The sequence below is a fragment of the Astatotilapia calliptera genome, chromosome 3 (assembly GCF_900246225.1).
Source record: "Astatotilapia calliptera chromosome 3, fAstCal1.2, whole genome shotgun sequence".
In the NCBI taxonomy this organism is placed as follows: domain Eukaryota; kingdom Metazoa; phylum Chordata; class Actinopteri; order Cichliformes; family Cichlidae; genus Astatotilapia; species Astatotilapia calliptera.
In genome coordinates, this window is record NC_039304.1 from 51,657,877 (window position 1) to 51,783,963 (window position 126,087).

A 126,087-nucleotide genomic window follows, 5' to 3' on the forward strand; every position below is an offset into this window, starting at 1 on the left:
GCTCCACAGTAAGAAGGTCCTGGGTGCAATTCCACAGTCTGGCTAGTTTGCAGTGGTTTCTCTCTGGGTATTCTGGTTTCCTCCCACAGTGAAAAGTCATGCAGTTATTAGAGCTAGGTTAATTGATGATTCTAAATTATCCATGAATGTAAGGGTAAACGGCTGTTTGTTTCTATCTGATAGACTGGTGAGCTGTCCGGGGTGTACCCTGCCTGGTAACTGTTACCTTTTCACAGTTTCGCCCGGTTAGATTCCTCAGGCCTCCAGAAAGAACACCGGGGACTCAGTAGTCAATTCACAACACTTTTATTAATCCACACTCATTGATCACACTTATTAATTATACCTATTGATTACACCTTCTAGAAGGGAGATGTACAGGACCCCGGAACTCCTCTGCAGATCTTAACTCCTTTGTCTTTTACATGCAGTTTTGTATCAGTGACCCCCCTTCTAAACCCTCTACAAGGTGCCATAAAACTAAGTGCTATGTTTACATACTTTCACTTGTGTGTGTACGAACCTGTGAATGCCTACATGTGCGCGTTCCCGCGTGCCTATATGAGTGCTCGTGTGTGACTGTGTGCGCATACCTATGTGCCTATGTGAGTGCACATAAGTGAATGTGCGTGTGGATGTGTGTGCGTGAAACACTGTGGGTGTAGGTGACTCCCTAGAGGTCATAAAACCCATCTCCCTTCCAGACCACAGTTATCCAGTTACAAATGTTGAGACCCCCACCCAAACATCCTCTGGGGAATTTCCACTCAGTGGGGGAGAGGTCTCCTACAATCTACTCCTAAGTTCACAACACAATGAGCCCTTTATTATATTAAGGGCAGTATCAGTATCTCTACAATAGTTCTACATTCTATGATAACACATTTCTAAACTCTAAATCAGCTAAACATTCTACATAGCCTATCACTTCAGGGTTACTTCCCAGCCCTGCTGCAACCAGGATAAAGATAGGAGGACAGTAGTTGTTGTAGACCCCTTCAATTTTTATGGTAACCAGGATCTAGACTTTGTTGAACCGTATGCAATATGAAGACAACATGTAGTATTTAAGTGACCAAGTAGTATTTGGATAAAAGTTATTGAATAGTGTTGAAATAAAATGACAGAATGGTGAAGGATTAAAATATTCCAGGAGCTCAAATTACTTTATCTGAACATGTTTCAATTGTGTTTTATGAACACAAAATGCAGGTTTACCGAATATGAAAAGGTTGTGTTGATTTAACTCAGTTAAGTTTCTGCCAAAGCAAAACCTTTGTGTGCAACCAGTGTCCACTATTGAATCAAGTAAATCCAACATGGGGTTTTTTTCAGTGCAAAAAGGATTACGGTGCCTGTATTCCTACACAATATTGTCCCGGGAGGGACAAACTTTCTGGTGAAGCTTTGGTTGATTTTTGGGTTTTGTTTGACACTAGGTTGATTCTATCAGTGAGGTTTGGATTGTTTTCCTTCTCTAAGAGAAAGAAGGATAGTTTTATACTTGGACATGTTTGCAATGGGCCCCAGTATTTGTTATTATATGAGTGTTTTATTGGTTACGTTTGTTTTTGCTTTCGTTACAGTGCACTGAGATAAGAACATCTGAGAGGTGTGATCCACCGATGGTGATATTTTGGTATTTTGTGAGTTCCTGATTTAACAAATCAGCTCTTTAATCCAGACCTGAAAGATTGAACTTTAAAGCGCTATAAAATATTCTTACTGGAAAAGTGTTTTTCTCCATGATTATAATGGGCTTGGGAGAAATTCACTTATAGGGGAAAGTGATCACATGAGAAGTCCTGAGCCTAAAAGGATTGCAGCGAGTCAATCCAGTCCAAAAAACAAGGAACTGTTTTCCTTTAAATTGATGACGTCATCTTGCTGGTGATGGAGCCTCGAATAGGTTGCGCGTGAGACTCCATTATCAGCAATATCTGGTATGAATGTGTGTGGATGTATGTGAACTGCAGACTGAACCCTTTGGTTGCTAATTTTGAGTTACTGATGTTTGCATTAAGAAAATTGTGTTTTAGTAGCTGTGTTTCGATTAATGTATCAGATTATATTGTTGGGAATTGTCATGATTCGAGTTTTGAGGAGAAGACAAACGACTGCATGGTCTCAGTAGATGTCAGAATAGTGATCTTTATTACACACTTCTGAACCAGAAGTATGGGAAGACTGACGTACAGCAACAATCTCCAAAGAGTGGACCGTTCCCCATCCTTATATTACCCCTGATGACATCACACAGTTAGACCTTACTGGAAATGATAACAGTCTCCCCATAGTCCAAAGTTCTCCTTATACAAACATCAGATGATACTTTAGAGAAAAACAAGTGTGTGACATGTCATGTTGTGCAGTTCTGTGAGCCTGTGTGTCCAACTAGAGAATGTCCTGACATGACCTCCCTGTGTAAATAAGGGTGAACGTGCGTGTTTACATAACTCTCTATGTGCATGTTCTGATGTAGGCCTGCAAATGAATTAGAACAAGGTCCTGCTGGACCCTCCAGTTATGGACGGTGAATACAATGCTGTGGATACCATTTGAGACTTGATTACAATGATGATAATATGCATACATTAATCTTTACTCAGATTACCATAGATATAAAACAAAGATTATACTGTCATCAGATTCCACAATGGTAAATGATTAATCAATGATAACTGATTATGAGAATACAAAATAAAATATCTCCTGATCACACTCCTCCTCTTTGGCCTTTAGAAAAAAGGCCAACATTTAGAGATATTGTGTCACTCCTCCGTCCAAGCGGCTTCTCGCAACGGCATCATATGTTCCGGACCAGCTGACCCAGCTGGACCAGAGTCTAGGGCCCTGCTTACCAATTTTACCAACTCACGCCTTAGCAGAGGAATGAAACAACACCCGATCATCAACATTCCTAGAAAAACCATAAAAGAAAACATGGCAGACATAAACACTCCCTTTTCATTGCCCAAAAACAGACGTCATCCGATCCTCCAGCGCCGTGTTCACACTTGGATGTACATACATTGTTAAAGTGTTTTTCACATGTGTAAATATTTTCGTTTAGGCGTGGATCGACGTGTTTGCGTACATTTGTCAATTCGCGAATATAAACCTGATAAGGTGATGCAGTTACCTGTGTCCACAGCCTCTCTAGTTAATTTCAAAATACACTGATAACCCCAGTCATCCTCTGGATACAGAGGAGCGGGCTCAGTAAACTGTGTCAATCATCTACTTGCTGTTCTTTAGCAATTTGAGCCATCCCATCCGGCGACTCAATCAATTTGGACTCTCGAGCGGGTAGACCTCTGCATCTGGGCAATTCACCCGTCTGTCAAAAAAACAAACAAACATGTAGCAACACTCATACATGTCAACTCCCCCTTTATTTTCCAATTTCCCCACAACCCAGCTGAGCTTTTAGCTTCAGACTCGAGTCTCAGCCTGTCACGCTTCAGGCCTCTTCGCCACCTCCTCTTGGAGTGAAGAAACACCCTCGGATTCTTCTTTCTTCAGCTCCCCAGGTAGACTACTGAGTGAGCTAGCCACGTTGCAGAGGATTATTCTGCCTCTGTTTTACCACCCGTGTTGTGACTTGGAATGAGTTTTCCCTGAGCTCCCCTCGGCTCATTCACCTTGAGACCACCGGAAACAGAACTATTACTTCCGGAGCTTGGCACGCTCCCTCCTTCTCCTGGAAGCTCAGTAGCACAGCTCTCTGTGCCATTTCCGCTGTTCTGCTCAAGATGATCCCTGACGCCTCTCCGCTCACGTCTCATCCAAGCATTCCCCGAGACCTCATTGTTCTGGTGTCTACTCCTTTCTCTGCAAGAGACAGAAAGCCAACACATCTCCCTCGCTGGCTCTCCTAACCTAATGTTGTTGACTTTGTTCATTCCAATCCTATGCTATGCCTATGTGACTGATTTATCTGATTCTGATTCCGATTCTATGTGTGTAAGCGTGCATGCATTTAACCCTCTTCACTTGAAGTCAATACCTCCAATATATCAATCCGATCCTTCGTCAACTGGACCATCCCGTCTCCTTATAAGCACATTTGCAATGTGTGTATAAAAGTGAACAACAGACCTCAAACAAATTTGGCATTCTTAATTCTAACTTAAGTTTAAGTCTAGTACTCAGTTTCTGATCATCTAATTATGCTTCTCACTGGTCCCCTAAATTGTCTAAACACCTTTAATTTTGCCATACCTATATTATTAAAACACAAACCAAATCATAGACCCCCTATATAGCTTTTGCCTTTATGAGCACACTTCAATAATGAGCAACAACCTGCAATATGTACCAAAAATCTTCATGGTTACACCTGCAATTAAAGATCAGATGCATTTTATATCTGTTTTAATTCTTCCTTATATAGAACCTCCTCAGTGTCAGGTTAGTTTTAATTAGTCTCAACTAATAGTTCTAGTTGTATTTGCAATCTCCCTACTGCAAACTGCACAAGAACACTACACATCCTCTCTAAAACACTCTCCCGCCAACCTGTAACCCTGTGTAAAAACATTAGTCAGCAGTTACCTGTTAAGCTCCTTTAACTCCCAATTCACCTAAAAAGCAAATCTGTTAAATCAAACAGCTTATTTACAACCACCTGTAAATCATAAGAGTAATAAAAGATTCAGCACAACAGACAAGTATCATGTTCAGGATTTCTCCAATCATTAAATCACTATTATTGCCGCAATTTGCTTTATTCACCCTTTGGGCAATGTTACTCCACTTGTGTATCCCTACCAAGAGCTCCCTAGTGGCCAGTTAGTGAGCTCTGTCAAACAGTCCCCAAATTAGTTATTTGTTATTATTACTTGTTTTATTATTATTCTTTTGTTTTCATGTCACTTGTCTGTTTTCTACTGCACCCTCCTCACACATTCTTAACAAAGCAAAGCAAACATTAGCAGCACATCCACATTCCAGAGGTGCTATAAAAAGATTTCCTGTAAAAAGAATCACACATAAATCCATCCACCCTCTTGTTCTATCTCGGTGGAGGTTAACCTTAAGTCGTAGTCAAGTCTTGTCAGCTTTTACCAGTCAGTCCGTTTGTTTTATTTCCAGTCTTTCATCCATTCATTCATTCATCCATTCTTTCTTTCTTTGCTGATAGTGGAAACCATCGCCGCATTTAGATTTCCGCCCTCAGCAAAATGAGCTCATTTCAAAAGAAAAATGCTTGTAATTTCCGATGTGCAGATCTGGTTAAAGAAAAGATTCCAGAGACAAAAATCAGTGCACTGTTCAAAATATAAATCAAAATAAAATGAAAGATAACAAAAGCAAAAATGCAGACGCCCGGGTCTTAGGACTGGTCACTGAATATTCCTCCTATCAGTAAAAATGCCAAACCTAAACCTAAACAGAGTCAACTCAACACCACCTCAACCTTTTCATATCCATTGACCTATATGTTTTTGTGTTTGTGAAACAAAATTGAACCATTTCCATATTAAGTAATTTGAGCTCTTGAAATGTTTTAGTGCTCTTAACTCTGCCAGTTTACCTCAACACTCATTCAATAACTTTTATTCAACTGCTACTTGGTCACTCAAATTTTACCTGTTCAAATTGCCTAGGGTTCAACAAAGTCTACATCCTAGTTATCATGAAACTTGAACGGGTCTACGATGATTTACTTACAGTAATTTAGAATCATCACTCACCCCAGCTCTACTACTGGCACTGCGTGACTTTTCTCACACTGGAAACCAGAATTTAGTACAGATCTTTAATACCTCAGGCAATCGTGTTCAACAACAGAGCTTTCTCTTCTTCTCTTTTTTAGTGTACAGTAAACAATTGAGTCGAGGCCTTAAGTCCCAGATATCTCGCACGGGCATCGTTTTCATAACCTAACCGCTCTGGACTCTGCTCCCCAGACCACACAAATGCCCTCTGGGCTTATTATTGTAGCAGATTCTATATTTGAATTTGTTGTGTGCAGCATTGAGCCTTTGTCAGTAAAGCATTCTTCATTGCAACAGCTGGAGCATTGTGTGTCATTTCTTAGTGAATTGAATCAACATTTTGATTTTGGTGCATGGGTGTGTATCACTTTTCACTCACTCAACGAGTGCATAAGTATTCATGTGTGTGTTTCTCTTCATTCTAAGTCGGCGCATGCAGAAGTGTGTGTTTGTGTGTTGGTGTATGTTTGTGTTCATCACCTTCCTGTTCTGTTGTTTAGGTAAACCAGCAGCCTGAAGCCTGCCCTGGGGTCCTCCCCTCCTCTTTGGATCTGTTTGCATCCGTTGTTGCAGCTGCCTGCATCTTCTCCTTGTAACTTGACCCTTTTGCTCCTGTAGCTCCTTCAGGGCTTGCTCCTGCTGTTGGAGCTTTAGGTCAGGTCTGGCGACCTCCTGCTCCAGCAAGCTGCCGCCTGATTTCAAGTCCTGTACTTGAAACTCCACATCTGACTGATGGGTTCAATTAGCAGCCAGCTCCTCTGGAGCCATGCTCAGTTTCTGCTTCTGATACCTTAAGCTCTTACTGAGGGCAAAAACCTCAGAGTCTTTTCCTTCCACGTCAGATCAGAGTCTATTTATGTTGTCCTTACTTTGCTCCACGGCCTTCTGCAGCTCTGCTGTTCGGTTCTTCTCAGAGGTCAGCATTCTTTTGCTCACCCTCCCTTTTCCTCCTAGCTCCCTGCGCGTCTCGTCACAGCTCCGTCAGCTGAAGCTTTAGCGTTCTCCATCTCCGCTGCATGAGATTGTTTTCTGCAGCACTGTTGACATCCTCAAGTTGTTGTTATGAGTCCAACTGCTGTGGCCTTCAGGGGTCAAAGGGTCAAAGATGGTAGCGGAAAGGGCAACGATGGTAGAGGGGAGGGTAGGAGTCCAGGTCAGCCTCGGCTTTTCATAAAGAAAAAACAAAAACAAAGCAAAAACAGGCGAACAGGAAAATGATGTTGTGTTGGCTGTGTTATTCGGAGAGGGGAGAAACAACGGGGCCTCCTCTCCCCCCTTTTTGTTTTTTCTCACCCTATAATCAACTCATAACCCCCCCAAGTTGGCAGGACAACACAGGTACGTGTTAAAATTCTAAAGATCAAGTTTAAAACCTAAAAAGGAATGTACTATCCTTCAGTAATCTTTTTGTCTTAAGCAATCAACAAAAACATGTCACAATTTGACTCCTTTAACCACTAAATTTGTCGTGTCCTCACTGGATCGTCAGACCAATGTCTTTTTCTTTTGAAGTTAAGTTGTTGTTCTGCAACCCAGAGAGTTTATTTGTCAGTAGTGGATAAACAATATCCTTTAAAAACAGGTGTATGTTAAGTGTCGCTGCTTTAACCCTGCTTGTACGTGCACACGTATGTAAGCTGTTTCTTCCTTGTGTATGTTTGTGTTCTTAGCCAGGTTTAATTAATGTTTATGCATTAATCGTTATGAGCTTGTCCTTATGAGGTTAATGCATTTTCTGCTTGTCTATGTTAATTTGCATATGTTGTTTTTTGCAAACCCTTGTTTCAAACTCCTGCACACTTCTCCACTTAAGCTGTCAGTTTTCTTTCCCCAATTTGCTAACCCACATTTTAAGTTCCCACCTTATTAACAACATTCCTGGTCCTCAGCCAGAAGTTAGGGCCCACTTGTCAGGTTTATCGAGACATGGCGCTGTGAACAATTCAACCAGAAACTTGCCTTAACATATCCAGTCATATCCTGTAGGTTTTTCCTTCCTTGATTTAACTCTTTACTAACTTTAAACCCCCACAAGTAAAAATTTCATATATTCTTGACTGCAAACACAAAAACTGCTTGATGTTGTTACTAATTATTTTCCTCCACAACACTCCAAATCATATTTTCTCTACACTATATGCCAGAACAGCTATCTTATTTATTTCTCTATTTCTATACCGATATTCCTAACTTTTAGACCAATTTAAAAGCATCTTTCAGCCCAGGCCGCGCCTTGCTGGTCAATCCCCGCGTCGGGAACGCCCTCACCGGCCGCGTCAGATTTCTAAACACTAATTAATTTATAACTACTTCCCCGCCAGGAAAACACGGAGCTCCACCAGCCACGTGACATATCCCAGATCACGCTTTTGGCTTTACTTAAAGCTCACAGTGTGCCCAACGTTAGATAGGATGCAGCCAGGTCTGACCTTATCAATCAATCTGGCGCAGTAAAAAAAGTGATCTCCGTCGACCACTTTGGTTCTTCGGGGTGCTCGACCTCCCCCGGCAACCAACCGAGCAAATAGCCTAACCATGCGTCCACGATCAGGAGTCACCGCCACAGCGCTGAGCCACTGCGCCCTTAGGGGACCGCGTCCCCAGTCCTAAACAAGTTTACTCAATATATTATAAGCGTTACTGCGAGGTCTCCGCCTCCAGTTTAATTATCTGACGCCCGAAACCACGTTTCTACTAATCGATTAAACAAAATGCCCTACACTACTGGGTGACTGGCTGGCATCCAGTCAACCCACTTCTTCTTAAAACTCTTTAAACCGTATTGTCTTAAACACATCTAACCTCTTAACTCAAAATTCGCTTCCCACAATAAACAGCCATAACTTTTATCAGTAAAATATTCCCCAAACATTTAACACTAATTACCCCAAAATCACCACGGACAGAACAGAAACCCCACTGAGTGAACCTTTAATTTAGCTTAATTTCCAATTCGGCACCTTTGGAGATCCATCAACAGGCGGTGCTTACCTCTCATATTTCGGGGCCCATCACTCAGTGTAGCTCCTGGCCGTCCGTCTGACACCACTAGACCGTCAGCCAGGCTCCATTAGTCTCCCCCCAAACCGGGTTTCGGCACCAAAAATGTCATGATTCGAGTTTTGAGGAGAAGACAAACGACTGCATGGTCTCAGTAGATGTCAGAATAGTGATTTTTATTATACATATGTACATATGGGGAAGATGAGCATCACAAGCCTTTTAGAGCCGATCTCCCCCGAACAATCACTTCCCAAGGCTTTTATCGCAATGATGACGTCAAGTCACATGTTAAGTATCAGTCAGTTCTCAGAACTCAGGAAGTTCCCTCCAAAAGTTCACCTTATATGGCCTCCAGATGTTTCCACTCAGCCCAGCACTCAGAGACAACAGTGTGTGTGTGGTGTGTATCTCTATTCGTGTCTATTGTGTGTGTATGTCAAACAGAGAGCATGTCCTGAGCCGACCCCACAGTTCTCCATAAGTGTGTGCGTGTCCTACATGACTATGTAAGTGCGTGTAGTGTGGACTTAAATGTGTGTACTCTGTGTAATTGTGGGTTTAGGCCAAAGAAAGTTTAGTGTCCTTATCTGACTTACTGGGTCCGCCTGGAGCTACAGCTATTGCTGGTAGAGAATTACCTTGTAGCCGATTTACTAAGAATGATATGATGAATGATACAATGATATATTGCTGATAAACTGATGCAGACTAATGAAGAAATAATGAAATAATAAAAGTGCATGTAAATGATATCAGTGAGATTAAAATAACATACTTTATCCTATCAACTCCTTTGAAACAATGTAAGACATTCAACATAATACAGGTCAATCCAACAGATCTAATGATTTTCACACTCTTTAAAGTCAGAGGTCTAAGGCAAACTAAAACTACATACCATATCATAATGCAACTACTTTGATCTCACATATAAGGTAACATATGATAACAAAATAATCTCACAAAGACAAGAGGCAATGCTTTCCCCAGTAGAAAACACAATTTGCGTTGCAATCTCTGCATAAAGGTTCTCTTTCGTGGGACTGATTTCTGATCTAGTATTTTGTAGATCATCACAATTCCCATCAATAGGGTTTTCATTTAACTCAGCAAGGAAAGGCTTAAGTGTGGATGAAACTGGGGCTGTCAGCAACCTTGATCTGCCTCTACCAAATGAATTCAGAGGGGTAAAACCAACTGCCCCCCTTCCCCTGCCAAAACTGGGAAAATCTGCCATGGCTCAGCAATGTGCCCCTCCCTTTTTTTTTCTTGCTCTCCAAAAAAACAGAAAGCACAGAGCCCCACCTCGGTGTCTCTAAAGAACGCAGAAAATGGCGGGACTAAGAAAAGCCAGTCTCCCGCGACTTTTCCACCTTCCAGGAAGTAGACGGCCCCGTTGCGGTCGCAGGATTGCAGGACCTTGGGTCACGGCACCAGTGTAACCGGTTTCTGCTTCATCCCGCTGCAACAGTTCAGCCCAAACAGACTCCTCGACTCTGCGTTGTGTTGTGCTTTTTAAAAAGACAAGGAGTCTCTTATCGATCGTTGCCACTTTATTTCCTGAATGGAAACAACGGTGTTGTATCAGTGCAAATCGCCACACACCACTCCGCACAGCACACTCTCGTATGGCTACGGCAGAATGGCTGATTACTGCAGCAATATTAAAATTTTTAATATACAAAAAAATAACAGCAACAACAAATGATGTACCTGAATGGAAACAACGGTGTTGTATCAGTGCACAGGCTCGCCACACACCACTCCGCACAGCACACTGCGGCAGAACATCCCATTAGCATTCCGCTTTAGCATACAGTTTCACACATTAATAAACAAATGAAAAGTACATAAAACTGATGTTAGACATGTGTCCACTAAGCACTTATTACACTCGGTGCCCATCAGCTAATCAAACATGTTTTATGTGTCTGCACTACTTAGCTATATCGTGTGCGGAACAATACAACTCACCTCTCGTATGGCTACAGCAGACTGGCAGCGATTACTGCAGCCAGCCTCACCTAACCAGCCACACCGAGAGGGGGGGCGCTGTTTTCCCATTACACTGACATTTGTGGCAAGTGGAATAATACCACATAAACACTGTTACACAACATCAAAGGTATGTGCCTTTTTTCACGTCATGCTGTGCGCCGCGTTATTGTTTACATGAGAAGAATTGCAGTATGGCAGATAGAGACAAAATACTGTTAATCTGACTATCTGCAGGTTTACTCGCAGTTACTGTCCCTCCATTTACAAAGACAGAGGCGTCACGGTGTGATTATTTTACATGTAGTTGTTTTTTCCTGTGTGATAATATTCAACATTGCTATCAATACATTTTTCAAAAAATGCCTCTCTGTGAAAAATGGGTTTAAAAACGTAAACAGGATAATAGCCCAGCGCGCTCGGACGAAGGGAAAACCAATTCTGCAGGAGACCTACCTCGGCACTTGTGCAGGTGAAACCAAAGGGAAGATATGCTTCACCATATTTTCTAGTCTTTGGCTTAGAATGAAGTTGGTTTCGAAACATATTCAGCGATGCTTCATATCCTGCTTTGAGTTTGTGTGGGCGCCCCGTGCTAGCAGTGTCCAATAATACACTGAAATCTCATTTGTGTCATGAAGAAAGTCTTTAATCAAACAGAATTCAAAGATCAGAAACATTTCATATATGGAGTTAAACATGAATCATTGTTTCAACAACATATTTATTGTTGTCATAAACAGACAAGAAGACAACAACAAACTGCTCCTCCCATTCAACACATGTCAGTCCATATCCCAGCAAACTAAATCATCTCCATTTACACATCAAATAGAAACATGAATCACTTGTAATGATTAGAAACTTGATAGAATTTCAAATCTAGTTTGGGGAGTCATTCAGTGAGAAACAGTGAAATGATTTTCCATGTGAAAAGGTGGACAGCAGAAACAGAAAGAAACAGTGAAACTAAAAGAGAAACAAAGAGCTTTGGAACAACGAGGCAGCAGGAGGACAGCTGCAGTTTAACAGCTTCAACTCACTGACAGGAAACAACATTAGAAACATCATCATCCTCAACTCATCTGCTGCACTGACACCTTCAACGGCAACACCTTCACTTCATCAACTGTTTCAATGTATGGAAACATCCTGTGAGTGAAAGTGTGTGTGAAGGTGTGTATGTGTGTGTTAGTATCAGGATCAGAGAACGACAGCTTTCCTCTGTTCCAGTCCAGATTCACTCTGATCCTCTGGAGCTTCTTCTGGACTGAGAGAGCAGTGAGAAGACCTGGTGGTGAACATGCTGAATATTTACCTTCATCAAACCCTATTACCCATAATCCAGACCATATGCTTCCCTTCCTCTGCACAGACTCTGCTAAGACACCCAGTACCCACACTGTACTGTCTCCAACCTCAACATCCCAGCTGTGAGTCCCTGAGTTAAAGCCCTCAGAGCCCAGGACAGAGATGTATAACTCAAACCGCTCTGGATTATCAGGAAGCTGCTGTTCATCTCCTCCTCTCACACTGGTCAGATCTTCAGACAGGATGAGGTCTGTATCAGCAGTGTTTGGGTCCAGGATGAGAGGAGTGTAGGAGACCATGTCCTTCATGTTGTTCCAGATGTTGAAGGTCAGGTTGCCCAGGTGTTTGGCCTGGTCTATCAGAGCTCCTGAGGGCAGCTGTGGATCATCCAGCAGGGGGCAGCGCTGGACTCTTTCCACTGCAGCCTTGTAGTTGTGCAGGAATGAGACGTCTTCAGCTCTCAGCTCCTCCTCTGTGGCTCTGACTGTGTCTGAAAGAGCTGCTATCTCTCTGCTCAGAGCCTCCATCTTCTCCTTCATCATCCCACTCTTCTGCTCCTCTTCCTCCCTCAGTGCAGCCAGCCTGGCCTCCTCTTCCTCTGCTAGAAACTGGTGAAACTTCTTAAACTGCTCCTTAATCTGCCTCTCTGTGTGTCGGGCCTGGACCTTAATGTGTTCTGCTGTTTGATCAAACTTCACTTGAACTTCTTCACAAACCTTTAACTTCTCCTTTAAGGGCTCCAGAGTTTCCTGAAGTTCCTTCTTGTGTTGTTGTGCAGCTTCATCAATGGGTCTGCATCTGTGGTTGGTGTGTTTTTCTGAGTCTCTGCAGACGACACACACTGGCTGCTGATGGTACAGACAGAAGAGTTTGAGTTTCTCAGAGTGCAGACTGCAGAGAGCCTCTGAAGCTCTCTGATCTCTCTCCTGTAAGAACGACTCACACAGGTTCCTTAAAGCCAGATTTAAAGGTGGATTCTCTTTTGAAGATCTTCTCTTACAAACTGGACACTCGTGTGTTGGTCTCTCTATCCACCATCTATTCAGACAGACTTTACAGAAGCTGTGGCTACATGACAGAATAACAGGATCTCTGAAGACCTGCTGACAGACCTGACAGCAGAGATCCTCCTCTGATCTGGAAGCCATTGAGTCTGTGAGTGAAGCTGAAAACAGCAGACAGGAAGTACAGTCAGTCCTGGCTCCCCTCCCTCCTCTACCACCTTCACTGAAACTTCCTTTGAGTCGTGTTTTTGCTCAAACTCACATTCAGTGTGTGGAGCGTCAGCAGCTTGAAGCAGCAGTGTTGGAGTTTTCCACTTTTCTCTCCTGTAGCTGGACTCACTCAGAGGAAGCTGCTAGTTTGGTCTGAGCTCAGTCTGATCGTCTGTGCGTCTCTCTTTACTGAAGAAGATGATCTACCTGTTTCCTGGTTTGTCACATTTGAGTGACGTGAGGGGAGGAGAAAAATGTTGCTGTTTGACTTTTAACTAAGGTGTGTTTCAATCCTGCTTGCAGCTCAAAAGCTGTAAAACAGGTTTTGTGTCTTTTCACCTCCACAGGTCACAACATGAAACCTGTTGTGAAGTTTATAAAATAAAGTGTCACTCGGTGGTGCAGCTGTTTGTCAGCTTCTATTTTAGACTTTGTTCTGGTTCTTGTTCAGGTTCCCAGCAGTGGGAGTGTAATGCAGTCACACACACACAGGTGGTGTTAAGGTGGACTCACTTAGTTACAGACAGTGGTGTTATTTCCTGTAACTAAGGGTGTGTTTCACTCCAAAGTTCAGACATTAACCTGCCAGAAGTTGTAAAAGTTACTAATAAAGAGCTTTTATCTCATTTCACATGCAGGTCACAGCATGAAAGCTGTGATGCAGCAGTTTGAGGAAAATTGCTGCTGATATAAAATATTTTTTGTGGTTTTACAAAATATATAAAAGAGCAGAAAGAAAAGAAATAAGTGTAAAGAGTGCAGCAAAATGCATGTTTTAGTGTGAGTTGGTTCATCTGATGTGGTTGTGTAAAAGTCACTGCATGACACTGAGTGTTACTTTTGTGTTACTGACACTCATCTCTGACTCAGAGAAACGATTTCTCCCCTGTGATGTTCACACAGTGGTGAGTTACATGTGTGTGGAATTTTTACTGTTTTATAGAATAACAATTTCTCTTACTTTCTTTTTTCTGTTATTTACTAAAAAACCTCTCAAAGAAATAATGAATTCTCCACACTTGTTTGAAAGTTGTGTTACCGGCACCAGACCTAGGGGAATCTGGACCGGCAGCAAGCGGCACACAGGCTAGAGAGCACTGCGTAGCCAAATATGATCAACTGTGGATTAATAGAGAGGACACCGAAGTTAGCGTCTTGCTCAGGCCGGAGATCAATTTATTTCTACATATACACAATACAAATCACACTAGACCATGCATTCTTCCCATAAAATAACAGAGTTCATAAACATAAATAAAGTTACAAAAAGCATTCTCTCAAAAGCAAAATAAATACAAACTAATTCAAAATGACTTCACATACTCACAACTTAAACAAAACACTCACGGTTAAAGCATAACAACATACCAAAATAACCCATCTCACATTTACACAACCTTTCCCCACATTCGCGCCATATACGCTATTACTTTTGAACATGGCGTCCCCTGAACCCAACACAACATGGCGGCAGATGACTGCAAACATTGTTTCACCAACAAAAAGCTTTCCCCTTAATACATGTACTCAGTACTGCTTGGCTAACACTAAAACAAACACTACAACACATTTTCTGAAGCCGCAGGTTGCAACTGTCATAGCATATACTTATAGTGCTACGTAGCATTATAGCATTATGCTGATGATACACTAATACTCATTACAACAAAATGCCACAAAACAACATCATCACTATCATCTTAAAATATAGCCGAACAGTTGTTAATCAACTTACATGACATTTAGAACCAGTTTGGTAACATAAGAGTTTGTTTGTCAGTACCTGTGGATTAATAGAGAGGACACCGAAGTTAGTGTCTTGCTCAGGCCGGAGCTCATTTATTTCTGAGCTGCGCAGGCGCAGAGCCTATTGCTAGAGTCTCTCTGGTAGTTCCACAGCAGTGCAAGAGCACCATCTATTGGCATGATGAAATATGACTATGGTCTGGCAACACATAACAATGTCAAAATAATAAACAAAAAATAAGGGGGTAATTGGTTTTCTTACAAAAATAAACATGTAGCTTTGTCAACCTGCTACACTCTCCCCTGCTTTAAGAGATGGCTCCGGACATCTGGAACCAAACTAACACACTTCATGGCGTTTGCCCAAAGTCTTTAAAGTCTAATAGTCAAAACTGTTACAGTTCCAGGAGTAATGTCAAAAGGTCTTTTGGTCACCAGTCTAACATGTCCATACTGGTGTGGGGTAATAACAGTCAGGAACAGCTGGGTAAAGTGGCATGTGGCAGGGAACATACGCAAGCATCATGTTTGCTCCAGGTCTCCAGAGCTGATATGAAGGCTGTCCCATTTGGCTATATGTAAAAACCTCTCTCGGTTTCACAGCTCTGGTCGACCTCCGTATTGGTGGCACATCCCATTCTGGTGTCTCTGGGGCAGGGTCCCTGTTACCACATAGCTCTCCGACCCTGTGTCCTCCATAAGATCCTCAGTTGTTTTGATCACGCAGACTGGGAAATGTTTCGCGTGGCCGCTAGGGACATTGATGAATACACAGACTCAGTCTGCGGATTTATCAGGAAATGCGTGGAAGATGTCGTCCCATCCAGAACAGTTAAATCCTTCCCAAATCAAAAACCCTGGATTAACGGAGATGTTCGCGCGGCACTGGCGGCACGGAGCACCGCCTTTGCCTCCGCGAACACATCGGACTACAAACACGCACATTACCAACTCCGGAAGACGATCAAAGCAGCCAAACGTGAGTACAGGGACAGGGTGGAGCAACAGTTTGACAACCCTCGGAGTATGTGGCAGGGACTAAACACGATCGCAGACTTTAGAGGGAAAACCAGCACACCGCAGACCACGGCCTCTCTGTGTGAGGATCTAAACGTATTCTACGCTAGATTCGACACAGCGAACACCATGAGACCGGACAGTGTGCGCACCGCGGATGACGTCAGTGCGCACACTGTGTCTGAGGAGGATGTGCGGAAGTGCTTCAGGAAGGTGAACGCGCGCAAAGCTACTGGTCCGGACAGGATTCCCGGCCGCGTCCTCAAGTCATGCGCGGCTCAGCTGGCTGGAGTGTTCACACACATCTTCAACCTTTCCCTCTCTTTGTCTGTAGTCCCAGCCTGCTTCAAAATGGCCACCATGGCCCCTGTACCCAAATCCTCCACCATCTCCTCATTGAACGACTGGCGACCTGTAGCCCTGACCCCCATCGTGAGCAAATGCTTCGAGAAGCTGGTCAGGGACTTCATCTGCTCTGCACTACCCGACTCACTGGACCCTCTACAGTTTGCATACCACCACAACAGGTCCACTGATGATGCCATAGCCCTGACACTACATACTGCCCTGTCACACCTGGAGAAGAGAGACACGTATGTGAGAATGCTGTTTGTAGATTACAGCTCAGCATTCAATACCATCGTTCCCTCGAAGCTGGACAGGAAACTGCAGGATCTAGGACTGAGCAGCTCCCTCTGCAGCTGGATCCTTAGCTTCCTGTCTGACAGACGCCAAGTGGTCAGACTGGGCAGCATCACCTCATCCCCCGTCACACTGAACACTGGTGCTCCACAGGGGTGTGTACTGAGCCCTCTCCTATACTCACTCTACACCTACGACTGCACATCCACTAACAACTCCAACATCATTGTGAAGTTTGCGGACGACACTACAGTGGTGGGTCTTTTCACCAACGGTGATGAGACGGCTTACAGGGAGGAGGTCAGCGCCCTGACCCACTGGTGTCAAGACAACCATCTCACCCTCAACGTCGCAAAGACAAAGGAGTTGATAGTGGACTTCCGGAGGTGCAGAGAAGTACACACCCCCATCACCATCAACGGCGCTGCTGTGGAGAGAGTGAGCAGCTTCCGGTTCCTTGGCATACATCTGGCTGAGGATCTTACGTGGTCAGTACACACAAACAAAACAGTGAAGAAGGCGCAGCAGCGCCTCTTCTTTCTCAGGAGACTGAAAAGATTCGGCATGAGCCCCCGCATCCTCAGGACCTTCTATCACTGTGCCATTGAGAGCATCCTCACTGGATGCATCACCACCTGGTATGGCAACAGCACCGCCTACAACTGCAAAGCTCTCCAGCGAGTAGTGCGGTGCTCTGAACGGATAATTGGAGGTGAGCTTCCCTCCCTCCAAGACATCTACAGGAAGCGGTGCCTGAGGAAAGCGGGGAGGATCATCAAGGACTCCAGTCACCCCAGCCATAAACTGTTCAGACTACTTCCATCAGGAAGGAGGTTCTGCAGCATCCGGTCCCGTACCAGCAGACTGAGAGACAGCTTCTTCCACCAGGCCATCAGACTGCTGAACACGTCATAGACACCTCAGCTTCACTACTGGAACTTCAACATTATGCACTCCATACTGTACAGTAATGCCGCTGTTTTGCACATATTCAACTCTGTATATTTTTATATTTTTATATATCTTATTTTATTATTGTTTACTATTTAATTTTTAAAAATGTGTATACACACACACACACACACACACACACACACACGTAGAAAAACATTTAGTATACATATCCAGAAATGCATACACTATTATATATTGTACATATATTTATTAGTTTCAGGTTGGCCATTCTTGTATTTTGCTCGTTTGTGTTGTTGTGTTTTGCACATCTCTGTTGCTTGTGGGGCTCGCACACAAGAATTTCACTCGCATGTGCTGTGCCAGTGTGCCTGCACATGTGATGTGACAATAAAAGTGATTTGATTTGATTTGAGTTGCAAGTTCCTCCTGGGTTTCCACAGTTGGTGATGAAACAACAGGCATTGGGAAATCTGCTGGTTCTGTAGATCCGGCTGGTGGGACTGCACTTCCCTGCTGCACTTCCACTGATTCCATTTCGTGTCTTATTGGCTGAAACTCAGGAGCTACAGCTCTCAGTTCACTGTGTGGTCTCGGCTGAGGCCTTTTGGGGTTAATTCTCCTCCACTGATACACAGGTATAGTTCTCAGGCTGTATGTGTACCCTTCCTCTTCATCCGAATGATCAGACTCATGTTCAACTGTTTCATTGGGGTTTGTCTCTCCCAGTCTTTGCGTTTGTCTTTTCTGACGTCCCTGCTGATCTTGCTCTACCGGCAAATCAGTCACAAGCAGCAGGAGGTTTCGATGCAGGACACTAAAGGTTTTGTCTCCTGTTTCTGATTGTACCCTATATACAGGTCCATCTCCAATCTTCTCAACAACTCTGTGAATTTTCTTTTCCCAGTAGGCACAGAGTTTGCCTGGACCACCTCGCTCGGAGAGGTTTCTGACAAGCACTCGATCTCCTGGTTGCAGTGTGATGCCTTTGATGTGCTGATCATAATGCTTATTCCCCTTTGCAGAGGAGTTTACACTGTTTTCTGAAGCAATTTTATAGGCTTCCTGCATGCGTGCAGCCCACTTTTGTGCATACTCCTGTCTGGACTGTGACTCTTTTTCAGGTTTTAAGTCAAAAAGCAGATCAACAGGCAAGCGTGGGGCTCTTCCATAAAGGAGGAGGAAAGGTGAATAGCCCGTTGCCTCATATCTTGTGCAGTTATATGCATGGACTATATGGGGCAAATGATCCTTCCATTCTGCCTTTTTCTCCTCATGAAGAGTCCGTAGCATTTGTAGAAGTGTTCTATTTAGACGCTCAACAGGATTTCCCTGTGGGTGGTAGGGGGTTGTTCAAGAGTGGCCTATTCCTGCCAGCTGTTTGAGTCTTTGGAAAAGGTTGTTCTCAAACTCCCGGCCTTGGTCATGATGCAGCTTTTCAGGGTACCCGAAGCGCGGGATGAAGTCAAGAAAGATTTTCTCAGCTGCTGTTTTGCCAGATTTATTCTTAGTCGGGTAAGCTTGGGCAAAACGGGTAAAGTGATCTACCAAGACTAAAATGTGCTCAAAGCCACCTTTACTTGGTTCTAGATGTAAATAGTCAACCGAAATGAGTTCAAAGGGGGCACTGGTTGTTATCGAGCCCATCGGTGCTCTCTCTGGGACACTTGGCCGTTTCTGTTTGATACTGACGGGCACTGACGAATGACATAGTCCTCAATTTCACGCTGCATAAAAGGCCAGTAAAACCTCTCCCTTGCTAACTGAATGACTTTGTCAGCACCAACATGTCCCATATCATCATGCAGGTGTTTCAGTACAGTTTGCTTCAGCTTACTGGGTAGAATCAGCTGTTTTCTTTGTCCAGTCTGTCTGTACAGTATTCCTTCCTCAAGTACAAGTCTGTTCCATTCATGTACTAGCCTACGTGTCTCTTGTCCTAGCTGTCTCTTATCTTTACTATTAGGACTCCATCTAGTCTTTTTCAAGTTTATCACCTCACAGATAGGGAGGTCCTCCCTCTGCGCAGCCCTGATGTTTTCTGGGGTGATGACAGGGGCACCTTCAGGGGGTGTGTCATCAACACAGTGCAGTGCAGCCACCCATGGTACATCACCGTCTCTCATGGATTTGTCTCCTTGCCAGATTACAGAAACCACTTCTGGGGGCAGTGTCTCAGTATACTCCATGAGGTGTTCCTGGAGTAGCAATGGATAGTGGGAGAGCATGTCAGCGTCTGTGTTGGACTTGCCTGGTCTATACTTTACAGTGAAATGGAAGTCAGCTAATTCGCCCGCCCACCCACCGATGTCCCACAGCGTTTAACTTTGCTGTGCTCAAGATGTATGTGAGGGAATTATTATCTGTGTACACTGTGAAAGTGGGTGCACTGTAGAGGTAATCCCTAAATTTATCACAAATTGCCCACTTCAGGGCAAGGAATTCAAGCTTGCCAGAATGGAGATGGTAATTTTTCTCAGCAGGCGTGAGTGTCCTGGAACCATAAGCAATGACACAGAGCTTTCCCCCCTGTTGCTGATAAAGCACAGCCCCCAGGCCTTCATTTGATGCATCTGTGTGTAGCACAAAGGGCAAACTGAAATCTGGGTAAGCCAGGACAGGTGGACTGGTTAACATATCCACCAGACGTGCCACCACAGTACGATGTTCTGCTGTCCATTGCACTGGTGTTTTGGAAGGAAGCTGACCACCATTGGTGCGCTTTAACTTGATTTTGGCTCTAGTTGAGCTACATTGCAGGCTAGGATCACTGGGACTCTCAATAAGCTTAAACAGTGGTCTCGCTATTCTAGAAAAGTCCTGAATGAACGTCCTGTAATAACCTAGAAACCCTAGGAGTCCTCTGACCTCTCCCACGTTCTTTGGCTCTCTGTCTCTCAAATGTTCCACTGCTTCGAGATCTTTTGGGTCTATCTGGACACCTTCACTGGTCACCAAGCATCCAACATACCTGACCTGATGCTTAAACAATTCACATTTTTTGGGACGTAGCTTCACACCATGCTCTCGCAGGCGGCAAAGCACACACCTCAGATCATCAACATGGTCATGAAAAGTCTTGGAAAAGCAAAGCACATCATCTAAATATGGTGAGCAGCACTCATCCCTCAGACCATCAAGGACCCCCTCCATGCATCTCTGAAATGCTGCTGGGGCGCTGGTAAGGCCAAATGGGAGGCGGATCCACTCGTACAACCCCCAAGACATGCTGAATGCTGTCAGGTGTCTTGAGCTTTCATCAACAAAGCCCTGGTGGTAAGCACTACCCTGGTCGAGTATTGAAAACCATGAATAGCCCCCCAAATTATCCAGCAGGTCTTGGATGCGTGGTAGTGGGTGGCGGTCAGCACTGGTTTTACGGTTGAGGCCCCGAAAGTCAATGCACAAGCGTAAGCTTTTGTCTTTCTTTCGGACACACACCACCGGAGATGAGAAGGGTGATGTGGACTTTCTGATCCGGCCGTTGTCCAGCAAATTCTGAACATATTCTTTTACCTCTTTATACAAAGGTTTGGGAACCGAATTGTAGGATGTCTGGACAGGCGTATCGTCTTTCAGATTAATTTTCAACTGCAAGCTTGGGATGCAACCAATGTCAGAGTCACTTTGGGCAAAAACATCTGACTGTTCATACAACATATCTCTAACTATCTTTTGTTCATCCTCTGTCAGGTAGGACAAATCAATAGGTGGATGCCATCTCTGACCTTCATTGACTTCTGTCTGGTGCTTTTCGTTACCTAGCTGAACTGAACACACTTTTACATTTGTATGGGCTGATGACCCTGCGTCAGCAGAGAGATATTTGACAGGTTTTACTTCAGTCAGCTCTTCCAATGTACCTAAGACTGTTCTTTTGGAGAGAAAAATGTCATGTTTGGTAGGATTCTGAATGGGAATCTTAACAATTTTTGTCAACCCACTGGGGACATCTACCAAAGCTGGGAACAACTCCAAACCCTCAGGGCAGCTGTTCTCTAGATTTGGTTGGAAGAGTCGTGGGCCACCTCTTGGCCATTCTCTGACTCTACACTTTACTTCACAAATCTGTCCTGCAGGAATTATTACACCTTTTTTTCCTGTTCTCACACTACACTCAGGGTCTATTTCATCAGGGGTGGGCATCTGAAGTACTGAAACTAGAGCATCTACTGCACTGCTGCTGACACTTAAAGCTTCTTTGAGGAGCGCAGAAAGGTCAGCCCCACCTCTCTGTTCTTTATTGGTTTTTAGGATTTCAGCTATTACGTTGCTGCCTAAAATAGGACAGTTAAGGTTGTGCTGACTGATAAGCACTCGCACTTGTATGGTGACATGCCCATAGTTCACACTCTGAATTTGAAGTTCCGTGTCTGCCCAACCATCAAATGAAACGTCTGTACCATTAGCTGCCGCTATTTCCAGAGGCTGGTCTGAAAGGAGGGACTCAAGTGGCTTGATCTTAATGTGGGGGATGTTTTTCTCTATCCATGCTATTGATACCATAGTCACTTGGGCCCCTGAATCAAGCAGCATCTTAAGTGGTACTCTATTGATGGTACATGAGACCATACATCTGTTCCCAATAAGCTGTGTAGCGGGTTTCACTGGTGGTGCAGGACTGGGTGCATTTGATCTCACCACACTTGAAGTCTTAGCAAAACTGGTGTGTGCTGGGGACTCCTCGGCTTGTTCGGTCACTGGCAGCCCCTCTCCAGTGACCTCACCCCGTTTCCCGACACCTTACGCCACAGGCCGCCAATAGCCCGGTGTCCTGGCTGGCCACACGCAAAGCAGTGGGGGCAGCTCACTTTGCCTTGCTGTACACAATCACCACATCTGCCCCGGTTCTCAGCTGGAGGTGTTGGAGGGTGGTTCAGGGGTGAGCAGGAGTCTCCAGATGTCACACTATCAGTCTGGCTCACCACTTTAGTTAGCTGTCTGGTCAATGAAGACACTTGGGCAGTCAGTTCTCTAATAGCTGCACGGTTAGCCTGTAGCTCAGTGTCAACCTTCGCTTGCTCAGTCAAGTCAGTGGGGGTCCTATGGACTAGAAAAGCGCTATACAAATGCAGGCCATTTACCATTACCATTCAGTGTTAGCAAGCTGAGCGGCACTTACAGTCACAGGTCTGATTTTAGATGCTGTACCCAGTTGCCTCAGTCTCTCAGCTTCCTCACTGGTGGACTTTGTAATCTGTTCAAGCAAAAAGTCGTCACTAACCTGCAAGTCATTAAGAAAAGGTTTGAGGTCTTGTCTCAAATAGTTGTTTTTTTCATTGAACCCTTGATACAGTGTGTGAAGAAATGTGCCCTGCACAAGCTTTTTGTCATAGCTAAAGTCTGCACCAGGCTGCCGTGACTCAAATAGTACACGCTGTTTTAACCCTATAATTCTGTACAAAAACTGCTGTGCACTCTCTTTGTCTTGCTGCTTAGCATTACTTAGCGCTTGAAAGAGTTCAGCGCTATTCTTGTCTCGAATATGAGAGCGGAGAACTTTCTTCAACCCATCAACTGTCAAATCATCTTTGTTGGTTAACATTTCCTTGAGAGTACCAGGCTTCATTATCTTTAGCACGGTTCTGATTATTTCACACTCAGTAAACCCTTCTTGTAACCCCTCATCAATTTGTTTGCACAGACTACTGTAGGACATATCCGAGCCAAGATCTGAAATTTGTCCACCATGCAACTTGAATTCTCTGTGTGGAAACAAAGCTGCCACATCACTGAGACTCAAAACTTGGTCATATCCTCTGGACGGACGACTCACCCTGCCAGGGGAAACCCCAGCGACACTAGGCGCCGGTGACACTGAAGCTGGGATGTTGAAGTTCTTGGTGGGCGTATCAGTGTCTCTTAGCATGGATGAGGGAAAGGTGGGGATGTCTCTGTCCTGCGGTAGAATGGGCTGTGTGTGAGAGTCTGTGTTAGGGTGTGATGGTGGAGTGGGGATGTGGTCAGCTGGCATAGCCAGGTGTCTGTCAGGATGTGTGGGGTCAGTGTGGGGTGAAGTAGGGCACTCCTGCTGCTGGTTAGGAATATCTTCCATCTCAAGCGGCACGGCCAGATGATCTCCAGCCCCTCTGACGTCCGTTGACAGCAGGTCACTCACGATGTCGTCGAGGAGCAAGAGCTGGGCCATACCTTCATCCTCCAACGCTCTCAACTTTTCACCTCTGATGTACTCAACGATCAGGTCATACAGTTCTGGTTCACTTAAGCCATCAAAATTGCGAGTCATGCTGCCATCCTCCACTGAAGAAACAACAGTGCGCAGCTGGCTCACACTCAAATCACAAAGTCTTTTCTGGATCTTTACTATCAACAACCGCCGTGGGGTAACAGTGGCCATCTTGACGTTTTGACTGTGACCTGGGCTCCCTGGATGACGCACTCAATGCAGCCTTCCCTGAGACTTTGGACACCAGTTCTGGTCATTTGGCACACACGTCACCACTAGACGATCCCGGACGAGCCCCCAGTTATTACCGGCACCAGACCTAGGGGAATCTGGACCGGCAGCAAGCGGCACACAGGCTAGAGAGCACTGCGTAGCCAAATATGAGCAACTGTGGATTAATAGAGAGGACACCGAAGTTAGCGTCTTGCTCAGGCCGGAGATCATTTATTTCTACATATACACAATACAAATCACACTAGACCATGCATTCTTCCCATAAAATAACAGAGTTCATAAACATAAATAAAGTTACAAAAAGCATTCTCTCAAAAGCAAAATAAATACAAACTAATTCAAAATGACTTTACATACTCACAACTTAAACAAAACACTCACGGTTAAAGCATAACAACATACCAAAATAACCCATCTCACATTCATACAACCTTTCCCCACATTCGCACCATATACGCTATTACTTTTGAACATGGCGTCCCCTGAACGCAACACAACATGGCGGCAGACGACTGCAAACATTGTTTCACCAACAAAAAGCTTTCCCCTTAATACATGTACTCAGTACTGCTTGGCTAACACTAAAACAAACACTACAACACATTTTCTGAAGCCGCAGGTTGCGACTGTCATAGCATATACTTATAGTGCTACGTAGCATTATAGCATTATGTCGATGATACACTAATACTCGTTACAACAAAATGCCACAAAACAACATCATCACTATCATCTCAAAATATAGCCGAACAGTTGTTAATCAACTTACATGACATTTAGAACCAGTTTGGTAACATAAGAGTTTGTTTGTCAGTACCTGTGGATTAATAGAGAGGACACCGAAGTTAGCATCTTGCTCAGGCCGGAGCTCATTTATTTCTGAGCTGCGCAGGTGCAGAGCCTATTGCTAGAGTCTCTCTGGTAGTTCCACAGCAGTGCAAGAGCACCATCTACTGGCATGATGAAATATGACTATGGTCTGGCAACACATAACAATGTCAAAATAATAAACAAAAAATAAGGGGGTAATTGGTTTTCTTACAAAAATAAACATGTAGTTTTTTCAACCTGCTACAGTTGCATGCAAATATCATGTGATCTAAAAGTCAAATATCTGCTGATGGAGCAAAACAAGGCCAGATGTTGAGCAGCTGTATTGCTGCATGTCATCAGTGTCATGGAACGGCTGTGTGCAGGCAGGAGAAGGACCCAAAGTGCAAACTCCGGAGACAGAAAGTAACTCAAAACAGCTTTAATGCTGAACTCTAGTGATGGCCCGCTTGAAGCTGACGCTCCGATGCCTGTGTCAAAAAAAATCAACACACTGCTTCAGAAGCACTGTGTCGAAGCTTGATTCGCTTGGCCAGAGTCACGTGATCAGTGACGTCCGAAGCTTCATTTAGAGCCTAACTGCTTCGGTGTCTGATTCAATGGTTTATAAGTAAGTGAATCATTCGCGGGATTTGTGGTGTTTTGATCAGCGAACCACTGATCATTCCACTGAGAGACTTGAAGCCAGCGAGGAATAGAGGAGGTTCTGTTGTGTGGGAGTATTTTGAGTTGATTTTGATCAGTTGGGTGGGTTTTCCAGTTTTGTGTTCTGGCCGTTTGCTTTTGTTTTGTGCGTGTTTTTTTTAACTTATAATGGGAAAAAACTTAAAATGTCAAAAAATCTGCTTCCATAATATAAATATCGTTAAATAACTTTAGAAAAACTTCCACTTGACTCTTTACATGTAATGTTATAAAAATATATATTTTATTGTTTAATTAATCTGAAAATGTTAGTCTGCCAAATGTGCAGCAATTTAATCTATTTATTCTCTTTAGCTGATAGTTGGTGGGGCCCAGGTAGACTGTATAACTGCATCTCTACCAGTTTCTCTGCACTCCAGCCTCTTCTGTTCCATGTGAAGGGATTTTCCTTAATGCAGAAGAAATTATCTCCACGAAAAGGAACAGGTTCATCCATCGCACAGAGGAACAAATTCTCTTCTTAAATAAAAATGAAAAAAGGGTTACCTTAAATGCATCATGTTTTTAATTGGCAAGTTCATAAGCATTTGCCTTTTCCATTTCACAATCAATTCCACCCCCAGGTCAAAAATATGTCTAGGAAAATTTCCCTAATATAATATTATTTATTATATTAGGACCTCACAGCAGAAGCATACTCCATAATGTGTTGTACATTATTATATGTATATTATATGTAACGTGGCATTTTTCAATTATTGTATTTACCAACATCAAGAAGTCACAAGCAAAGAAAGACCACACCATGGTGCATGTTTGAACAAGGAGAGTTTACTGATCAAGATTATTTATTAAACAAATAAACCACATTTTTTTAACCCCCCAAAAATACACGTTCAAAGCAACACAACGGAGGCCCAATATCAGACAGAATTCCACTCTGTGGAGTGGGCAATCATAATGAAGCGGTTGGTTTTATTTTGTGGATTCAAGCTGCTCTTCATATTTTTGGCCACCAGATGTCACCAGAGAGGACTTTGTTGAAAAGCTTCGAGTAATGAACCGTTTTTCAATACAAGCTTCAGTGCTTCAGAAAGCTTCATTTGGCCATCACTACTGAACTCAAAAGGGTAACAAAAACTAAGAAGACACAGACACAGACACAGACACAGACACAGACACAGACACAGACAACGCTAAAGGTAGATCCAGACACAGACAACGCTAAAGGTAGATCCAGACACAGACAACGCTAAAGGTAGATCCAGACACAGACACAAAGAAACAGGGCTTAAATACACAGAGGGAGCAATCAGGGAATGGGTAACAGGAGGGAAACACAGCTGGGGCAAATCAGAACTGATGAGACAAGGAAGCGTAATCTGAACACACTGAGATAAAACAGAGACCTTCAAAGTAAAACAGGAAACACATAACACAGACTGAACAAAAGACACAGACTCACATGCAGGCACTGCAACAGAGGGAACAGAGACGTGGGACCAGGGCAGACACACACACTGACTGCACACGGGGATATAGTGGACATGGGAGACAGCAACTAAGGATTACACAGAGACAAACCATAAGACATGACTCTAACAAAAACCCAAAGACTAGAAATTATAAATAATAATAATAATAAACTCAAAAACCCTGGGTCAACGACCCAGGCATCCTAACAATCAGCCCACAGCAGCAGAGACCATGGAGCCAACATGTGAGAAACAAAGCAACACGCTGAACATCTGAACCACAGCAGGAAGTGCGACTCTTTGTAGACATGTGGACAGGAAACACACAGCAGGTCCTGATCAGTAACAGGGTCCAAATACAAACATTTGTTTATCAGCATCTGTATATATGAGCACACAGAGAGCTCAGCTGGACACACACTTCAGTCCTCCATCAAACACAACACACCTACACACTGTTTCCACCAGCTGCAGCACAGTCCAGTCTTTACAGTCAGGGAGGGCTTTTAATTTGAAAGGCACCACACAGGAAGTTTCAGAGGAACAGAAGAAGAACCAAAGGATGGTCTGTGATGTTAAGGTTAGGGTGATCAGCATCAGCTGGAAATATGAAACATATCAAACATGTGAGGAAGAAGCAGCAGCAGCTCACACGTTTACCACAACCACACACAGTCCTCTGAGAGCAGCGTGGCCTCCATCTTTGAAACACACAAACTCAAACGCACAAACTCACTGATTGATTATTGATTGATTGATTTTAAGGGATAAATAATTAAAGTTTATTTATTAAGCTCTTTTCACAGCGGTCACAAAGCGCTTCACACAAAAGGATCAAATAAACATGAACATTAGGTGAAATAAAAGATTCAGTAAGACTGTCACGGTTCTGGGTCCGTTGGACCCAGTATTTTGAGTTTATTATATTTTGGTTTTATTCTGCTTCATGTATTGTTTGAGTTCCATGTATGTATTCCATGTTATTTTGTCTCTCGGTGTCGAGTCTGCGTTCTTGTTTAGTAATTCATGTTTCCTGTTTTATTGTGAAAGTCTTTGTCTTATGTTAGTGTGTGCAGCTTGGTTCCCCCGTCTCATTAGCCCTGATCTCTCCCAGCTGTGTCTCCCTTCTGTTGCCCATTCCCTCATTACTACCCTGTGTATTTAAGCCCTGTGTTTTCCCATGCTCGGTGTTGCGTCGTACCTTCAGATTATGCCTGTGTGTTTTTGTGTCAGTGTTTCACAGTCATTGCCATTGCTCAGTTTATGTTTGTTTTCTGCCAGCAAATAAAGCTGAGGTTTTTGAGTTACAGTTCAGTGTCTGAGTCCTGCGCTTGGATCCTCCTCTCCGCCTGCTCGCACACAGAGCCCTGACAGAACGACGCAACCAGTATTGGATCCAGCGGACTCACTGAGGAAGCGCAGCTCCCGTTTTGACGGGACCCGGCTAGCGCTTGGAGGGCCCCCATGCTGCCGTTCCTCGCTAGCAGCCTACCCTTAGGCCCACGTACCTGCTTATTCCCCCCGGATGCCCTGGTCTCACAGAAAACGCTCCAGCCGGTCCCGGGAGGATTACTATGAGACCGCAAGCAATCAGCTTACACCTGCACAAGCTTTTTACAGGATTTTAGGGATTATTATCGTGCCACCTGACTCACCCAGCGTTTCCACATCACAGCAGGAGCAGCCACAGCCGAGTCCTCCCTCGTCACATTCCGCCAGCGCTGCTCCCTCTTCAACAGGGAGGCAGCGAACACGCCGCCAGCACTCACAGCCCCAGCAGGAGCCTGGGATTCTTTTCAAACAACCGCCTAGGGTGAGTGACAGAGTCTCCCTTCAAGTGTAAAGTAAAGTGTGCGTGTTAGTCCCCATAGGGAAATGGTTCCTCTGCATTTAACCCATTCACCCAGTGAAGCAGTGGGCAGCCACCAATGCAGCGCCCAGGGCGCAGTGTGTAGGGATGGCACCTTGCTCAGGGGTACCTCAGGGTAGCCGTTCAGTGGAGTTGAACCCCCGACCTTCCGATCATGGGGCCACCACTCTACCTACTGAGCTATCCCTGCCCTTCATTCACCTTTTGTGCCTAGGGATAAACAGACTGTTTCCCCCAAGGCTGTGAATGCCAGCTTCGTGAACCCTAGAGCTCGTGTTGCTCCTGTTTGGGGAAAATAACAGTATTAGTTTTGAGAACGATTATTTTCCCCCTGGCTCAAGAGACTGTGCTCCTGCTGTTCCTTCGGACCCAGGAGTTAGGACTGTTTCGTCTGGAACTCTTTATTCTGGGGCTATGTTTATTCAGTTAGCTAATCAGCAGCCACCTTCAGCTCACTCAGCTGACCAGCAACCACCTTCAGTTCAGCTAGCTGCTCAGCAGCCACCTGTAGCTCGCAGAGCCCGTCCAGCCTCAAGTGTCGTCAGCTGGAGGGCCCGAGTCGCCCGTCCAGCCTCAAGTGTCGTCAGCTGGAGGGCCCGAGTCACCCGTCCAGCCTCAAGTGTTGTCAGCTGGGGGTTCGGGTGAACCCAGCCATTGTCCTGCCTCGTCTGCTGGAGGGTCCGAGGAGCCCGTCCAGCCTCATGCCACGTCTGCTGGAGGGTCCGAGGAGCCCGTCCAGCCTCATGCCACGTCTGCTGGCAGGTTCAAGGAGCCCACACAGCACCACGCCTTGTTAGCTGAGGGTCCTAGAGGACCGAGCCAGCACATCCTCACATCTGCTGATGGTCCGGACAGGTCTGTTCAGCCGTCACCTGCTGAATCATCCCCCGTGACTTCTACATAACCGCCTGCAGCATCACCGCCTGCAGCATCACCACCGTCAGGTTCCGCAGCCGTCCCGTCCCGCTGCCGCCTGGTCCAGCCTCTGTCGGGGACGGCCTCCGGAAAGAGTTCATTGCCGCCATTGGCATCGGTCTTGTTTTGTGTATCTGGACTCTTGCTCCTTGTTTTTTGTTTGGTTTCTGTCCCTCTGTCCTGGACCCACTCTGCCCACCCTGGCCTGGTACTTTGTTTTGTTGTGCTTTTTTTGTTTAGGGCTGAGCCAGCCCTTAGAGGGGGGTACTGTCATGGTTCTGGGTCCGTTGGACCCAGTATTTTGAGTTTATTATATTTTGGTTTTATTCTGCTTCATGTATTGTTTGAGTTCCATGTATGTATTCCATGCTATTTTGTCTCTCAGTGTTGAGTCTGCGTTCTTTTTTAGTAATTCATGTTTTATTGTGAAAGTCTTTGTCTTATTTTAGTGTGTGCAGCTTGGTTCCCCCCGTCTCGTTAGCCCTGATCTCTCCCAGCTGTGTCTTCCTTCTGTTGCCCATTCCCTCATTACTACCCTGTGTATTTAAGCCCTGTGTTTTCCCGTGCTCGGTGTCGCGTCGTACCTTCAGATTATGCCTGTGTGTTTTTGTGTCAGCATTCATCCAATCACACACAACATACAGCATAACCCTGTTATCTCATCACATAATAAGTTTCTTCTCATGTAACTAAATGTGTGCCATGGTAAAACTTCACACACCAGAAACTCACAATCAGCTCACTCATTTAAGACCTCTCATCAGCATTCTGTTTTCTACTCTATGATGCAACCATCTGTCCTCCTATAATATTCAGTCCACTAGTCTATGTATCACTTTCATCTTACTTGGATGAAAGTTGGACAAGATGACAAACAGAATCTCATGCTTAAGATGCTGTCTGGTCTTCATGAGTATCATGTTTTGTGTATGCATATAGGGTTAGTATAGGTAATGCATTTTCTGTATGTTTTTGTGTTCCTCTCTCATCACATTTTCATTATTCTCATCACTGCTTAAAACAACACACATCTCTCTCTCTCTGTTTTTTTTTAAAACTGTCCTTTTCTCCAAAACAGAAAGTAGCATTACAGCTGTTTCAGACTGAGAAACACCAAACACTCTTCATGCTATCATTCACCAACACAATTATTTTATTTCTTTTTATCCACTGGGCAGGTGATGTGCAGAATCATGTCTGCCCCAGCTGGATACCTTTTCACACACACCGTGACGTCAGACACGCTCAAACTCGCTTCTGCTTAGATCACAATTTCACTTCATTCGTCAACAATCCACACACCACATGCTGCCCAATAAAAACTTTGCAGTGTATTTCATCCTCTTTCAAGACAGACTTACAGTTAATTCTCCATTACAAGACAACAATCATCCACACTCACGCAGACCACGTCTGGCCCGCACACGCACAACATAGGCCTATCACTTGCGTCTACACGCACAGCTCTCATGGACCTGCGTCCTAAACGCACAGTCTCAGTGACGCATAAGGCCTTTTCTACTCACTGTTCGTGTTGTTTCCATTCATGGGAATCACCATCCATCCCCAGGGGAGTTTAGGCGCAAATTGTCCGGCCTGGTAGCAAAGCAAAGTACTAGGGCTTTGGTCAATCGTCCCAGACGATGGCTGCTAGCAGACTGCGGTGGCGTCCTCTCCCTCTCCTCGGTGGATGCGATGTGTTAGGATCCCGCTCCGAAGGACCAAATAATGTTGGGTCTAAACTCAGACCCCGCTGTATCCAGGACTCATTCCCGTGAAAGAAAAACAAGACAACAGCGATCGATCGTTTCACTTGCAAGGGAGGTCTTGTCGGTATCTCAGCTCATCACAAATGACCCCGACGACGACCTCCGCTTGCGGCCTTTTATTGACAACGTTCACATAATAAACAATAGTTTACAACACGTACCTTCCCCACGTAACCCCCCTTGGTTACAAAGACAAGGCAGTGTGTGTGTGTGTGTGTGTGTGTGTGTGTGTGTGTGTGTTACCTCCTGCTGACCAAAGGGTCATAAACGCAGGAGCAACATCACAAAAAACAGATCTTCCAGATAGGATGTATCTGCAATAAAATACTACAGCCCCCCACCCAGAATCTCGAGAATCTGGGGGTAAGGACAGTGGAATTTCTTTCATCAGAGTTGGCAAGCATAGAAATGACAACATTTAACAATTCACTCTAACAATAAGCTTGAGGTTTGTGTCTACTTGAATTGATAAATGTGCCTTTGGATCGATATGATTTCTGCTTATATGTCAAGGTTAGTGCTGTGGCAAGCAAGATGAGGACCCAAATGCAGGACTCACAAGACACAGGGGGATAGGGAGGCAGCTGTATTAGTGTAGCAAGCCATTCAAATATAAAAGCCCCAATAACCAAAACTCAGGAAACTAGGAACTAGAAACGTGGAACTAAAGCTAGGAAATTGGAAAACTAAGACAGACAACTTGGAATTACGTGGCGCTCTGCAGAAACACACAGCAACGAAGGATAATGATGTGACAATGGACAGAGGAAAACACAGGGTTTTAACACACCAGAGAGTGATGAGGCAATGGGACACAGGCGGGAAACACAGGTGGGACCAATCTGACAAAATGAGGCAGGGCGGAAGAAAAATTGAAAACTGAACCCAGGACACAAGACTGCTCAAAGTAAAACAGGAAACATAAGAGAGGCACGGGAGAATGTGAGAATGAGGAAGCTGTGAAATTTCAGTCAGAAGATCTAGAGTGATTTAGAAGATTTTGAAGTGATAAATGCTGGTGGTTTTATTTTTTTCCATTTTGGTGTGTGAGGTTTTAATTTTTATAATAGTTTTTTCTTTTAGTTAAGGCTGAATAAGCAGTTACTGGGTGTTGTCTACTTTCTCTTTCTGATTCTAAAAAGCATGTAAATCCTCTTGGAGTAAAATCCTAATGGGTGTCTTAGGGAAGTGTTCGTATGTTAATAAAGTGATTACGAGGTTAAGTGGTGGAGAAAAGTGTGTTGTCAACAGAGTACGGGGGATTTGATGATATCTAAGGGATTTCCAAGACAAAATAATAAATAAGTCTAAATATTAATCAATAATCAGAACTAAAGGGAAAAGAGGAAGTCTGAGAGAAGAGAGTGTGTGTGTCAAACAGGAAGTCTGATTATATCTTGTGAGCTGGTGAGAGACGTTGCAACATGAAAACAGAGGAATTAGAGACTGGATGTCTTAAGAAAAAGTAATAAAATGATATTAATTACATGTTTTAGTGTGTCAATTGTAGGAATGTTTAGCTGATTTAGAGTTTAGAAACGTGTAAACATAGAATGTCGAACTATTGTAGAGATACTGATACTGCCCTTAATATAATAAAGGGCTCATTGTGTTGTGAACTTAGGAATAGATTGTAGGAGACCCCTCCCCCACTTGAACTGTGAAAGTAAAACAGAGAGGAGTTAATGCTGAGTGGAATTTCCCCAGAGGATGTTTGGGTGGGGGTCTCAACATTTGTAACTGGATAACTGTGGTCTGGAAGGGAGATGGGTTTTTATGACCTCTAGGGAGTCACCTACCCCCACAGTGTTTTAACTGTCACACACACACACACATCCACACACACACTCACTCATGTGCACTCACACATACACACAGGTATACGTACACAGTCACACACGAGCACTCATATAGACACGCGGGAACGCGCACATGTAGTAAACATAGTACGTAGTTTTATGGCACCTTGTAGAGGGTTTAGAAGGGGGGTCACTGATACAAAACTGCATGTAACAGACAAAGAAGTTGAGATCTGCAGAGGAGTTCCGGGGTCCTGTACATCTCCCTTCTAGAAGGTGTAATCAATAGGTATAATCAATAAGTGTGATCAATGAGTGTGGATTAATAAAAGTGTTGTGAATTGACTACTGAGTCCCCGGTGTTCTTTCTGGAGGCCTGAGGAATCTACGAACCGGGCGAAACTGTGGAAAGGTAACACAATACAGGTGGAGTCTTCTCAACCTCAAAACATGAGTGCAGCGGCAAAAGGAGAGATTAACAGAATTGGGATGAGAAACAGGCCAGCCTTTGGCTTAAAATTTTACAGCTTGACCTCTCAATTTGTCCCAATCCTACGAAGAAGTTTAAAGGACAGTCGATCTCCTGATGAAGACAGACAGAACACCATGGACTTGAAGAGTTAACAGCAGGCAAAAGTCAGTGCAACTGACCTATAACACTGAAGGGTCAAGCAACAGCATGTATGAATACCACTGATGGAACATGAGCTTTGAATGACAAGCTGGAAACTTGACAAGTGACATGACTGTTTGAAGGCACTGAACGGGATATTTGCCAAGCTGGGAGTTGACCTACAAGAAAAGACTGAAAAGATCAACGGAGAAGAAACAGAGAAGAAGAAACAGCTGAGTTGGGCCTGTTATTACCTGTTATTACCTGCTGGAGATTTGAAGATTTGAAGGCCACACAGGACACTGTGAGAAGAGGGACAGGGACCAGTGAGAGGTAAAGCTCGGACGAGCTCGAGTGTAGTGATGTTCGAACGAATCGTTCAATACTCGAGAATCACTTTACTGACTCGTGAGTCATGATTCACAAGCCCAACTGACTCACTGACTCATCCCTGTTGCTGTTAGCAAACTAATTCCACTAGTAGAAATATATCTAGCTTATAATTAAAATTGTGGGGAGGGGGGGGGGGGAAATAACAGCCAGTTTCGTAACAAAAGCATTTGTGCTCTGAACTGGAAGAAAAACCCCTGAGTAGAAGCTCACATCAAGAAAATAGCTCCTCGGTTCACAGTAGCATCGCGCTGCTAACATGCTAACAGCACATTTGAGCTACTCACCCCCTCCCTTCCTGTGCTGAATCGTAAGCATAAGCGAATCACTCAGGACTCGCTCACCCCCTTCCTCCTGTGCTGAATCAAAGAGCGAACGAATCACTCAGGACTCACTCACCCCCTCCCTCCTGTGCTGAATCAAAGAGCGAGCGAACGAATCACTCAGGACTCACTAACCCCCTCCCTCCTGTGCTGAATCAAAGAGCGAACGAATCACTCAGGACTCACTCACCCCCTCCCTCCTGTGCTGAATCAAAGAGCGAGCGAACGAATCACTCAGGACTCACTAACCCCCTCCCTCCTGTGCTGAATCATAGAGCGAGCGAACGAATCACTCACTCACCCCCTCCCTCCTGGCTCACAGCTTCTTCTTCTTCTTCTTGGTTGGCAACCAATTTTAAGGCGCATTACCGCCCCCTGGCTCACAGCGCAGTGGACATTTAGATGAGAAAATATATATTTGACATACTTAAGGAAAATACTAATAAAATACAAATAAACAAAATAAATGTTTATTAAGCAATTTTGATAAGAAATTGCTTAATTTTAGAAATGTTTTTGGGGTTTTTTTATCATTCATCTTAGCAGTGGGATTTACATGAAAAGAGAAACAAATTAAGTTTGAGTGAAAATGTAAAATTTTTGCGCTCTCTGGTCAACTGACTCAGTGAATCAAATGACTCAAAACACCCGATTCACTTTGGTGAATGACTCAATAACACTCGATTCAGTAAAAAGAATCAAATTTACCATCACTACTCGAGTGCGAAAATACAGGATATAATTGGATTGAAAATGGAAGCTGAATCATGGAGGTTTAGGATTGTCCACAACATCAAAAAAAAAGAGGCAAAGAGGCATGAATTAAACCTGATTATAAAATACACATGCAATGAAGAAGCAGCTTCAATTAATATTACCACATAACATAAATGCAATGAAGAACACGCTTACACTTATAGACATGACATGAATTGGTATTTCTGACCGGAGAGAGAGAAGCGGGTCGGTTAAGCACTCATGATCTGGATCGATTTTCCACATGCAGCGGTCGGAAGAAAGTTATAGGTTAATATCATTAGAAATGTTCAGGCCAAGTTTTTGGTTGAATTGTTTACAGCGCCATGTGTTACTAAACCTCACCAGCAAGCTCTCACCCCTGGCTGAAGACAAGGAATGCAGTTCCAAAGAGCAATAACATGGATGAGAAAAAGAAAGCTAAGCTCAAAAGCTCTTTGCCCGAAAATCAAACTTGCAGCGTAACATCTCACAGTCCATGTCCACACTGGGGACTCAACCTGAGAAGGATTCATCTCTGAGTGGCAGCCGCTCATCTTGCCTCCTCAGTATCAACTCTCCTGATGTTAAGAAGAAATGCAAATTGGGACTGTTGAGGTTCAAATATTGAGGAAGGAGAGTACAAACAACCAGGTCCAGAAGATCTTGGTCAAACAATTGATTTTAATGAATACACGCGTGGGAAGACCAGTCCGTACGCAGACAGGGATTGATCTTCAACTTAATCAAAGCATACACAGATTTTTATAGCATCAGGGTTTGAATTAATGACGCCCCTTCATACGTCACAGACAGAATATATACATACGTCAAATCAAAACCACAATGACTTTTAACACAGTTTAAAAGAACATTGTCTTCTATCTCGTCTGGAACACGAGCCCCACATCCTGCCAGACGCTGTTCCTCTTTCTTGCAGAGACAACAAGAAACTGTTCCTCTTTCACAGTTGCGAGTAAACATAACTAACCTCTCACCTATAAATTATTCCCTCTAACTCAGTGTGTGTGTGTGTGTGTGTGTGTGTGTGTGTGTGTGTGTGTGTGTGTGTGTGTGTCGTCCTCAAATGCTCTCTTATCACACCCGTTGCACTTCTGACCTTTCACCAGAACAGAGGCTCATCCTTATGTGTAACAACCTAACTGAAACTATATGTACTATATTGAATAAATGTTTTAATCAAGAACCTCTACTAAAAGCTTAATAAAAGAATATAAAAGTATACCAGACAATTTGAATAACCTAGTAATTCAAATAGCCTCGTCTAACCAGCTCCTCAGAATAACTTAGACTCTGCTCTCGGTTTCATTTCTACAAAGCCTGCAACTTCCTGTCAGCCTGCAACTTAATCTTTCTGAAAGACACACACTGTTTAAACATCTGAATGCAATATCAATGCTGCCGATTATATTATTAATGCAATAGTAATGTTGATGATTATTAACAATAGCAGTAAAATAATTTCCCTGCTCTCCACAGGACACAAACGAACCGGCAGCTCTGACAGCAAGGTGTCTTTGGGTCCTTTCTCACTGATGGGCCGCTCTAAGCAGAGCAACAGCGACCTGAACAACCTGTGCATTAACGGCAGCCATGTGTACACAGAGGAGACCAAACCCAAGAGTGGATTCTGTCTCGGAAGGAGAACTGCCTGGTACTGGACAGTTGAAGTGAGAGAGGACAACAGAGTGAGAGGAGGAGGTGGAGAACACAGAGGAATGCTGTTATTTAATGTGGGAAATCAAAATTTGGGAAAGAGAAAACTGACTGCTCAAGTTGGAAAATTGTGAAGGAGTCTGACACACTGCAAAAAGAAACATATACAAACTCACACACAAACAGAAAATGCATTGCACTTAGAAATACAAGAGAGCTCATGAAGACTAGACAGCATGTTGAGCATGTGAGTCTGTTTATCATCTTGTCCAAATCGCTTAGTGTGGAGCAGTTTTTAGAATAGCGGATTAGAAGTGCTCTTGTACAGATGGATCAAAAAAAAAGTGATCACTGTAGAAAGAAATAAAATAATTTAATAAGGTGGTAATGTTTAAACATGTCTCGGGACAGGAAAAGAAGAAGAGGAACTTGGGTTTCCTGTCTGACTGAAGGAGTGAAGCTTGCACTGGAGGAGACACTGTGACTGTGTGGCGTTTAACAAGATTTTCTGTGTATTGAGCAGGTGAAATTATGTCAGTTGACCTGAGAGTGTCAGGACCCTGAAGAACTTGTGGCAAAACTTTTGTGTGTTTAAGATTTTTGAGGTTGTTGTTGTAGTGATGGGTTGATTCGGTTAGTTTGCTTTGGGTGTTCTTCTTATTTTAATAGAGGGAGTTTCATTGAACACGGACATGTCTAAGAGGGGCCCATTATTTTTGTAAAAGTGCACTTACAGAAAACCTGGCAGGTGATTTTGTTTTGTGCTTTGATGAGCAAATAATCAGCTCTCTCTTTTTTCTCATTTTTAGTAAGTAAGTAAGTAAAACTTTATTTATATAGCACCTTTCAAGATAAAAATCACAAAGTGCTTCACAGAAGCTAAAACCTAAAAATAAAAATCAACCAAAAGCAAGTTTAAAAAGATGGGTTTTTAGCTGTTTTTTAAAAGCGACCACGGAGTCCACAGATCTCAGGCTCAAAGGGAGAGAGTTCCATAATCTGGGGGCCACAGTTCCAAAAGCTTTGTCGCCTTTTGTTTTCAGCCTCGTGTGTTGGACAGCAAGCAAGCCCTGGTCACATGACCTCAGGGACCTGCTGGGAATGTATGGATGTAAAAGTTCACTTGGTTGGTGCTTGTCCATGCAGAGCCCTGAAAGTCAAGGTCAAAACCTTAAACTGGATTCTGAATTTAACGGGGAGCCAGTGCAGCTGAATCAGCAGGGGTGTGACATGGGAAAACTTGGAGGACTTGGTCAGAAGCTTTGCAGCAGCGTTCTGAACAACTTGCAGACGCTCCAAAGAGGCTTTACATAAACAAGTAAACAAAGAATTACAATAGTCCAGACGAGATAAAACAAATGCATGAATGACAATTTCTAATTCGGAGCGCGATACAATGGGACTCAGCTTAGCAATGTTTCTCAAGTGATAAAAACAGGAGCGAACCAAAGATTTTACATGGGCATCCAAAGTCAGAGCTGAGTCAATACTAACACCAAGGCTCCTGATAGACGGTTTTGCAAATGTAGCAAGTGGACCCAAGTTTTCCATAACACTAGGTACAACATTTTTAGGAGCACAAACAAGAACTTCAGTCTTCTCCTCATTTAGTTGAAGAAAGTTTCCAGCCATCCAACATCTAATGGAGTCTATGCACTTGTGCAAAATCTGTAGCTTGGAAACATCATGGGGCTTAAAGGAGATATATACCTGAATATCATCTGCATAGCAGTGATACGAAATGTCCTTAAAAGTGCTCAATAAGTGTTGAAGAGGAAGTAAATACAGTAAGAACAATAAAGGCCCCAAAACTGAACCTTGTGGCACACCATAGGCAGGAAAAGTAAGGAAGCCCGAGACCGAACGGAACCAACCAGAGAAAGGAGAAGAACGGAGCATAAAGACACCTAGTTGTTTACATTGCAAAGAAGATCAAAAGCTTGTTAGACACAGGTTATAATGGGAGCATAAAAGTAATGAGAGGGACTTTAGGAATAGTTGCAGGATTTATATGTTATGTAAATTGCCCAAACACAGTGTTCAGGCCGGATATGCGCTACCCGTTAAAGGGGGCGAAGAAACCAGGCTTAAGTTTTAAAGATGAAACGGTTTAACTAGAGGATGTTTCCAAAGGTTGACAAAATAATCTAGGACCCTTTACCAGGAAAAGCTAATTCTATCTTTTGGGAGTTTACAGTGAGCTCTGAGGGAAGTAAGGAGTGGTTTTAAACTAGTTGAAAAGGGGGTGAAGGAAGTAGATTTAGGGCAGCTCACAGCCTGGCATAGATGCAAGGTGCTGTCTCACAGCTTGATTTAATTGTTTGATTTATTTTTATGACAAAATAATAAGGAAACATTGAAAACATACAACCCATTGAGGGGTAAGATAGGGTTGGGCAATTGAAAGGTTTTGTTTGTTTAACATAATCTCTTTGGTTATATTTTAGCTTTTAACATGGAACACGCCTGTCTGGACCTTCTCTCCTGATGCTACCCCGTCAAAAAATCCTTATCCATAGAGATTGTTTCAGCTCCCAAACAGACAAAAACAAACTAAAAGCCAGCAATAAACAACTTAAACAATCACAAAGAAAGAACAACACAGAATCCACATCTGAACCAAAGATTAAAACAGTGAAATGTGGATTATTAAATATTAGGTCTCTCTCGTAAAAGTCTCTGTTATCTCACCCCAACCGGTCGCAGCAGATGGCCCCGCCCCTCCCTGAGCCTGGTTCTGCCAGAGGTTTCTTCCTGTTAAAAGGGAGTTTTTCCTTCCCACTGTCGCCAAAGTGCTTGTTCACAGGGGGTCATATGATTGTTGGGTTTTTCTCTATACCTATTAAGCGCCTTGAGGCGACTTTTGTTGTGATTTGGCGCTATATAAATAAAATTGAATTGGATTGTATTTAAGTAAACTTAATGTGCTAAATTAGGAATTAGTTCATTCCTCAAGTGAGAAATGAAAAAGGGGGACTGTTAGGGATAAGAGAAATATTTTTTAATGTGTATCTGCTCATTATATTGTTTTATGTACTTTAATAAAGGCTTGTAGAGCAAGGCCACTTTTAACTCACAAACTAAGTGCTCAGCCAGACTGAAAAACAGGAAGTTTTAGTGCACAGCCATATTAATAGATAAGACACTGAAATGAGGAACTTGCCATATAAGCAATGTTTGAGACTGTGTGACGTGTAAAGTACCAAAATAACACCTATATGAAGCACAGTTTATGATTCTAATGTTAGAGAGCTCTTGCAACTGGCGTTTGAGCTGTGCAGAGGTCTCTCTCTTCCGGAAGATGATTGAATAAAAGAAATATCAATATTTTAACACACTATGAGTCGGTTTTCTCTGTTCTGTCATGGGGACAAAAAAATCGGGGTTTAATAGCCTTTACCCTCAAACTGGAACATCAGGTTTCAGTATTTACAGTTGGATGTTGGAGCTGTAGCATAAACAAACTAACAGGTCATTTCATTTTGTTTATGTTTGCTTACACAGCTGAAGGACATCAGGGTGATGAGGACAGTCACTCCTGATTATTCACAGTGTGCAATGCTGTTGGTGTGCAAAAGTGTGTTGGAATGGTGATGTAACCGAGTGAAAAGTAACTGCCTTTATAAACCTGAAAAGAAAAAAAAACACACAAAGTTAAACAACAAGTCAGTTTGATAACCACAAATAATGTTTCTTAGTTCTCCTAATGATTATGTTTAACACGTCCACCTCCACTGAAATCAAAGCTCAGTGTAAATGGAGCTTTGGAAAGGAGGAAAGAAAAAAGGGAAAGGGACCTGAAGGAAGCCTCACTTTTCACATCAGAGTCTGTTTGTCAGGAACTTCAAGTATGTTGATAAATGAACTCGGCTGCTGCTCCTGCTGAGCCCCTCCCAACTGTCTTGTTTCAGGTGAAGCCCCGCCTCCTTGCAGAAAGCAGCTCACCTGTATGTCCGTGTTTAGTTTTCAGGTGTGGAGTGGAGCTTGTTGTTGGTGTGTGTGTGAAGAAACTGTAAGTTTGCTTTGTTTCCTCCTTTAACAGTTTGACTGTTTGTTTCTTTTGATGTTTGGACCTGATGTTCAGCTCTTATTTCAGGACAAACTTTGATCACTCTTGTGTTTGAAGACAAATCCACATGATAATAGATTATTGATTGACTGAATCCACACTGGTTAGCAGTCAGTAACTCTGCATAAAAACACCGGTTACTGTGATGAACAGTTTAAATTGATCAGTATGAAACTTTAGACACATCAGACGCTGATCCGTGATCTGATGGAACATTGTTCTGCCCTTTAACTGGAAACAATTAGATAAAATCAGTTTGTTCTTAAGAAGTTGACATTCAGGTTTTACTTAAGTGACATTGGAAAAACAGGAAACAAAGCAGCTCCAGTTCAGTTCAGGGTTACTACAAGGAATGTCAGAAGAAAATATAGATTCTCACAAGCACCGTGAACATTTACAGCATGTTTTAAATCCTGTACCTGCTGATAGTATCTGTATGTGGAGGCTGTTACTTGAGTCATGCATAATGTGCAGAAAAGTAGCTTGGTCTAAGAAGCTTGGAAAGAAAATGTCCGAGAAGCTTCTTCAGTTCTAAGGTCAAATGGTGGAGAGTCCCAGATTTAAACCCCGTGGGAGTATCCCCCCAAAGAGGGACAAAGCACCCCCTGATGATCCTCTACCTAATCACATGAGCCAAGGTGCGAAAGCGGGTGTGGGTCACAATCAGCCAGGGTTTCGGGTGTGAAACCTGGCCCCCACCCTATCATGTGATTTCCTGAGGTCAGATGGCCCAGGATGTGAGTGGGCGTTAAGGCGTCTGGGAAGGATCTCAAAACTGGATTATAGATGGCAGACAGTTGGTGTCGTAAACCCCCGCCTCTGTTCAAAGATGGTCGCTCACAGTGGACATAGATGGCTTCTTTCACTCCTCTTTCAAACCATCTGTCCTCTCTGTCCAAAATGTGAACATTGGCATCCTCGAAAGAGTGTCCTTTGACCTTTAGATGCAGATGGACTGCTGAGTCTTGTCCTGTGGAGGTGGCTCTTCTATGTTGTACCATGCACTTGTGAAGTGGCTGTTTGGTCTCTCCAATGTAGAGGTCTGGGACTCTCCACCATTTGACCTTAAAACTAAAGAAGCTTCTCGGATGAGAGGTGAAACATCTTCAAGCAACTTAAAGAAGTCCAGACGTTTTTCTTTCCAAGCTCCTTAGACTAGCATGACCTGAATGACTGAGAACCTTCACAGATGTGCAGAAAAGTATTTTACCTTGGCAGTTTTTTCATGTCTTCGTGTTGCTGTCATGTTCACTTTGTAATTTGTGTTTTTAATCAGTAGATTTTAGTTTTGTTCTTAAGTGTTTGAAGCTTTTAATCATTAATAGTGTTTCTCCCTATTTTGAGGTCCCAAGTCTTTGGATTTTCTTTGTTTAACACTTTGAATTTTGTTCTTTTAGAAATGTTTTCAGTCTCAATTAAAGCCCACTTGATCTTATTTCAGTCAGTTTTCCTGGATTTGGTTACAAACCTCTGCCAGCTAATGCCAATAATTTTATGTTAAAGACATTTATATAGTTCCTAATTGGTACATTTAGAAGAACTGATACTTGTTAAACTTCTAAACGTCTGAATGCTGGACACTCGGAGAGTGTGTGTCTATGTGTGGGAGACCAGAGATCACATTAACATAGGTATCCCTGTATTAACAAACATGCCATATTGGCTCAGTTTATTTTTCTTATCATTGTTGTGAGGAGACCATAAATAGCATTTGTATTTTCTGTTGTATAGTTCATTTGCTGTTATTGAGTTCTTGTTATGGATAAAAAGTGTCTTTTTTTGTTTCAAAACAGCTGATACCTATTCGCTGATAGCTGCCAACATCTGTGAACAAATATAATTCTATAAATTGGTTCTATATAGTGTGTAACTGTTAATATAGAGCGTTATTAAATTTATTGCTAATGCAATATGTGCAATATGGCACACTGACTTCTGAGGAAATTTTAGATGGCACTCGTCATCAGAAGGGTTGCCGACCCCTGGTCTAGACTATTAATTCTGATGGTATTATAGTTAATCTTGGTCTTTCTGTCTGCTTAATATTTAGCTTCCTCCACTCACAATGGGGATGTTACTAAAGGTTGTGTTTTAATCCAAACCATGATGATGAAAGAGAAATTACAACCAAACACTCTCTCCTCCTTTCTGGTGTGTTCAAAGATGTTGGTCTATTAGAGATGGTCTATCTCTAATCTCTTCTATGCCATTAAAAAAAAAAGCAAAACAAAAAAAACAACTGGATTTAAAAAAAGAGAAAATCTGTTTTTTTTCTTAGATTCAAATATATTTTATTCACTCTCCACTGCAGTGGGTGGAGGAGATGGAGCCTTCAAGCAGAAGAGAATTGAAAAGGCTTTTAGACAGAGGATGAGATAGAATAAATCTTAGTTAGTTTAAAGAGGGCATAGAAATTATTATTTTTTAAACTTTGAATCACAGAGTTACTCCAATCACTAAATTCTCAATAAATATTGACTGAAATATAAACCTCATGTAGCACTGGTGGTGTAATACTGGTAGTGGCCATGTAAGACCTGTTAGCGCTACTTCTAGCCTTCTTTACCTGTAGTACAGGCAGTATAGTTACCTTTAACCGCAGTACGAGGACAGAAGGGAAATATGGGCCAGATCAGACAGGTTCTAGATTCGGGGGAGCCAAGGGTGTATGACAACAGAGGACTTAGCAGGTTATGCACAATTAACAAAAGTAGAGCAGGCTTCTTGAAAATAAAATAAAATAAACCCACAAATAGTCGACCCAAGGATATATTGTCTTTTGTGTCCTTTTTTAAAGTCAGTTTCAGTCTGTCAATGTTCAACAGTCATTGTGTGTCTGTAACCAGTCGGGTTACAATCTACCAGCTCTTTGAGCTGGGCTCGCCATCCAGTACTGGAAAAGGGATTCTCGATTCTTCTTGAGTCCTCAAAACCAATCCAAATAAGCAAAGAAAAAAACCATGTGAAGCAACAAAAGCAACAAATGCTACACGGGACTTCACAGTGCTCATGCTGGCTCACGGCCTCTGGAATACACTATCACTGTTATTATTTTCACCGGAAAAGCTTTTAAATCCAGTTGGCTTCTTCACAACCCGAGTAATTGATCTCTCTCTGCCTGTATCTCTGTTGTAGCTGACTAGTACACAAAGGCATACACAGGTGTTAGAGCAGCGCACACAGATTGGGGGAGGGTCAGACCAGCCAATGATTGGTTGCTCAGTGGATCTAACAAAAACACTCTAACGGACAAAGTACGTTGTATTTTATCAAAATTTATTCCCATTATCAAATCATATTTTAATTAAAAGAGTATTAATATTTATGCTTTTAATCCCGTTTTTAACACTGGGTTACACTCAGTTACAAAAGAAATATCAAACAATAAAAGAAGTAAATCAGAGTCTATTTACAGAACAAAAACAAATCTGTCCTGCTCAACTAAAGCTGAGAGCCAGTGAGAATAAGTAGTTTTCAATTACTGACAGATTAGGCAGTACTTATGTGAAAGGGCGGGTCTAAATCATATAAGCCACTAACTTAAAGACTCACCTCGGGTTTGAGTCCAGATTTCAAAAATATCTTAAACCACTTGGTGCATAGATCTTGGGGTCATGTTAAGACTGACAGGCTGGGAAATTTCACTTCACAAGTAGGGTTATACCAAACCAGACCGCCTTCGCTAAGAGCCAAACAAGAAACGAGTTTATATCAGAACTGGTGCAATAATGGCACCGGATATCGGTACCCATCCCTAGTAGTAGACAGTCTTGTCAATGTGGACTTAAACTGTGGTGAGAAGTTTAATTCCTCTTTAAATCTCATGAGACAAAGTTAAACAGCCAGAAACTCTGACCCCTCCCTCCTCCCACCTGTGCTGAGCTTCAGGTGGAGTCCTGCCTCCCTCCAGGAAGCAGCTGTCCAGGTGTGGAGTGGACCTTGTTGTTGGTGTGTGTGAAGAAACTGTAAGTTTTCTTTGTTTCCTCCTTTAACAGTTTGTCTTTATGAACTTTGGGAGCAAAACAGAAAGTGAGACATTTTTATTTACGTAACATAAAATAAATCATATAATGTATAATCAAACAAACTCCTGACGTGTGTTAGTGTTTTTACAGCTCTGTTAAATAACATACTGTTACTGTTAATGCTTCACAAAGATCAGGTGTGCTGTAAACTGAAACTATGCTGCATGCAGTTACTAGTTTTTCTAGTTTAAACTTCCATGAAGAATGTTTCCTTGGATGAAAACACCAAAAGGCTTTCAGACAGAGTATGAACACGGTTAAAATAAAGAGAATAAAGGATTATTTTTTAACTTTTAATCACATAGCTAAATACCAGTAAAAATGAACTGGTTTTAAAGTGTTATTAAATTATTGACAGTTTGGGCAGCTCTTATATGAAAGTGTAGTTTAAAGATTAGGATCCATCACAAAAAAGACTTTATCACCTCTAAATGTGTATAAACAGTTGGATCATGGACCCCCCAGGACTCTGATGTCTATGAATGTAATATGACAGGTAGTGCAATAATACTAATATAATAATAATGATAACAACAACAATAATACTTACTCCTGTGATAAATAATGTACTGCATTATTTTAAGAAAGTAATGAGCAATGTGTAATACAGTAATAATTACTTTTCTCCAGTAATAACCTCAACAGTGCACGTCAGCAAGGAAACTTTACTCTGGCTCAGTCTGACTAGTCAGACGACATATTTTTGGAGTGAACACATGAGTTGTGGCACCAACACACACACAGTTAAATCCAGTTTGAAGTGAGGCACAAAGATCAGTTTGCACACAGACAGTAAAAAGCTGCATTTAGATAAAGGAAAACTTCTTAGTGGAATTCTTAATTTGTGTGATCTCAGGATTCAGTAAATGTGGGCTGCATGACTGTAAACTCAGGTCTGATGTGTTCATCAGTTGAATCCAGAATGATTTTCCTGCCTCCCTCAGTCTGTGGAGGAGGTGTAGAGGAGCCGCTGTCTGACCATTACCAGTTATTGTGTCAACAGCAGTTGGGGGTCTTTATAATTACAGTGTAGGTGGATGCATAGATGTGGTAAAGAACTGAATTAGCTGAATTGGCTTCTGTGTGAATAAAAATACTGCGTCACAAACTGTTGGATCTGCTTCAATAAGAGGTAATTATGACCACCATTCTTTATATAATAATAACAAAAAGGTTTATGCGTTTATTTATTCAAACTGACTTCATTAGAACAACCAAAAATATTATATTACATTTGCATGTGTCGTTTAATTACTGTTAACTTCCCAGAAAATTAACATATGAGTTCAAATTGGTATGTCAAAAAACTATGCCAACCTTGACACATCATGTGTCAGATTTTGAAAACATTTTTTTTTTCAAAAGATGTTTTAATAAGATCATATTGATGAGATGGACGATATAAAAATACAGTTGCTTGTACTATAAAATGGTGTAATTCTATATGATAATATCAAATGACAGTTATTGATTTCATTTTGTACAAAGACATGATTTAAGTCAAAGTGCAGATGCCAGTCTTTCTCTCGCTCTCTCTCCAAAGTGTTTGCAGTTAGCTGTCCATCTGATATACTCATTTCTAATTGTGTCCCTGTTGGTCTCTTTCAATGATAATCTTACACCTCAAACTTTTAGGAGTTACAGCTTGCTTTTCAGTACTATTTTCCCCTAGTTTAAATTAGAGCTACACATACAGAAAAAATGCAGACTTAAGTGAAAATTCAAACTCTTCTTATTGTGAAAATCTGCCTTCATTTTGTTTGCTGCTAACATTAATCCTGACCTTACAGACACGGTTTCTGAGCTGTCTAAAAATCAGCCAATCCGCTTCAGATTTAGTTTTTCTGGCCTTAGCCCAGGCAGCATCCCTTTTTTGAGTAAACTGGAGAGCTGAGGAGAAAACCAAGGGTTGTTTCTGCATTTTACTCTATTTGCGCATGGGGACATGTTTATTTATAATTTTGATAAAAGTGTCATAAAAATAATTCCATGCCAGCTCAAGATCAGTTATCAGGTAGATTCTACTCCAGTTATAGTGCCATAAATCATGAAAGAAAGCTTGCTCACAGAAATGTTTAAAATCATGTTTAAAAGTTATTTGTGGCCTTGATTTTGGGAGCTTTAATTGTCTGACTACAGCTACCACACAGAGGTCACTGATATCATTTGTGAAAACCCCAGTGTGAGAATATTTATACGGCATGTTAGTTAAAAATAAATCAATAAGTGATGACTTTTCTGGGCATTTAAGATTTGGACGAGTTGTGCTGTAAATTAGTTGTGTGAGATTATATGAATCACACATGGATTTAAAACTGTCTGAGGCAGAGGACAACCAGTCCCAGTTGAAATTTCCGGCCAGAACAATTTCATTAAAATCTAAGGTAGATAGTTTTTCACTAAGTGAAACTAAAGCCTCACTACTAGCCGAGGTGGGTCTATAACAGCCCAAAATGGTAATAAAATAGCCCTTGAAAAGTTGGAGCTTGAGGGCAAGAAGTTCAAACTGTTTACAAACAGATACAGATGAATCGACAGTAACATGGAATTTGCATTTTACCTAAATTGCAACACCGCCACCCTTTCTGGGGCGGTCGCAACGGAAAAGATTATAGCCTGTTATTGCAATGTCTTTGTCAGTAATTGATTTTGTAAGCCAGGTTTCTGATAATATAAGAATATCAGTATCTAACTCTTTCATCCAAATTTTCACAAAATCAAGTTTGGGAAGAAGACTTCTGACATTTAAATGAGTGATACCAAGACCTGTTCGAGTTTTGAAATCACAAGGAGTACTTAAGCATTTGCAGTCTGGACCGGGATTAGGTTGCACATTTCCAGATAAAAGAAGCAGAAGAACAATGAAACATTTTCTTTTCACAGATTTTTTTTGTAGTTTAACAGACTGATTTCTCTTACAGCTCAATCTCTTTGGGTGGTGAGAGAATTGGGAAATAAACCAGTGATATGGAATAAATAAATCAGTTAAATCAGATGGAATGAGATCTCTGCTGATGATCACATTTGAGAAGCTTCTAAAAGATGTAAAATCCCACCTTGTTCCCTTTGAGAGGAGTAAGAAGTATGATTTCCCTTGTTCTGCAGACTGTTCCTGCACCTCATGTAGACAAAAAGCTGTCAATAAAATCAATAAAGGAAAAAAAGGCTACTGAGGATAACATGCTGACTGAAAGAGGAAAAAAAAAAAAGGTAGACCCAGTCGACCTGTGGTAGAGCCTGGTTGTGGCCTGCTGGTTGGACCAGCTAGCTGATGGTGGAGCCTGGCTGGACCTGCTAGCTCAGTGGTTCTCAAACTTTTTTTGCTGGGCCCCCCTTTGTTTTAAAAGAAAAATGTTGTCCCCCAAGCCCACACACACACACCCCGCGCGCGCACGCACACACGTACGCACTAACACATCCTCCAACCACACACGCCGATATTTTGCTCCATTGCGGTTTATTTCACACCTCAAACATTTAGTAAACAATTAAGCAAATACAAGTAATCTGCAGGTAGTAAGAAAATAAACTACTAAATCTTTTACGCTACGTCCGCACCTACACGGGTGATTTTGAAAACGCAGCTGTTTCGTCCACACGTAAACGGCGTTTCGAATCACCGAAAACTGAGATTTTTTAAAACTCCTTTTTTTTGCGTTTACGTGTGGACGAGGAATACAGAGTTTGTCACGCAACGTCAAAGGTATGTGCCTTTTTTCACATCACACTGTGTGCCATGTTATTGTTTACATGAGATGAATTGCAGAATGGCAGATAGAGACAAAATACTGTTAATCTGACTATCTGCAGGTTTTACACGCTTACATAAACATGCAGTTACTGTCCCTCCATTTACAAAGGCAGAGGCATCACGGTGTAATTATTTTACATGTAGTTGTTTTTTTCCTGTGTAATAATGTTCAACATTGCTATCAATACATTTTTCAAAAAAATGCCTCTCTGTGCAAAATGGGTTTAAAAACATAAACAGCTGTGGGATACTGTTAGTCCGTGATTTGAACCGAGGGAACAAATCGTGGCAGGATCAGCCCCCCCACACCCTCTAGCAGATCATTACATGAAGGAACCTTTTAAAAAACAAAAAACAAGCGCGTCCATGCTCACAGGTGTACACACGGGTGATCACACCCACAAACTACACCCCTTTTGGCTCCTACCTCAAAGCACACTGTGTTCTGTTGATCTTATGTGCTGCACAATAATGTTTAACATTTAGTATTTACTGTCATATTCCCATATATCATTGTGATGTTGTTTATTCTATTACTCTTGTTCTCTTCTGCTTGTTTTCTTTTTTCTTTCTCAACAGGTGATCCAGGTGATCGATATATGCATTTTTTTTCTCTGCCCGTTCTGTTGGTTTTTGTCTTTTGCCCTTCTCCCCCGTCCCTCTTCTCAGCTGTTTCTCTTTCCCTCTTTCTTTCTCCCCTTCTTTCCCCCAGTCAAGTCTGTCCCGTATTCAGTAAGTGAAAATAAAATAAACAATAAAAGGTGAATCAAATGGACCATTACGGCAAGGCTGGGATGGTCAATTTGGTAAAGTAAATCCGTTGGGCATCTTTCTTTGCCTTTAGACAATAATTCTGATGGCAAAAGAGCCAAACGGGACAGGCAAAAAAAAAAAAAAAAAAAAAAAAAAAAGGAAATCCACTATTTTGCAAGTGAGTTAATTACATGTATTAGATATTAAAATGTTATTTTAAAAAAAAAAAAAAAAAAAAGAAAGGATCAGCCTGATATTATTTGTAACAACAACAACAATCTTTATTTATAGAGCACATTTAAAAGCCTTGGGCATACCAAAGTGCTTTACATAAAACAATAAAAGGTTCAAACATTGATAACGGATAAATAAAAAATAACGAGTTATGTTCATAGATAAAAGCTACCAATAAGAATGACTACAGCACATGGGTAATAGCAAGATAAAAGCTGTACCACCATAATAAAAGACACCAATAGAAAGATAGGAGGGAATTAATACAAGAGGTCAATAGGTCACAGCAACCAAACAAACAAACAAACAAACCAGCAATTAAAAGGTGGAGAAGGCAAGTTTAAAAAGATATGTTTTAAGCTGTGATTTAAAAGAATGAATAGAATCAGATGCCCGGATGCCAATCGGGAGATTGTTCCACAACACAGGTGCAACAAGAGCAAACGATCGATCACCTCTAGTCTTAAGTCGAGATCTGGGCTGAGCCAGCAGTAACTGTGACGATGACCTTAAAGCCCTAGCAGGAGCATAAGGGTTTAAAAGGTCCTTAAGGTAGCTGGGTGCAGTGTTGTTAGTAATTTTAAAAGTAAACAACAAAATTTTAAATTGAATACGATATTTGACAGGCAACCAGTGCAGATCGGCAAGGACAGGAGTAATGTGGGCAAACTTGCTGGTTTTGGTTAGAATGCGAGCTGCAGCATTCTGAACTGTCTGTAATCTCTGTAAAAGGGAAGAGTGGAGACCACAATAAAGTGAATTACAATAGTCTAGCCTCGACGTTACAAAGGCGTGGATGAGCTTTTCGAGATCTTTATGTGGGATATAGCGCCTAGCCTTAGAGATATCCTGCTGTAACTTTACTGTATAAAGAGCTAACATCTCCAAAATATCAGGAGTAGTTAGTCATTACAACAAGTGTTAGTGAACTAAAAATCAAGAATGTGGAATATGGTTTGTCCATGATTTGAAGAGCCAAGCCCACGCTCGCGACAAAGGGAAAACCAATCCTGCAGGGAGACCTACCTCGGCACTTGTGCAGGTGAAACCAAAGGGAAGATTTGCTTCACCATATTTTCTAGTCTTTGGCTTAGAATGAAGTTGGTTTGGAAACATATTCAGCCATGCTTCATCTCCTGCTTTGCGTTTGTGTAGGCGCCCCATGCTAGCAGTGTCCAAGCGTTGTTGTTCTTTTTTTTTTTCATGCCGCGACCCCCTACAATGGCTCTGTGCCCCCCCCTAGGGGCGGGCCCCACACTTTGGGAAGGTCTGTGCTAGCTGATGGTGGAGGCTGGCTGTGGCCTGGTGGTTGATGGTAGAGCATGGCTGTGGCCTGCTGGCTGGACCTGCTAGCTGATGGTGGAGGCTGGCTGTGGCCTGGTGGCTGATGCTGCAGCTGGGCTGTGGCCTGCTGGCTGATGGTAGAGCCTGGTTGTGCCCTGAATGCATCATGTGTGGTTCGTGGCTCGAGCCAAGTGGACTGATAGTAGAAGTAGAGAAGCTGATGGCAGCTTCCTCTGCCTCACACTGCTGTCTGACTGCATTCAGCTGACACTGAGATGAAGCAGGAAAGAAGCAGCTGATATTTGGACAGCACACATGATGGAAAGGAGGATTTCAGTTAATGTGCACATGAATGATTTGTGTTTCCTCTGCAGGTGAAGGCAGAAATTGTGTGTGAGCTGATGTGAATTCAGCAGCATGGATCAGTGTAAGGAAAGAGAGGAGGGAGCCCCTCCCTCTAAAACCACTCTGTGTGGGGAACATGAGAGCCAGACCAAAGCTCAGAGGTGAGATGACCATCTCTAACTGTCCATGACTCTTCTCCATGTCACAGCTCAGCACTCACATCACTGCTCCATCATTATTCACAGGAACCCACCTGGACCTCCACCCAGCTCTCTGTCCTTACAGAGTGACCAGTCTAAAGGTTATGGTATTGACTTTAAAGAGAGGTAATGTGTGTGTAAATGTGGTTGTGTGTTTGTGAATAAATCCTCCATGTTTAATGTCAGCTCTGTTTCACACACATGTTCATTAGTGATGGGTCGTTCGCGAACGAAATGGCTCTTAGAGCCGGCTCTTTGACGTGAACGACGAGAGCCGGCTCCTTATCGCGAGCCGTGACGGCTCGTGGGTTTTTCTTTTTGTTTTCTTTCTCTCACCCTCTCTCTCTCTCTCTCGCACTTTTTTTCCGCTTCACTCCGCACGCGAGCCTTGTGCTTTACGCTGGGCAGAGGGGGGAGGGGCGGTAGTTACACTCAGTAGCACAGGAACAGAGCCAGAGAGAGAGAAAGAGAGCCAGGGACAACAACTTCACATTAGAAAGGTATAGTAATCATCCACAACTATTTTCGGTTGCAGATGATAAAGGATTCAGAAAGTGCGGATTCATGCGGGCCCATATGACAGAGAATGTGCATGTTCTTTTTGTTTTCATATTTTAATTTATATTTAATTGTGTTGTGGTTTGCAGTGTTTTGTGTTGTTTTCACTTTAAATTTGTAAAAGGAAACAGCTGAAAATTTAAATAGTTAAAAGTTGAAATGTGAATAGTTGATTTTTGTATTATATGATTTATTTATTACATTTTATGTGGCGTGAATAAATAAAAATATATTTACAGTGGTCCCTAGAGACAAAGCACATACAAACTTCAAATCACGTACGAACTCTGAAGCATGTACAAACTCCAAAACACGTAAAAACACGTACAAACTCCAAAACACGTAAAAACATGTACAAACTCCGAAGCACGTAAAAACTCAGAAGCACATAAAAACTCAAAACACTTACAAAAGACAACAGAAGTGCTCCAGGATGCTGGGCGCAGTGTTGAGCTTTTGTTATCTTGTGGCTACACAAGCCAGCAAGTACCAACGACCGGATTTGGTGTGTGATAGTAACAGGTAGATGAACTTTTTTTTAAATTATTTGAATATATTTGAGTGCCTGTGTATAAATACACAAACAATACACACATGCTTTCAATTGTGTAATTTAAGTGATCTAGTAGCTCTGCTTTGGAAGTTCAGTTCATGCTAGAAATGTGTTTTGGAGTTTGTACGTGTTTTGTCTCTAGGGGCCACCGCATATATTTATATATAAACATATATAAATAAAACCACTTTTTTTAATGTTAGTAATTCCTTTTGTGCATAATTTTATATTATTGTGAATAATAAATTAATTAAAGCAACAAAACAACCTGAAGAGCCGGTTCTTTTTAGTGAGCCGAGCCGAAAGAGCCGGATCTCTAAAGAGAGCCGGAAATCCCATCACTAATGTTCATATGTGCAGTGGTGTGTGTTGGAGTGTTTCCACAAACACAGCAGTAACTCAGATTATTTTTAGGAAGGGGAGATGTTCTCAAACTCTCTGTCCTAAAACTCTTCACTCAGTCTGATGCCCACTTCCTGCTCCTTAGCAGTGCTGCCATTTTCATGAACTGAAGTGTTTAATGAAAATTTCTGTGACTGCAGAAAAATTCCTTCAATCAATTCATTAATTATTAATGAAATACAGCAAGCAGCAGCTGAACAGGAAGTAGTTTTTTGATTCCAGCAGTGTGATGTTCAGAGTTCAGCTGTGAGTTTAACAAACTGTTGTTGACCTCCTGATATATTTTAACTTTTTATTAAGTTTGGAAAAAAAACAAAAATGATTGTAGAGTGAAAAACCCAACAAAGAAGTGTCAGTGGTCAGGATAACAGTGGAAGGACTCTGGAGTGTAATTTGTATTATTGATCATTTTGATCTCTGACAGCAAAACTACAAATACAGATGCAACAAGGGAAGCAGCAAAAGTGACTGAACACAGCTTTTAGAGGCTAAATTCAAATTTCAATAATTAAAGTGTGTGTGTGTGTGTGTGTGTGTGTGTGTGTGTGTGTGTGTGTGTGTGTGTGTCCATGGTTCCTCCACAGAGTGGACCAGCAGAGCTCAGAGGTTCCCAGTGGTCAGTCTGCCAAGCAGCATCAAACACAGCTGGACTCCATATTTATGGTCTGTACATGTACAACAACTACTGTTACATCTATTCTGTTCACAGTCATCTCCATGCTGCTCTTTGTAGACCATTGGAATGTCATTGTGTCCAACATGGATCTGATGTTTCGCTCCATGATTTCACTCTGATTGGATCATTCATAAAGTATTCTGTTCCAGCTGCTAGAGGACAACATCATCACTTTTGTGAAGAACGAGCTGAAGAAGATCCAGAAGGTTCTGAGTCCAGATTACCCAGAATGCTTAGAGAGTCAGGGGGAGGAGGAGGAGCAGAGGAGGAGCAGCAGAGAGGCATTTGTGAAGATCACAATGGACTTCCTAAGGAGAATGAAGCAGGGGGAGCTGGCTGACCGTCTGCAGAGCAGTAAGAGGATTTCTATAAAGATTTAAACATTTGGATGAATGAAAGTTTTCTAATGTCTTAAGAGACGGACCAACAGGTTTTAAAGATTCATTCATTTTGGAATTAAGTCTTTGTTTCCACTTTCACGTGATAGTCTACATATTTCTTCTAATTTAGAACTTCAAGCTGCCGCTTGTCATCGTAACCTTAAATCTAGCCTGAAGAATAAGTTCCAGTGTGTGTTTGAGGGGATCGCTAAAGCAGGAAACCCAACCCTTCTGAATCAGATCTACACAGAGCTCTACATCACAGAGGGAGGGACTGCAGAGGTCAATGATGAACATGAGGTCAGACAGATTGAAGCAGCATCCAGGAAACGAGACAGACCAGAAACAACAATCAGACAAGAAGACATCTTTAAAGCCTCACCTGGAAGAGATGAACCAATCAGAACAGTGCTGACAAAGGGAGTGGCTGGCATTGGGAAAACAGTCTTAACACAGAAATACACCCTGGACTGGGCTGAAGACAAAGCCAACCAGGACATCCAGTTCATATTTCCATTCACTTTCAGAGAGCTGAATCTGCTGAAAGAGGAAACGTTTAGCTTGGTGGAACTTGTTCATCACTTCTTTACTGAAACCAAAGAAGCAGGAATCTGCAGCTTTGAAGACTTCCAGGTTGTGTTCATCTTTGATGGTCTGGATGAGTGTCGACTTCCTCTGGACTTCCACAAAACTACAATCCTAACTGACCCTAGAACGTCCACCTCAGTGGATGTGCTGCTGATAAATCTCATCAGGGGGAAACTGCTTCCCTCTGCTCACCTCTGGATAACCACACGACCTGCAGCAGCCAATCAGATCCCTCCTGACTGTGTTCACAGGGTGACAGAGGTCAGAGGGTTCACTGACCCACAGAAGGAGGAGTACTTCAGGAAGAGATTCAGAGATGAGGAGCAGGCCAGCAGGATCATCTCCCACATCAAGACATCACGAAGCCTCCACATCATGTGCCACATCCCAGTCTTCTGCTGGATCACTGCTACAGTTCTGGAGGATGTGCTGGAAACCAGAGAGGAAGGACAGCTGCCCAAGACCCTGACTGAGATGTACATCCACTTCCTGGTGGTTCAGGCCAAAGTGAAGAAGGTCAAGTATGATGGAGGAGCTGAGACAGATCCACACTGGAGTCTGGAGAGCAGGAAGATGATTGAGTCTCTTGGAAAACTGGCTTTTGATCAGCTGCAGAAAGGAAACCTGATCTTCTATGAATCAGACCTGACAGAGTGTGGCATCGATATCAGAGCAGCCTCGGTGTACTCAGGAGTGTTTACACAGATCTTTAAAGAGGAGAGAGGACTGTACCAGGACAAGGTGTTCTGCTTTGTTCATCTGAGTGTTCAGGAGTTTCTGGCTGCTCTTCATGTCCATCTGACCTTCATCAACTCTGGACTCAATCTGCTGCAAGAACAACAAACCACCTCCCAGAAGCCTGAAAAAACAGAATCTTCAGCGTCTCACTTCTACCAGAGTGCTGTGGACAAGGCCTTACAGAGTCCAAATGGACACCTGGACTTGTTCCTCCGCTTCCTCCTGGGTCTTTCACTGCAGACCAATCAGACTCTCCTACAAGGTCTGCTGACACAGACAGGAAGTAGCTCACAGACCAATCAGGAAACAGTCCAGTATATCAAGAAGAAGCTCAGTGAGAATCTGTCTGCAGAGAAGAGCATCAATCTGTTCCACTCTCTGAATGAACTAAATGATTGTTCTTTAGTGGAGGAGATTCAGCGGTACTTGAGTTCAGGAAGTCTCTCACTTCTTTCTCCTGCTCAGTGGTCAGCTCTGCTGTTTATCTTAATGTCATCAAGAAAAGACCTACATTTTTTTGACCAGAATAAATTCTCTGCAGAGGAGACTCCTGTGAGGCTGCCGCCAGTGATTAGTGCCTCTAATAACTCTTTGTAAGTAAAGATGCTCTCATCCTTTTATTTTGTTAATATTTATTCTAATAAGCAAAAAGCTGGTGTGTACAATTAAAAAAAAAAAACTGTCATGGGTGCTAGTGTCTGGAAAATGGATCCAATTTTAAGTGTTCGTCAATACTCATTTCAGTAGTGAATGTTCATGTAGCAGGATAAATTTTCAGAATTTCTAAAATATTCCTTGGTGTAATTATTATTAAAGTGACACCCAGATCCAGCCTTTAGTGAAAACAACTCTTCAAAATGCAATACATGGAACAAACCATTGTTCTGTTACTGCACTGTCTATATTCAGTTTTCCCGCATTTTCCAAATGTTTTGTGACAATGCTAAGTTAAAGACATTTTAATTCTTATGTGCTGTAATTGGCGTTACTTGTATGATCACTCAATTTCTGCAGTTTGTGGTGAACAGAATAATTTTCCTAATGTTGTCAGTGGGTTCCCTGTGCAAGTTCGAAAAAAAAGTCACTCTTTGTTCAGCTTTCCCTAAATCAGTTAGTTACATTGGCTTGCAATTGTATTTGGCCCCGTTGAACTTTTCCACATTTTGTCACATTACAGCCACAAACATGAATCAATTTTATTGGAATTCCACGTGAAAGACCAACACAAAGTGGTGCACACGTGAGAAGTGGAATGAAAATCATACATGATTCCAAACATTTTTTACAAATAAATAACTGCAAAGTGGGGTGTGCATAATTATTCAGCCCCCTGAGTCAATACTTTGTAGAACCACCTTTTGCTGCAATTACAGCTGACAGTCTTTTAGGGTCTGTCTCTACCAGCTTTGCACATCTACAGACTGAAATCTTTGTCCATTCTTCTTTGCAAAACAGCTCCAGCTCAGTCAGATTAGATGGACAGCGTTTGTGAACAGCAGTTTTCAGATCTTGCCACAGATTCTCGATTGGATTTAGATCTGGACTTTGACTGGGCCATTCTAACACATGGATATGTTTTGTTTTAAACCCTTCCATTGTTGCGCTGGCTTTATGTTTAGGGTCGTTGTCCTGCTGGAAGGTGAACCTCCGCCCCAGTCTCAAGTCTTTTGCAGACTCCAAGAGGTTTTCTTCCAAGATTGCCCTGTATTTGGCTCCATCTATCTTCCCATCAACTCTGACCAGCTTCCCTGTCCCTGCTGAAGAGAAGCACCCCCAGACCATGATGCTGCCACCACCATATCTGACAGTGGGGATGGTGTGTTCAGAGTGATGTGCAGTGTTAGTTTCCGCCACACATAGCGTTTTGCATTTTGGCCAAAAAGTTCCATTTTGGTCTCATCGGACCAGAGCACCTTCTTCCACATGTTTGCTGGGTCCCCCACATGGCTTGTGGCAAACTGCAAACAGGACTTCTTATGGTTTGCTGTTAACAATGGCTTTCTTCTTGCCATTCTTCCATAAAGGCAAACTTTGTGCAGTGCACGACTAATAGTTGTCCTATAGACAGATTCCCCCACCTGAGCTGTAGATCTCTGCAGCTCGTCCAGAGTCACCATGGGCCTCTTGGCTGCATTTCTGATCAGCGCTCTCCTTGTTCGGCCTGTGAGTTTAGGTGGACGGCCTTGTCTTGGTAGGTTTACAGTTGTGCCATACTCCTTCCATTTCTGAATGATGGCTTGAGCAGTGCTCCGTGGGATGTTCAAGGGAAATCTTTTTGTAGCCTAAGCCTGCTTTAAATTTCTCAATAACTTTATCCCTGACCTAGTAATGGCTCGCTTGAAGCTGAAGATCCGGTGCGTGTGTCAAAAAAATCAACACACTGCTTCAGAAGCACTGTGTCGAAGCTTGATTTGTTTTGCCAGAGTCACGTGATCAGTGACGTCCGAAGCTTCACATAGAACCTAACTGCTTCGGTATCTGATTCACTGGATTATAAGCAGGTGAATCATTCGTGGGATTTGTGGAGTGTTTTGATGGTGACAGATAGCAAACCACTGATCATTCCACTGAGAGATTTGGAGCCAGCGAGGAATAGAGGAGGTTCTGTTGTGTGGGAGTATTTTGAGTTGATTTTGGTCAGTCGGGTGGGTTTTCCAGCTTTGTGTTCTGGCCGTTTGCTTTTGTTTTGTGCGTGTTTATTTTATCTGAAAACAGGAAAAACTTAAAATGTCAAAAATCTGCTTTTCATAATATAAATATCATTAAATAACTTTAGAAAGACTTCCATTTGACTCGTAACATTTAATGATAAAAAAAACATATATTTTATTTTTTAAATAATCTTAAAATGTTAGTCTACAAAATGTGCAGCAATTTAATGTATTTATTCTCTTTAGCTGATAGTTGGTGGGGCCCAGGTAGACTGTATAACTGCATCTCTACCAGTTTCTCTGCACTCCAGCCTCTTCTGTGCCATGTGAAGGGATTTTCTTTAAGGCAGGAGAAATTATCTCCACGAAGAGGAACAGGTTCGGCGATCGCACAGTAGAACAAATTCTCTTCTTAAATAAAAATGAAAAAGGGTTACCTCAAATGCATGATGTTTTTAATTTGGAAGTTCATAAGCATTTTCCCTTTCCATTTCACAATCAATTCTAACCCCAGGTCAAAAATATGTATAGGAAAATTTCCCTAATATAATATTATTTATAAATAAACCCGTCTAGCGATTAATTGCATAAGTACATGGAGGCAGGACCTCAGAGCAGAAGCATACTCCATAATGTGCATTATTATATGTAATGTGGTATTTTTCAAATATTGCATTTACCAAAATCAAGAAGTCACAAGCAAAGAAAGACCACACCATGGTGCATGTTTAAACAAGGAAATTTTACAGGTCAAAATTATTTATTAAACAAATAAACCACATTTTTTAACACCAAAAAATACACGTTCAAAGCAACACAACAGCGGCCCAATATCAGACAGAATCCCACTCTGTAGAGTGAGCAGTCATAATGAAGCAGTTGGTTTTATTTTGTGGATTCAAGCTGCTCTTCATATTTTTGGCCACCAGATGTCACCAGAGAGGACTATGTTGAAAAGCCTCGAGTAATGAACCGTTTTTCAATACAAGCTTCAGTGCTTCAGAAAGCTTCATTTGGCCATCACTACCCTGACCTGTCTGGTGTGTTCTTTGGACTTCATGGTGTTGTTGCTCTCAATATTCTCTTAGACAACCTCTGAGGCCGTCACAGAGCAGCTGTATTTGTACTGACATTAGATTACACACAGGTGCACTCTATTTAGTCATTAGCACTCATCAGGCAATGTCTATGGGCAACTGACTGCACTCAGACCAAAGGGGGCTGAATAATTACGCACACCCCACTTTGCAGTTATTTATTTGTAAAAAATGTTTGGAATCATGTATGATTTTCGTTCCACTTCTCACGTGTGCACCACTTTGTGTTGGTCTTTCACGTGGAATTCCAATAAAATTGATTCATGTTTGTGGCTGTAATGTGACCAAGTAGTTTCACTTGTTTCACTGGAAGATTTTTTTCACTTAATACAAGATATTTTAGCTTTAAGATTCACTGTCCTGAAATAAGTTCCTTTAGCCTACTGAAATGTTGCGCTTTAGCTGATTGTGTTCTATTTTATGTGTAATGAGATAATTTTGACTCAAAAATAAGACAAATATACTTGGTAAGATTTTGAGTTTCTGCAGTGTTCAAGAGGCTGGTGAAGGTTGTGAGTCTTTGCAAGGCAGTTTCCTCTGGTATGCACAGCTTGCTGTACTTCTTAGGCACTTTTATTATTGCACCTTTTTGCAGCTTCGGTACTTGGCTAACCTCCCTCCGTACCATCTTGATTTTGGCCTTGTCGATCCAGACAATGTCCGAGCCGGTAGCCACTCGAAATCATCAGCACGTGGATCACGTATGGACTGAAGTGTATTTGTGAAAATGTTGGACTGTTTCTTTATCAGTGTCTATAGTGGAGATATCAAAGATAGGCACGGCTGTGGCACTGATTCAGTCTTTGAGCACTATGGTCACCCTGGCCAGAACACCACTTAAGGCCAAATTGTCCCAGAGTATGACAGAAGAAGGGAGCTTGAGGTACTGTTTGAGACACTTTATTGTCACCACTCAATTTCTGGGGCTGTAAACACAGCACATATGTGTGGTTTTCTACAAAGGAAATAAACAATACAAATAAAAGATAAATAAAGAGAATAGAGAAGTAAAATACTCAAATATAGATATAATACAATATAGTTAATATAATCATATATATATATATAGATCAGAACAATTTAGTACACTTCAAACTGCTCACACTATGCAACTAGACTGCATTAGTGCGAGGTTAAGTCACCGTGGGGACATAGGAACTACTTCCGGCAGTGGTACAAAATAAAAGCGTTAAATAAAAAAAAATGAATAAAAGCCCATTATAATCACCTGACCCGTAATGCTCTTATTGTGAACGCTAAGCGGGAACGCGATCCTTCCGGTCAAACTACGATCGCTATTTTATTAATCCTCGTACCTAATTGTACACAGAAGGTCTGATAACACAGGAATGACGTTATGGACATACGAGCATCAACAAAGCTAAACCGGGGTAAACTAACAACATAAATTAGCATATGAAATGAGAGTGAACTCCCGCGTTGCATGCGTGGCCTACCGCTCCAACTATGGACTACATTAGCTCCTAAATGGTAACATACTACAGTACTGACACAAACAAAGGCAAAATACAACACAGGTCAATACTTACTTGCCATTCACACACACATAACATCCCCCTGGAATCAGCGCACCTAGGGTTGCCAACTCCCTGAAAAATAAATAAGGGACACCTAGTGGCCAGGTCCGGGCGACCCAGTTGTCTTCACTCTTCCCAGTGTGGTAGCTCTTGTTTTTGTGTGTGAAATTATTTTTTTAACCATTTGACTTGAATTTGGGGGCGGCACGGTGGTTAGCGCTGTTGCCGCACAGCAAGATGGTCCTGAGTTCAATTCCACCATCAGGCTGGGGTCTTTCTGTGTGGAGTTTGCATGTTCTCCCCGTGTTTGCGTGGGTTCTTTCCGGGTACTCCGGCTTCCTCCCACGGTCCAAAGACATGCAGCTTGTGGGGATAGGTTAATTGAATAATTCAAATTGCCACTAGGTGTGAATGTGCGAGTGAATGTGAGTGTGAATGGTTGTTTGTCCCTGTGTGTTAGCCCTGCGACAGACTGGCGACCTGTCCAGGGTGTACCCCGCCTTTCGCCCTATGACAGCTGGGATAGGCTCCAGCGCCCCCCGCGACCCTGAAAAGGATAAGCGGAAGCGAATGGATGGATGGATGGATGGACTTGAATTTGATTTAAGCAGATGCATATTATTTGTGATATGACCATATGGGAAACAAATGATCATTTATTTTTAGCTCAAAATGACAACATTAACACAGTAAAACAGGTCTCTTTCTTAAACAGAAGCCTGTCATGCTTAACTTTTGAGAATATAAGTAAATCTTTCTTTAAAAGAACTCTGTCCTGCTTAACTTAAAATTATATAAATTAATAGAAAACAATAGAACGAAAAACATTCTTGTAACAGTGCACATATAGTGTTTTTAGTACAATTGGCTTCAGTTCAGGCATTATTTCAGCTTTTCTAATGCTAATCAGCTGCTCCCGTTTGTAAACCTGCTTGTTCCCATGATTACGCATAATAACTCATCAAATAAATTATATTATCACACTTCTGGCCACATAGCGCTGATATTCACTGCACATGCCCATATTAACCTTAACCAGAGGGTTTAAAAAAAACAAACCAGTGTTTACATACCATATCTGCTTCTGCCGTGGCCTGGTGGATGAAAAATTGGTTAAGGGTTCCCCGAGCTTTCACGCCCCTCATGTTCTTCATGTGCCCACCATTAGAAGCATGCCTATGTCTTCGTTTTATGGAGGCACAGTGTGAGCACTCAGGTTGCATCACAGCATCAGGCCGTATAGTGTGAGACCCTGCATCGTGACCTATGAACTTCTAACCCCTGCGAGTCAATCGTGCAGTTTGAAAAAGACAGTGTAAGCCCAGCTTTAGGTGTACTGTCATCCGAGACTTGCACCGCCGTGTCGGCGTTCGTTTCCCTGTTGGCCATGCTTCTTGTTGTGGTCATCTGTTGTCTTCCGGTATTTTCTCCGTAAGCGACCTTTCCTCGACCAGTGAGATAAGCGGTAATCTGAATTGTCATACTCGAATTGTCATAAGTGTGCTGTCAGCTCATTGGTCACAAAGCAGGAGAGGGGCTGGGAATTATGTTTTCAAACAAAGCGTTAATTCCATAAACATTTATAGACTACTTTTGATTCTCACTGTATTACGGGACAAAGTGCGTCCCTTATTAGCTCAATACGGGACGTGCACTTTTGTTTCTAAATATGGGACGATTCCATTTTTTAAGGGACGGTTGGCAACCCTAAGTGCACCCTCTCCGGACCAACACTGCTCATCTGACATTAACCTGCCCACCTTACTAACCGGATGATGTCACTAGACGGTGGGCTGACCCAAACCGACAGAAGACTGAATATTAAATGAACTGCAAATAAACTTATAAACACCAATAAAACTATTCCATGAACTTTGGGGCCTTTTATACAGTGTCTAACAGTATGTGTATGACAGCAATGTAATGTCCATGTGTGCATGCTGACTGTGCTGGTCTGACCCCCCTCCTCCTTTCAGGGTGGAGTCTGCTGGAGTCCAATGGTTGAGACCAGGTCTGAGGAAGTGTAAGTGTGTTTTTAATGTGATGCATGAAAACAAATCAGCACTCATTCAACCATCATCATCATTCTGATGTCAGGAGTCATCATCAAAGTGTCAATCAATGAACAGATGATGGATCAATAACTGCAGCTGGATTGTGTTTTTTCTCTCCATCAGATTCCTGTCAACTCAAAATCGACACAAACACAGTACACACACACCTCAAACTGTCTGACAACAACAGGAAGGTGACACGTGTGGAGGAGGTTCAGTCATATCCTGATCATCCAGACAGATTTGATGTTTGTGAACAGCTGCTGTGTAGTACTGGTCTGACTGGTCGCTGTTACTGGGAGGTCGAGTGGAAAGAAACAGTTGAGATATCAGTGAGTTACAGAAGAATCAGAAGGAAAGGAGGCAGTAAGGACTGCGCGTTTGGATGGAACGATCATTCCTGGAGTCTGATCTGCTCTGAGGATGGTCCTCTTTATATCTGTCACAATAACAGCCACACATCCATCTCCTCCTCCTCCTCTGTCTCTAACAGAGTAGCAGTGTATGTGGACTGTCCTGCTGGCACTCTGTCCTTCTACAGAGTCTCCTCTGACACTCTGATCCACCTCCACACCTTCAACACCACATTCACTGAAACTCTTTATCCTGGATTTTGGCTCTGGTCTCCTGGTGCCTCAGTGTCCCTGTGCTGAGTGGAGTGTAAAGAGTGTCTCCTGTTAGAGAAACACTCTGACTGTTGAACAGATAGTTCAGTCTGTACATGTCTGTCTGTTTCATTCACAAACACGTTTCCAGATTCATGGATTCAATCAGTTGATGTTTGAAACTGTTCTGAATGATTCCTTGTAAACTTCTTCCTCTTCAGTCCTTTAAAGATGGAAGCTCCCATTATTCCAGGATCCACATGTTGTTTTCTGTCTTTTTCCACTCAAAGCTTCACAGTGAATCTCAGTATGTTGTGTTTCTCTGAAGCTCAGTTCACAACCAGCTCCTCTGCATTTTCAACAAGTCTGAGCTCATTAAAATGAATCTAAATGTTTGATTTCTCTTTCTTAATCGGATGTTTTCAAACTCTCCACATGCTCTTACTGTTTCACTCATTGTTGGAAGCTCATCATTTGAAAATGAAAGCAGGTTTATATGTTTCACGCTTACTGACTGAGATCTTTAGTGGGGGGTCGACATCAGTCTTCCCTCTAATTTTTCATGTGTCTGAGCGAACACACAAACTATTATTGATATATGATATTAAAAGAAAAGTCAGTTTAAGGTAGATGGTGGGTATATTATTTTAATTTCTTACATGTTAAATATGTAATCAGAACTGACTTCCACCACCTTAAAATCTAATCTGTAATAGGAAACTATGTCATAAGCAAACAAGAAGGTAGTCAGTAAATTGAGGAGAAAGATTTTACTAAGCTAGTTAAATCCAGCTTTGTCCGGATACATCCATTGCCTTTGGTGGCTTTGTGGGTATGTATGTATATACAGAGTTGTTTTATTTTTTATGCTCATGTATGGATCATTCTTGTTGAAGAAGGTAATTTTCTCTAAGTATAATGATAAAAAAAACAATCTCCTACAATTTATACTAGCGATCGATCACTGAGTTAGTTAAAGGGCAATCGGAAAAAAAAAATAGCGGTGCAAGCAATTAATTACAGCAAGAGTTGTTTAAAATCATAATTTAATATTAATATGTGTGTTAGAAATGGAAGAAATTCACATAAATATTGTAGGAATATATGTTGACTTGTATTAAAAAAGTGGTTATTTTATTTTCATCATTTTATCTGTACATATGCCTTGAACTGTATGTTGCAGTTTCAGCTTTCCCTTTGTCAATAAACCTTTGAACCAGGAACTGTGTCATTAGAGTCTTGATGTGGGGAAGGAGTTTAGCTGACTGACAAATCATAGCAGAGGATGTACAGAATCCAAATGTTATATTTTTTTTTTTTTTTTTTTTTTTTACATTTTTTAAACCAACCTCTCCAAATGTGCTCACTTGCTTTTGAAACGGGAAAAGAAGAAAGCTCTCAAAATGAGTATATTTTCACATTAAGAGAACATTTTCATGGTTTTTGCTTTTATTTTCTGTCTAACCCTCTTAGAACTGTGTGGATGCTCCATGGCTGAAAAAGATACTAACATCTCCTTGAATTCGTCACTGATAGTGATTTGTGGCCCTCTGCTAGTGACAAGATATACTGCATGATGTCATTTTCATGAACACAGATGACATGAAGTGTTTTTAAATCTGCTTTTTCAAATTTTTCAGGGTCCTGCTCCAGGAAACAGCTTGAAAAAACTCTGAGTTTTCAATAAAATCTGTTGTTCTGCAGTGGAGAAAAGAGTCACTTGAATCAGTTTAACCACTCTATCATCATCATACTCAGAATCAAGTTTGATATCAAATATATTATTTTGATCTTGAAGGCAAGCTGTTTGTCTTGGTGCTTTTCTAATAGTGAGGACAGGATAGTGAGGATACTTTGTTTCATGTGTAAATGATTCATTCAATTCATTCATTCAAATTCATGTGTAAATCAGCAGCTAAGTATTCAAATGAAGTCAAAGTAGCGAGGGCCATCATTTTACACACAGGTTGGTTTGAGTGAAGAACTCCAATGCCTCCACTATTCTGATGGTGTCTCACAGCTTGGAAAGAACCTATGTTTGGGGGTCAGGTTTAATTTCTAACTGGGACACCATCCTCTGTGAGCCAGGTTTACACAAGAAACATTCAATCTGATTCATTTTCACTCATTAGATCATTAATAATAAACAAAAGGTCTTATTTTCGTGGGAGTTGACATTTAATAGTCAAATGTGAGTTTGGACACAGTTTCCGAGCAGGAATACATTTACAGAGCTGTAAATCAGACTAGAAACACGTCTGGAGAGCTGCTGAGCTCCGGGTCTCTATATTTGCAGGCACAGCAGGAGACAGACAGTGCACTTTGTTCTTTTTTATTGATGTATCTTAGATATAGAACCATACCAAGAAGTATTAGGACCACATTAAGAAAACAAATATTATTGATCATTTTGAGAATAAAGTTGTTGTTTCAGGACAAATTGCCAGTAACAGTAACAGAACAGTAACCAATCACTGCAGTCTGAATGCTTCTCTTTGGTCATGTGACCATTTGATCTCTGATCAGTGTGTTCTTCAGTGGCTGTGTCCAAATTAAGAGACCGCAAGCTTGAAGTACGCATTTTGAGTGCGATTATGTCACCGCCACGCGACAACGGCTGCTCCAATTTGAAGTGTACTTCAAATGCATACTCCAAATGCGCCGTCGATTTTCCCCAAATATTAAGCGTGGTCCGGTGCGCAATTCATGGTCCCATATATCCCACAATTCCCACAATATCCCCATCCCGCGGCGGTGGGTGTGGATAATTTTGCTGCAAAATATGGCAGACGGCAAAAGCAGAGCGGCCGAAAAGTGAACTGTCAAAAGTAAGTACTGAATATCATGTCACTTATTTATGTGTGAATGTTTAATAATGAAGAACATTAAAACATTACTGTTGGCCACATGTCGGCAAAGTTATGTGACATTAGTGATGTTTGTACTTTCAGCGTCAGCTTGGTTTTAAAGCCTTTAACCCTTTAAAGCCGGTCGGAGCGGGCACGCTCCATTTTGCATAACTATTTTTAAATCCCGGTAGCACTGCAACCATATGAGCTAGCGCAATAATTTTTTTTGCATATGAAACCGGAGTTGTACTTACATCTTATGCCATCAGCTTGTCCTCGGTCACAGTTTCCTTCCACATATAGCTTTGCAAAAACTGCATAAAAAGCACTTGGAGCAACAAAAACATAATATTCCAGAAACACGCTTTGCCGATCCGATCAGCTGTTCATAACACTTCCTACGTCCATCAGCGTGAACTATCGCATGTCCGCCATAACCTGCCCGAAACAGGAAGTGACGTCATTTTGCGGAAATGTAGTTTTTTTTACCATTGTGGCCTTATGAGCCTCTACTGGTGTTTTTAAAAGTTATCTTTGACTTTATGACTTTCTGTGTCGTTTCTGGGATGCTTAGGACTCATATTGCACTGCTGGAAATAGTTTATTTTGATGCATATGCTGTTATTTTGCAAATTTCCACTATAATATTTATTTTGGTTTTTCCTGCAGTATATAAAAATTGGTGTATTTCAAAAATAAAACTATGAAGACACTTAAAATAAATTTCCTGTGGTGGGAAACTATTTTGTGCAACTTTTTTGTATTTACAGTTTTGAGGGATAAGCCTCTTAAATTTCTCTAACTAGAAATATATGTTAAAAACACAAAAACGATTTTAAATTTTTTTGTAGTTTATTGCACTTTTTTGCAATGTATGTAATTACTATGCACTTAATGAATACATATTATTAAAATTTGGGCTGTAATGGTTGTATTGATGTATATCAACTTGAAATGCTCCCAAAAATGGCACTACAGCATGTAAAAGTATAAAGTAAGCTCTGGCAGACTTGGTTCTATGGTAGGTCTTAAAGGGTTAAACCTTTGTGGCCGTTTTATATACCAAAATGGTGTTTCTCACCCTCCGACGTCTCACTGGTGGTTCGGATCATCAGACTGAATCCCAGCGCCGCGGACAAGACTAAAAACACCTGCCCAGACCCGAATTCACGTCCTGCTGCTCTCTCCTCATCTATGAGGGTTGTCAGGAGGAGTGTGGGACGAGAAGGAGCAGTGAGCACGGGGAGTGCAGGGACACTGGGGCAGAGAGCACTACACGGGGACTTTTGGAAGAAGACACTACACGGGAGTCTGAGAAATGGGGGGATTTATTGTTGTTTACTTCACCACCTTGTAAATAAACACTGTTGCACTGAAGAGTCCGGCGTTTGGGTCCTATTTCCCCAACTCCTCATGTTCTGCTAGCCAGACCATGACAATATACTTCTAAACACAAATGATTACATGCAGTATTCTACCATATGCAAACTTATATCATTAAAAGATTATACTGACTACTAATTACAATTTTCCATTGACACATCCTCACACAGAACATCGCATCCTGGTATGGGAACAGCTTTGTTAAGGACCAAAAAGCTCTTCAGAGAGTGATCTGTACAGCAGAACGCTGCTACAAGACTGCTCTCCCCTCCCAACAGGACATCTACACCAGTAGGTGCTGGACAATAGCCCAGCTATTGAAGGACCTGTCACATCCCAGCAAAAAACTCTTTCCAATTACTGCAATCAGGTTCTGCACCGTGTGCACAAAAACAGAGAAACTGTTCTCTTCAGTCATCTTCTGCTTTGTTGTTTGTGTTTCCACTGAGGTTACATCTGTGCTAAATTATGCTGCGTGTTTCATCAGTACTTTTTAAACACTTAAGGAAGTAATTTTCTTCAGTTTGACCTCTGAATGCAGTATTGCCTTTTGCCCTGTAATTACAGCAGGTGTTGGGTTTGTTGCTGACCTTTGACCTGCAGCTGGATGTCTCTGAGTCTCCGTTCTTTCCCTCCAGCACTGATGGAGCAGGTGTAGTTGCCACTGTCAGTCTTTGTGGGATTCCTCAGAGTGAGGCTGAAGTCTTTAATGATGAAAGCGTAACGATTCATTGATGTGCGTCTGCTGTAACGCTGGTTTTGTCCTCTAACATCGTCTCCTCCTTCTCGTTGTTGATGTACAGATTTGGGATCGAGGTCACTGCGAGTCCACATCACTGTGGTGTCCTCAGGTGTAATACCTGAGAAAAGACAGGGCAGCAGGACAGACCTTTCCCCCTCATTCACCTCCACCACCACAACCAGAGCATGCTGGGAAACTGAGGACACACAAAGAGAAACTCAAATCAAATATTTTGGGTTTGACCCAGAGTTTAAATGACGAATGAAAAGTAACATTTTATGCAGGATGTACGCATGTGTAAGATAATTTTATGTGTTCTCAGACTGTTTCCTATCTGTGTGTGGATTGAAGCATGGGCTTGTGAGTCCTCAAACATAGCACACACATCGCTGCACACATTTGTACATCTTAGTTTACGCTTGGGATCATATCATCTACATCTGAACGCTTTTGAGGCAAATTTCTGAGCTGCCGAGTCACCACACAGCAGAGCAGGGAGGAGAAGATGCACAAACATGTCTTCTTTCTAATGAAGAACAGCAACACACTGAACCTACAATTAAAGTATCGATCAGATAGAAATACCAGCAATCGCATCGATATTATTGATACCTGCATCAGTCCACCTACATGCACTTTCAACCAGCAAACAAACCCTCATAAATGTCTGTCTTTAAATGTTATTCTGAAGTCAACAATACGTCACCTGCATTTTCTTGGACTAAATGCCGCAACGAATTTTTGAAGTGATCAACAAGCCACAATGAGCTACTCATTAAATGGCATTTTTATAATTCCTTGTTATTTATAGTACTAAATTGTTTTCATTCTAAACTCAACACATGGTCTGCTCTGCTAATATGGAGGAACTACACTGGGAGCAAACAAGAGTGGGGCAACAGAAAGAGCCACTCATACAGGATGTTTCCATGCGGTGGAGTTCAATGCTGGATAAGTCAAGAGGCTGTTTTTGCTGCTTTAGACAAACAAAAGCACAAGCTAGTCATTTTAACTCCATCCGAGCTGGTAAAACTCCAAAAGCTGGCACTTTATTTGGAAATTTGTATTATTATTATTTAAAGACAATATTTTTAAGTACATTTTCAAAATGGTAAACTGCTATTTTAAGTACTTTACGTCTGCCCAATTTTGAAAAAAAAAACCTTATTGTTATTGTTACTGGCCTGCAAAGATTAAAAGATATTAGGTTTCATCATTAAAACGCTGAAAAAAATTTAACTGTATTGCTTTTTCCCCTAAAAAGTTAGTAATATGTAATTTAACTGGTATTTGAAGGGTATAAGTTCTGAATTTGAATTAAATTGAGGGAAGCAAAGGACACCTACAGGAGGAAGGTGGAGCAGAAGTTGGAGAGGAACAATATGAGGGAGGTCTGGAATGGTGTGAAAACCATCACAGGCCACAACACCAAGAAAAGCACAGTGGGGGGGACTGTGGAGAAGGCAAACGAACTCAACAACTTCTTCAACAGGTTTGACCAGCCCACAACCCCCCCACCCTCACCCTCACCTTCACTACAGAGTCCTCTCCCCACTCTCCTACCTCCCTCGCTTCCCCCCCTTCCTGACACCATGACACCCCCCTCCTCCAATCCCTCTCTCAGCAGCAAGACATCTCCCCCCCCCTCCCCTCCTTCCAAACATCTCCCGTGTCACAGTGGATCAGGTCAGGAGACAACTGAGGAAGCTTCGCCCCAGAAAGGCAGCAGGCCCAGACAAGGTGTGTCCTAGGATGCTAAAGGCGTGTGCTGCTGAACTTCGGGAGCTGCTACAACGAGTCTTCAACCTCAGTCTGCGACTGGGGAGAGTGCCCGCCCTATGGAAGACATCCTGCATCGTCCCGGTCCCCAAAAAGAACCGGCCCAATGAGCTGAATGACTTCCGACCGGTGGCACTGACATCACATCTTATGAAGACTCTAGAGCGGCTCTTCCTCAACCTCCTCCGACCACAGGTACAACATGCCCAGGACCCACTACAGTTTGCATACAAGGCGGGTGTCGGAGTGGAGGATGCCATCCTGTACCTCCTACACAGAGCCCACTCACACCTGGATGGGGGAAAAGGCACGGTCAGGATCCTGTTTCTTGACTTTTCCAGTGCCTTTAATACCATCCGGCCCTGTATGCTTCAAGAAAAACTGAACAGGATGGAGGTGGACCCCTGCCTGGTGGCTTGGATCTCCGACTACCTCACCGACAGACCACAGTACGTCAGGCTGAAGGACATCACGTCTGACACAGTGGTCAGCAGCACAGGAGCACCACAGGGAACTGTGCTGTCCCCTCTTCTCTTCACCCTGTACACCTCTGACTTCTGCTACAACTCTGAATTATGCCACATTCAGAAGTTTGCAGATGACACGGCCATCATGGGGTGTATCTGGGATGATCAGGAAGAGGAGTACAGAAGTCTGGTGAGGAACTTTGTCGCATGGAGTCACACAAACCACCTGCAACTCAACACCTCAAAGACTAAGGAACTGGTTGTGGACTTCGGGAGGTCCAGAGAAGGTCCACTGCCGGTTCAGATAGAGGGGGAGGAGGTGGAGGTGGTCAACAAGTACAAGTACCTCGGGCTGTGGGTGGACAATAAACTGGACTGGTCATGCAACACAGAGCACCTGTATAAAAAAGCCCAAAGCCGACTGTACTTCCTCAGGAGGCTGAGGTCTTTTAACATCTGCAGGAAGCTCCTGAGGATGTTTTACCAGTCGGTGGTTCCTGGAGTACTTTTCTATGCTGTGGTGTGCTGGGGGAGCAGCACAGCAAAGAAGGACTCACCCAGGCTGGAGAAACTGATCAGGAGGGCTAGCTCTGTGGTCGGCATGAAGCTGGACACTCTGGTGACAGTGGCAGAGAAAAGGACATTAAAGAAACTGATGGACATTATGAACAATGCTGGGCATCCTCTGCACACGGCCATTAACAACCAGAAGAGTCTGTTCAGTGACAGGTTGCTTCTCCCCAAGACAAGAACTAACAGACTTAAAAACTCCTTTGTCCCACACGCCATCAGACTGTTTAACTCCTCTCTGGAGGGGAGAGGGAGGGGAAACAGGAGGACAAAGGAGGGGGGAACAACTAAGCTGTAGTGCCTCTGCACCTCACTGTACAATAAAGACTTTTCTTTGTCTGCACAAAAAAAACAACAACAAAAAAAGCATAATAATCGATGTTGTTGTTAATCGATTACATGTCCCAGACTCTACTACTAACAATACAAGATCCAGTAGCACTGCAAATATAGGAAATGGGTATTTTTGAGGCCGTCTTCCAACAAGTGCATTGTACAAACAAACTGGTGTTTTAAGGGTTAAAAATGTAAAAAGTAATTACTATTTTATACTTGTGAAAAGAACTGATGTTAGTTTAAAAACTTGCAGTAAAACTGGCAAAAAAAAAAAAAAAGCAAGCAAGCAGCTGAAAACAAAGTGCTGTACACTTGACATGCCAAAAACGATACATTGAATAAAAAGAAAAAAATAAAATGATTGGAATTAAATTTTAATAAAATCAGCACATTAGATTGAGCTAAAACAATAAAACCAGGGTCATACAGTGTCATAAGCCAAGGAGTAAAAATGGGTTTTAAGACACATTTTAAAAGTGGACAATGAAGGGGCCTCTCTAATGTGCTGGGGCAGATTGTTCCAGAGATTATGAGCAGCATTAGAGAAGCCCTGTCCCCTCTGAGCTTCGTCTTGGACCTGCTTGGTACCTACAGGAGCAGCTGGTCAGCTGACCTGAGAAACCTGGGGGGTGAGTAGGGATGAAGAAGCTCAGAGAGGTAAGGCGGAGCAAGACCTTTAAACATTTAAAAACAAACATGAACTCTAAGATATACAGGCCGCCAATGGACTGAAGCGAGGATGGGAGTTATGTGCTCTCTTTTACGAGTTCTGGTTAAGAGTCGTGCAACAGCATTTTGGACCAGCTGCAGACGAGAGAGAAGAGACTGACTAACTCCACAATACAGAGCATTACAGTAATCTAAATGAGACGAAATAAAAGCATGGAGTAACATAGGTCTTACCTTTGCCAACGGCCTTAAATGATAAAAACTGGACTTGACAGTAGTTCTAATTTGAGTTAATTTAAAATCACTGACCATCTTAAAACCCAAGTTAGTAACAACAGCTTTAAAATACTCTGCCAGGGGTCCCAAATCAATAGTGGAGGGATCACAAGGTCCACTAGGACCAAACACAATCACGTGCTGCTGTTGTTCAGCCGCTGGTTTCCTCTTTCTGGTGCAAAGTGGGCCAAAAGCAAACAAGAGACACGGACTCGCGACAGAAAAGCCGATCAGCTGATCGTTAAGCAGTTTCATGATTGAAGTAGCAGCAAGAAGAGGCAGTCGCTCCATATATTGTTTGTTAAGCTTAACGCAGGAATGCTTTACAAACATTCAGAGATGGACTTACACACTTGCTTTACTTCTCTCGGGGATAACTTTGTTGGAGATGAAATGCCGGGTTGCTAGCGAAGCTCCAAATGCTATCCAGACCACCGACAGGTCCCGCATGCCACAGCCGCTCTATCACGTGATGCATACTGCTCCGACGTGCTAACGTTCTGAGGTGAGTTACGGCGTGTTGCAAGTTTTGTGAGGTGCTTTCGTGATATTTAATGGATCAGATTACATTTTTTATTTTTCTCCGATATCCGATCCAGTAATTTAGGTCAGTATCGGACCGATACCAATACGTAATATCGGATCGGTCCATCTCTACATTTTACATCAGATTAAAACTTTGGTTGTAAGATTCAGATAATTTTTTATTAAAAGCTTGATATTTTAAATGAGAATAAGAAAGAAATGTCTTTGTGCCCTCCTTTCCCTGTTCATGCCCTATCGGCCCCCCTGGCTAAACTTTGCTAGATCCGCCCCTGCACAGTTACAGCCGTCAGCTACGTAGAAAAAGATCCTGGTGTAGAAAGTAATATTAAATAAATTCTAACCACAGATTATCACGCTTAAACGTGCTGCTGTTGTTCAGCTGCTGGTTTCCTCTTTGTGGCGCGAAGTGGGCGATAAACAAACAAGAGAGACGGACTCGCGACGGAAAAGCCAATCAGCTGATCATTGATCAGTTTCATGATTGAAATAGCAGCAGGAGAGGGAGGGAGAGAGAAGAGGCAGTCGCTCCATATATCGGTTGTTAAGCTTAACGCAGGAATGCTTTACAAACATTCAGAGATGAACTTACACATTTGCTTTACTTCTCTCTGGGATAACTTTCTCGGAGATGAAATGCCGGGTTGGTAGTGAGGCTCCAAATACTGAACCAGACCACCGACAGGTCTCCACGCCACAGCCGCTCTATCACGTGAGCACACTGCTCCGACGTGCTACGGTTATGAGCTGAGTTACAGCGTGTCACAAGTTTTGTGTGTGCTTTTTTTTTTTTGATATTTAATGGATCGGATTAATTTTTTTATTTCTCTCCAATACCCGATCCAGTAATTTACGTCAGTATCAGTACCAATCAGTACCAATAATTTAGGTCAGTATCGGACCGATACGTAATATTGGATCGGTCCATCTCTAGTAAATATAATGAAAAAAGCAGTGGCCCTAATATTGAGTCCTGCAGGTCCTAAACTGAAGGGCGTCAGAAAAGGACTCATGCCCTAAAAAGTTAACACTAAAAGTTCTAAGACCTAAACCAATTCAAAGCAGTACCACGAATGCCTGCAAGATGTTGTAAATGAGACAGTAAAATGTTGTGGTCTACAATGTCAAAAGCAGCTGTTAGGTCAAGGAGGACAAGAACAACATGATTACCAGAATCACAGGAAAGGAGGATATCATGAAAAACCCTTAAGAGTGTTGACTCAGTGCTATAGAGGTTTTTCAAACCTGATTGGAAGACCTCCAAGATACTGTTCTCATTTAAAAAAAAAAATCCATCAATTGGAAATAGACAGAGGGGTCAGACTCAGGGGAAGAAATGAGAGAGTAGCTGTAACCTCAATGAAAAAACATATAAAATCATTAGACAGTTTATGAGAGGCCTCCAAACAGTCACTTTAAAATGAAGTCAATGGAGTTAAATAACACACGTGATTATTACTGTTGGAGGAAATGATCTTAGATAGGTTTTTTTATTTTAGCCTCTTTGACCATATCCTGATACGTCAGCAGTCCTTTAAGATTTGAAGAGACACCTGCAGTTTGTCCCTCTTCCATCTGCGTTCAGCTCTACAACACTACTCCTCACAGCCCGAGTGGTGTCATTAACCTCCTAAGACCCGAACTCTTCCATGTCATGCATTTTTAATTTCTCTTTGCTATTCGGGCTGATTGGGACTTGATGAATGTAAAAACAAAGAATTATCTTTTTACCTGATTTTGCTCTACAGGGGCCTGATATCCACATGTGAGGACATTCGTTTTAAATTTCAATAGAACAGTGGCGGTAAAATGTCCTCGTGAGTGGATATCAGGCCCTTTAGAGCAAAATTTATTATTTTGGTCTAGACAACCCAAAGTGTGATGTCCACATGTCAGGTCCTAGGAGGTTAAACCAAGGCTCGGTTTTAGCCTTGGGCTGCCTGGTGTTGAGATTAGCTAATTTGCAGTGCCTCAATAATGCTATGCTTTTTATTAATAGGTGTTATAAAGTTATATAGTGTAGTATTAAGTGGATACAGCCCTGAAAAATAAAGGCATGAGACCATGTGTCCTTGGGGAGTAGAAAGCTGCAGACTCTCACTCACGCTTTCCTGGGAAAAAGTAGATAAGAGGGACCATCTCTAGTGGAAAGTTACTGAGACACTGTTGTTTAGACTAGAGTGGGACGCCCTGTAATAAAACTGTCAGGGGCACACCACTATTTTGAGATCTGCAGCAACGTGTCATGCAGGACGCATCTCCCTTCAGGAAGTCATGTGAAAGAGAAATAAAGAGTTAAATGGTCTACTGAGCCGTGTTTTGTCTTCCATCAGATGCCTCTGAGGAATCAAAAGAACTCGGTGAAGTGTTGGTACTTAACACTGGTTTTTAATGGTGCCTCAGAGTCCAGGATAGCTAGGCAAGAAGATTCAAACCAGGAGCTGAGGTCCTCTGTGTCCAAGGGAGTGAGATCAGCAGGGTCAGACAGGCTAAAAGCAGAGGAAAACTGGGCGGCAGTGGAAGAGTTACTGATCTGACAGCGGCGAACAGTAGTTTGAACGGTAGTGTGTTAAAACACAGCATCAAATAATACAATTATATGGTCAGGAAAGGCAGTGTCAGACATTTCCACGTTACACACAGGCAGACTGTGTGACAAGACCAGGTTTAGTGTGTGTCTGTATTCGTGTGTGGGACCAGATACGGACTGGACCAGATTAAAAGTCAATAAGGCTTAAAAACTCCTTCACCAGAGGTTTGTCAGGACAGCAGACATGGATTTTAAAATCTCCCACAATGAGAACGTGATCGTTCTTATCGGCCCCATCTTGGATCACAACGGTCACAGACCTAATCTGTTTGTGGCCAAAAACAAGCCGAACAGATATTGATTTTGAACAAATCCTGAGGGTTAAACTGTGGGCGGTAATAATCTGAGAATGACCTGATGTCATTTTCTCCAAAAGTTGTTAATATTCTGATGTGACTTAACGCTTATCAGCCCTGCACTCTGGCACATTGAGCTACTTTGGCACATAGTTAGCCTCCCCCATGGTAGAAACTCTCAAGCTTTCACCTGAAAGCCCGCAGTCTGTTAGTCCTGACCCTCTCAGACATCGTTCACACTCTCACAGGTAAAGTCAACATCATGAGGTCGCTGTTTTCCGACACTGAGTGAATTTATGGCGCTGTGATGTGACTGAGTGCAGATTAAACAGTTTAACTGAGCTCAGAGTTTCTTACCGCTCAGGAGGAGAAACAGCAGCATCTTCATCCTCCTTTAAAAACCACAGCAGCCACAAAGTCCGGTAACCCTGGATGAAGCAGAGCTCCCACACACGCCTCACTGTGGCTCCTGTTCCTTGTGTTTTGTATATGCGGGGAAACACCCCGCTTTCCTCCAGCTGTAAGTACTGACAGTTGCTGCGTTCAAAACACCTCGGATTTACGGACTACATTCTAGAAAACGGGACAAACAGGATTTGTTTTGCTTCTCAGCACGTAGAACCATTCAAACACCACAGCATAATGTGGTGTCGCGATGAGGAATAACCGGGGACGGTAACTAAGATGTTGACAACGCCACCTGGGGGAGGGAGTTACACCCCAGGAAAGATTTCTCTAGCCAAAGTATCACACTGGCTACCAAAGCCAACAGACTCGTTATTAACGGCAGAGGTGAGACAGATGAATTTTACAAAGTTTATTAAGAACTACTACTAAAAACATAGAATTATAAAATCAAAAAGGCACCTAAGGTAGAAGGGTTGAGACAGCAAAATAGATAATTAAAACACTTTATTAACAAAACGACCAGACTCCCTACCACAATGCTACCTTAAAAACAATCACAACATGTTAAAAGAATAACTAAACAAAATAGTGGAGATCGGCCACTTGAGGAGGGAACCTACAGGGAGGAGTGCCCAAGGGTGCCACCAATTACTCACCTGTGCAACTTCACTGCAGACCTCACTGTCACTCACACTAAACTCTAAATGGTGCAATCTACCTATGCCCGGTGCATACACTCGCATGCATCGGGAAGGGGATTCCTCCTCACGTGCCTAGCCCCTCAGCAAGCGGCCGCACCTCCACTAAAACAATAAAACAGAGCATAAAACGTTACACACATAAATAAAAGATTTACATAAAACAATTACACCCCAAAGTACTGTTCGTTATAAAAGCATCACATAACAAACAAAACAGCATGTGACAAGACAGCAGCAGTATAGTGCAAACCTGCAACAAAAGAGGGAAACAGTTGTCAAGGTCCACCCTACTATATGCCACGTTATGATGAACACAAGGGTCCCACTTACCACTCTCTAAAGGGTGGCCTTTTGTTGTGGGCAGTCTGAGGTACACCTGTGCACTACTCATGATGTCAGATCAGCATCCTGATGTGGCACACCTGTGAGGTGGGATGGATTATCTCAATATGGTAGATGTGCCCACTACCACACATTTGGACTGATTTGTGACCACTGTTTGGGAGGGATGGTTATATTGTGTATCTGGAATGAATTTTAGGTCTCTACGTCCATCCCATGGGGAATGGGAGCAGTAACAAAGGTGTTGCGTTTATATTTTTGTTGAGTGTATATATGAGAATCAGAATCAGAATACTTTATTGATCCCTGGGGGAAATTATTTTTTTGTTACAGTGCTCCATTATAAACCAACATAAACCAACATTAAGACAAGACAGACAATACGCTAACTAAGAATAGTACAATATATACACATATATACATAAGTCACTCATTAATAAATAGCTGGAAAAGAAGCGTGTAGTTGTAGCAGTAACCAGTGTGTTAAGTGGATGCGTGGTACAGGGAGATGGCCACAGGCAGGAAAGATTTCCTGTGTTGTTCAGTGGTGCTTATATACACATGTATATACTGTGATGGACGCCCAGATCTGCACTCCAAATACAAACAGACTAAAGGTGTTTCCTCCAGAAACAAAGACAATATTTACAAAGGTCTCACAGGTAAATTGTGAGCGATCACAGCAGCATCTCATCCTGACTAACAGCTTTTAGATGCAGGGAGAGCGTCGTGGTTCAGAGGTGGTTCAGCAGATGATGAAGGCCTTTCTGTTGCATTGTGTAGTGCTGTGGAGGCCATGATGGTCGACTGGGTCTGCTTCTACTGAACTCACAAACACTTCTGAGGTATTTACACCTGAAGCCTCATTGAATGTGAGTCAGAAACAAACGGCTCAGCTGTGATTAATGGATGTTTCCCTGCATTTCTATTTTCACACAGTTTATTTCTTACAGCAGGAAAACTGAACAGAATGTATGTAAGAGGTCAGAGTGAGGATGACGTCACTTAATACAGGAAATACATGTTTGTCTGTTTTGATGATGAAGGACTTCTTCAGCTCTGTAAACAGCTACACTTGAGAGGACAGAGGTGATTTCATGGATCAATAACAATGTGTTTATCAGCTTTCATCATCGCAGTGCAGACATGACGTCAGATCTATCAGAGTGAAGGCCGTCTCTCTGATGACGTCACAGAGCAGAGTCCTTCTGTCCAATAAAGGATCTCAGATCAGCTGCTGCCATCTTGTGGCCACAGTTGGTTACTGTCTCTGAAAGTTGTCTCATGTTTCCTGTTGTCCTGCTAACAAAGGCTGGAGCTCATCATGCTGAGAGGGCAGCAGCATTTTGTGGCTCTTCACACATGTTCATTATATTCTGATGATCCTGGATGGAGACAAACTACAGATAAGTGTGTTCAGCCCAACTAGTTTATCTCATTACAGCAGTTTGATGTTTCCCTTTGAATCCCCCTGAAGATCCTGACAGTGAAGCACGTACATAATACTCCAGCCTTTCAACTCTGAGCTTATTTAGTTCTATTAATACACTGAAATCTCATTTGTGTCATGAAGAAAGTCTTTAGTCCAACAGAATTCAAAGATCAGAAACATTTCATATATGGAGTTAAACATGAATCATTGTTTCAACAACATATTTATTGTTGTCATAAACAGACAAGAAGACAACAACAAACTGCTCCTCCCATTCAACACATGTCAGTCCATATCCCAGCAAACTAAATCATCTCCATTTACACATCAAATAGAAACATGAATCACTTGTAATGATTAGAAACTTGATAGAATTTCAAATCTAGTTTGGGGAGTCATTCAGTGAGAAACAGTGAAATGATTTTCCATGTGAAAAGGTGGACAGCAGAAACAGAAAGAAACAGTGAAACTAAAAGAGAAACAAAGAGCTTTGGAACAACGAGGCAGCAGGAGGACAGCTGCAGTTTAACAGCTTCAACTCACTGACAGGAAACAACATTAGAAACATCATCATCCTCAACTCATCTGCTGCACTGACACTGACACCTTCAACGGACACACCTTCAGTTTACCATCACCAGTGCGAATGTATGGAAACATCCTGTGAGTGAAAGTGTGTGTGAAGGTGTGTATGTGTGTGTTAGTATCAGGATCAGAGAACGACAGCTTTCCTCTGTTCCAGTCCAGATTCACTCTGATCCTCTGGAGCTTCTTCTGGACTGAGAGATCAGTGACAGCTGATGGTGAGAGTGCTGAGTATTTACCTTTATAGAACTGTATTCTCCATAATCCAGACCGTATGCTTCCCTTCCTCTGCACAGACTCTGCTAACACACCCAGTCCCCACCCTGTACTGTCTCCATCTTCAACATCCCAGCTGTGAGTCCCTGAGTTAAAGCCCTCAGAGCCCAGGACAGAGCAGAACAAATGAATCCTCTCTGGATTATCAGGAAGCTGCTGCTTCTCTCCTCCTCGTCTCACACTGGTCAGCTCTTCAGACAGGATGAGGTTTGGATTTGCAGTGTTTGGGTCCAGAATGAGAGGAGTGTAGGAGACCATGTCCTTCATGTTGTTCCAGATGTTGAAGGTCAGGTTGCCCAGGTGTTTGGCCTGGTCTATCAGAGCTCCTGAGGGCAGCTGTGGATCATCCAGCAGGGGGCAGCACTGGACTCTTTCCACTGCAGCCTTGTAGTTGTGCAGGAATGAGACGTCTTCAGCTCTCAGCTCCTCCTCTGTGGCTCTGACTGTGTCTGAAAGAGCTGCTATCTCTCTGCTCAGAGCCTCCATCTTCTCCTTCATCATCCCACTCTTCTGCTCCTCTTCCTCCCTCAGTGCAGCCAGCCTGGCCTCCTCTTCCTCTGCTAGAAACTGCTGAAGCTTCTTAAACTGCTCCTTAATCTGCCTCTCTGTGTGTCGGGCCTGGACCTTAATGTGTTCTGCTGTTTGATCAAACTTCACTTGAACTTCTTCACAAACCTTTAACTTCTTCTTTAAGGGCTCCAGAGTTTCCTGAAGTTCCTTCTTGTGTTGTTGTGCAGCTTCATCGATGGGTCTGAATCTGTGATTGGTGTGTTTTTCTGAGTCTCTGCAGACGACACACACTGGCTGCTGATGGTCCAGACAGAAGAGTTTGAGTTTCTCAGAGTGCAGACTGCAGAGAGCCTCTGAAGCTCTCTGATCTCTCTCCTGTAAGAACGACTCACACAGGTTCTTTAAAGCCAGATTTGAAGGTGGTTCATCCCTTGAAGATCTTCTTTTGGACACAAACTGGACACTCGTGTGTTGGTCTCTCTCTCCACCATCTCTTCAGACAGTCTTTACAGAAGCTGTGGCTACATGACAGAAGAACAGGATCTCTGAAGACCTGCTGACAGACCGGACAGCAGAGATCCTCCTCTGATCTGGAAGCCATTGAGTCTGTGAGTGAAGCTGAAAACAGGAGACAGGAAGTACAGTCAGTCCTGGCTCCCCTCCCTCCTCTACCACCTTCACTGAAACTTCCTTTGAGTCGTGTTTTTGTTCAAACTCACATTCAGTGTGTGGAGCGTCAGCAGCTTGAAGCAGCAGTGTTGGAGTTTTCCACTTTTCTCTCCTGTAGCTGGACTCACTCAGAGGAAGCTGCTAGTTTGGTCTGAGCTCAGTCTGATCGTCTGTGCGTCTCTCTTTACTGAGGACGAAGAACTTCCTGTTTCCTGGTTTGTCACATTTGAGTGACGTGAGGGGAGGAGAAAATGTTGCTGTTTGACTTTTAACTAAGGTGTGTTTCAATCCTGCCTGCAGCTCAAAAGCTGTAAAACAGGTTTTGTGTCTTTTCACCTCCACAGGTCACAACATGAAACCTGTTGTGAAGTTTATAAAATAAAGTGTCACTCGGTGGTGCAGCTGTTTGTCAGCTTCTATTTTAGACTTTGTTCTGGTTCTTGTTCAGGTTCCCAGCAGTGGGAGTGTAATGCAGTCACACACACACAGGTGGTGTTAAGGTGGATTCACTTAGTTACAGACAGTGGTGTTATTTCCTGGAAGTAAGGGTGTGTTTCACTCCAAAGTTCAGACATTAACCTGCCAGAAGTTGTAAAAGTTACTAATAAAGAGCTTTTATCTCATTTCACATGCAGGTCACAGCATGAAAGCTGTGATGCAGCAGTTTGAGAAAAATTGCTGCTGATATAAAATATTTTTTGTGGTTTTACAAAATATATAAAAGAGCAGAAAGAAAAGAAAAAAGTGTAAAGACTGCAGCAAAATGCATGTTTTAGTGTGAGTTGGTTCATCTGATCTGGTTGTGTAAAAGTCACTGCATGACACTGAGTGTTACTTTTGTGTTACTGACACTCATCTCTGACTCAGAGAAATGATTTCTCCCCTGTGATGTTCACACAGTGGTGAGTTACATGTTTGTGGAATTTTTCACGTTTTATAGAATAAAATTTTCTCTTACTTTCTTTTTTCTGTTATTTACTAAAAAATCTCTCAAAGAAATAATGAATTCTCCACACGTGTTTGAAGGTTGCATGCAAATATCATGTGATCTAAAAGTCAAATATCTGCTGATGGAGCAAAACAAGGCCAGATGTTGAGCAGCTGTATTGCTTCATGACATCAGCCCACAGCAGCAGAGACCGTGGAGCCAACATGTGAGAAACAAAGCAACACGCTGAACATCTGAACCACAGCAGGAAGTGTGACTCTTTGTAGACCTGTGGACAGGAAACACACAGCAGGTCCTGATCAGTAACAGGGTCCAATGACAAACATTTGTTTATCAGCATCTGTATATATGAGCACACAGAGAGCTCAGCTGGACACACACTTCAGTCCTCCATCAATTACAATGCACTGTTTTCATCAGCTGCAGCCAGTGTTGGGAAGTAACGGAATACATTTACCGCCGTTACGTATTTAAAATACAAAATATGAGTAACTGTACTCTGTTAGAGTTACCGTTTAAAAAGGTGGTATTCAGAATACAGTTACTATTTTTGGTAATTACACACCGTTGGAAACCCAAACAAAACACACATTAAGAGGCTCTAATGTCTGTGTCTCTCTCGTCTCATAATGACGTGAAGAAATATTTTTTTAAATGATTTAATATGAAGGCAATAGGCAGAGTGTTACAGGCATTGCCCTGAAGAATGTAGCATCATGGGCAGTGTAGTCCTTGCTGCAGGGAGAATGGACTGCTATACCCATTATGTGTCTGTGAGCGAGGGAGGGAGAAAAAGGATAGTGGAAAAGTACGAGCTGTCATCGAGCAGAAACGGGAGCTGGAAGCATGTAAATATAATAATAACCACTGCAGCCAAGAAGAGTGCCTGACGAGCCCAGTTGTAAGTAAGCTATTAAGACTCGACTGTACACCGTGTTCATGTTTTCCTCTGAAACAATAAGTTCCGTTGGAGCAGCCTTTCAACGCCTCTCTCTGTCTCTCGCAAGAAAAGTTGACCCACACAACAAAGTAAAGCTATTTTTCGGCTACGAGCCCAACACGAACCCAACGTAATAGCCAGAGGTCCCTTTACTACGGTTCGGAGCCGCGGACCCGTTTTATATACATGCAGAATAGTTTTCTATACGAGATCACTGCAAAAAGTGCAGCCTTACCTAATGTCCACCTACTGTTATATTAACATTTAAAAATCTAGTTGGTGTTGGTATGACGAGTAACCTTCAGTAATAGTAATAAATCACACAGCAATAGTACATTCATGTAGTTGTAAAAAAGCATGATAATATATTAAGTAATCCAAAGTATTCAGAATACATTACTCTCATTCAGTAACGTAACGGAATACGTTACAAAATACATTTCTGGGCATGTATTCTGTAATCAGTAGTGGAATACATTTTAAAAGTAACCTTCCCAACACTGTCCATCAGGAACACCACAAAAGGAGATCCACAGTAGATTAAAATATAAAAGAACCCACCCACCACTTTAATCACACTCTAGATCTTGTTTTAACATATGGCAAAGAAACTGAACATTTAACAGTGTTTCCTGAAAACCCTCTCCTGTCTGATCATTTCCTGATAACATTTACAATAATTGATTACACAGCGGTGGAGAGTAGACTTTATCACAGTAGATGTCTTTCTGAAAGCGCTGTAACTAAGTTTAAGAATATAATCCACCCACTGTTATCATCTTCAATGCCCTGTACCAACATCATATACAAACACAAAATCTGATTTTAAGAAAAGAAGACATTGCATGTAAGTTTTAAATGTAAATGTTTTCAGTTCCCACTAAGCAGTCCTTACCTCTAAATATCACCTCTGCTTTTTCCATCTCTGAGTGACGTTCCCTCTCATTCTGGGAAATATAGCAGGTTTACCTTCAGCTTGCAGAATGTGACAAACTGCACACAAACAGTTTGTGTGCTTGCTGATATACCTGCCACTTAAAATTTTACTTCTCCCCCCTACAACTTTAAACAAATTTCTGTACTTTCTAATCCCTACAATTTCAAAAATGTAATACGTTGTGTTCATGGTACTTCAGCGTACAGGAACAAAGTATTTGTACTTTGTTACTTCCCATCTCTGCAGGTCTGACACATCAGCTGTGTATGGAAAGCCAAATGGATTGTAATTCATTGGTTTGGGGTTTGAAACTTAGAATGGAAGAGGCAAATTTTAAGTCGCTCTCTTATGTTCGCTGTGTTGCTTGTCCATTGCTCTATAACGCTATAATTGGCTGTTTCAGACAACTTTTGATTTTACCTTTATATTTCACCTTTAAAAACTATTTGCCTTGCCTTGTTTGGTATCTTTCTTTTCCATACAACATCAAATCTCTAAATTTACAGTTATTTATTCATTGACATGCTGCATTAACACAAACAATCTAAAAAAAAAAATACAATCCGAGTAGAAAAAGTGTATTTTTTTTTACTGTAAAAACCACATACATGTTTAAAAATATCATTTTTATAACTTGAAATGCAAATATAAACTGTAATCTTGAAAAAAAATATATGTTAAAACTGCAAACAGCAAAGTTATATCAAACTATTTACCTAAAAATGCACCCAGTGCATCAGGTGTTAAAACTAGAGAAAAATCAGGTGTTACACCACCTCATCGGCTCATCTTCCTTTCATATTTCTCAAAATATGTCTTCCATTTTTAAAAATGAGAATATCTTAAAAATGTGTTTGTTTACAGCAGGGCTTATAAGATACTGGACTGTAGCCTGCTGAACTGTACCCTGTACTCTGCTGGACTGCAGCCAGCAGTCTGCTGGACTGGTATTAGTTGGAGAAAACTCTGCAGTCTGCTGGACTGACACTGCTGCTGAAATTTCATTATAATCTTGAAATTTTAAAATTTAGAAGTTCTTTTTCTATTACCGTCATATTGTAACTGAATTTATACTCTCACAATAGAATAATGAACCACCATAAATGAGTTTGGAGTGGAGCCCCCGCACCCCCCCCCCCCCCCCCCCAAACCACCCGCCTTCACACCCAGTTATTGTTATTACAGTTTATTGATTACAATTTTTTGAAAACTGTGGTTTTTATCAGCAGCTTCTTTCTTTTGAAAACAGATGTTTACATATTACTCAGAAGTATATATATTTTCTCTATATATACACACTCTGGTCAAAAGCCCCAATTCTTCCAGAATCTTACTGAAACCCAAGCAGTTTAATGTCTCTTTGTATTTTGAAATGAAAGCACAGAACAAATAAACAACTAAGGTTAAAAAACAAAATCACAGAATCCATTTGTAATCAAAATTTATTCTAGACTTTTGACTCAAAATAGTAACCTATTTGACACCTATGACAGCTGAACACACTAGTGTCATTCTTTCTACAGTGGAAACCAAATATTCTTCGAAAGGTTTTGATGCATGATCAGTCATCTGGGTAGGTAAATCCCAAAAGGTTGATTTCTTCATCTGGAAAAAGCATTTTCAGTGGCAGAAACATTTCATTGTTCATTCAGCTAGCTTCAGTCATTGTGCAAATGTACTGTTTATAAGATTGGTCAAACCTGTAGACAGCTGAGACTGAAGAAGTCATTTGGATAAGTGACGAAACGTTTATCCCACTTTGGGGATGTTCTTCAAAAGGTTCTTCCCAATTCTGCTGCAAAAGTTTCCATAAATGTGTAGCGCTTTTTGGGTGCTTTTTAACCTTCTGTCCAGTTCATCCCAAAACAACTTGATGGGCCCAGCAGCAGTACTATCACGTGTTCTACATGTCTGACATTTGATGCCACATATTGAAAAATCACCGTGTGATGTACAAAATATTTCAGATTTCGATTTATCAGTTCATAACACCTTTTTCCAGTCTTTACCAGTTCATCGCTTGTGCCTTGTGCCTATCACACAAGTTGTTGACTTTTAGAAACTTGTCTTCTGATTTAGCTGTGGCTTTGTGTTTGCCAGAGTTCTTCCTCTCAGTTTGCACCAGTTCCTGAGTGCCTTTTCATGGTGAAAGAAACTGTACTCAGTGACACATTGACTTTCTTTAAGAAGTATTATGATATCTCTTCTATTGTTAACTCCATTTTTGCATCCTTTTTACAACAACACACTATTTTTGCAGTACAGTACAGTTTAAATAATACTCATGAAGGTATGGTACACTATGTACCATCAGTAGTTTTACAACCCTGCTCGCTCCCTGCAGACAGAGGGGAGTAGTTCAATCATTTCTTTTTAAGTGAACAAGACAGCATAAGGAACAAGTTAATAGCTGTAATATTTTACCTTTTTTTTGCTTCTGAAAAACACAAAAGCACTGAATGTTAAACAACGGATCTGTTCATCTGAGTCACAGAAAACTGTCAATTCAATATATCATCTCAGAGGTTTAGAACAAAACATTTGCTCCACACGTCTGATTGATTTCATCTGCTCAGTTTCAATACCACAGATGTCAATGGGTACTTCCCAACAGCCTTTCTAACAAGTATAGACTACATGCACAATACATTTTTAACTCTAAAGGTCTACACTAAAGTCTGGACTTCAGTGTCTCGGTTTTCACAGAGCACTAAATTCAACCTTTTCCTGAAAGTGTTTTGCATTCTTTCCCCCAGTGTGGTCTGTTTCCAGCCTGAACTAACATGTGGCACACCAGAGTACCTTTCTGAGTAAAGGTTTTCTAGGATGACTGAGGTCATCTAAGGGAACATAAAAGCATCAAAGCGGTTCTATATTCACGACACATGTCGAGTTTCTCTCCAGTAAGCTCTTTATTCGCATTTCTACTCTAAAGGTTTTTGGCACAGTTAAACGTTTCCCACATTGGTTAGAGCTGTATGGTTCTTCTCCACTGTGAATACACATATGTGTCTTTAGGCTACCTGACTGAGTAAACACAGACCCACACTGGTCACAGCTGGAAGACCTTTCCTCCATATGGATTTGCTGATGGCGACTCAAGGAGCCTGAAAGAGTAAAAGCATTCCCATATTTTCTGTATGTGAACAGATTCTCTCCAGTATGAATTTTGATGTGTTTCTTCAGGTTACCTGATTGAGTAGATAGTGATCCACATTCATCGCAGCTGTACAGTTTCTCTCTGGTGCAAATCCTTTGAAGGCTAGCTGGCCTCTCCCTTACAGATGGGTGAACAGTTTAGTCATTTTATATACTAACTATTATAATTAGAGATGGCACAATACCACTTTTTTATGTCCGATACCGATATCATAAATTTGGATATCTGCCGATACCGATATGAATCCGATATAGTGTTTTTGAATCAACAAAACTGTTTTTTTAAATATCTTGCTGCATTTTGTATAAGTTCATACTCAAGTTTAAAACAACAACTACACTAAAGCTATTCTGTTATACCTGTATGCAAAAAAAAATATTTCATAGTTCAGCAATACTGATCAATCTAATAAACTTAAACCTACACCATCCTCCCTATTCTGGTATTTTAAAGAGTACTTAGCGTAAATATTAAGCAACCTAACTAATAGGGTTCCAACTCCCAGCAACAACAAAAATAAAAAAATAAAAAAATAAAGAACCACCCCTCACGCGCCACCTCATGATGCTTAATCGACCTAATCAACCTTAATTTGATGCAGTGTGGAAAAAAATGCACAGAAATCAATTATTTTTCAAGAAATATTAAATAGATTCAACATCTTTCTTCAACAAAATTGCAGACTGCACAGATGGTACCTTCCCAAAGTAAAAAGTACTATAGCTTACTAGGGTATATATATTAGACTTAATAGTCACTATGTACAGTAATTGACTTCTATTCCTTTTACATCAAATTAAAACTTTGGGTGTCAGATAATTATTTTTTAAAAGCTAGACATTTTAAATGAGAATAAGAAAGAAAAGTATGTCTTTGTGCCCCCTTTTCCCTGTTCATGCCCTATCGGCCCCCCTGGCTAAACTTTGCTAGATCCGCGCCTGCACAGTTACCAGCGTCAGCTACATAGAAAAAGATCCTCGAGTAGAAAGTAATATTAAATAAATTCTAACAACAGCTTATCAAACTTAAACGTGCTGCTGTTGTTCAGCCGCTGGTTTCCTCTTTCTGGTGCAAAGTGGGCCAAAAACAAACAAGAGAGACGGACTCGCGACAGAAAAGCCGATCAGCTGATCATTGATCAATTTCATGATGATTTCATGATAGCAGCAAGAAGAGGCAGTCGCTTGTTAAGCTTAAGCAGAAATGCTTTACAAACATTCAGAGATGGACTTACACACTTGCTTTACTTCTCTCGGGGATAACTTTGTCGGAGATGAAATGCCAGGTTGCTAGCGAAGCTCCAAATGCTATCCAGACCACCGAAGGGTCCCGCATGCCACAGCCGCTCTATCACGTGATGCATACTGCTCCGACGTGCTAACGTCGTTCTGAGGCGAGTTACGGCGTGTTGCAAGTTTTGTGAGGTGCTTTCGTGATATTTAATGGATCGGATTACATTTTTTATTTTTCTCCGATATCCGATCCAGTAATTTAGGTCAGTATCGGACCGATACCGATACGTAATATCGGATCGGTCCATCTCTAATTATAATATATGTGTGGGTTATTATTGTTTTATTGGTACTGTAAAATTCAGGAATAACATGTTTTTATTGGTGTACGTGGTGTCTAAAGATATTTTCTGGTTATTAACATGTTATAATTAATGTGTGGCTTTAATTCTTTCTGTGAATTATTAAACTTCGGCATTAAAAAACACAGAAAACTAAGGCACTACAACAGAAGAAATCCACCTTAACAGTCAGATTAACGAAGACGATAGAAACAAACAGAAACACAAAGTGTACATGTAGCTATAATACTCATGGCCATATGTGAACATCGGGTAACAGTAGTTTGGATGGTTATTTAACCTGTAGCACTGCACACCCCCACAAGTTTACAGTGTCTGGCTGTTAGTAACAATGGTTTATTAACATGAGCCTGAACCTCAGAGAAGCCTGACTGCAGCTCTCAAACCCGGCTGTCTGCAGGACAGACGACAGCTTTCTGGAGCACGGTACTCTCGTGGGTACTCTCGTGGACGGGTTGCCCCTTCTTATTAGTTTGTTTTTCAGAGGCGCCAAAAGCCCAACCGTCTTTATTTTCTTTTTCCGAAACCGAACTAAAACCAGAATAAACCGGATAATAAACGGTCCGTTGTAGAGTAAAAAACATCCGGGACGCTGACCTGGAGCTCGTTGGGAGCTTCGGAGGGCTGCCCTCCGTCGCTGGTGTCTAGGTTTATGGTCTGCTCCGCCATGATTCCCGTTAATCCGGCTTCTCTTGTTGCCGCCATCGCCACAGCTGCCACATTGCCTCCATTGCGGTGCTGAGTAGTTGCATTACAAATGGCTCTGTTAAAAAACAATGTAATTTATTTTTTTTATTCATCTCAAAAGGAAATAAAACCTCAACCACTAGATTCTGTTTTTAAATAAGGGACGACATATTTATTATAAAAAAGGTAAAGAAAACATTTCGGCAACCCTACTCGCTGACTCGCCCACTGGTGTTTGGCTGCAGGACAGCCCATAATCCCCGCCTCCTCCACGTTAGCGGGTGGGACGACAACCTCCCCCTCAGATAAAGGCTTCCCCAAGATTTGTCTTGCGGGGGTCTACTTTTTCATAAGTTTGATTCTAATTACTACCATAAAACTGGCCATTGCCACATTTTGATAATGCTATTATGTGAAACAGTGACGCAACACAATACCAAACAAATCTACCTGTTATATCAGACTGTCGATCACTGTGATCGTCACGTTTTGGAAGTAAATAAAAATAACAAGGAAATAAAAATAACGAGACTGTTAAAGACAGAAAGCGGTGACAGTGCTGATCGATGTGCTTCAGTGAAATTCTCCCTCTGTTAACATTCGTGTTACTCACAATAACTCCGTTTATAAAGCCACACTCTGTACCATAAATCATCCTTGCGGGGGTTGTCGGAACTGTATGCGCAGTCGCACTAAGGACAGATGTGCTCAGAGGCATGGGCTTTTTCATGGGCTAATTCTCACCCATCTTAAGTACGTCTTTAAATCCTCCTCCGCTGAGTCAGCCGTGAAGTAAACAGTATCCTGTAACACTGGCATGATGTTTTAGTGATAATGAACCTTTCCAAGACTGTTACACACTGACAGCCTGAGGTGTTATTCAATAAACTGAAAATAACCGACAGACGGACCCGAAACCCCTCCGCACTGTTTCGCTAAGTTAACTGTGTTTTTAGCTGGTTAACTAACGAGCTAGCGGTCAGGGAAGGCAGGTGTTCGTCAGCTAGTCCGTGTGCATGAATGAATCTTCTCTGACTAAAGAAATCTGTGTGAGTCAGTAATAACGTCACCGTTACTGTGCTTTTATTATGAGTGTAGAGCAGCAGGCAGGACTTTGTCTTTCTTTATATAAACAGTAAAAGTAGACTTTCAGATCTAGAAGTGTGTGAGCAGGGCTGGTTATTGTCACTGATTTCTACAACTGATTCTATTCTGATTCACAAGGTCATGATTGGATTCAATTCAATTTTGACTCAGTCAGAAATATTATAAATACGATCATTTATTTTGGATATGGGCTGTTAAAAGAACCCTGTAAACCTTGTAAATTAAAGATATTTCGTTCCAAATTATTTGACTGTTTCTCTGCAATTAAAAACTCAGTGTAAACGATCTATCTAAACTAAGCAGACGCTTGTGAGGTGTGAGCATCACTGCAGATGCTTTTGTGTCAAAGTAACTGAGGATAAAACAGAAAAACATGAAGGAGCTTTTCCTGGCCTGGTTTTGTTTTTACAGCAGAAAACCTTAAAGATATTCTGCAGTAGATCAAAAACTGAAGAAAACCATGAATCAACATATGAACATTACCTGATAGAGACACAGATAAGAGTTTTGCAATTTGGCAATCTGTCACTCCTTCAGCCAGCTCAAACGTTTTTTCGTGTGTTTGTTTTTTGTTTTACAGTTTTGGACACTTTACATTTGCAAAACATATGATATGTGTTCCTCCTGTAGGCTCACCAGGGCAGCTGGATGGTGGACGAGGACGGAATCCCTTTCAGACCGAGGGAGGGTGTTGAGGGCTGGCGACAATGGCGGTCCTAGCCTGTTTGGCGCCCTCGGCGAACACACCTGTGGTGTCCCCCCCCCCCCCCCCACACACACACGCACACATAAAACATATTGAGAATTGTACATTAACGTAAAACTGTTGTCGGAACCATACTGAATTTCACCAGAGAAACATTTATGACCTTTTCAATCAGCAGGAGGTCACTCACACACATTCTCACATAACACACACACACACACACACACACGCACACGCACACACACACACACACACACACACACAGAGACATACATACAGTGCCTTGTCTTTGTAACCAAGGGGGGTTTATGAGGGGAGGTACTATTGTTTTGTGTGAACTGTGTTCCCAATAAAAGGCAGCAATCGGAAGCTGGATTTGGGGTCATTTTGTTGTAGACACCGATGAGGCCTCCCTTGCAAGTCGATGGATTGCTGACTCTCTTGTTTTCTTCATGATGAATAACTCTGGCTCCAGCTCCTGCTGCCAGAGCGATGGTGGCTGAGACGCAGCAGAGCGGAGGTGGAAGCGCCTGCCTTAAAACAGGACATATTAGCTGCATTTAACCTTCAGTTACTCTTTATATAGTTAGGTAGGAGTCAGACCATGTTTCTTTTAGCTGAAAAACATTACACCAGGTAACCTGCAGTGTTGAAAACTTTTCCATCGATGTTTGCTACCCTACAATCCATCCTGCTCTGTAATAAAATCAGCGACATTTGACCGTCCTGTTGCTCCCATTGAAATGTATACAGCCTATTTAAAATCTAAAACTTATAATTGTCCGCAGCCTGCTGTTGTTACCACTGTCCTGTTAGAAATGGATACTAACTGACTGAATGCCCATTAACCTTATAACTCCTGTTGTGTGTGTTTGTGTGTGTGTGTACAGAGAGACAGCCAGGTTCATAATGGATATAAGGAAGTTTTTTCAAAAAACGGAGCCACATTCAGGTAAAAGTGTAAAATCAAATGATCCATCAATCAAGAATAATGTTGGATCAGTGTTTCAATGTTTATCTTTTATTAGATGTTCATGTGGTTTGGTTATTTGTCTTTTGGTTGAAAGTACACTGAGAGAGGACTTTTTATTAGTGATCTTAATAGTATTTTTTTTTCATACTAATGTAATTTTTCATCTGATTGAATACAATCTACTTATGTATGATTGTCAGTCCAAAGAGGGAGAGAGGAAAGAGGGAACGTGAGGAGAAAGTACAAGGTCAGGAAGAACCAGGTAAGAAAACAGACAGGGAGCAGTGACAGGCACAATAGGAAACTGTTAAACTGACAAAGAGAAAAAACCTGATTTTACTTTTACTGTCCTCCCTATATTAAAGCTGCTGTACAGAATCTGCAAAACAAACTGGGTTGAAACATTTTTGACCCTCTTTAACAACATTCCAACATAACATTATAATGGATCGGGGAGATTAAAACTAATCAAAGGAGCTTGCAAAGAAAAGCGTCTGGACTTCTTTAAGTTGCTTGAAGACGTTTCACCTCTCTCCCACCACGATGCCGCCTGGGCAACCGCCCGTATCAAAAACCGCTACTGGTTGGCGACATGGCATAGACGAATGGTCATTCCTTTGGCACCGTTCTATCTCTCCGGAAGTGGCAGCGGTGGTCCTCTGGTTCAAGCCCCAGTTGTTCCAGTATTACCTGGAGGACATCTGAAAAGTTGGCCCTTGCTGTTGCAGGAAGGGTCACCACTGCCACTTTCAACTCTCCGGACAGCAAATGCAGCAGCTGCAGTGACCACTCCAGTGCGGGCCACTGGTACGCCTTTGCTGTTGCTTGGAAGACCTCCATGAAGGCTGGGGGTCATATCCCTTGTCCATCCGGTGGAGTGTCACTGCGGGGGCCAGGGGAAGCAGTGTTGGCAAGAGACACCGAACCTCCAGTGGTTTTGTCCGGTGTTTGGCCTGGTCCTGGAGTCAGTTGAGCTGTCTGTGGTGCTCCACCGCCTGCTCCTGATCCAGCGGTTAGCTCTGCCACCATTCTTGCCAGTCATCCTATGACTGGGTTTTGGCATCACTCATGAAAATAACCCGGTGCACACAGTGTTACAAGGTAAATTAATGTTTATTTACAGTTCATTTTTAAACAGTTTCTTCTTAGCAGCTTTCCAGCTGCACCCTTCAGTTCTGTCCTGCTCTCCAGCTCCCTTCGTAACCTGGCATCCTGCTCATATACAATAGAACAGACCTTTGTCATTTTACATGTAAAACCTGATTGTGGGAAAATATATAGAAGCATGATTAGCTGATGTAGAACAGCTGTGTGGATCAGCTGCTCATGATGCCACACCCACCCCTCCTTTTCACAGATGATGTTGTTCTGATGGCTTCTTCAGGTGCTGGCCTCCAGCTCACACTGCAGTGGTTCGCGGCCATCAGCACCGTCAGGCCATGGTCCTCAGATGGAAAATGGCAAAGAGCCCACTTCGGGTCAGGGACAAGTTACTGTCCCAAGTGTAGGAGTGTAAGTATTTCGGCCTCTTGTTCACAAGTGTGGAGAGAGGGGAGCAGTTTTATGTATCAGGCTGTAAACGTTTATTTCTGCTGTGAAGTTGGACTGCAAAGTCTTAACACTGGAGTTTATAGGGATTGACTCCCCTTAGGAATGGTAAGTTAACAAAGGTTAAACTTTGTTTTAAAAGCTTTTAGGATCTAATTTACACATTAATACAGAAATACACAAAAGGGTGAAGAAAATCACAAATATATTTGGGCTTTCCCCTCTTTGGTTCACTTATCAAAATAAGGAACCAAACAACAGAGACGAGTAGCAAACAGTTGATTTAATCATCCGAGTCATACAACAATGATTTCATCTTAAAGGTTTAAAATGCAGAACAAGTCAATACAAACTCATGCAAAGCTTCACTGCAATGGCTGAAGAAGAAAAACTGAGAGCAAACAACTCGTAATGAAAGCTCATGCTCGGGCGCTTCAGTGTCCGCCTAACAAAAGCACATCGTTAAAAAACACAGCAGGACTTGGAGAGTACTTTGTCCTCAATGTTGCCCTGAAATAAAATGCTGCACAGATTAAAAATATGGAAGAGAAAGGAGCTCCATCTGACCTCTGACCTCATCAGAGGAAGAATAACGTGGGATTTGATCAAATGGAAGCGGCTGTGCTTAAAAGTTCAAAGTACCATTTATAATAATAACTTACAAAGAAAACACATCTTACTACCTGCATCTGTGTTGCTATCTTACTTAAAGGTTTATCGCTCAACTGGGAGGAGAATCCTGGGGGGAACTAGACTGTTGAGCATCTGGAAGGACATCCAGAATACTTGCTGAGCCTCCTGCCACCACAGCCTGAATTCAGATAAATGGAAGATAAAGGATGGAGGGCCCTTTAAGTCTTATCCAGGTGCCTGATGAGTGAAGCACTCATTGCATTGTTTTAATTGACAGGTGTCGCGCAGTAGAAGACATCGAAACAGGAAGCAGAGAAATTGTGGAGTTTTTTCATAAAGTGATCTGAATCCCTCCACTCCCTTGGTGGCAGTACTTATTGCAAGTTCTACTTCCCCACATCGGACTCTGTGTTCCACAAATCTACTACTTTTTATTCCCTAAACCTGGAGCAGACTTCAAAACTGCCAAATAAATATAACATGAATACTGATTAACATATATATTAACATGTTCTCTGTTTAGCATCTAATAAACCTGAAAATAAAATTTGATTTTGTTTCTACAATCTGCTTTACATTTTATCAATGTCCATCTTCTGCAAGTGGATACACTAAGAGCCTTTATTGTGAAAGGCAGGAACAGGAAGAAGCCCTTTTTGCACATGTGAAGAATAAATGAAGCTTCTGGTTTAGATCAGGCAGCAACAACCAGATCTCTAAGGTACTTAAGGTAAACAATAAACAAGCTGTTTAATTCTCTGATTTCTGATCAGATCTTCTCACTAAAACAGAAAAATCAGCATCTGACTGAGGTCAGAGGTCAGGGTAGGGGAAAGCTTCCGTCGCCTGGGGGGTGGGATTATTAAGACTCGACCTCACAGTCTGTGCAGAACTCACACTCGCACATTCACTCACAGGAACAGTTCATGCTGTAATAAATAAAAACATCCAGAGCATCTATAAAGTCCAACGCTAGAATATATATATGTATATATGTTTCTATATGTGGCTGTGTTTAAATATATTTATAAGTAGCTTTGATAGAATCATGTACATTTCAAAAGAAGCAGAGCTCCATTCAAAAGTGCCGCAGCTGAAATCAAACATTCACACGTCCCTTCGATCCCTCATATAAAAAAAAACCCCAAAATGACAAACAGCAGTGAATTATGGGACAAAAAACAAAAGAACAACACTTGGATGTGGGCTCACTGTGCCCTGAGCTGTGCCTCCCAGGAGGCAGCTTTCTCAGTGTGCTTCCTTGTGAAACCAAAGCGCTCTTCCTTAACTTCACGTCTCTGACTCATCTGCTGCTGATTGTTATGGAAAGGAAAAACCAAACTGCAGACCTGTTGGAAGAAGCGCCCGATAGAGGATGAATTTCAATCTGGCAGTGTGAGGAAGGTTTTTATTCACCGCACTGAAAATAATCAATAAATAAATATAAAGGTAAACAAATGCAGTGCGGTCAATATTAACAGGGATCCTCAGCAATTAATCTGAGGATTGTTTTTTTCTGTTTTTACTAAAAAAAAGCTTGATTTGTTTTATTACAAAAACAGTTCATTTTTTTCTGTCAGTGAACTCACTGATCAGATCAATTCCTGATATCATCTTCAGTTTGTAAATATAGACTGAAAGCTCTGATTGTCCTGTCAGATGAGGAGTAAGAAAAGACCGCCAGAATCTCACTACAAGACACTGCTCAGGGCAAAGAAGCGAGCCCACGGAGGCTGAGCTGCTTACGAACGGAGCGCTTCAAGCTGCAGACAGACAGCTACATTCAACCGGAGAGAAGACATAGATCGATAGATAGATAGATCAGTAGATAGATAGAGTTGGCGTGGGGTAAGGCATCTCTCCGTCACTGTCCTTCTCTCCATCTGTCGTTTCCTCGTTTGGTTTTTCTCTTTGTATACATCAAACTAAACCTGCAGAACTTTCTCGTTCCCGCCGTCATCCCTCTCCCCGCTGGAGGAGAGGAAAAAAGGTTGAAATGGTTTAGGTGGTCAGTCCTCTCCTCTCCAGCTCCCTCGTCTGTTTCAGCTCTTTGATCCTGTAAAAATATATTTAAAACTCAATTCGAGCTGGCAGAAAAAATATCATTATAATTTTAAATTCCTCCTGTTACCTGTGTCTGCAGCGCCGCAGAAACCTCATGATCTTGCGGGCTGCCTGGTCCTGTTTCTTTGTCAGAAACGACCCCCTTAATGACAACGAGAAAAGAAAAAATCTGTCATCAGTGTGTGTCTCTAAACCTCACAACTTAAGAGATCTATCTAACTCAAACGAAACCCTTATCTTAAAGTTTAAATTGGGCCCTCTGTGGTCACTTTGATCAATTATTCTCTGCTCTCTGGCTCTTTACCCAGGTGCTCTGAACAGCAGATATTCAACCTCTGCTAAGAACTACACACCACAGACAAGCTACAGACCCATTTCGAAACTTCCCATCATTACAGAAATATTAAAACAAGTCACAAGTAAGTAAGGCACTTGAGACACATAATATTCTTGATAACTTTCAGTCAGGTTTCAGGAAGTTACACTCCACAGGAACAGCTCTCCTTAAAGTCACAAATGACCTTCTGATGGCAGCGGATACGGGTTACTGCAAGGCTTTCAACTCACACTCAAAGTCTCACATATCACTCCACTGTTAGTTGCAATGGCTTGCTGCAAGGCTTGTGGTTAGCTACAGATATCAGTTTAAAATCCTCACTCTTACTTTTATGGCCTTAAAAATGCATCACACAAAAACAACATAACTTAAGTTCCCTGTAAAGCACTTTGTAGCACATTCTCTTCTTAAAAAGTGCTACATTAATAAATGGGACTTACTTAAAAATGAGGAACTAAATCTGTGTTTCGATGCAGAGGCTTATTTAAAGAGAACTTTTACATTAAGCTTCATTGTTGACATGAAGGCAGCACAGCAACTGATCTTTTCGAGAAAAACTTGAGGGAACAAGTGATTATATTTAGAGAAGATTTTGAAAGTTATTTTCTTGTGTGAAACAAGTTAACAACATATGTCCAGATGTTCAACACGTCGGTGAATATCCCAAAGGAGCAAGTTATTATCATGATGGGACAAATGATCTTGTTGTGGGAAAACAAATTATTTTTCTGCAGACGACAGAAAGAAGACAGCAGCTTGTTCCCTCAAGTTTTTATCCTGAGGGAACAAATGACCTTTTTGGAGGAAAAAGTTATCTTGACTGAACAAGTTATTAACCTGTTTTAAAGAATGATTTATTTAAGGGCTAAGTTGTATTTCTTGAAGGAACAAATTCATATTCAGAAGGAACAAGGAGAAACTCGTTTATTGTGTTGAGAGAACAAATTTTTATCTTGTGGGAAAAGATAAAAATTTCCTTGTTTTCTTGAGGGAACAATTTGTAATCAGAATGAAACTTTTTTTCCTTTTAGGAAACTATTATACTTAAGAGTATGGAAGAAGACACCGTCTTAACCTGTCATTGCTACATTATTTTTGTGGGCAGAAATGAATCTTGTTTCCATGCGATCAGACCAGGTTTATTAGCTTGTTTCAGGAGTGATAAGGTCTTACTTGATCTTGGAGTTGTGGGAGGCGGTGCCTCTTGGTGCCTGTTTGAGCCGCTCATACTCCTTGTAGCTGCGGTAGTACTGCTGGATGAGGACGGCGGCCCGCCGGCTCTGCTGGAAACGCTTCTGCTCGTAGTACGACCTGAACTTGGACTGGATCAAGATGGCTGCCTGGGTCATCTTCTTATAGAGAGCGTACTGAGGGGGCAAACGGAGTGTTAGAGTTCGTACAGAAGAAACAGTGTTTAGAGAAACTGACGGGGAGATGATCCATCATCTGTTTTTTGTTTGATGTCGTCACTCCGGTGAACCTCAAATACCGTACCTCAGTTCAGGACTCTTTATAAATCTGACTTTCTTTTTGTTTTACTCAGTGCTGTCAGCATCAGCTCGCTAACGGAGATTTGCCGCATTAATGCGGTTATGGCGTTAACATCATTTTAACGTGATTAACGCTGACAGCACTCGTTTGGTTTTCCATTTCGCCCATTTAACCTCTGAGCAGAGTTTAACAATGTTTTTTAAGATGTTCATGTTGGGCATAAACTTAATCTCAGTTTTACTTTCACAGTAATAGTAAAAGTTTATCCTGCTATGAACTCAATATCTCGATGAACATAACTTGCTGGGACTATCTTACATTGCTTTTGCCACTAAAAGAGAAGGGAACATATTTGCTGTTTTACGCTGTCAAAGGTGATAATTTTTATTTTTCTTTGTCACTTGACAATAAACTTGTTATCTTTGAGTATTTTATTGCTGCACAGTGAAGCCCTACTTTAACAATTTTATGTAATTTCCCAGGTTTGGGCCTCTCTGTTCCAGCTCGAATGAAAACTGGATCTAAAATAAAGTGACATCATGAGCTCGAGGTAGTACGGATACATTACTGCGGTCGTTAAACAGTGAGCCACACACCAACACACACACAGGGCGATGTACTGACTACACATCACTACGTCTACTGTCAGCCATATTACCTTCAGAGCTATCCATGTTAGCTAGCCAGAGAAAGAGAGAGAGAGAGATGGTAAAGAGACATGGCAGGTTAGTTTAGTGTTAGTGAAGCTCGAGACAAACTCAAACAGCTCAGCACACACACACCTGTTTGTACTTCCGGTAGCATCTCTGGATGACGGCCGCAGCCATGTCCTGCTGCTCCTTTAACCTCCGACCCTGAAAATAAAGAAAAAATACTAAGATTCCTGGGAATAAACTGCCAAACCAAACCTAGATGACAGCAGATGGATGGTATGAAAGAGTGACCTCTGAAGTTTAAGGATGTATTTCCTCTGGTATGCTTATCTGACTGCAGACATGATGTGGATGTTTGAGATACTGAGGGCATTTCTTTCTTTGTTAGCAGACACAAATTTGATAAAGAGCAGAGGAGAATACAGAAAGACATTTTTGGTGCTGAATGGGTGCAAATGCTTTGTTAACAGTTCAGCCCTTGTTAAAAAACCTTTGGAGAATTAGACTAGGATGACCAAATTCAGCTGGGGGAGAAGGAAGTGAATGATCGGACTAGATTACGGGACTGAACTGTGTTCTTGGACACACAGACTAAACTTAGAGGTGGATTACGGCTCGCCCTGCACTAGAAGGAAACCTTTATCCCTAATATTGCTCGCTCCCTCACTTCCCATAACGCCATGTGCACCTTGTATCTCCTGAAGGCGTTCTGGATGATTCTAGCGGCCTCGTAAAGCTCCCTCTGCTCGCCGTCTGTCAGCGTCAGCAAGGCGAAATCTCGCTCCATCTTCCCATTGGCTGAGGCGTTGAGGAATTCTGCCCATGCTGCAGAAGAGGGAGGGCGGAGCCTCTGGAGGGCTAAAGCGCTGAGTGGTGAGGGGGGGCACACGCGCCTGCAAGCACATGTGCACACTTCTCATGACAACGTTTGGTTCTAATGGTTACACTTTTCTGGCATCTTTTGGGGTGGGACTTACCTGGGCGGGGAGTGTGCGTGGGTGTCGACCGTTTCCAGGTATGTAGCCAGCCAGGTGTCCTGTATGGCCGGGTTGTCCCACCTTTCTCGGAGCGGTGACTCCGCCCCCCTGGGGAAATCCTCCTGTTTGATTCGCTCTGGGGTTGCCTCGATGATTTGCTCTGCTAGCGTTGCCATGTCAACCTGTTGTGTGGGGATGGTAACCATAGCAACAGTGAATTTTTTTTCATTAAATACATTTAAAAAAATGAGTGTGGTCTAAACTAAGGGACTATATTTTGGTACCTGCAGCACCTCCTCCTCCAGATACGCCTCTTCCTCGCCTTCGTTCTCGGCATTCTCACTGTAGCTCAGCAGCTGCTCCTCCAGTGTGGCGTGCGACCGCCGCCTGCTCGCCGTGTGCATGTAAGACTGAGCGTGACTGGCAGAGACGCTCTCATAGTCCATGAGGTGAAGGGGGGAGTCTCTGGAACCACCAGGGTTCAAACCTGCAAGATCGAAATTGACGATCAGTGACCTCATCAGGTACATCAGCGAATTACAAATAAATGAACGCTAATGCTACCTGTGCTGAAAGTGGTGTTTGTCTCCTCCCCCCACATGGACTCCAGAGGGAGGGAGGAGGGGGAGGGAGGGGAGACAGATAGTGAGGAAGAGGAGGAAGGAGACGAAGGGGAAGAGGGCGATGTCTCCATGGGGGCGGGGCCACTGGAGTAAGCAGAGCTGGGGGAGGGTGAGGAGGGGTCACTGGGGGAGGGGAGACTGCTGGAGGAGCTCAGACCTGTTGGGAAGAGTGCATACTGTTACAGCCAATCACAGAGATGGATTCAGGCCACATGATGGGCAACAGGTGTAAGCAGTACCTGTATCTGGGCTGGTGGAGAGAGGGGACAGTGGTGGCTGTGGTGTGTGCGTATCTGCTGGAGGCGTGTGCACGTCTCTGGACACCACGTTAGCGAGCGTGCGCTGCATGTGCAGCTCCTCCAGCGCCGTGGCGAGGCGAGTGTGTCCTCGGGAGCGAGCAACGGCAAGAGGCAAGCGTCCCAGAGAATCAGGGATGCCCAGAGCCAGACTGTTCCAGCTGTAGAGGAGCTCTGCCGCCCTCTGATGGCCCAGCGCACATGCCCACATCTGGAATACACGTGACACAGAGGTGAGGGAAGCAGCAACCAGATGTTGGCATGACAACTCTGACACTTCCATTTATGAGGATGGAAGATGGTCTCTATCCAAAAAGTGAATAGATTTGCTTTAATTCACTCTGTATTGATTAAGGATTGCTCTTCAACATTTGTTGAAAACTAAAGTCACTCTTTTAGTGTTGAAGTTGTCTTTTACATTCCTCATATGGCGCTCACTGCGTTACTGCTGGACAATGAAAGTTGACCTTTAGTTGCAACTCAGTTAGCAATACGACAGCAAGTAACACAACAGGATGCAAGCTGCTCTTTAGGGTTCAAACTTGGTGTTTTAAGGCAGAAGTTCCTCTTCTTGGTACAAATTTGAAATATTGAACAATGAACTTTGACCCCGTTGGCCACTGATGTTTGTGTGTGTATATTTACCAGCGGCGTGCAGGAGAAGTGGTCGACATTCAGAGGATCGACTTCCTGTTCCAGGTCCAGACTGTCGCTGTTTACATTCCTGTGAACAGCAACAACAATGTCAACAAAGCAAAAACAACAGCAGTAACAGGAAAATGTGTGTGTGTGTGTTTACCTCCAGTGTATGAGTGTGTGGATCAGGTGTGTGTATCCCTGTGCAGCAGCCAGGTGGAGCAGCGTCATGCCACGGTGACGAACGGAGTGATGAAGCCTCTCTCCTCCTCCCCCTGACCACCGACCGCCCCTCATCATCCGCTCGCACACTCCCACAATCCTCCTTTCGAACCACTGAGAGGACTGACACACACACACACACACACACACACACACACACACACACACACACACACACACACACACACACACACACAGATCAGACAGCTTAATGTCAGCTTTGCCCTTTTTAACCTGCTCTGACCTCACCTGCTACCTGACTTCACAGGGTCATGTGACACTTTAGACCAATCACAGGGGAGCTCCTTTAGCTTGATAACTGATAGTTTATAAATCACCTCCTTCTCCTCCAGCTGGTAGGAAACATTACATTCATACCCTCCTCCCTCCCCTCCAGTTTTCCCTGCGACTCACCCAGGCATGCACACCTCCCCCTCCCCTCTCTGTGAGGACAAGCGCGGCTAAAAATGACTGAAGGCAGAAAGGGAGAGAGAGAGAGAGTCTCTGTGATCCACCCAGCTGTCAGTCATCCATCAGGCTCTCGGACAGCTGCAGCACCAACACCATGCTAACACCGCGCTAACCGCACGCTAACCCGCGCAGTAAATAAACTCTGCGGTCTCCAGTTTACGCGCAACATTTTTATTTTAATTCAAAGTGACGTTTCCAGGCTGATTGATTACGTTCGCTCAGGTCAGCAATCAAAGACTCTAGGTCTGCAAAAGTGCCGCGATCGAGCTAAAACACTGGGTCTCTTTCTGACGCTCCTGGAGGATAAGTTACTCTGACTCATTCTATGAAAGGTTTAAGGAAAAATAAATGCCTTTAAGTTGCTAGAGTTGCTTTTAAAGTTGTTCTTTTGGTATGGAAGCTGCCCTTGAATTTCATCTTTAAGGCATCGCTCTTTAACTTTATGCAGATATTATTTGCGTAATATATTTTGTTTTTGAAGGATTCAAGTTGCCGCTGAAGTTGAGTGTTGTTCTTCACAAGCCACCCTTAGTTTCTGTAGTCCGAGAAAGTACTGACGGTGCTCTTTAAGCAATAAAGGATTAGTGTTAAAGGATGACTTTAATCCAGTTCCAGTTTAATCCACTTTAAGCCTGTTAACTTTAATTTGCTCTTTAAGGACTGAAGTTAGTTTGAAAGCAGCTGTTTGAGCTAAGTTGTTGTTAAAGGTTTAAAGCTGCTCTTTCATTTGTTCCTCATGGAATAAAGTTGCTTTTTAAACAAAAAAAGTGACTGTTAGGAATAAAAGCTGATCATTAAGCGATAAAGTTGCTGTTAAAGCTTAAAGGATTAAGGGTTTTGTTAATGTTTCAAAGTTACCCTTTGGATGAAAGTTGCTCTTCAAGTTACTCTTTAGGCATTAAAGCTCCTGTTAAAGGCTTAAAGCTGCGCTTTATGTTGCTCGTTAGGAGTTTAGGTTGCTGGTGAATCTCCTTTAGCACAGTTCAGTGTAGATTAGTTGCTGTGTCCAGCTGCTCAGACAATGTGATTTTTAATTTTCTCAATCAGTGGAAAAAGCCAGCAGAGTTCAATCCAAGTGGCACCATGCTGACGCCTGAGGGTTGACACACACAAACATCTGTGTGTGCACAGCTGACTGACAGATGTGCACAGCTGCGTAACAGCCCGGGCACGAGAGAGTTAACGGGGCCTCCCTGAGCAGCTCTTCTTTCTCAAGACAACAGCAGATTGTTTCAGTTAAGGTCAAGTGTCTCTCTGTCACAGCGAGGCTATTTTAACTCGACCGCGGCGTCTGCCAAATTCCCATGACATCAGAGGGAGGGCGAGGGGGCGGAGGGAGGTTCAGCAGAGGTCACACCGTTTGTTCTTCACAGGATAAAGCTGTACGCGCTCGCCGCGAGGCCTCTGCTGCAGTTTGATGAGTTTAGAGGAGGATCCATCCAAGTTTCAGTCTTAGTGAATTTCAAATTAAAAGTTCAGCTGAACTGTTACTGCTCTCAGAATCGAGCTTCATTTGTCATCTTTTACTCTGTGAAGTAACTTTTCAGTTACTTCGTGGTGGTTTTGATTGTTGTTGTTTAGCTCCAGGCTCCAGGTTGCTACTTTGAATGACCTGAGTGTGGGCACCAAATGAAAGATGTGAAAATAACGACTTTTAATTTTATTTTTTTTGACGAACAGAGGGCATCACAAGACTGAATTGTTACTTACAGTTCAGTTTTACAGCTTTCTTACAAAGACATCATCCATACCTTACACTATAAAGGTGGCTGTTGTTGTGATTTGGTGCTAGATAAATAAAAATTGTCGCTGTTAGTTATCCATTAACATGCACTCCATTTCCTCTGCTGTTAATTTTAATCATGGCTTCCTCAGGGCTCTGTCCTTGGCCCACTTATATGATTTCTCCCAGCCAGACCACTCTTAGCTGTGATACCGCCCACTGCAGCTCTATGTCCCCCTGTCAGCCTCGACAGTTTGCTCACCTGCGTCAGTGATAGCAGACGCTGGGTGCTAAACACTTTCTAAGAGCTCAGCGATGATAAACACGGCGTCCGCTCTGACCTACAGTCAGCTCAGTTCATGGAACAAACATAAGAAGCTGTGTTAAAGTGTTCATCTTGGTTCTCTTTGTTTAAAATGTGCTCAGAATTGGATCATTGTCATCTGCTAATGCTTTGCACAACGTCACAAGTGCATTTAATTTTTCCCGCCATGATTATCGTGCTCCTCTCTACGCCACCATCAGAGCTCCCTTCACCGATATTATTAATAACTGTAAAGCACTGGATGGCTTTGTTCTGAAGTTCATTAAGAACCTCTTAACTCTCGGTGAATGTGAGTAAACAAAGATCAGCAGGCGTTTACATTCAGAGCTCAGTCCACCCACTGAGATCAAAACCTCTTTACTGACTTTTTAATCTCTTCTTAAAAGAGTATTTGTTGACATGCTTTGAGAGGAGTGAACACACGGAGACAGAAATCCAACACAATCGTGACTTATTGTAGGTAAGCAGCGCTTTCAGGAAAGTTTGGTATGAAGTGACTTCAAATGGTGTTCAGATGGAGAACAGCAGTCTCACCTGTTCGTGGTCCTCTGGTGGAGGAGGAGGGGGCGTGGCCAGCTGGCTGCCGTGCTGCTGTTGATTTTGCCGTTGTTGCTGCTGTTGGTTGTTGTCGCGGGCCATCTCCACCATCCTGCGCTCCATCTGCTCCAGCCGCTCGAGAATGGACATCCTGAACTGATTATCTGCAGGAAGAGAACACGGAGGGTGAAACCCTGTCATCCATCGTCTATAGTTACTGACGCAGCGCTGCGGGGGGATTTTTTGTAGGGCGTTAGCATGGCGAAACAAAACTTTACAATATTTATAGGTTTATTTCTGAAAGGTCGTCTCCACTAACAGACGTCACTTATTCCTGAAGCGTAAACTGCACAGGGTTGCTACTAACAGGGCTGCTGAGTGAGAAAACTCCCTGGGTCCTACACTTCCCATGATGCACCGGTATCGAGGGTTATCTCTGGTAAACTGCTGCAGATTCAACAGCAGAAGGACAAACCGTCAATCATCGGAGTCCTGAAGCTCAGAAAACTGTGTGTGTGTTGACAGCTCTAACCATGAGGCTGCTCCTAAATAACTTTTTAAAGAGCACCTCTTTATCACTCACACACACGCGCACACACACACACAGACACACACACACACACACACAGTGTCTCACATGGAAACTATCTGACTGACTTCAATCGCTCAGCCGCCTGGCACACCGAGTGTGTGTGAAGGAAATAAAAGCAGAGTCCCTAATATAGCCTGTGACCTGGACCCCCCCCCAAACACACACACTCTTACACACAGGGGACTCCCTGCTTTCTAACAGCTGCTGTGATTATTTTACCCGTTTCTCTGGATCGACCTTCGTCTGCTAACGAACAAAAACACCTACAAAGAGAGACAAACTCAAAGAAAACGACGTCTGATTCGGACTCCGTCAGCCGGGGCGGCGGCCACGGGGACCTGAACGTGGTGACGGCTTTGAAAGTCTAAAAAAACAGTGCCGAGTTTAAAATCCAAACAGAAATGATGAGATGATCAATGCTTAAGGAAGAAGCAATGATTCAGATTCTCTCCTCAGAGAATGACAGACAGCACATTAAAGTTAACATTTTCTAGGTTTAAGGTCAAAAATAATTACACGTTACGCGTCGCACAACGTGAGAGATGTGGCTTCAGTTTTAAAACTTTTAACAGTTACTTCCACCTGCAGCTCTCATGTTTGTTCCTGTTATTAAACACCTAATCAATACAAGTTTACAGAAAGAAAATTACCTCTCTGATGACTGTGGGTGGTTGCCGTGGTTATGTGGCAACCATGTAACCATGACAACCATCACATTTAAAAAAAAAAAAAAAAACCCACACACACTCTCTTAGGTTGGTCCTACCGGCACCATCCTGCTGCCGAGTGTCCATCGTCTGTCTGTGGGCGTCTGATTTCAGGTGAGGAGCATGCTGGGTACGCTGTGATGTCACAGGACAAGTCTACACGGGATCCTTATGTGTGCAGCAACGCACAAAGACACGCATGCCATGAGGAGGCAGACTGAGCGGCGGTACGAGGATCAGAGAGAGAGAGAGAGCAGGCAGGACGTCCAAACACTGCAGAAAGGCATGCTGGGAAACCCACAAAGAGGGAAGGGGAGGGGCGGGGAGGGGAGGCTGATAGAGTGTCTCCACTGACTGTGTGACATTCCTGAATGTGAGACGGAAACCCTCGACAGACAGACAGCTGAGGCCAGACAGCTGCCCTCTCACTCTGACCACAACAACCAACCGAGCTGAAAACAAGATGCTGCAGTTCCACTAATGTCCACCAGAGGCCCCCCAAGTGTGTAAGTGTTAAAAAGTCCAACTTCACAGCAGAAATCAGCATGTCTCTGTGTCAGAAAAACAGGAGTACACATTTAACAGCCTTTAAATGTCTGACCTGAAGTATTTTAAACAAAAATCTGAGTTTTCCTGGATGCAGGAACCGACAGATCACAGAGAAAAACAAAACTCAGAATGGAGTTCCACAAGGCTCTATTACTGATCCTCTGCTTATTATTCAGATTATATCATCTTGTTTGTTTGCTTCTACAAATGTACAGAGGGTGTTTTTTTTAAAAATATGCCACGTGTTAAAGTTATGATAATTCATTATTAGGGGCGTGATCTCTGACAGGTTGCTGTAGCTGCTAGCTGTCTGCTAGGCCTCGCATCAGCTAATTGGAAACCTGTACTGGGCCTCTAGAACTTGTGCTGTGGGATCCTTTTTTTTTTTAAATCCAATAATCTGACAAATAATATGACTGCTGTGTGGTTAAATGTACTGCCCAAGAATTCTAAGCTCTAATTTCAATGAGTGCAATTCAAAGACTTTATTTAAATGTTACTCAGTGCTGATTTAGGATGGATCTGATTTTAAGGCAACTAGTATTAGCTGACATCCTGGTCACTTCTGGCTCAATAAAAATTAGACTATTGCAGTCAGCTGCATCAACGTAACATGCAGTTATACCTTTAGGAGGTGGACGCCAGCGTACAGCGGTGAGTGCAGCGTTAATTAATACAAACAAAAACGACCGTGGCTCAGGGGGTTGGGAATCGCATCTGTAACCGGAAGGTCGCCGGTTCAATCCCTGGGCTCTCTGTCCTGGTCGTTGTGTCCTTGGGCAAGACACTTCACCTACTGCCTACTGGTGATGGCCAGAGGGGCCGATGGCGCGATAAGGCAGCCTCGCTTCTGTCAGTCTGCCCCAGGGCAGCTGTGGCTACAACTGTAGCTGCCTCCACCAGTGTATGAATGTGAGAGTGAATGAATAGTGATGTTGTAAAGCGCTTTGGGTGCCTTGAAAAGCGCTATATAAATCCAATCCATTATTATCATTATAATAAGCAACTGTCACTGATGAAAGACTTCCTAATAGGAAGTATCCCTATACTGCCACAAGGTTTCAGCAGCAGACAGATGTGAGGACTGTAAATGAATTTAGGAATAAATATTAGAATATCTGGGAGGAGGCCCAGGGCAGACTCAGGACACGCTGGTGAGATTATATCTCTCGGCTGGCCTGGGAACGCCTTGGTGTTCCCCCGGATAAGCTAGAGGAGGTGGCTGGGGAGAGGGAGGTCTGGGCTTCTCTGCTTAGGCTGCTGCCTCTGCGACCCGGATAAAACAAAATCTTTGCCATACGCAAAGTTACAGAAAAAAAGACCAAGTTAAAATAAAAGTTCACTGTATGATGATAAATAATAACAATGACGACAGTGAAGGTAGAGACTGGTCTGAATCAGCTGTTGGACTCTGCTGCCCTCTTGTGGACGAGCAGCTGAAGCCCACACTGACTCTAGCAGAGCAGCTCAGAGTATCACCTACTCGTCTGATCAATATCCCGATCACTGAACAGTAGTTGCTCCACTGTAAACCTTCTAACTACACTTCACATTCATACAGCACTTTGGCCTTTAAATGCTTTCAAACCATCAACATTCTGATTAACAGGCAATTTGTTCCTGACCGCATGAGTCAAACATGAACTCAGGAACACGTTAGACAAATGTGTAAACCACTACAGTACACAGGCACTGAACCCAAAATGCTGATACAATTTATTTAAAACTTCTATTACTACTAGTTTTTTTCTACTACCTCATTTTCCATCCAAGAACAAACTACATATTCAGACAGACGTCCGTACAGTCCTCCAAAGAACCAACTGGAGGGAGTGTAATGGTGATGACACCATGTGTGCAGGGAGGATGTGATTGCTCTTTATATATTGGAACAGTTTCCATTGCGGTATAAGGACCACCAACAACAAAAATACTGTAGCCCACAGACTGGTTGGTCCTCACATCTTTAACACTTTGGCTGGTTTCGCCTCATAAGTAAGATTAAGGAGGTGAACCTCTGATGGGACACTTCGCCTGGTGGATAATCTTCTAGAATACTTCCAGATACTTGACTTTTGTTTGCTTTTTGTCCTTCTGTGTTGGTTTCTGTGGGTTTGTGGCTGTTCTTCACGATCATAAGAACAAACTGGGATTTTGGAACATCCTAAACTGAGTGAAAGTTTGGTTCTGAGGTTGGAGTGAGCTTTGAAGAAGTGTATCTGACCTCTGAACCGCTTGTGTGGTAGAGTTTACTTGACTGAACTGACTTTTCGATGTTTTGTAGGCTTGGTTTTGATTGGTTGATTTCACTGATACAGACTGCCTTGTGTTGGGGTTGTCATGTAATGCCTGAGATTCAAACATATCAAGCATCATCTGTTTTTTGTTTTTTGGCAGTACAAAATCTGAAATATCAGGATCTCTAAATTCTCTTTCAGCCCACTTCCACGTTAATTATTTGCCATGTGTAGGTGGCGACATAGAGAGGGAAATCTGACCGTCTAGTGAGAGCCAGTCGAGCTGAGAGCTGGGCAGAGAGCTGGCGTTCCTCGCTCTGTACTCGAACAGGACCGAAGACGAAACCGAACCTCCAGACTCCAGGACCTGCAGACAGACCAGGCCGGCCTCATGGGCTGAAAGACAGGAGATGGGAGAGTCTGTCAGGTCACACGCGCCATTTCAATCAGCATAGTCAGGCTGGAAGAGGAAAATCTGTGTGTACCAGGACAGTAGCAGCGCAGCACCCCTGGCTGGATCAGCGAGGCGGGGACGGTGCTCTGATCGAACACGCATGAATACCGACCCGACGGCTCGCTCCACGGCCCTGTTATCAGCACCTTTACTCCGCCCTGCAGAGGACACGACGATGACTGATGAGTCATCACTTTAACACCTTTACATACATGTATTTAAATACAAAATATTTATTATGTATTTAATAACACACAGTTAGTTTATCCTTTTATACTGTGTGACGTGAGGATGACACATCTGTAATTCTGACAATAAGTTTTTCAACCTCTTGCCTGACATTTGACTCTGCGCAACACTTCGTCTCCAAAGACAGAACAATCGACGCGTTTACTGATCAAAGTACACAAGAAGAAGTTCGTTATTAAAGATGAGGATGTTAAAAGTTTGCTACCCCTGTTAGTAGAAGCACCCGTGGTACGATTTCAAAATCCTACATCACTTCGTTGTTGAATTATCGCGTTCACAAACTTGGGTGCCCACATCACCAACTCAGCAGGGCGACGACAATCTGTTTGATTACATCCTGCAAAAATTTCCATCTTTTTTGTCACGTCGAATCTTGGATAAATTGAAAGTTGTGTTCCCTCCATCACATACAGGGTTTTTTGCAACCCATAGAGAGTTTGCATTTAGAAAAAAAAAAACACACACACAACATCGATGAAAAAAATATTAAAAATTAATATTTTATTACAATTATCTACGCATAATTTTTCTGAGAGACCTTACCTTTCACTATGAGCAAAATACACCTGTCGGGACATAATCATCTGAGCTCCTCGCACCACCAAACCCACCGTACTGTCCCCCTTCAATTCATCACATTTCTCTTGAGTCTCCCTCTTAGAAATATTTAATTAAGCCTCTGGGTCCAGGGTATAACTGGCCGTTTTTGACTACTTTTGATTTTACCTCTATATTTCACCTTTAAAAACTATTTATCTTGCCTTGTCTGGTATCACTATTTTCAGCACAACCTCAAATATCTGAAATTGGAGTTATTTTTTCATTTTTACACACTATAGTATCACAATTGATCTAAATTCAGACAAAAAAATGTTAAATCCGAGTAGAAGCGCTTCCACTGGAATCTGCCTTTGGTGGCTTTTGTGGAGCAAATGTGACATTCAGCAGTATAACTGACACACAAAACACAACACACTAACTACAGCCTCCAAACACTAAACGTCACTAATGTCTCGAATATGAAAACTCACTCTCTCTCTTTCTTCCACTCGCCCGCTTTCCGTCGCCATTTTTTAATCGTAACTGGTTTTACGCGGCCTATCGACACAATTTAAAATCTATAGTTTGAAGTCCTCCCTTTCTACCCAATTTGAAATGGAGACTCTGGGTCACTGCATCTTGTAGCTGTGTCGTCTTAAATTGGTCATGTTGTGCCAGCTTTCCCTCAGTTAGAAAGAACGAAACAAAAAACATTTTTCAATTGAGAGACGAGTAAGAACACAAAGAAATCATCATGCCACGAGGGAGCCTTGAATTCCTGAGCTCGCTCTCTGGGGGCGGCTTATGATGTGCGATTTGTACTTCTGTGATAAATGTACGACGTGGCCTGTACAAATGTCCAACACCACAAGAAGCAGCAGGAGGGTCTGACCATAGTGAACAGGCCAATCCCAGTCGGCTGCATCGATGCATCATGTCGTTTTATGGACGTCAGGTTCAATCTTCTGACTTTTACCCAGTTAAATCAATAAAACCTCACTGACGATAAATAATAACAATGATGACAGTGAAGGTAGAGACTGATCTGAATCAGCTGCTGGACTCTGCTGCCCTCTTGTGGACAAGCAGCTGAACTCCACCCTGCCTGTGAAAGAAGCTCAGAGCATCAATCACTGACTCGTCTGATCAATGTCCCGATCACTGGACTCCACTTCCTTCACTGTAAACTTTCTGACTGATTTTCTATTGACTGATTGCTCGACTGTGAAGCGGATTTATTGGCGACTGATTACCTCGGGGTACGACCACTCCGGGGAGAAGTCTGTGATGGAAGCGAGGCGTGTGGAGGAGGCGGGCAGCGGGTGAGGAAAAGGGAGAAAGGAGGAGGAAGGGGAGGGCTGGGGAGGAACGACGTAGCGGACTCCTGCCGGAAACACGGCAGGGCTTGGCACGGCGGAGACGGCAGCGCAATGAGCCGCAACAGGATTGGCCTCCTCTGTCATGAGGTCAGAGATGAGGTCAGGAAACTGACTGTCAAAGGAGATGTCAAGCTCCTCCCCTCCCCGCTCGCAGGGCTCCGCCTCCTCCTCCAGCTGAGTGTTCATGCAGGTGTCCTCAGAGTCGGAACCCCGCCTGCTCTCCTCTTTCACCTGGATAGCAGTATCCATGGCAACAGCAGCAGGTGTGGAGTCCATGTTAGCGTCACTGTTGGCAAATATTGAAGACTGCTGCTGCAGCAACAAGGGCTGACGGGATGTCTGAGCGGGGGTTGGGGCCTCAGGTATACACAGGTGATTGGAGTGTTGCCCGGGGTTTAACGGATGCTGATGCTCGCCAGCCTGTCGGTAAGTCTGATTGGCCGGCTGGCAGGCCTGGGTCGCCGCACTCTGACACACCAGGAGCAGGGAGGCAGAACTGCTAATGGTCTGTTGCCGTGGTGCCAAGCTGGAGGAGGCATGGTTTGTCTGGAAGGCAGAGAAATAAAAAGGGTGTTGATGTAGGAGGAGGGTCACAAGCTTCTGCTACAGGAAATAGTCCCCCACTAAAAGACACTTTTTAAAAAGAAATAGATCGAGCACATCCTCACCTGCAGGAGAGCGAGTTTAGAGGGAGGAGCACTTCCTTCATCATCATCATCTTCCCCCCTCCTGTCCTTCACCTCTTCTTCTGCATCCTCCCTCACTGCCTCAGACTCCCCCAGAGCTCCGAGCTCCAAGCAGAGCGGCAGCAGGGGCGGGGCCACAGTGGACGTGGGAGACAGTGATAGGGAGAGGGAGGGGGGCATTGTAGACTGAACTTGGGGAGAAGAGGAGGAGGAGGAGGAAGGAGAGGCAGAAAGAGGGAGGACTGAGTCTCTCCTGTCCACTTCACAGGAAGATGAGAGGGAGGACAGTGAGGAAGGAGGGGAAACAGAGGATGGAGGGGTGGAGGTGGGGGACAGGGAGAGAGCGAGGGAGGGGGGAGAGAAGGGGGAGGAGGTGGTGCACATGACAGAGGTGGGGGTGGACGAGGACGAGGGAGGAGGAACAGGGCCGCCGTACGTCTGGCCTTGTTTGGGGGAGTTGAGGAACGAGTCAGGATCAAAGGCAGGGGGAAGGGATGGGGGAGGCGGCGGCGGGGGTGAGGGGGAGGAGGGGGGAGAGGGTGGGGAGACAGCGGCAGCAGGAGGTGGTGGGGAGCAGAGGGAGGTGGATGTGTTGGAGGAAGACGGGGTTAAGAGAAGGCCTCCAATAACCGGGGAGGGCAGAAGAGTGAGTGAGAGGGTGGTCACGCCTGGTGCCTGCACAGGAGGCGGGGGGAGGGAAGGGGGGGCAGGTGAGGAGGAGGAAGTTGGAGGGGAAGGGGAGGTGGGCTTGATGCCTGGGGGAGGGAGGGCCGGGGAAAGCAGCAACTGCCCAGAGCCGGTGAATGACAGGCTCCTCCGCAAACCCGCCTCCTCCGCTCTCGCCACGCCGCCCCCTCCTCCCTCTCCTGTTATGGCAGCAGTCGCCATGACAATGACTGCGTTCTGTGGCAGTGCCACCGTCGTCAGGTTGCCATGGTGGTCTCCATAGAAACCGTTACCGTTGTTACTCATGGTGACAGCAGCTCGGTGGGATTGAGGCGGGGAGGAGGAGGAGCTGTGGGAACAAACAGGACTAATCGATCAATCAGGAAACGAGCTCATGATCAATACCCTCTGACAACTTTCTGGCACAAATTGTTCATGAATTTCACAATCAGTGAGTCCATATGTGTTCTCTGCAGAGTCAGTGTGAATCTGAGGCAGAGCTGCTTTAAAATAAAACGCTTTTCTCTCAGGATCAAACAGTTCAAAAGGACAATAACGAGAATTACAGATCCTCCAACAAAGCCAATGACTTTTTTAACTATTTTAATTGAAGTGCTTTATGGCTTTTTCTTTGCTCGTGAAATTCAGTTTAGTAGTTTTTGGGCTATCTCGCTTAAAACGAACCACCAAACCAAAAGGACTCGAGCAGGAACGTTCACAGTTCGACCGATAACTTCCCTTTTTCCTGTGCGGATGACTTACGTGGACGAGGGGCAGGGAGATGAGACCGGGCTGGTCTGAGCCTGAAGGTGAGGCAGTTTGGCTTCTCCTCCCGCTCCTCCTCTCCCCACCTCCCCCAGCTCAGAGGACACCGGCGAGGCGGATGGCCTACAGGAAGAGGGCGGGAGTTTCGGGGAGATGATGCGATGCTTGGTGCTGTTACATCGGTGGGGAATGTTCACTCCGGATGACACTGTGCTCAGAGATAAACAGGGCTGGGCGGTTAGTTTCACTCTGTGATGTCATAGCGATGTCACAGTGAAGGTGTTCAGGGCTCACCCTGGGCAGTGTTACACAGGCAGGTGTGTGTGCGCGGCTGTGGTTTGGTTCTTTGTCGGTCCAGGATTTGCTGAACCAACTCCTCAATACTGAAATCTCCCGCACCAACTGAACACTTCATACTGTGGACTGAAACGCAGTAAACTACACATTAGTACTACAAAACATACACACTCTGCATCCACACAATGTGGCAAACACATGCAGTTAGGTGTTCGTGCATACACATGGGCCTCAGCTGGCTCAGCAGGTCGTCTCGGCTCCAGCGCACGCTGTCATGGCGGTCGGCCACCGCGCAAAGCAGTGGACTGCATTTCCCAGAATCCTCCAGGGATGGCACGTTCAGGTAGTGGACCAGCACGATGTCTGGGTTCTGTCGCACAGAAACACACTGATTAATACTATTTTAGGTCTATATTTTCTATTATTTTGTGTCTGCATGTATGTGCATGTGTCTGCATGGGAAAGTACTGCTAACTGAGGCTGCAAGTGCGTACACTTACTATAGCCTGCAGTTGATGTCTTAGTTCTGATACGCAGTTTTAGGGACCCTCTCACTCTGCTCGTGCTTACCTGCAGCCTCGTAACTAAACTGGCGACTAAACTCAGGAATTCAAGTAATAAATAATAAAACAAATAATAAATCTAGGATCAAACACTGGTAAATAAACTTGGAAACTAACACCAGGAACTAAATACAGCAACTAAACTTGGGAACTAAACTCTGGTCTGAAGTCAAGAGCCAAATCCCAGGTAACTAAACTTAGACATGAAACATGGAAATAAGTCTGGGACTAAACGCTGGAACTAAAGGTGTAGTTTGGGAACTAAACTTTCTAACTAACTGGAAAACAAGCTGTAACCACTTGGGAACCAAAAGTTCAGTTTGGGAACTACAAACCATGGTCTTAAGGTAAGAACTAAATCACTGGGAACTAAATTTTACAACTAAATTTGGAACGAAACAAGTTTGGTAACAGGTTGGAACTAATACTAGATTAAACTTTGTAACTAAATTACAGATTGGGAACTAAACTCTGAGTAAGGAACTAAACCCCAGGAGACACTAAAATTTGAAAACGATGGAAAAACATGGAACTAAACTCTGAGCTAAACTCAGTACCATAACTGGTGAACCAGTCTGAGACTAAATCCTAAACTTTACTTTTAAATTAAAAACAGTAAATAAATTTGGGAACTAAACTCAAAGAATAAACTGCATCTATCAATAAACTAGGGAACTCAACTTCATACTTCAGGAGTAAAGTCAAGCTCTGAACTTTGTCAGTGGAAACACCAACATTTAATCTCAGTGTTGCTTAATCTTAATGATGTTTAAGCCTGCAGTCGCTCACACACTGCAGTAAATAAAAGGAACCCGTAAACAAGCTGAGGACAACTTCTTTCTATATGGTTCCTTGTAAGCGCTGAATCAACACCACTTGGAAAACTGGCTGCAAACCAGTGGCAGCGTGGTGTGTGTTAATGTGTGTGTGACGGGGTGTTTATTCTGACCTGCAGCAGCCAGTAGCATCGTCTGTGGAATGTTGGCACGATGGAGGAATGGACGTAGCAACCATACAGGCACTGAAACCCAGAGACCAGCACAGTTTAGCAGGGGTCAGCCTCAACACTCGCTAATAGAACAGCACGATCCTTTCAAAATAAGAGCAGACGCTGTGTCGCTGCTGCAGCCTGGACTAACTGACTGATCTAAAACAGGATGTGGACACGAGCTTCGTCTTTATTCATAGAGATAATGTTCAGGGCAGCAAATGCATCTTATTTCCTCCCACAATAATCTCACAAACAGTATTCCTTCTGCTGTGCTGTGACACTGTGCGTCCTGCAGGGGGAGCAGCTGTGCTCAGGTGTGTGCGTGCACGTGCTGCAGACCTCCATGCCCTGGACCTTCAGCTTCATGTGGTCTTCTCTCGTCGTCTTTCCATCCTTCCTTTTCTTCCAGCAGTATCCGTCCTTTCTGTACTTCACCTTCTTCCTGTTGTACAGGATGATGCTGCCGTTCTTCGGCCTGACACACAAACCGATCAATCAATCAATAAAATCCAACAGGAGAGAGGCCCTCAGCTGTTTGTGTATGACAGGTGTGCTCTGGGTCTGTACCTGGTTTTGAGGGTGCAGGAGAGCCACTCGTCATGTCTGTCGAAGGATATCAGGTAGGAAGCGATTTCCTGCAGAAACAAAGACGATTTACATGATTTCAAATCACACGTAGAGCTCAGAGTGAACTGCTCGTAAAAACAGCGTTACAGTCGACATACAGGATGAAACGTTTTCTGCTGACGCTCAAGAAAACGTTTTCTGTCATATCGTTTAGTGACCCCGAAAACTTCAGGAGGCTTTCAATGTCCCAGTAAAACATCGGACTGAGCAGCAGTTAGTTAGTTAGAATGACCAGAATATCCGAGTTATAATTATGTAAAATAAAACAATCAGCCACATCTGTGACGCTGACGCCAAATCTTCCTTTCAAACTCAGAAAACCCCACAGATGGTGACGGCGGGAACTGTCAACTGTAACGGGCTCATCAGGTTTAGACAGTGTGGCGTGTGCAGACTGAATAAATAACGGGACTTCTTGAGTTTCTGTTTCATATTTATCAGAGCAGAAACACTCAGAGCAGCGAGGCCTGTGCAGGTTTTAGTTCCTCAAACTGACGGTTTCTGCCTCACATTTAAAGAACGGCCCCTCTGCTATTGTTACCATTGTATTGACGTGCATGTCCGACCTGATGCAGTCACCTACGCTCACAGTGGGTGGAGGCCCAAGGGCTCTCTGACTGTCTTTCTGGGGCAGGGAGGGTTGCGGGGAAAGTCGCAAGTAAACACCAGTTTTAAAGGGATCGCACCTCTGAGCCTGCCCCGAAAGTCCTCACTTAAAAGTGATGATAACAGCAGTGATGGAGGACACGAACGTGGGTAATAGAACAGCTTACCTTTAACGTTTGAAACTCTGCTTTCATTCTTAACCTGCTTCTCTGATCCTACCTCGGTCTGTTGTTCTAAACAGTGATAATGATAATATCCTCCGTGTGATGTCACTTCCTGCCTCCACCGGTTGCGTCAAACAGGAAACGAGAATCACACGAGAACTCACCTCGTTAGTGTTCCACCTGAGCCGCTCATTAGGCAGGCTGGACGAGCGAGGGAGACACTCGAGCAGCTTGTTGGGAAGAAACACCTTCCTCTGTCCTTTGTTCTCTGCACACACACACACACACACACACACACACACACACACACACACACACACACACACACACAGTTAGTGGTTCTGCTGGTTCTGTTGCGGACAAACACCTCAAATTCTCATCATCATCACCCTCAGTGAGAGAGGACACGATTAGAAATGAGTCCATCACAGGGACAGCTCAGTCAGAGAGGCTGAGAAGGTCTGAGCATGTGCAGAGGAGAGTGGAGGATGAAGGTGGAGCTGCCAGGCAGGAGGAACAGAGGAAGAGCTCAGAGGAGGTTCAAGGATGAAGGAGGACATGCAGAGCATTGGTGTAACAGAGGAGCATGCTGGGATAGGAAGAGGTGGAGGTAGATGATGCGATGTGGAAGAAGCACCGATCAAAGGCCCAAATCCTGAACATTAATCTCTGAATATCTCAGGATCTCAGCAAAGACGGCGGAAAACAGTCACATTTTAGGTAAAAACAAACAAACACTTTTTTAGAGGTTTTTACAGGATATGACATGAAGGACAAAATGACCCAGGACTGATGAACAGAAAAACAAAGTGTCAGACAGTGGACACGTTCCACCAATCGCAGCTGGGCAGAGCCAGCGTTTCACTCACAACTGAGACTAAAAATAGACGCGTCTGAGTTGGCAATGTGTGCAACCTCAGTTTGACCACAGCGAGCAGCAAAAAGCTGCCGAACTCAGGTGTAGCTGGGCGCGGGGGTCCGTGTGGATGACTGCGTGCCAAAGTTCAACGAGTTAAAGGTATGAAAATGTCCTGTCAGGGGCTTCATGCACCATCACTGGCTTTACAATATAAACAAGTTCAATTAGAGACTTAACCGTTTTTCCAGCCTGCCTCCATCTTTCTTTCTTTTTCTTTTGTACTTTATTATTTTGCTAATCTTGACCCTCAAACTCTCAGGTCTAACAGAGGAGCCGAGCTTGAAGATCTCACAAACCCCACCCCTCCTCCACCAGTAAAGATACACGGGGACCCACTATATCTCTGATGTACTGCAGGAAACTGGGACACTTGTTCCGATATATGTTACCGAAGCACCCAGGAGCTCATTCATTTCATCGAGAGGAAAAAGTCAGACTGTCACTGAGTCTAAAAGTAGGAAAGCATTCAGAAACACTGAAACAGAGTTTAGTAGATGAGGTCACTGAGTCAGAGCAGCACTGACTTCTTCTGTTTGGTTTACTGAGACACAGCTGACACAACAGAGCTCTACAGCAGCAAGCATCATCAGACCACAGTGAGTCTGCAGGGCGTTATCTGACTGAAGCATCTCCATGTCACTGGTAGCTGAAACAGATTACACACGATGAAATCCTACACGATGTACCGCTGTGAGCTGCAGTCAAACTTTGGTAAAGACTTAAAACAGGTAAAATTAAACAGCTGCAGACGCCTCGGCAACCAAAGCGTCTCTAATGTTCCCTCAGAGGAGCTTCCTAACATCTGCCCTCCAGCAGGTTCATCCTTTGATTTCATCAGATTAATATGTCTGCACTCTTGTTTTCATACCGTCCTGTAGTACAGGACCTGCGATCAGCCTTTCACTGAGTCATTTCATACGCGAACAGAGCAGAAAAACCACAGAACACCAACAAAACGGCTTCTTACTGTCCACCTCCCTTATTTACAGCTTTCCATCAGAGAGCAAAGGTCACAGGGGGCGCCATTACATCGTCATAGCAACACTAACACTAGCAGTGTTAGTGTTGCTAACACTAGCAACACTAACATTAATTAAACAAAAATAAATCTTTTAACCGACTAATGACGTTTTTTCTTTCAGCTAGTTGAAAAAACCCAAAACAAACATCTAGCCGTTGCTCTGAAGAGAACGGCTAGATGTTTGTTATTATTATTAAAAAAAACTACATATTAATTTACATATAATAATAATTATTACAAATTGTATAATATCTAAATGAATTAAAACATGAATAAACGCTATGAAATGATTTTGTTTAATCATGATTTAATTTTTTTAACAATTTTTTTTACATAAAGTTAAAATGATCAAGTAAACTAAACAGTAAATATATAAAAACAAAATGAAAGTAATACAACACGAAAATGAAATTTAAACAATATCTAAAGAGCTAATGTGGACAACAAGCTTGAAAAAGTATCCAACTTATATTAATAATAATAAATAAAAAATGTTAAACTTGAAATATTTGTTTTTTATAATTATTTTTTCATTTTTTCACTTCAATAAAAATAAACCTTTTTAGAACAGATTTGAAGGAAAGGGGTAGAAGTAAAAGGAATATAGCATAATTTATAACTACTACTAACAATAATAGTAATAAAATATCAGTAATAAAATAAAATTCGTTTATTTGAAATAAAACTAGGTCCAGTAATATTAAAATATACAGTTCAGTAATAATATACCCGAGATAGAACCAAAAACCCTAATAATACAAAACCGGTTAAATAAATAAGAATAAACAAGAATAAACACACGTTATCTTACATTTATTTAATAGTTTTATATAAAAAAAAAAGATAAATAACAACAAATATCAAAGCGAAAACAGACACAATAACAAAGAAACAGCATAAATAATAAAAGAAGGACAGCGAAGTTTAAGAGGCGGTCCAGCTGGACAAACAGTCACAAACAAATACACGAGAAGACAGAAAGAGCTAAAACACTTCAACTGCAAGAAGAAGTGACATATTGATCCTCTGACTCACAATGAAAGACACAACCAGCTACACCGACAGTAAGACACACAGCACCAAACACAGCAGCTCGTGAGGCCTGGCAGGAAATCAGAAATCCGTTAAAGAAGAACTCATTGATCTGATGGACACACAAACGCGACACCATGCAGTCACTGTCTGTGTGCAGGTGGATGGGACTGACCTGTCTCCGGGGAAACCATCTCCTTGTTGCTCATGGTGACGAGTCCATGCAGGATGAGTCTCACACAAGGCAAGGCGGCCTGCACTGCCCCGCTACACACACACAGAACAGGTCATCAGTGTGATCAATGACAAACAAGAGCTGCAAACACACACATCTGATATCTGAACTGGCTAGCTCCACACAAACACACAGACAGCCACGCACTTCTTCAATAGCTCCCTGTTGCCTAGCAACAGCTGAATTTGCACCCACTTTACATGGAGAGCGTGTAAAGTGGGTGTGTGTTGGGATAGGAGTGTGTTTGTGTGTGTTTAGTTACATAACAACAGCTTCACGGTGTGAGTGTGTGATGATTAACCCACAGAATGACTTCTTTGATTAATTCGTGAATAAAACCCAAACATCACCTGCTGTCTCACACACACACACACACACACACACACACACAGAAAACATGCCAGCTGTCACTTGATCGATATCTGATTTAGCTCTAATCATCAAGACGCTCACTGAGGCAGGTTCACAGATAACAGATGACGCTGAGCCTCTTGTGTAGAGGATCCATCCTCCTCCCACACAGGCTCGGTCTCCACAGGCCGGGCTCAGACCCCGGATTCTCATGGGTGCTATGGCCGCCTCGCAGAGCACAGCACCCCGCCCGCGGGAGCTCAGCTGCAGCTGGCTGGTCAAAGCTAACGTTTCACGCCTTTGCGTTAACAATTAGCACAGTTACCCAGACAACAACAGGTTTTAACGCAGCGCTGCATTTATTCAAGCCCTCATGATCTACACTCGGAGGGGAACTCAGATGCGAGTGCGGATGTTTGGGTGTTAGCTGCTCTGCTAGCCGTCTAACTCCACCGGCGGAGCTCGGCTAGCTGCTGGTAACAGGCTCGCCTCCGCGGTGATTAAAGCAGTCCCGGAGCCCAGCTGCAGGGCTTCACCTGCCGGTCACAGCACGCTACACCGAGCCAGCCAGCGGTGGCTCCTTTCCAGATATACCGTATAAAACAGAGCGAGCTAGTCGAGAGCAGCACAGAGTTCGGAGGTAAAACAATCTGTTTAAAGCTCCTTTACCTTCCGCCTTCAGCACAGCCGCCATCTTCTCTGGCTATGACGTCACTGCGCAGAAACGTCTGGCGGGAGGGACTTGGACTAGTTTTTTTTCTGTTTATTACTAGCACATTGTAAAAATACAATACTAAATTCTTTCTTGTGTTAATTTAATTGTACTTATGAAAAACGTAAAGGAATATGCAGTTGCATCCTCTGATTACACTTTAAAGGTTTTATTTATCTGGAAGGAATATTCCAGAGTTTGTGTGTGTTATAATGTGTCATTTTGTTATCTGGCTCTTTTTCTCAATTTTTGTATTTTTTGTGCACAGGTCTCTTTTGACTAAGAGAACTTGATCTCATTGTTTAAATAAAGGAGCAAATAATAGAAGCAATAGTGTTATATAGTAGTGTAACAATATTATTGTTGTTGTTGTTGTTGTAAGTGTGACAAAAAGTACTAAATCTGGATTAAAGAAATTTTCTTCAAGAAAAAAATATGGGGGAAACAATCCACAGTTGTATTGGTGCAGTTCTTGTTAAATCTTGTTTTTGGTGTAGTCTGTGCAAGTCTGATGATTTCTTCTTATGGACTTTTTTTCTCTCTCCTTGTGACTGTCACTGTCACTTTGTAAATAATATGAAAACATTTTAATCCAGAAACTCAATTTTCTTCCTCCTTTTATAGCATCCAACATCCACCCAGAATATTTGAGAGTATGTGCACTGATAAAACTTGTGACAGGTGGGTAAAGACCAACAGCACAGTCTTCTGCATGAGCTGTTATCGTGACCTGAAAGCCACTGACTTCATCTTAATGCACTTAGACCTACTACTCCTCAGTCACCGGATGTGAATCAAGCTAAAAGCCATTTGAGAACTTTGACCATAAAGTTCTTAATTCAAAAAGGTTGTTTTGTTTCCCTGCAGTGTGACAGAGGTGGGAGTGTGTCTTTAGACATCTTGAAAATAATAGATATTAGGTCTAGACCAGTATTTTTTCCTTCAGCAACATACAGCTGACTGATCGTTTCTCAGACGATGCTCCACACATCCCTGAGTCACCTGGACACTGGCAGAGGGAATTATGCTTGGATGCTGTCCATGGACTACAGTTCAGCATTTAACACAATAATTCCCTCAAAGCTTTTCACCAGGTTGAAGGTTTTAGGTCTCATTGACTCATTCACTGTGTCAGTGGATCCTCAACTTCCTCACAGACAGACTCCAGTCAGGGAGGGTGAAAAAAAAACATGTCTCCTTACATCTCACTCAGCACTGGAGTGCCTCAGGGCTGTGTTTAAAGCCCCCTGCTGCACTCACTGTACACTTATGACTGTGTAACCAATCAGATACCACCTCCATTGTCAAGTTTGCTGACGACACTGTTATTGTGGCCTGATCTCTAACAACATCAGAAGAGATTAGAAACCTGGAGAAATGGTGCCAGAAAAACAACCTCCTCCTAAACATCAGCAAGACTAAGGAGGCTGATTATAGACTTCAGTACAAAGCAGGCATAGAATTATGAGACCCTGATCATCAGGGGCATATAAACTCCACCACCCTAAGTGGGTGAATCTTTCAAATCATCCTGTTCGTCTTGATTGTGATGGGAAATTAAAACTTACTATTACGAACGTGATGTCTGTCTGTCTGTTTGGGTGCAAAGCGCCCCCCACCCCCAAAAAAGTCTTGATTTCAGGATTGATTTTTGTGGAAAAGCAAAGATAAAAGGCTTTACCTTTCTCTTTCAGGATAACTCTAGTATCCCTCACTCTGAACCTCTCACCATGGGCATTCTGGATAAAGACACAATCCAGACCAGACCCAGGAGATTGGTTCTGAAACCAATATGCTGGGTGATATTACAAGGGTCAATTGCTCTGCTTAGTCCAGCTCCCAGACAACAGGGGCATACAAACTCTACCACCTTAAGTGGTAGTAGACCATCAGCTTCCTGGACCATCAGCAGCCAGTGTGTGTCGTCTGCTGTGGCTCAGAAAAACACACCAATCACAGATTCAGACCCATCGATGAAGCTGCACAACAACACAAGAAGGAACTTCAGGAAACTCTGGAGCCCTTAAAGAAGAAGTTAAAGGTTTGTGAAGAAGTTCAAGTGAAGTTTGATCAAACAGCAGAACACATTAAGGTCCAGGCCCGACACACAAAGAGGCAGATTAAGGAGCAGTTTAAGGAGCTTCATCAGTTTCTAGCAGAGGAAGAGGAGGCCAGGCTGGCTGCACTGAGGGAGGAAGAGGAGCAGAAGAGTGGGATGATGAAGGAGAAGATGGAGGCTCTGAGCAGAGAGATAGCAGCTCTTTCAGACACAGTCAGAGCCACAGAGGAGGAGCTGAGAGCTGAAGACGTCTCATTCCTGCACAACTACAAGGCTGCAGTGGAAAGAGTCCAGCGCTGCCCCCTGCTGGATGATCCACAGCTGCCCTCAGGAGCTCTGATAGACCAGGCCAAACACCTGGGAAACCTGACCTTCAACATCTGGAACAACATGAAGGACATGGTCTCCTACACTCCTCTCATCCTGGACCCAAACACTGCTGATCCAAACCTCATCCTGTCTGAAGATCTGACCAGTGTGAGACGAGGAGGAGAGAGGCAGCAGCTTCCTGATAATCCAGAGAGGATTGAGTGTTCCTGCTCTGTCCTGGGCTCTGAGGGCTTTAAGTTTTGGTAAATACTCAGCATGTTTATCATCAGCTCCAGACGCTCTCCTAATAAAGAAGAAGCTCCAGAGGATCAGAGTGAATCTGGACTGGAACAGAGGAAAGCTGTCGTTCTCTGATCCTGATACTAACACACACATACACACCTTCACACACACTTTCACTCACAGGATGTTTCCATACATTAGCACTATGAATAAAGTGAAGATACTACTAGTGAAGGTGTCCAGTATTGTCTTAGCAGTGCCATTTAGGATAATTATATTTATAATGCCTTCAGTCATTAAATGTGGTTCATGTTTATGTACATATATCAAATGTTTTATTTAATCTATGATATTCTGTATTTGCTAAATTTCTGTTCATTCTAATGAAGCTGAAATGATTGAATGATTCTGTCTCTTTCATTTACAACTATTTCCCACACCGGTCGCAGCAAATGGCCCTGCCCCTCCCTGAGCCTGGTTCTGCTGGAGGTTTCTTCCTGTTAAAAGGGAGTTTTTCCTTCCCACTGTCGCCAAAGTACTTGCTCACAGGGAATCCTATGATGGTTGGGTTTCTCTCTGTATTAGGATCTACTTTACAACATAAAGTGCCTTGGGGCAACTGTTGTTGTGATTTGGCACTATATGAATAAAATTGAATTGAAATCTTAACTGTTATGAAAAACCTAAAAAAAAAACCCAAACAAACCCAAACCACTAAAAACTGGAGAAAAAAAAAACTAAAGCATTTTCTGATGACATTGTTTATTGATCAGTACACAGCAAATCCAGCATGTCCAAATTAACACTGTCGGATTTGATTTCAACACTATTAAAGTGTCTATATGGGTCCACACCAGAGAGTGTTAATTTAACTCTTTTTGGAGAGTTGGTACGTTAACTCTGATTTAGTGTTAAACACCAAATCTGTCTGGAGTTGATAATTTAACACTTGGTGTTAAGAGTTTATATATTAACTCTCAAAGAGTATTTTAGTTTAACTACGTAAGAGTTATCTTCTAATTCATTCTAAAAAGCAGGAATTTTACTGTTCTGAACTTCTAGAAATTTCTTTTGGAAATAAACATTTACTAAAAAGATGCAATGGTTTTTGAAAAACATTTATTCTGAACTGTGCACCACAATTTCAAAACATTTTCTGAAAGATGTAACAGTGTACATGTTCTCACTTTCATTAGAATTTTGTTTATCAAAAGGTCTGACATGGTAAATGCAAATAACAGCATTCTCATCACTTATTTCTTCAATACAATATGCATGTCCTTCATTCATCCCTTTGTGGAACTTCAACGCACTTCTGCTCTCCCCCATATTCCATCTTCACAAGCATATCCTGTGCAGAGATTGAATAAAAATTTGTTGACACTAATTAATGGCACAAATAATCCAGTAAACAATTGCAGCACAGTAAAAAAAAAAAAAAAGGAATCCTCTTTGAGCCATTACTTGTGTAAAGTATTTTCCCAAAAGACAAGGACACAGGCAACAGGTAATACTGAACTAAATGTAAAACCTCAACCTTTTTCATTTTTACCTAAACCGTGTGCACAAAACTCTGGAGGGATCTATGCTAACGTAGAATCCAGTCAGGACGTCTGCTACTGCTGTTTGCTCGGTTTTTTTATGGGCGATCGTTTTCAGGCTTCAAGTAGCACCATTATACCAACATTTCACATTCTAGACATTGTTTTAGGTGTATTTGACCAAAAGTTTGACTGAAAATTCACATGCAAGCTTTTTTCAAGGCTGTGGTATTTGCCCGCAAACAATACCTTTCAGCTAGCTAAAACAGAATGTTATGCTATCAGCGAGCAACATGGCTAATGCCTTTCACACAGCTTTGTCTCAACTCCAAAGAGCCACAGAAGTAAAAGCTCATAATAATAATTGAAACAATCTTTGAAAAAATGACTTACCAAGCATGGCAAACAACTCAAATATGTAGAGCAAAATGTTCTGAAACGGCTTCACTTCAGCTTCGATTGGAGCCGTGCTGGGGGCGGAGTCTGTGAATTTACTCTGTTGGTGTCATAGCCCCTGTAGGAGTTCAGAGTTAAGAGGTCAAGAGTTAATGTTTCCATTGTAACACCTCCAGATTTGACAGAGAAACACTCATTTTTAACACTCGATTTTAACTACTATCATTTTACACCTCAGAGTTACATTAAAAGAATGTGACTCTGCTTAGAGTAAAATTAACTCTACTTTTGCAAGAAGACTATTAACACCAAAACATTTAACACTGTTGAATTTGCTGTGTATCATCAGTGTAGATAATAGAAGGATAAATTCAACAACCGCAGATACCACAATGGACCAGCTCCACAGTGAAACATGGCAGAGGAAACATTGAGGTCCACTCCACCAATGATGACTTTAGACTTTTTGTTAATCATAATATTTTATTACAGAGATTAGATCATGGAAGCAGACCCCACAGAGTGTAACAAAAAAACAGCTCAAAACAAGTTTACAATCGGGACAGACTATCAGCTAAAACATTTTCAGAACCATTTTTATGATGAATACTTAAATTGTATTCCTGCAATAACACAGCCCAGCGCACGAGATGCTGGT

The 126,087-nt window shown here is 42.7% G+C and overlaps 3 protein-coding genes and 2 long non-coding RNA genes across 7 annotated transcripts; 1 reads left to right on the forward strand and 4 right to left on the reverse strand.

Moving 5' to 3' along the window:
* Positions 1 to 11,772: 11,772 nt before the first annotated feature.
* On the reverse strand, positions 11,773 to 13,321 carry LOC113019682 (nuclear factor 7, ovary-like). The gene is made up of 2 exons (XM_026163480.1): positions 13,299 to 13,321; positions 11,773 to 13,197 (listed from the first exon to the last, which is right to left on the reverse strand). Exon 2 carries the CDS (start codon positions 13,178 to 13,180, stop codon positions 11,798 to 11,800), a length of 1,383 nt encoding a protein of 460 aa, XP_026019265.1. The 5' UTR covers positions 13,181 to 13,197; positions 13,299 to 13,321; the 3' UTR covers positions 11,773 to 11,797.
* A 38,293-nt stretch (positions 13,322 to 51,614) lies between these two features.
* On the forward strand, positions 51,615 to 53,813 carry LOC113019779 (uncharacterized). Its single transcript, XR_003272094.1, has 3 exons — positions 51,615 to 51,648; positions 51,733 to 51,813; positions 53,785 to 53,813. It is a non-coding gene; the product is annotated as an uncharacterized LOC113019779 (long non-coding RNA).
* Positions 53,814 to 79,466: 25,653 nt separating this feature from the next.
* Positions 79,467 to 80,882, reverse strand: LOC113019678 (nuclear factor 7, brain-like). The gene is given in 2 exon segments (XM_026163474.1): positions 79,467 to 80,725; positions 80,727 to 80,882. Coding segments are annotated over 2 exon segments (1,395 nt in total). The 3' UTR covers positions 79,467 to 79,486.
* A 4,682-nt stretch (positions 80,883 to 85,564) lies between these two features.
* LOC113019777 (uncharacterized) lies at positions 85,565 to 89,890 on the reverse strand. 2 transcript variants are annotated; one of them, XR_003272092.1, is made up of 4 exons: positions 89,831 to 89,890; positions 89,128 to 89,293; positions 86,968 to 87,053; positions 85,565 to 86,883 (listed from the first exon to the last, which is right to left on the reverse strand). It is a non-coding gene; the product is annotated as an uncharacterized LOC113019777 (long non-coding RNA). The 2 variants fall into 2 exon arrangements; XR_003272093.1 differs by lacking the exon at positions 89,831 to 89,890 and adding an exon at positions 89,431 to 89,470.
* A 3,923-nt stretch (positions 89,891 to 93,813) lies between these two features.
* Positions 93,814 to 120,893, reverse strand: camta2 (calmodulin binding transcription activator 2). Of its 2 annotated transcripts, none has more exons than XM_026163413.1 (26): positions 120,839 to 120,893; positions 119,759 to 119,850; positions 116,776 to 116,879; positions 115,782 to 115,849; positions 115,554 to 115,689; positions 115,173 to 115,244; positions 113,883 to 114,030; positions 113,658 to 113,786; positions 113,361 to 113,571; positions 111,915 to 112,947; positions 111,121 to 111,792; positions 109,110 to 109,236; positions 108,886 to 109,020; positions 104,537 to 104,703; positions 101,425 to 101,606; positions 101,271 to 101,349; positions 100,569 to 100,836; positions 100,271 to 100,486; positions 99,991 to 100,193; positions 99,707 to 99,888; positions 99,418 to 99,622; positions 98,859 to 98,930; positions 98,735 to 98,755; positions 97,759 to 97,952; positions 96,316 to 96,390; positions 93,814 to 96,240 (listed from the first exon to the last, which is right to left on the reverse strand). In XM_026163413.1, the coding sequence occupies exons 2-26, from the start codon at positions 119,790 to 119,792 to the stop codon at positions 96,186 to 96,188; spliced, it is 4,788 nt and encodes a 1,595-aa protein (XP_026019198.1). In that variant the 5' UTR covers positions 119,793 to 119,850; positions 120,839 to 120,893; the 3' UTR covers positions 93,814 to 96,185. The 2 variants fall into 2 exon arrangements, with proteins under 2 accessions (XP_026019198.1, XP_026019199.1); XM_026163414.1 differs by lacking the exon at positions 120,839 to 120,893 and adding an exon at positions 120,272 to 120,818.
* Between the last annotated feature and the right edge of the window lie 5,194 nt (positions 120,894 to 126,087).

Bases quoted from the DNA above. Each gene is read 5' to 3' on its own strand.
- LOC113019682 (XM_026163480.1), bottom strand. From the start codon at position 13,180: ATGGCTTCCAGATCAGAGGAGGATCTCTGCTGTCAGGTCTGTCAGCAG.
- camta2 (XM_026163413.1), bottom strand. From the start codon at position 119,792: ATGAGCAACAAGGAGATGGTTTCCCCGGAGACAG. The intron at 109,237-111,120 runs GTAATCAGTCGC...TGTCCTCTGCAG, and splicing joins CGGAGTGGTCGTACCCCGAG to GGCGGAGTAAAGGTGCTGAT. The intron at 96,391-97,758 runs GTAAGACCTTAT...GTTGTCATTAAG, and splicing joins TCCCACAACTCCAAGATCAA to GGGGTCGTTTCTGACAAAGA.